Below are 144179 nucleotides of genomic sequence, written 5' to 3'. Positions count from 1 at the left end.
GAGGTTGGACGAAGTACTAACACTTCAATAACACAACAGGACAGTGAGTGCCCTTATACCAATTTCCATCCAGGAAATGCACACAGCCGGCCGGTGTGGCCGAGCGGTTCTACGCGCTACAGTCTGGAACCACTCGACCGCTACGGTCGCAGGTTCGTATCCTGCCTCGGGCATGGATGTGTGTGATGTCCTTAGGTTAGTTAGGTTCAAGTAGTTCTAAGTTCTAGGGGACTGATGACCTTAGAAGTTAAGTCCCATAGTGCTCAGAGCCATTTGAACCATTTGAAATGCACACGCCTTATTTTGTTATTCGTATTAAGAAAGTTGTAAGGTGGCTATAATTTCGCACCTTACAAGCACTCGTGCACATACTTTGCCGTGCTCTAGACACACAATTAGGTATCATGTGATAGGTTGTACATCGTATATATGAATATATAAAGGAGACAGACATTGTCACGTATGTCATGTACATAATTGTTAATGCTTATTGCATTAAAGGTGACGGAGTGTATTTATTATAAAAACGTCGTCATGAATGATTCCTAGTAGAAGTAGGAACGCCAGTGGAAATGAAACGGCTGGCGGAACTGAAGCCCTAGGTGGAAGGCCCACACTGGTGTGTTGCTCTAGCTTAAACACAGGAAATAGCAAGACAGACATCGTAGCACCTAAGCGCTGGAGCGTAATAGAGTCGCGACCAGCCGGATTTGTAGCCGAACCGGAAGGGTTATACTTCGGAAATGCTGAAAAGCTTGGATGCAGGTGAGAGGAACAAAGAAGCGGCACCTCGGAAACCATGCAGGCCGGGTTATTTCCAAGGGTTTTTACTCAGAAGTACCATTGTACGACTATAGGTTTTCCTTGCAAACTTTCTGCGCTGGACGACAAAAGACTAAGATATGGATAATCGGCGTTCGGAAGAATCTGTAGAGATGAAAAATATTCCGTGGTTTCGGGAATATGATTCGTTTTCGTAATTACGATTGTGGGGAGCAAAGCCTTGCTGGGAGGCCAGCGCTGGAGAAACGTGGTCTTCCGTTGTGAGCGCCCACGTGTCACGGTCGCTCGATATCAACTTTTGTTGGTACAGACGGACTTGCTGTCTTTGCTCTCAGTAGAGTTTATAGTTAGAATAATTAGGAACTGTACTGTTGCGAACCTATACGATTCTGCACCTCACCTTCGGGTTGGAAGTCGTCGTTGAGTACGCAGGGTTCAGTAACTGAGAGCACTTCCTCTGCCTACACTTATGTTGAGACGTTATCTGAGCTTCGTCCTTGTGGTTGGGAGTTCGCGGTTCTCGTCTGTAGAACACAGAGAGGAAAAGACAGTGTTAGAGTATATTAGTCAGAGGACCGCCTTCTGACGTCCCAGTGTTTTAAAGAGTTTTTGTGGCTGGAGTTCTTCCATCGACGCAGAAGTGTACGAGAACCAGCACGCCGACGCACCAGCCGCAGTACATAGGGTGATATCGCAAATTGCTTCGTCTTATTATGGCTATAAAAGCTAAACAGCCGTGATCACGTTAGTTGATTTCCACTGAGGTTCCACACCACCGTAGATCATCTTTGGAAGTAGTGTCTTCTAGTGTTTGGTACGTAGACGATGTCAGTCATTTCGCGTTTTGATATTAGACCGCGCAGTCATAATAAGGGGAAGAGTTGGGCAATTGATCAGTAATTTTACGTAGGAAATGTAAACTTGGTAATATAAAGATTTTTATTAATCTGTTATAAATATATAAGCCCGAACAACGTTTATCATTTAGTATGATTAGTTGTCTTCATCATTCATTTATGTTTAGATTGTAATTTATGAAATTAAGAGATCCTAAGATCTGCTTCAGGGGGTAGTCAGACAGGGCCAAATCTTAATTTTAGCGGGGATTATTTTCCGTTGGTTCATTCATTTTACACCAGCCTTGGAAAGTAACTATGTACACTACTGGCCATTAAAATTGCTACACCAAGAAGAAATGCAGATGATAAACGGGTATTCATTGGACAAATATGTTATACTAGAATTGACAAGTGATTACATTTTCACTCAATTTGGGTGCATAGATCCTGAGAAATCAATACCCAGAACAACCACCTCTGGCCGTAATAACGGCCTTGATACGCCTCGGCATTGAGTCAAACAGAGCTTGGATGGCGTGTACAGGTATAGCTGTCCATGCAGCTTCAACACGATACCGCAGTTCATTAAGAGTAGTGACTGGCGTATTGTGACGAGCCAGTTGCTCGGCCACCATTGACCAGACGTTTCCAATTCGTGAGAGATCTGGAGAATGTGCTGACCAGGGCAGCAGTCGAACATTTTCAGTATCCAGAAAGGTCCGTACAGAACCTGCAACATGCGGTCGTGCATTATCCTGCTGAAATGTAGGGTTTCGCAGGGATCGAATGAAGGGTAGAGCCACGGGTCGTAACACATCTCAAATGTAACGTTCACTGTTCAAAGTGTCGTCAATGCGAACAAGAGGTGACCGAGACGTGTAACCAATGACACCCCATACCATCACGCCGGGTGATACGCCAGTATGGCGATGACGAATACACGCTTCCAATGTGCGTTCACGGCGATGTCGCCAAACACGGATGCGACCATCAAGATGCTGTAAACAGAACCTGGATTCATTCGAAAAAATGACTTTTTGCCATTCGTGGACCCAGGTTCATCGTTGAGTACACCATCGCAGGCGCTCCTGTCTATGATGCAAGCGTCAAGGGTAACCGCAGCCGTGGTCTCCGAGCTGATAGTCCATGCTGCTGCAGACGTCGTCGAACTGTTCGTGCAGATGGTTATTGTCTTGGAAACGACCGCATCTGTTGACTCAGGGATCGAGACGTAGCTGCACGATCCGTTACAGCCATGCGGATAAGATGCCTGTCATCTCGACTGCTAGTGATACGAGGCCGTTGGGCTCCAGCACGGCGTTCCGTATTACCCTCCTGAACCCACCGATTCCATATTCTGCTAACAGTCATTGGATCTCGACCAACGCGAGCAGCAATGTCGCGATACGATAAACCGCAATCGCGATAGGTTACAATCCGACCTTTATCAAAGTCGGAAACGTGATGGTACGCATTTCTCCTCCTTACATGAGGCATCACAACAACGTTTCACCAGGCAACGCCGGTCAACTGCTGTTTGTGTATGAGAAATCGGTTGGAAACTTTCTTCATGTCAGCACGTTGTGGGTGTCGCCACCGGCGCCAACCTTGTGTGAATTCTCTGAAAAGCTAATCATTTGCATATCACAGCATCTTCTTCCCGTCGGTTAAATTTCGCGTCTGTAGCACGTCATCTTCGTGGTGTAGCAATTTTAATGGCCAGTAGTGTAATTCCTTGATGATTTTTATGTCTTATAGGTATCTACTATAATAAATTCGATACGTGAGAGCTTCAGACACTGTATTATCACTTTCGTAGGTACCTGCCTTCTTACAGATTTCCACTATTGTAACTGCCAGCGTTTGCCGCCGTCCGATACAGCGGCGCGTCGCCTTTCTGTGCCTGCGACCGCGGCACCTGTGTTGGCGGGGCGCAGCGTGTAATGAGCGTGTCGCGCGGCCAGGTGGCGCTGCCACGCCGCGATTTATCGACGTCGACAATCAGGCGCGTCGCCTCGGCCGCCGGCGGCCGTAAATTGCAGCGCGTCGCCGCCCGGACCTCCTCAGCAGGTGCCAGCAGACAGCGGTACGGCACAGGCCGTGGCGCAGACTGCGCATGCGCGACGCGGCGGAGCAGGTGACCGCGGCGCGACCGCGGCTGTTTGTCAGCGCGGCGGAAACTGGCACAGCGGTCGCCGCCGACCGACTCGACAATACATTATTTACGGCCCGCCGAGAAAGAATATAGATATTCTGATATGACCGCCGCTGACTCGCCTTATGAATGGCCGTCGTTACTCGCCTCTACCCTTTCGGCCGAAACCGGAAAACGTGCTGTAATTTATTGCCGTCTGCAGTCGGGCGTTTACCGTCACGGCGTATTTTCACTGAGTGCGTCTACTTAAGGTTATTATGTTGTGGCTACTGGACATGATCCGTTATTGCTTCGAGCTTTAAGCTATCCCTCTTGTGCTGCTGCTGACCACCGTGGTTCCAGGCGATGGTCAGTTTTCCCACGTGAGGGAGTGGTAGGGTGGGGAGCGAGGAAACAGTCTGTCCCTCACTGCGTTCCACCCGCAACTTCCTTTTCGCCGTTCGAAAGACATTGCACTACAAGCATCCTTCGTGATCAGTGTAGAGTACAGTGTGTCCATGTGGTCTGTACAAATTCAAAAACTTCTTACACAGACAAATAAAAAGAATGGTTAGTTGTTTGGTTTGGAGGAGAGCAAACAGCGAGGTCATCGGAAGGATGTTGAGGGAAATCGGCCATGCCCTTTCAAATGACTCATCCAGGCATTTGCCTGAAAAAAAAAAAACGGATACGTAAAACGTATTAGAAAACTAGCTTTACTCGGCCACGGGGTGGTGTGGCTACGCCTGGGTAATTGGAAAAGAAAGAAAAGAGAAAGCACACGTTTTCAATATGTATGGGAATTGGATATACCACTTAATGTCATTCCTCCCTCCCTGACCCCCACTCCCACCCATCTCTCTCAATCTTCTCCTCCCCATCTATTTGTCCGTTTCCTCTCCTCTTCTTCCCCCTCTCTCTGTCCATCACCTTCTCGCCCCTTTCACTCTTCATCTTCTTCTCCCCTTTCGTTCTCCATCTGCTCCTGGCCCTCTCTGTTTTTCCATCTGGTCCTTTCTGTTACCTATATCCATTTCCTCCAACCCTCCCCTCCATATCTGAGCTTGTGCTTCATTTACCATTATTGCAAATTCATACTGTGTAGTAGAATTCTACTCACAAGGCGATAAGACATAAATACAAATTTCCTGTTTACCGTGAAAAATCGTATGGGATTAAACTTATATCCGATGTTAACAAATTTCATCTACAGAAACTCTTTTCTTACCATTGCCAGTCTTCATTTCGTATCTTCTCTACTTCGACCATTATTTTGCTACAGAAATAGCAAAAGTCATCAAGTACTTTTAGCGTGTCATTTTGTATTCTAACCCCACAGCACCGCCTGATTTAGTTCGGCTGAATCCCATTACCCTCGAATCACTTAAGCTGGTGCTCATCTTATGTCCTCTTCCTAAGACACTATCCCTTCCGTTCAATTACTAGTCCAAGCCTATCGCTATCTCTGACAGAATTACAATATCTCCAGCAAACCTCAAAGATTTTATCTCTTCTCTCTAAACTTTAATTCCTTATCCCGATTTCCTTTCATGTTTGCTCACTGTACAAATTGAACAACATTGAGCATAGGCTACAAACTTTTTCCACTCGCATTTCAACTTCTACTTCCATGTCATTGGAATCTTATAACGCGGTCTGGTTTCTGGACAGCCTGTATATACACCGAGGAGCCAAAGAAACTAGTACACCCGCCTAATATCGTGTAGGGCCCTCGCGAGCACGTAGAAGTGCGGCAAAACGACCCTAGCATGGACTCGACTAATGTCTGAAGTAGTGCTCGAGGGAACTGACATCACGAATCCTGCAGGGCACTACATAAATCCTCAAGAGTACGAGGAGGTTCAGATCTCTTCTGAACAGCACGTTGCAAGGCATTCCAGATATGCTTAATAATGTTCATGTTTGGGGAGTTTGGTGGCCAGCGGAAGTGTTTACACTCAGAAGAGTGTTACTGGGGCCACTCTGTAGCGATTCTGGACGTGTGGGTTGTCGCATGGTCCTGCTGGAATTGCCCAACTCCGTCGGAATGGATAATGGACATGAATGGATGCAGGTGATCAGACAGGATGCTTACATGCGCCTCACCTGTGAGAGTCGTATCTAAACGCATCAGGGGTCCCACATCACTGCAACTGCACACGCCCCACAGCACTACAGGGCCTCCTCCACCATCTTGAACAAACAATCCCCTGCTGACATGCAGGGTTCACGGATTCATAAAGTTGTATCCATACCCGTACACATCCATCCGCTCGATACAATTCGAAACGAGACTCGTCCGACCAGGCAACATGTTTCCAGTTATCAACAGTCCAATGACGGTGTTGACGGGCCCAGGCGAGCCGTAAAGCTTTGTGTCGTGCAGTCATCAAGGGTAGACGAGCGGGCCTTCGGCTCCGAAAGCCCATATCGATGATGTTCCGTTGAATGGTTCGAACACTGACACTTTTTGATGGCCCAGCACTGAAATTTGCGGAAGGGTTGCACGTGTGTCACATTGAACGATTCTCTTCAGTCGTCGTTGGTCCCGTTCTTGCAGGCCTTTTTCCAGCCGCAGGGATGTCGGAGATTTGATGTTGTACCGGATTCCTGATATTCACGGTACAATCATGAAATGGTCGTACGGGAAAATCACAATTTCATCGGTACTTCGGAGATGCTGTGTCCCACTGCTCGTTCGCCGACTGTAACACCACTTTCAAACTCACTTAAATCTTGATAACCTGCCATTGTAGCAGCAGAAAACGATATAACAATTGCACCAGACACGTGTTGTCTTATATAGGTGTTTCCGACCGCAGCGCAGTATTCTGCCTGTTTACATGTCCCTATATTTGACCGAACGAGGTGGCGCAGTGGTTAGCACACTGGACTCGCATTCGGGAGGACGACGGTTCAATCCCGTCTCCAGCCATCCTGATTTAGGTTTTCCGTGATTTCCCTAAATCGTTTCAGGCAAATGCCGGGATGGTTCCTTTGAAAGGGCACGGCCGATTTCTTTCCCCATCCTTCCCTAACCCGAGCTTGCGCTCCGTCTCTAATGACCTCGTTGTCGACGAGACGTTAAAACAACACTAACCTAACCTAACCCTATATTTGAATACGCATGCCTATACCAGTTTCTTAGGCGCTTCAGTGTATAACCATCAGTCCCTATATTGTATCCCAACTACCTTCAGGATTTCAAAGAGTATATTCCAGTCAACATACGAAAAGTTTTCTCAAAGTATACAAAGGCTGTAAACACAGGTTTCCCCTTCTTTATCCCATGTTGTAAGATAAGTCGTAGGTTCAGTATTGGCTCGTGGGTTCCTGCATTTCTGCGGAATGTAAACTGATCTTCCTCGATGTCGGCTTCTACCAGTTTTTCCATTACTCGGAAAATAATTCAACAATTTGTGTAAGTACTTTCCAGCCTTAACCTATTAAACCTGTAGTTTGGTAATATTCGCATGTGTCAGCACCCGCTTTCCTTGAAATTGGAATTATTACGTTCTTCTGGCAGTCTTTACTCTTAAATGTTGTATCAGCTGAAATGTTGAAGCAAATACTGGGTGGTTACAATTAAACTGCAGCTATTCACAGAAGTGCATTGTGAGCTGCAATTTCCGAACCGTAGCGAAACTTGATATATATGCTAACGGTTTAAAGCGGAAACGATTTACGCCAAAAACAAATTATTTCCAATTTTGGCCGCCGGCTCCTCTCTACGGCATCTCGTCGACGACTCCAATGCTCATATTGAACAAACTGTGTGAACGGCGGTTAATAATGAAATAAAAATTATGCCATTATCACTTGTTTTGTAAGTAGACTGTTTAGGTTTTTATGTTGGTAACGCCTTGTAGTGCGCTGTATGAAAATCGCTGACTGCGCTTGTGCAGTCTGTGGCTGATTCGACTCATTACTGGAACATTCGCTTGTGTAGTGTTGGGCTGTTGGATGTGAACAGCGCGTAGCATTGTGCGGTTGGAGGTGAGCCACCAGCAGTGGTGGATGTGGGGGGAGAGATACCAGAGTTTTGAGAGCGGACGATCTGTGTGTCCATCAGAAAAAGGAAATTTGTAAGACTGGATGTCATGAAATGATATATATATATATATATATATATATATATATATATATATATATATATATATATATATAATGACTTTTGAACATTGTTAAAGTAAATACATTGTTGTTCTCTATCAAAATCTTTCATTTGCTAACTATGCCTATCAGTAGTTAGTGCCTTCAGTAGTTAGAATCTTTTATTTAGCTGGCAGTGTTGGCGCTCGCTGTATTGCAGTAGTTCGAGTACCGAAGATTTTTGTGAGGTAAGTGATTCATGAAAGGTATAGGTTATTGTTAGTCAGTGCCATTCTTTTGTAGGGATTATTGAAAGTCAGATTGCGTTGGCCTAAAAATACTGTCTTTCAGTTTAGTGATGATCAGAATAAGTAAAGAGAAAACTGTCTGAGTACGGTGAGTTTTACTCAGCTGTTTGAAAATCAAATAACGTAGAAGTTCAGCAGTACAGTCAAAATGGTTCAAATGGCTCTGAGCACTATGGGACTAACTCCAGAGGTCATCAGTCCCCTACAACTTAGAACTACTTAAACCTAACTAACCTAAGGACATCACACACATCCATGCCTGAGGCAGGATTCGAACCTGCGACCGTAGCGGTCGCGCGGTTTCAGACTGTAGCGCCTAGGAACCGCTCGGCCACTCCGGCCGGCAGCAGCACAGTCATTTCTAATTTTTCAAAGGGAACGTTTCAGTTTGACCTTTCCTGGCCACGTCCCGTTCCCATTTATATACGCCCTTCTTGCATTCACAGTGCCAGATTTGCACCTGACGGCCAAAATTGGAAGTTTTTCTAGCATTATAATACCTACCCGATTTCGCTACCATACGATAATTATAGCCCATACTGGACCTTTTTGAGTAGCTGCACTTTAAATAGAACCACGTGATATGTTTAAAAAAAGGCAGCTCTTGAAAACAACTACAGTGATAAAAATTGTCATTCAAATTTTTGGCAAAAGTATCCGAGAAATACGCTAAAACTTAAATGCAAAGCGGTCGGATTTGGCCATTCGGAGACCCCTTGACACTGACGTTCTGTTCTGTCCCGTCCCGTAACATTTCGTTGACGATATGCGTCAAAGCCGCCATTTGAAATCCATTGCGGACGTCAAGTGCGAGTCGATCTTGAACCAATGTCTGTCGCTTTAAATTATTGTCATTTCGCATCGAGCTTCGCCGGCCTGAGTGGCCGAGCGGTTCTAGGCGCTACAGTCTGGAACCGCGAGGCCGCTACGTCGCAGGTTCGAATCCTGCCTCGGGCATGGATGTGTGTGATGTCCTTAGGTTAGTTAGGTTTAAGTAGTTCTAAGTTCTAGGGAACTGATGACCTCAGAAGTTATGTCCCATAGTGCTCAGAGCCACTTGAACCATTTTGAACCTACTGTCTCTGCCCTCTACATCTCCGTCTAGTACCATGGAAGTCATTCCCCCATGTCTATCATCCTGTCCCTTCTCCTTGCCAGTGTTTTACACATATTCCTTTCCTCTACGATTCTGCGCAGAACCTGCTCATTCCTCACCTTATCAGTCCACCTAATTTTCTACATTTGTCTGTAGCACAAAATCTCAAATTCTTCCATACTCTTCTGTTCAGATTTTCCCACAGTCCATGTTTCACTGCCTTACAATGCTGCGCTCCTAACGTACATTCTCAGAAATTTCTTCCTAAAATTAAGACCTACGTTTGATACTAGAACACCTCTCTTGTCCATTAATGTACTTTTTGCCAGTGCTTACCTGCTTTTTATGTCCTTGTTCCGTTCGTCATTGGTTATTTTGCTGCCTAGGTATCTACTTCGTGACCATCAATCCATGTGTTAAGTTTTCTAGGGGACTGTTGACCTCAGAAGTTAAGTTCCATAGTGCTCAGAGCCATTTGAACCTTTTTTTCATTTTTTTTTCATTGAGCTTTAACGTCCCAACTCAATCAAAATTTCTTTATATGATACTTATTCGAGTTCTCCGCAAGGCACTCTTTTCTTTAATTTCTACATGTCAGTATTTCACTAAGTTGTAAGCTAAAAACTTCCACATAACAAATGGCGGTTCCGGTCAAAGAAGCTCGTCCATTACACCTTGATGTCGATGATCTGGCCTCAGCTCAGTGCGCTGTAGGAACGCTAAAGCCTTTGTTTGCTCCAGCTACTTCCCGCTTCCTCGATAAGCATCTATAGGGAGTAGGTCCGTGTAAATAACGTGTGGACTGAAGGAAGTAATGGGTGCAGCTCTAAAGCTGGGTTGAGCCCATCGCACGGGGGGGAATCTGCCGCGCAGTGAAGGTGGAGGGGGGAGCATCTGCCGCGGGAAGGCGACGGACGGCCGGAAGTCGTGCGCGATCGCGTCCCCCCGCGGCTGACCAGCGCCGCTGCGCTCCTACCGGCGGCACCTGGAAGCCGCTCGTGGGAGCCTCTCAGGTCGAAAGGCGAGAACGGTAACTCTGAACAGGCACGCAAGAACGTTTGTGTTTACTCTCGAGTCTCGGTTTCCCTATCTAATCTGGTTCGCTTCTGCAGCTTGGAAGCAATAGTGTGAACGTGAATGGAAAGGACTCTTCTACCTTCAGGAACACAGTTTTCTTCCTTTTCCATTGGTATTGTTTCAGGTGCTCCACCATCATCAGTGGGTCCCCCTCATTTTTCCGTCGAATAACAACTAAAATGTTCTGTGGTTAATAGTTGTCAGTATATTCATAAAATTTAACAAAATAAAAACGTTGATAGGGGTATAGGTACGGATACTGCGATCTTTGGTATCTTCATATGTAGCAACTATAGTGTGTAACTTGTTTCTTCTCAGCGTATAACAGTCTTTCCTCAAACACGTCACTCTAATTTATTGTATGACATTTTCTGCACGGTCGTAAATGGCGCCGCGAGGTGTTCTATACTGTCAGTATAGATTATCATTCTGCCTCCAGGCATCCACACTTCAACATCTGACTGCTACTCAGGCTTGCTTATGCCACATGTACTAACCAACCTAAAAACATACTACTTGTAATAGCTATGATTATCATGCAGGCCGCGCGGGATTAGCCGAGCGGTCTTGGGCGCTGCAGTCATGGACTGTGCGGCTGGTACCGGCGGAGGTTCGAGTCCTCCCTCGGGCATGGGTATGTGTGTTTGTCCTTATGATAATTTAGGTTAAGTAGCTTCAAAATGGCTCTGAGCACTATGGGACTTAACATCTGAGTTCATCAGTCCCCTAGAACGTAGAACTACTTAAACCTAACCTAAGCACAACACACACATCCATGCCCGAGGCAGGATTCGAACCTGCGACCGTAGCGGTCGCGCGGATTTCTGGAGTAGTGACACATCTTGACCGACCACTGCGCGAATCATAATCTAAGCTTTCCCGGCCAAATTTAAATCCATTTGTCCACTTGGCAACAGTTGAATACGAAGGAGCAGAGCCCCCAGTGTATTCTGGAAATTGTCACGAATATCCTTTGCTTTCACGCCTTTCTTTACGAAGTACTTAGTCACTGCTCGAATCTAGATTTTTTTGCATCTTCGCAAATCACTATACAGGACCAACAACAAAGCCACGTCACCGCCACAGCTCTTTTCCAAGAGCACTGCCGCGGCACGTGTTTCCAGGCAACAGCCCAATGAATATCACGGGAACAACTCGTTGCGCTAGCGCTGACCTCTCGTGGTGACTCCGAGAACTTTTCAAAACATCTTCGTATCTGGTGATGACTGAGGACAGTGTACTGAACAACATTACATCAGATTTACTACAATTGCATACTGATGTATGTGTGTGTGTGTAAATTCTTATGGGACTTAACTACTAAGGTCATCAGTCCCTAAGCTTACACACTACTTAACCTAGCCGGTCAGAGTGCGACCATATTTGAACCATTAGAACTCCAGAAATCATTGCAGAAGTGCACAAAATTGTCCTGGAGGATCGCCGATCGAAAGTGCGTGAAATTGCTCACGATTGCCATATGTCATCTGAAAGGGTATATCACATTTTAACTGAAGAATTAGAAATGAAAAAATTATCTGTAAGATCGGTGCCGCGACTCTTGACGCTGGATCAAAAACGCATGAGAAAGGACATATCGGAACAATGTTTATCACTTTTAGGAGAAACGAACAAGACTTTTTGCGCCGGTTTATGGCCACAGATGAATCTTGGGTGGACTACTATATCCCAGAGACAAAACAACAGCCAAAGCAGTGGAAACATGCTGTTTCTCCGCCACCAAAGAAAGCAAAGACAATTTCTTCGGCGGGAAAGGTCATGGCATCAGTGTTCTGGGATGCGAAGGGGATTGTTTGTAGATTATCTCCCCACTGGGCAAACAATTACTGCAGAATACTATGCTAACCTCCTGAACAAATTTCAACAAAAGATACGCGAAAAAAGGCCAGGTTTAGCAAGGAAGAAAGTCATCTTCCATCAAGACAATGCGCGCCCGCACACGTGTCCAGTCGCCATGGCAAAATTACACGACCTAAGGTATGAATTGTGGCCACACCCGCCTTATTCATCTAATAATGGCTCCGTCAGACCATCTCTTCCCAAAACTGAAAATTTTTCTTGGTGGACGAAGATTCACTTCAAACGAAAATTTTATAGCCGGAATTGACAACTATTTTGCAGGTCTGGAGGAAACTCATTTTCGAGATTTGATCAAGGTACTGGAACGACGTTGGACCAAGTGCCTTAATCTAGAAGGAGACTACACTGAAAAATAAAAAAGTTTCAGTGATGTAAGAACTTTTTTCTGTGCCGTTCTGAGAACTTTTCAAACCACCCTCGTATACCCCGGACACGCTTCGTATATATGAGCGGGTGAGGGGAAGGCAAAGATAACTTCTAATCAAACTGTGTGCCTATGGAGTATCGTCTCGGTTGTATGACTGGATTCGGACTTTCCCGTCAGATCAGTCACAGTTTGTGGTAGTTGGCGGGAAGTAGTCTAGCTAAATCTGAGTGATATTTGTGTTTCCCCAAGGAAGTGATCTAGGCTCTCTGCTGTTCACAACCCAAGCAAAGGATTTGGGCGACAATCTGAGCGGCCCCCTTCGATTGCTTGTAGATGATGCTGTCGTTTACCAAGTCATCAGAACATCAAAACGAATTGCAAAATGATTTAGACAAAGTCTCGGATGGCGCGAAACGTGTCAGTTGACGCTAAAAAAATAAAAACACTGGGATCCTCCAAATGCTTACTAAAAAGATCCATTAAATTTCGGTCACACGATAAACCATTCAAATTTAAATGTTGTCGGTTCAAGTAAATAGCTAGAGATTACAGTTATGGACAGCTTAAAACGAAACCATTTCATAGCTAATGTTGTGGGGAAGACGAATCAAAGACTGCGTATTTTTGGCAAAATTCTTAGAAGATGGGACAAATCTCCTCGTGGAGTAGACCTGTACGGTAGGGGATAAGATTTGCCAGAGAAGATTGGCGGGAAACTTCAAAAAGTTCAAAGAAGGGCAGCTCATTTTGTATCATTGCTAAATATGGGAGAGTGTTTCACAGACATGATAAGCAAATTGGGGTGCCAATCAATAACAAAGATGTTTGTCGTTATGGCAAAATCTTCTCATGAAATTTTAATCAGCTGTTTCTGCTATGGATGCCAACATATTTTGTTGACTGCCACCTACATCGCCACGATAAAAAAGAGAAACCACAGACCGTCAGATGTCATGCCATAATGTCTCGCTGATGAATAAAGATAATGGGTATTCAGAAGTGACCTTCCACCTTCCGACATCCCTTAGGTTGATAGCCAGATGCATTTTCAACGTCAGAGTCACTAGTTTCTTAGACCGTTTTGTACGTTTGCTTCACATTACTTTCAGCTACATTCTCATAAAAGGACAGTGGCTGTTAGTTCCTACATCATTTTTATCTACAATTCTTTAAATAACGGGATATATATTCTTGGCCTTTACTACCTCTCTTTTGCTTAAACATCCGTTGTGAGGTGCATCTCAATCTTCTCCGAAAAGCTTTCTTTGTCTGTTCTTCTGCCCCTTCATGACGAGTATCTAAGACAGTAACAAACAGCTCGATATTAAGGTCAGTTCCAAATGCTTCGGAGATTACCTGAATAGCAACAATGATTAGTATTATTATTATATGGTTCTTGTTGCTATTATTACTACTTATACGATTATATTCAATCCCGTCTCCGGCCATCCTGATTTAGGTTTTCCGTGATTTCCTTAAATCGTTTCAGGCAAATGCCGGGATGGTTCCTTTGAAAGGGCACGGCCGATTTCCTTCCCAATCCTTCCCTAACCCGAGCTTGCGCTCCATCTCTAATGACCTCGTTGTCGACGGGACGTTAAACACTAACCACCACCACCACCACCATATACGATTATAAAAGAAGAGGTCGGGAAAAGGAACCAGTAACCATATTACAGCGGTTTTGGCTATAGCCTCTACCCATACCAACACAGCACTTATATCTTTAACAATTTCACCTTCAGTGCTTTCTGTGAACGCTTGGAGCTCTGGTTTCTCCTGAAGAGGCTACGAAATGTCGAAGTAGTTCACGGGTGAACTTGTAATTTAGCTACTTTGAATTTGGTATGCTGGCTAGCGGTACTGATGGTCACTAAAAGCTGGTTAAAAGCTGTGAGCTGTCTGGGAAGTTAATCTTGCATTACTAAGCAACAGTTTCACGACTGGGTACCTAGTCTAGGTTTACCAAATTCCCAAACAGACTAACATTGATTATAATCTTTTACAGTCATACAACAACCGGTAATATATCTATATATAAAAAAGGAGAATTTAAATAAAAAGAAAGAAATCAGTTTATATTTGCAAATTTATTTTAAGATTGATCACTGAAATTTCAGCATATTATACGTGAGTTATACTGAGCTGGTGCCTTATTTACGATTGTGAAAATGTGAGATTGGAATCTTGCGGAACACGTAAAATATGGAGCCAAGATTGGGAGACTGGATACAACACTGCATTCATAAAACAACACACAAAGAACATTGAAACACATGCAAGAGAAAGTTAACCACAACCAACAGATTCAAATTTTCAGTCAAAGAAATTACGTTCGTAGCACAATCCTGTCCGTCATGTAATTACCACACACTGGTATACTAAATTCATATTAACTCTTTGTGAAATCTTCCCAAGAAGAATAGCTGAGGGCTACTTTGATGATTCCACCACATGCTTCACGTGGTCAACTTGGTTTACAGAAAGAGTATAACTCCACAGTAATTTTGATAATAAAATAAATTCGATCGAAAAGCAATTGACAAAAGAAAAACCTTGAACTGGTTACTAACGTCTTACTATTAACCTGATGGGTCAAACAGTTATATAAGCACGTGGTACTGGTCTCGCAAAGTACACCCCACGTGGGTTGAACATAAAGAAAAGTTGCTATATTGAAAATATTGTTAAGACGAGACGTTATAATCACACAAGCATTCGCATTTAAGATTGATCTTAGTTAGAGTTACTGACCACACGTGGTTCCACTTTACTCACAAAGTAATGACAAAGCAACTACCGCAAAATAATCTGAACTTGACACGAGAATTACACTACGCTGCAATTTAAGATAGCATTAGATATTTTAGAGCTAAACCTGAAATCACGGTGATTAAACTTTCAGTTAGGCTGAACTTAACAAATCCCTTGTCCTACGGACTTAGCAGACACGCGCTTCGCCGGAGATCTTACCATTTCAGACGCTCGCCACCGCCAGACTGCAACTCCCTACTACCCAGCGTGCTTCCTGAGAGTGGCTCACAAAGACAAACGGAAGGGGCCAGAGGGGCAGCTTCCTATACCAACATGACAAGGGACGGACCGGACCATACTAAGAATAGAAACCTCTTTGCTTTTAGGAACCGTAGCTACCTGTTCCGACGTTGGTCCCACTGTTCTCTAGCAGACAGCCTTGTCTGCTACCCTCAAGCATGCAACTACAAACACATTTGATCATTCATCCTCTCACACAGAAGGGAAGGGGGATGACAGTATCTTATCATATACTGTATATCACAGAAAGCGGATGTAGGTTCCGTATGAGACTGTGTGACATGAATTACATATTAACTGTGTTTTCAAGTGTAGTAGTGTGACAGATCGTTCTTGTTTACGTGTAAAAGTAACACGTTCCACTACTCAGTCTCCTCCCAGATAATCAGAAACGCCACAGTAAATTTAGAAGAGGAATTTATTCCATAAAAGACAACAAATTTGAGAAATTAAACATGAAAGGAATCCAACAGAGACCTTTCATAACCCCAACGCTCCGGGAAAAGACTGTGCAGGGAATTTTCTGGCCATGCTAGGACATTCCCAAGCAGGCTTCTCACACCCTACTTAAACCAAAAGTGTAAAGAAAAGGCAAAAGGTCACCAGCTACTTGCTAAAACACAATAATTTCAAACATCTTTACAATCTACCAATTTCAAAGAGAAAAAAAAAACACACAATCTGTGACACCTATTTAAAGGATCGTGTAGACCTAATTCGGTCAGCAAGTAAAAACAATGGTTCCTGTGTCATTAATATGAAAACAATTTCTGGTTGTTACCCTTATGGAGTTCACCAGTATTTGCTCATTCCAAGAGCCAACTGATCACAGGCAAATTTATGACTGTTTATCAACAAGCAAAGCTTATGAAAATAGCAAAGGTGCCACAGCAATTAAAAAAAACGTGAAATAACATCAGTATTATAAAGCAGAACATTACAATGCACAATTCGCAAAAGCAAAAAAATTGATAAGAAAAAAAACATGTTTTACAAAGTGGTTATCGCAAAAAAAATTCTATATCTTACAAAACTAATAATTTTTAGAATTAAAATAACTATGTGGCACTAATTTAATCACTCTACTATATTTCAATTAGCTAGCAAACAATGAGCACTGTGTCATTACACTGAAACTACAACAATTATGTGATTGTTACCCTTAAAGGGTTCCTCACAATAAATATGCCCCATGCAAAGGCTAATCGATCACAGTCCAATGAGAATGAATAGCAATCTGACTGATAAACGAAGCAATGCCACTGCAATGAGTTTACGAAACAAAATATCACAAATCTAATACATAATACAAGAACAAACATTGATCAATAAAACAGTACAATAGTCAACATCTAAAACAAAACACCAATAAATAAAACACCTGCAAAATACAAGAGTCAAAGTTTAAAAAAAATATAGAACACCTGCAAAATACAAGAGTCAAAGTTTAAAAAAAAATATAGAACACCTGCAAAATACAAGAGTCAGAGTTTAATAAACACCAATAAATCGAGTCCCTGCAAAACACACGAGTCAAAGTTTCTGTGACAGAAACACACGTATATGCATTGAACTAAGAACCGTATAATCACTGTTCACTGATACACTCACTAGTTCCACTGTTCCGAGGCACAATATAAGGGGAGGGGGTTCGTCGCCGCAGCTGTAAGTAGGGATTTTTTGTCCATCTGTTGCGTGCAATCCCGCCGTCTCTGCCCTCTCATGAAGTCTCTCCCGTGTCACGTACATCTCGATTTGGTTCCATGTTTGTGTTGTCAAATTCGTGCGGTATCCTCGTTTGACACGCCAGGTTGATATTCTTGGGCAAGGATGACACTTAATGGCTCTTCTTTTGTGCCACCCTTAGCGACCAGAGAACATCGAACCATGATTTACTGTCGTTTGACAGTGGGCATCCGTCAGGAGATGTTGATAGGCGTCGTTGAAGTCTGCCAGTTTCTCTGGACAGTATGTGTCAAAAGGCTCCACGCCCTTTGTGTTGTTACATTCTTGAGTTATCCTCAATTGGCTCGCCGGTTTGATATTCCTGGGCAAAGATGGCACTTAGTGGCTCTTCTTTTGTGCCACCCTTAGCGACCAGAGAACATCGAACCATGATTTACTGTTGCTTGACAGTAGGCATCCTTCAGGAAATGTCGATAGGCGTCGTTGACGTCTGCAAGTTTCTTTGGACAGTACCTGTCAAAAGGCTCCACGCCCTTTGCGTTGTTTCTCCGCGGCCGTCTCGTCACGGTCGCGTGCGTGTGGTGCGTTGCCAGCAGATGGATTTCCGCGCGGTGGACCGCTCGCCCATCTCAGGTCAACGCCTTCACGAAGGGTCGCGCGGGGCAGCCGCCCATTAGCTCCAGGTACAAAGGAAAGTGTTTGCCGGAGCCCTTCTTTTGTTGTCGGCCGCGCTCCCAAAGTGTCCTGGTTGACAGCGTGTCCCGCTGGGAAACCCACCAGTTTACAACTAGTCCGGCTGCTCCCCCTGTCTCGTAAGAGTTTTGCCGGTTCGCTTTCACGTTCTCAACTGCATTCACAGAAATTTTTCATCATCGTTATGTGATTACACAATGTCATACATAATACCACTTAGTATTGTCTTTCACAATTTTTTAGAACAAACGTGAGACTTAATTATTTTTTTTTAAATAAAAAAAATTAGATGAATCGACAATATGAAATAAAATTTAAATGACTTGATAATGTAAAAAAAATAGAAGTGAAATAACTTGACAATGTAAAAAAATTAAAATTAAATGAACTGACAATATAATATTTAAATCCACATCACTAATGTGGTTCACTTACGTTTTAATAAATCAAATACTACTTATTAATTCACTAAAATGAATAGGATTATGCCTTGTGCAAGTATAGGTCAGGACAGCATAGGGTTCACATGTTATTTACACACACACACACATGCACACCTGTTGTCTATTCTACAAACTAACTACCCATAAACATGCATTACTCAAAATTCTACTTCTATCCACTCCTAGTTAAGCCCACAAGCTACTCCAATTCTATTTCAACACCGTGTATATACCACTACAGCAATGTTCTAATTCGCCCTCTTCTTGACGCTCGCGGCATACGTCTTGTCATATAATGAATATGGAAACTTTCCTTAAACATACACATTAAAAAGAACAATGGTTATTTGCACACCAAAACATTTATACCAGTACACACACCTGAAAAGAGACTCGCAATTATACTTTTATCATACTCATATATTCACACATAAAACAGTAAGAAAATTTCATCTAAAATTACGTTATCACAAGAGTTAATCACGCAGATGACTCTGAGAACGGTAAACAAATGTCCGCACTATACAGGTTATACTACATTTTCTTACCCATTTTGCTGCGATTTCGTTCCTTCTTTAAGTTACCTTTCGCTTCCAAATCAGTTATTTCGCCTGTGGTGGTTATTCTGGATTCATTTCTCATGAATGGCAAAAATTGTGGTCACCTCTATTCTGTAAAACAGTATCATCTTAACATATTGAACTTACAACAGACACAAAAGATTCGAATCCTCCTGTAGTTTAAATGACAAATGTTTTGCTTCATCATTATTACCTTAAACCAAGCTTTCCTTCGTCCCCATAATCAAAATTATTTAATCCTCCTCTACCTTCAAGAGGGAAATTTCCTCAGTACAAATCATATAGGCTGCAGTGCATCCCGCACCAGCGAAAACAGTAGGCTGTAATGCTCACAGCATCAGCAAAACACATAAACGTCGCTTTTCTGGGACAAGTATTAACACAGAATAAGTTTTCCAGGCTTTGGCTCAACATCAATCAAGACTACAAAAATTGACTACCACAATAATATTTCAGAGCCACGTAGATTACACAAACCACAATTCTTCTTTCACCTTGAAGGGAATCAATATACTTACGAAATCCACAGACAGCACTTTACGTACTCAGCTATAAAGAACAAAAAAAAGACATATATCATCAATATTAACATATCATCGCATATTGGGAAGCCAATGGTTAAACAATCGTATTATCGCATCCTGTTTTCAAAATTCCAAACTTACTCATTCCTTTCTCAGAGTTCTCCTATCTTAAAATATTCATACAGCACGCATACTATAGTAAGAGATCCTCATTTATACTGACAGATATAGGATAGTAATAGATAGATAGTAGCACTGAAAGCAGAAAATCGGAAACAAGGCTACTAACAGCTGGGGACCTGGGTTTGCCAGACCCATGATACCCACAGATCGGATATTCCCCTGAGTTTTTGCACTAATTCAGCAACGATCTTGCTTCTCTCAGGAGCGACTCTTTTCAATTGACACAAAAAAAAAAAACATAAACAGCATTTCACTCGTTCACAAAGAAACCTTTTATCTTCACATTTGGAACCAACCTAAATCCTAATTGCACCAGGAAAGAAAAAAAAAAACTAAAAACATCACATAGAAACATCTTTATCATTATTTTTACCAACATATTATTCAAAATGCATACGTCACAAATTTAAACTAATCACTTCTTTCTCCTCACCGTCCTCTCTACTTCTCACTGTCCTTTCTACTCAATGTATGGTTTTACGTTTGACACATGGTGTAGCCCTTTTGATTTCTTCGATCGAAGAGTTTCCACTTCTATGGCGTTTTCATGGGGAATCTTCCTTATCCGATACGGGCCGTTAAAGAGATTAAAAAATTTCTTGCAGACACCTGACCGTTTGTTAGACAGCTTGTGTGATCTGATAAGAACTTTTTGTCCTACATGAAACACTGTTTTTCTCACGTGTTTCTTATACGCCTTGACTCTGGCTTCTGCTGCACGCTTGATGTTGCGTAAAGCTAAGTCAACAATTGCGTTCCGGCGTAGTCTCGGCTCTAGTGGCCAAGGCACCACCTCTTTGATTTTGCTTGGGGGCTCCTTGTTTTTTAGCACAGTGATTGGCGGAAGCTTTGTTGACGTATTAGGCAACTCATTAATTATGTTCTGAAATCCTTTTAGGTGTATGTCCCACGATCGGTGATCACGACTGCAGTATAACCTACATAATTTTCCTAATTCACGCATAATACGCTCACTGGGGTTCGAGCTGGGGTGAAAGAGAGATATATATATATAGGTTTAATTCTTCTTCTTCGAAGCATCCGCTGCCAGTATTGCGATCTAAATTGTGGTCCATTATCCGAGATAACCCTTTTCACGCTCCCAACTTCATGCAGAAACTGCTTTGCAAATGCAGTTGCCACTGCCCTTCCTGTGGCTCGCTTCAACGGAGTCAGACACACAAACTTGGAGGTTAGCTCTACCGCTAGGAAAACATATGCAAAACCTGCTTTAGATCGTATTAGTGGCCCAAATAGATCCACGGCCGCGAGGTCACAAAGTTTGCTTGGTATTATCGGGTGCAATGATGCAGCATAAGTCACTGTGGCCGCCTTTGCTCGCTGACAAGGTCCGCACACTCTAAGTACACCACGAATACGCCGTAGCATGTTATTAAAATAGCATGTCTCTTTCAGTTTTTCACAACATTTCTGTGCTCCGAAGTGACCATAACTCAAGTGTATGTACCATATAATTTTGTTTACGAGTTCCTCCGGAATCACCAACACCCATCTGGAGTCGTCCGGGGCTCGTTTCTTGAATAATATTCTGTTGCGCACTAAGTAGTACTGGCGTATTCCTACATTCTCCTTGTCCTCCCACTTCTTCTTTATATCTTTCAATACTGCGTCCTTATCCTGTTCGTCCGCTATACTCCCTAAAGAGGTGGTAACAAAATTCTCGAACGCTACATTCTGTAAGTATAGGATGCTAAAATTATTTTCACCGAGTTCCCTTTCTTCTGTGTGAACCAAACCTGTAGGAATGCGCGATAAAGCGTCAGCAATTACATTTTTCTGTCCAGGAATGTATTCTACAGTGAAGTTATATTCCTGTAGGTATAGTGCCCAGCGTCCTAGTCTCCCATGCGTGATTTTTGTGGTCATCAGAAATTGGAGTGCACGATGGTCAGTGTACACCTTGGTGGTCCTCCCAAATAAAAAATACCTAAATTTTGAGAATGCCCAAACTATCGCGAGTGCTTCGAGTTCCGTCACGGAATAATTTTTTTTTCACATCGAGAGAGCACCCTGCTCCCAAACGAGATTGTTTTCCAAGTTGTAATATCATCATTTCCTTCCGTTTGAAACAGTACCGCACCTAATCCTGACAAGGAACTGTCCGTCATTAAACAGAATTCTTGTGTCAGGTCGGGATGCACGAGGATGGGAGCCTCTACCAATGCCTTTTTCAATTTGTAAAATTCATCCTGTGCCTCTTGATCCCAGACCCACAAAGCGTTCTTCCCTGTTAGTCCACATAGACGGGGTGTACCAAGTACACTAAAATTTATAAATCGCTTATAAAAATTACACAGGCCTAAGAATGCTCGCAACTGTTTTTTATTTGTCGGCATTGCACACTCCGCTATCGCCGCAATTTTCTCCGGGTCAGGTTGTATTCCATTTGCTGAGACAATATGGCCTAAGAATTTTATGTTCTCTCGTCCGAACTGTGACTTATCTAAGTTGACTGTTACACCTGCCTTCTCAAAAACATCCAGTAGTCTGTTCAGAACGTCATTATGGTCCTCCCACGACTTTTCCGCAATTAATATGTCATCCACGTAAATTGTCACTCGCTGTTTCAAATCATCAGGTAAAATGCTATTTAATCCCCTTATAAAAGCAACTGATGAGACGTTTAGTCCGAACGGGAGACGCCGGAATTGGAAACAATTTCCGTAACACAGGAACGCTGTATATAATCTGCAAGATGGGTGTAGCACGATTTGCCAAAAACTCGAGCGGAGGTCGACAGATGATAGTACCTTTACCCCGTGGAAACGTTGTAAGAGTTCCTCAAGGCTCTCAGGCCTGTCCGTTTCCGACATAATAATTGTGTTTATCTGTCTCGAGTCTAGCACCAAACGAACTGAGTTGTCGCGTTTTGGCACGACAAGCAAAGGTGAGTTGTACGAGCTTACTGCCCGCTCAATTATTCCTTGTTCTAACATCTTGTTTATTTCCTTCTCCACCTGGGCTTTATACGGGAATAGGGTATGGTCTAACAGAAAACTTCTGATGGTCACGTACTCTGAATTGGTACATAAAACCCTTAATAGCCCCCGGAGTCTCAGAAAATACCCGTTCATGATTCCTAAGTAGGCAATACAATTTCTCCTTTTCCCTGTCCGTGGTTCTGACACCCGCGATGCTCTTTCTCAGTTCATCAGCAAAAGCAACACCTTTCCCCTGCTCACCAGACATAGAGCACGACTCACTTACATAGTTCACGAGTAGCTCCAGTCTGGGTTGCGACTCGGTTTGAGGTTGAAATTTTAGGCAACTAATTTCTGATTCGGCACGTAATATGCATTCATCAAATACTAAATTAATTTGCTGATCCCCAACTTGAACTGTCATTACTCCTCCACCCATGTCAATTACTGCATGGTGGGTATTCATGAAGTCATTGCCTAAAATCATTGCCACATTCAGCATTGGGAGCACATAGAAATTGTACTCAAACTCTCTTCCCTGGCAGGTAAAATTAAGCCGAGTCTGCCTTCGGATTTCTACGCTCTTACCGTAGATTGCGCCCTTCACCTTTATTCCTCGCACTTGAAAAACGGGCCAAGTCCCAGTCCCTTCGCATTTTTGAAATGCTGCCTCGCTCACTATCGAGAAAGGGCTTCCAGTGTCAATGATACACTTAAAACATATTTCGTTTACTGCAACTGTCACGACTGGATTTATGCCGGAAATTTTAGCACTCGTAGTTTCTCGCAACAAATCCTCTCTAATATCTTCCCTCTCTATATACCGTATGCACTCCTTTGCCATGTCGCTCATTTGTTCCGATTGGGCGCCTTCTGCGCTGATCGTTTGTCATTGCCGGTTTTGCTCATTTCTATTTGCTGGATTATGTCTAGGGTTGGCCGGCCGAATTTCAACATCATGTGGGGCTCCGCCTACAATCCTTCTCCCACCGTGTTCATCGTAGTAACGATGCTGGTTGCCGTACCTGTTGCGTTCACGATCTTGTCCCCATCCTCGATCATTTCTGTTGTTCCACCTGTGTTCGCGACTGTCACCCCAGTTTCTATACGGCCTGTCCCGATTATTGTTCCGTTCGCGTCGCGACGACCAGTCACGCCGTTGATTAGTACGACGGCCACGACTGCGATCGTGCTGCTGTGCCCCGTAATAACTTTGTGCCTGATTAGGCGGGCATTCTGCTGTATTATATTCCAACTCTTGGAGAAGTGTTTTAAACGTTTCCACGTCCTCTTTGCATCGTCCCGCAAGAATGACGTGCCGCAAGTGCATCGGCAATTTGGTGGTGCATATCCTAATTAGTTCCGCAGGCCCGTATGGGTCGTATAAAAATTGATTTGCCTGCAGCATGTGGTCGAATAGGCGTGCAGGGCTGCCGAAACCAGACTGGTTCAAATTTGGCAGCATAATTATGCCATGTTTGACCCTATCTTGTGCCGCTTCCGACCAATAGGCGGAGAGAAAGGCTTGTCGAAACTCCCGAGTGGAGTTGCAGTGACGCGCTGCCGACCTCATGCGAATCGCCGGTTCGCCTTCCAAATAGCCACACATATATTCTATCTTATGTGAACTTGCCCAGTCGGGGGGAAGACAAAACTCAAATTGCTCGAGCCATGCACGTGGATGTATTCCTTTTTGCAAATTTCGGAATATCTCAAACTTTCTTACTGTAAGGAAATGTTTGAAATCAAATCCCCGCATTTCCTCCTGGCGAGGCCCTTGAATGTTTCTATGTCTCTCATGTCTGCCCCTTAAATTATATTCTTCCCTGTCGTCAAAATCTCCCTCGTGGCCGGAGTCCCTCTCTGCACTGTTCGTACGGCTATTTTTAGTGCTGTTGGCGAGTTCGGAATCACACGCCATGCGGTTTTCCAGATGCGCCACGCGTTCTTGTAATTCGCCTGTTACAGCTTTGTGTCGCCTGTTCACTTCGAATTGTCCCTTCTGAAATTTAAGAAGCGAACGCACTTCTTCGGTCTCTGCGGCCGCTACCGGTGTAGTATTGTTCTCGCTTTCCGTCAGCTTCATCGTGCCTACAATGTCCGCTAATGCCGCAATCTTATCATCTATTTGTCTCTTGTCCTCCGCCCCAGTCTGCTTCAATTGTTCAACCTGCTGTTCCAACGCGTGGATCGCTAAACTGTTGTCCGCTATTGTGTTGCTAACGGACGTGGGACAATGCGTTTCCGCCTCTTGGACCCTCGAGAGTACCTGCTGGTGTTCCCTTTGGCATTCTTCCCTCAGCTCTTGGAAATTCCTAAGTAGCCGTTCTTCGCTTTCTTTAGATTCGGCCTCGCCATTCCGCTTGCTCTGTTCTAGGGCTTGCAGACGGTCATCGATTTGTTCAAATGTACGGTCTAATTCTTTCATAATATCACTTTTTATTTCACTTGCCAGATTGTTTATTCTTTGTGAGATATCATCCGACACTCTCTGCATCGACTTGTCGACTTTATTTGTCTGCTGGATCAGTTTTTCGTCTATTTGTTCGCCTAGCTCACGGATCGATTTTTCGGATGATTCCTTTTGTTCTCGGAACGATTTTTCTGATTTCTGCGTCATTTGTTCGCCTAGCTCGCGGATCGATTTTTCAGATTTCTGCGTCATTTGTTCGCCTAGCTCGCGGATCGATTTTTCTGATGATTCTTTTTGTTCTCGGAACGATTTTTCAAATGATTCTTTATTTTGTTGCAATAAGGTTTTCAAGAGTTCTGCCAAATCAATTTGGTTAGTAGGAGGCAAATTTATTTCTGGCTCTGCTGTGAGCCCGTTCGTCCTGTTTTGCATTTCGTCTGAAGTATTTCCCATTGTATTTTCGGAACTGCCCGACGCATTAACATTCGAAATCAAATTATCCCCTTGGTCCATGTTGCTTAAGTTGTCGGACCGCTTACTTTTAGCTTGGTTACGTGTCTGCATTAGTGCAATTTATACCCGGTACGCGACACACTAATCAAAATAAATGTGTCCCCCAAAAATTACGACAGTCACAAGAAAGATACCCAACCTAGTACGCACTTTTTCACACGCAAAACAAATTTTTATGTTTGATCGAAACAGTGGAATTTACAAGCGAGAGAAAAAAAAACACATATATATAGAACAAACAAATATAGAAAACAAAACAAGACAAACAACACAACGCCGCTCAACAACGCCGTGAATCTTTTGAACGTCTGCTCAGAAACAACGCAAAAGTTGTTTGAGCGCTGTAGGGAAAAAAAATTAAGATTATACAACGCTTGCAATCTAACGTTTCAGAGATTCCAGAGTCTAGCGGAATCACAGAACAGGGTCGCCATGTGTAATTTAGCTACTTTGAATTTGGTATGCTGGCTAGCGGTACTGATGGTCACTAAAAGCTGTGAGCTGTCTGGGAAGTTAATCTTGCATTACTAAGCAACAGTTTCACGACTGGGTACCTAGTCTAGGTTTACCAAATTCCCAAACAGACTAACATTGATTATAATCTTTTACAGTCATACAACAACCGGTAATATATCTATATATAAAAAAGGAGAATTTAAATAAAAAGAAAGAAATCAGTTTATATTTGCAAATTTATTTTAAGATTGATCACTGAAATTTCAGCATATTATACGTGAGTTATACTGAGCTGGTGCCTTATTTACGATTGTGAAAATGTGAGATTGGAATCTTGCGGAACACGTAAAATATGGAGCCAAGATTGGGAGACTGGATACAACACTGCATTCATAAAACAACACACAAAGAACATTGAAACACATGCAAGAGAAAGTTAACCACAACCAACAGATTCAAATTTTCAGTCAAAGAAATTACGTTCGTAGCACAATCCTGTCCGTCATGTAATTACTACACACTGGTATACTAAATTCATATTAACTCTTTGTGAAATCTTCCCAAGAAGAATAGCTGAGGGCTACTTTGATGATTCCACCACATGCTTCACGTGGTCAACTTGGTTTACAGAAAGCGTATAACTCCACAGTAATTTTGATAATAAAATAAATTCGATCGAAAAGCAATTGACAAAAGAAAAACCTTGAACTGGTTACTAACGTCTTACTATTAACCTGATGGGTCAAACAGTTATATAAGCACGTGGTACTGGTCTCGCAAAGTACACCCCACGTGGGTTGAACATAAAGAAAAGTTGCTATATTGAAAATATTGTTAAGACGAGACGTTATAATCACACAAGCATTCGCATTTAAGATTGATCTTAGTTAGAGTTACTGACCACACGTGGTTCCACTTTACTCACAAAGTAATGACAAAGCAACTACCGCAAAATAATCTGAACTTGACACGAGAATTACACTACGCTGCAATTTAAGATAGCATTAGATATTTTAGAGCTAAACCTGAAATCACGGTGATTAAACTTTCAGTTAGGCTGAACTTAACAAATCCCTTGTCCTACGGACTTAGCAGACACGCGCTTCGCCGGAGATCTTACCATTTCAGACGCTCGCCACCGCCAGACTGCAACTCCCTACTACCCAGCGTGCTTCCTGAGAGTGGCTCACAAAGACAAACGGAAGGGGCCAGAGGGGCAGCTTCCTATACCAACATGACAAGGGACGGACCGGACCATACTAAGAATAGAAACCTCTTTGCTTTTAGGAACCGTAGCTACCTGTTCCGACGTTGGTCCCACTGTTCTCTAGCAGACAGCCTTGTCTGCTACCCTCAAGCATGCAACTACAAACACATTTGATCATTCATCCTCTCACACAGAAGGGAAGGGGGATGACAGTATCTTATCATATACTGTATATCACAGAAAGCGGATGTAGGTTCCGTATGAGACTGTGTGACATGAATTACATATTAACTGTGTTTTCAAGTGTAGTAGTGTGACAGATCGTTCTTGTTTACGTGTAAAAGTAACACGTTCCACTACTCAGTCTCCTCCCAGATAGTCAGAAACGCCACAGTAAATTTAGAAGAGAAATTTATTCCATAAAAGACAACAAATTTGAGAAATTAAACATGAAAGGAATCCAACAGAGACCTTTCAAACTGCCTTATGTCGGTGTCCATATATATTGGCCACGACATCTTGAGAGATGATTGTTGCAGTGTCTGTGTGTTTATGGGTTGCATTTTTTCATATGACTTGTCAAGCCAATGGCAGCACGGCATCTCTTGCCGCAGTTGTCACAAGTGTATGTGGCTGCTGAGGCAGGAGCAGTGATAGCATTGCGAAGCTTTTTCTGCCTTAATCTGTCTAACAAGCCTTCATCATGCTTCGACATTCCAGATATATCATCACGCCACTCTGGTCTCATGCTAGCGCGTGCCTCCCATCTGTTTGTGTCGATTCCAAAGCTCTCCATATCTCGTTTACGGGCACAATATTTAGGCAAACGACCACGTTGCCCACATCAGGTGCGCTGATGAACTGACTGATGAGTGGCTGGCGCCCCGCTTTTATCTCCTCCCCCTCTCTCGCTGATCGGCCTCTTCATCGGCCGTCCGCACGCACAATTCCTAGCCCCACTGCTCCCGCCGTCCCAGTGTTCCGTCTTACAAGGGGAGGCCGCCAATTGTGAAATTCAGATTCGATTCATACTACGCATAATAAAAGCTCATGGCCAGAGGTGTAATGTGGCAAAGCACCAAAATGCACTTCTCAGCCGATGTCGAGAAAATCGACAGTTAAAAGAAACCGTTGCGGTGAAATACTCTCTACGATTAATAATTTTCTGCAGCGTCGTGGCGCAGCGGTAAGCGCTCGGGTTCGTAATCGGAAGGTCGCCGGATCGAATCTCGTGCTATGCAACTACTTTTTTTTTGTAATTCAAATGTATATATATATGTATATAATTCCCGGCAATCAGTTGCAACAATTATGCATATAATAAGTTGTTGAAAGTCGTTTATCGTGGAAAAATAAAACTTGAAATAAAACACAATATCACAAATAGAATTCAAGTGGATACAATTTATTGAAAAGTTCGGTATACAATCGCACATAATTAACAGTTAGTGACCAGAAGTAGCTGGAGTACCGCACGAACCAGAGTGATAGTTATCATAGAAACATGGAAAGCAGAAAACAGCACGACATCGAGCACATCTGATAAACGATGCGTTTTTACAAGAACAATTGTTTTTTAAATTATCTGTTGGGAAACACCCCTGACTGATATTCTGAAAAAATTGTTCTATCGTTCGTCAGGTTTGATGCATACCACGCGTATCGTATCATATCTGCAAAAATCGGAGAAGACAATTGGTGGTGGACGATGATATATATATATATATATATATATATATATATATATATATATATATATATATATATATACTCCTGGAAATTGAAATAAGAACACCGTGAATTCATTGTCCCAGGAAGGGGAAACTTTATTGACACATTCCTGGGGTCAGATACATCACATGATCACACTGACAGAACCACAGGCACATAGACACAGGCAACAGAGCATGCACAATGTCGGCACTAGTACAGTGTATATCCACCTTTCGCAGCAATGCAGGCTGCTATTCTCCCATGGAGACGATCGTAGAGATGCTGGATGTAGTCCTGTGGAACGGCTTGCCATGCCATTTCCACCTGGCGCCTCAGTTGGACCAGCGTTCGTGCTGGACGTGCAGACCGCGTGAGACGACGCTTCATCCAGTCCCAAACATGCTCAATGGGGGACAGATCCGGAAATCTTGCTGGCCAGGGTAGTTGACTTACACCTTCTAGAGCACGTTGGGTGGCACGGGATACATGCGGACGTGCATTGTCCTGTTGGAACAGCAAGTTCCCTTGCCGGTCTAGGAATGGTAGAACGATGGGTTCGATGACGGTTTGGATGTACCGTGCACTATTCAGTGTCCCCTCGACGATCACCAGTGGTGTACGGCCAGTGTAGGAGATCGCTCCCCACACCATGATGCCGGGTGTTGGCCCTGTGTGCCTCGGTCGTATGCAGTCCTGATTGTGGCGCTCACCTGCACGGCGCCAAACACGCATACGACCATCATTGGCACCAAGGCAGAAGCGACTCTCATCGCTGAAGACGACACGTCTCCATTCGTCCCTCCATTCACGCCTGTCGCGACACCACTGGAGGCGGGCTGCACGATGTTGGGGCGTGAGCGGAAGACGGCCTAACGGTGTGCGGGACCGTAGCCCAGCTTCATGGAGACGGTTGCGAATGGTCCTCGCCAATACCCCAGGAGCAACAGTGTACCTAGTTTGCTGGGAAGTGGCGGTGCGGTCCCCTACGGCACTGCGTAGGATCCTACGGTCTTGGCGTGCATCCGTGCGTCGCTGCGGTCCGGTCCCAGGTCGACGGGCACGTGCACCTTCCGCCGACCACTGGCCACAACATCGATGTACTGTGGAGACCTCACGCCCCACGTGTTGAGCAATTCGGCAGTACGTCCACCCGGCCTCCCGCATGCCCACTATACGCCCTCGCTCAATGTCCGTCAACTGCACATACGGTTCACGTCCACGCTGTCGCGGCATGCTACCAGTGTTAAAGACTGCGATGGTGCTCCGTATCCACGGCAAACTGGCTGACACTGACGGCGGCGGTGCACAAATGCTGCGCAGCTAGCGCCATTCGACGGCCAACACCGCGGTTCCTGGTGTGTCCGCTGTGCCGTGCGTGTGATCATTGCTTGTACAGCCCTCTCGCAGTGTCCGGAGCAAGTATGGTGGGTCTGACACACCGGTGTCAATGTGTTCTTTTTTCCATTTCCTGGAGTATATATATATATATATATATATATATATATATATATATATATATATATATATATATATATATGTGTGTGTGTGTGTGTGTGTGTGTGTGTGTGTACATTTGAATTACAAAAAACAAAATAAAAAAAAGTTGTATGGCGCGAGATTCGATCCGGTGACCTTCGGATTACGAACCCGAGCGCTTACCGCTGCGCCACGACGCTGCAGAAAATTGTCAATCGTAGAGAGTATTTCACCGGAACGGTTTCTTTTAACTGTCGATTTTCTCGACAACGGCTGAGAAGTGCATCTTGGTGCTTTGCCACATTACACCTCTGGCTATGAGCTTTTATTATGCACAGTATGAATCGAATCTGAATTTCACAATTGGCGGCCTCCCCTTGTTAGCTTAGCGCTCAGGAGCGCGCGCTGGCGGCACCACCGCTGTTCTTCCGCCTGCCCCGAAGTCAGTTTGTTGTATATGATAGAAGCGGACAGGTATCCAACTCGGTGCTGTGTGACCAAACCAGCAAAGGAAGGACTGGGCCGGTTTTTGTTCATTTGCACACTGCTGATCGGTAGGTAACACAGACTATTTAACATTAAGTTTGCCTTGATAGTACAAGCTAGTCATCATCATCAGTGTTCTGCCAAAAGGCAGGTTTTCACATGGTATTTCTCCGGGATGTCCTGTCTTCTGACATCCTCTTCAGGTCCGCATAATTTCCTCTTCCCTTTATGTCGTCTATCATCCTGTATCTCCTTCTTCCTCTCAGTCTTCTCCGACAAACCAGTGCTTCCAAAGCATCTGCTAGCAAGCACTCCCTTCTCAATAGATGTCCCAACCAGTACTTTTTCCTTTCTCTTATAACCCTCAGCAGTCATCTTCTCCCATCCACCCTTTCCAATACTCTTTCATTACTCACTCTTTCCATCCAGCTCATCCTCTCCATCCTGCTCCACATCCTTTTCTCAAATGCTTTTAACCTTTTTTCATCCTCTCGTTTCAGCGTCCAAGTTTCTGCCCCATATAATGCCTCACTCCAGAAAATCATTTGCCAAGCCTTTTCCTTAGACCTGTATCAAATTTGACATAACAGTCTCCTCTTTCTGCTGAACGCCTCCTTCGCTATGGCAGTTCGGGTTTTCACCTCCTGGTGACATCTCAAGTCTTCAGTTATTGTGCCTTCCAAAAGTAAAACTTCCAAGAGCAAAAGCTAGTGATCTATAACAATTTATTTATTTTAAAAACACTGGTAACAATCTAATCAGACAAAATTTTTCACACACAACCTGAAGGACTAATATAAAAAACAAACTAAGACGGAAATGCAACAAATTCTCAAAGCAAAACGCCAGAAGGCCTGATTTTAAGGAACAGCAAACAACAACGACGCCTGAAGTGCTGATTTAAAGAAATTACCAGTACCACAACTATAAACGCCTGAAGGGCTGATTAAAAAAAAAAACACTGCAAGGAACAACCAAGAACACCTGAACAGCTGATTCCAACAACAAATAGCAAACTGTAACCACTAACGCCTGACTGGCTGATTTTAAGAAATAGTAACTACAACCAATGGTGCCTGAAGGGCTCATTAAAAATGTGATTAAAAGCTCAGTAATTAAGTAGTACTTGAAAAGTTAATTTTGAAACAGGCCTGAAGGGCTACCTTAAACACACGCTATTTGACAACAAGGTATTTGACTGAATAATTAACGAGACACTTCAAACAGAAGCAAAAGATTTAACAAAGGAATCAGTAGTAATTTCCACAGAAAATAATTACAATCGGTTATAAAATAACTGAAGATTTGGTTCTCAACTCTAAATTGGTGCGACCTGCTTCACATTTCGCTCATATATGACCTGGCCGGTACAGTAAAGGCGGCTCGCAAACCACCACATGGTAGTGTCAACAAATCTACAACAGACTAAAACATTCAATTACCAGCCGGTACCGACAATTAAATGCAATAATAACAGAAATGTGAACCTAAACTGAATTATGCTGGCCCTACGTTAATAAGTTGGCGCCGCGAGGAACATTTTGTTACTGAAATATAAGTTCGCGGCCCCAGCCGCCAATTAAACAATCACACGTGAGACACCAACACGCTAGACAAATCGTACACATCAAACACTCTCTCTGTGAGGTTGTTAAAGAAACAGAGCATAAAATATCTTAATACAAGGAGGGGAACACTGAGCAGACACAGGGATTGGATCAGTAAGTACAGTCAGGCAATTCAAATTGCGTGACGACTAACTACAACGGCTGGTGATAGCGGAAGAACCTTGAGCAGATGGCACACATTTTCGTAGCAGTCGGCAGAAGCAACTAATAATTATGCTCACAGTAGCACCAGGCTGCTGATTTCAATGCTGATCTAGCAAAACGGGAAAGGATAGCCTCTAGCGAATCCCGCCTGTACGTGTCCCACAGACACCGAGGCCGTCATTCTATAATTCCTTACGGGTTGCAATCAGCACGTTGCACCGTGCCAACAGACCGTACTGAAACTTCCACAAGCAGCGGCGTACGGCGTACTCGTTCTCTCCAGCAAGGCCGGGCGTGTTTACTTCCTCATACAGGCCACTATTTCCCGCTAAAAGCACACACTGTGCAACCTACAAGCTGTCACGTGGCAAGCCAATGCAGAACTCACTGCATGACCGTTACTGTTGACAGCCATGGCGCGACTCTCTACTGCCCAGCCCTTTTAGACTCTCCCTCTGCGCTCACTAACCTCTCTGACAAAGATCACTAGCCGCAAATAGGGAAGATAAAATAGCCGCTCGCGGATGGCGATCCGCGATCAGGCTCAGTCTAATATCTTCTTCATGACCATTCTAATAGCGGGGTACCATTCCTTGCTATCACGATTTGTCAGCCATTCCCTTACTCGATTTTCAATAGACTCCTCAATGACACAGTCCCTTCTGGGACGTGGGCTTGGATTGATTGTGTCACATGGACCACAGCAGACTCCGCACAAAGAAAGGACCCTGGCCACCCAACATCGAACTTCGAGAGTGTATGTGAGAGGAAACCTCATGAAGTTCCCTGCAAGACTGTCATCGGTCTTGATGAGGATGCGGTGTCAGTTCTTAGAAAAGTACTGAATTTCGCACCCACTCCTAAATCTGCACCTGTCAAGGATATCATCACTTCAGTTGAACAGGTAGCAGCACTACTTCCCCCTGAAGCAGCGAAATCTGTCGTGCTCTCACGCAAACAAAACCTGTGAAACCGAACATCTCTAGCAGAGAGACGGCAGCCATAAGGCTCTGAGCACTATGGGACTCAACTGCTGTGGTCATCAGTCCCCTAGAACTTAGAACTACTTAAACCTAACTAACCTAAGGACGTCACACACATCCATGCCCGAGGCAGGATTCGAACCTGCGACCGTAGCAGTCGCACGGTTCAGCCATAAGGAAACCAAGAGAAATCCTGATATTGTGCTCTTACCAGCCGACAAGAGAAACGCAACTGTGGTCTTATCGCACACAATTATATCGAGAAAATGTGGGACCTGTTAGAAGATAGTGCATACCGGAAGGTCGACACTGACCCCACAAAGAGGGTGGAGAGAAAGACATGGCCCTAAAATAATGCGGCTTGTCAGACGACCTTCTAAGAAGCTAAAACGGAGAGTATCAATTACACCAAGACTTTATGGACTACCGAAAATTCACAAAAATTGGGTTCTTTTACGTCCCATTGTCAGCAACATTTGAACTCCGACATATTCTATTGCTAAGTACCTAAAGGATTTGCTCAGCCATTACGTGGGGACATACTCACATCACATTCGCAACTCTGTGGATTTTGTTGGACGACTTATCAACTTCAAGCTTAAAGATACCGACATTACCGTGAGTTTCGCCTTCTTAGGCTTGTCTTGACGTCAACATACTTTCTTTTCAACGGTATCCGCTACGAGAATTCGGAAAGAGTAGCAATGGGGAATCCGCTTTCGCCAGTTGTCGCCAGAATGTACATGGAATATTTCGAGGAGGAAGCCCTGGAATCAGCACAATGGAAACCTACCTGTGTTTTCCGGTATGCAGATGACACTTCCGTCATATGGGCCCATGGAAGAGACAAGCTGAATGACTTCCTTACACACCTCAGTTCCACACAACAAACACCAAATTCACCGTGGAAGTCGAAGTGGATGGAGTGCTCCCCTTTCTGGATGCCCTAGTTAGAAGAAGAGCGGACGGCACTTCGGGCCGCAGCGTGTACCCGAAGCAGACGCACACCGACCTGTACTTAACATGCTGGCAGCTGCCACCACCCGGCACAGAGGAGTGATGTGCTAAAACGTTGGTACATAGGACTCGCACTATCTCTCACAACGAAGGTATCAACGAAGAACTTAAACATCTGAGGACGGTTTTCCGGAAGAGCGGCTACAAAGAGGTAAATTCGGAGAGAGCAACGTCTTAAACCCTCTGTGCAACTAGCGGAACCAAAAGAGGATTCTCAGGAATACGCGACTATTGCATTCATTCCTTTTTGTAGCGCCTTAACCGCGAATTCTTCGGAAGTGCCAAGTGAAGACGGTCTTCCGCCCACCAGCCAAAAGACAGTTACTATTTGGTAGTGTGAAAGATGCGCTTGGACTACGGAAATCCGGGGTCTTTCCGATACATGGTCAGATGGTGCGTACTGTCGATGTTACCTAGAACACCAAAGCCACACCAGACTGCAGCAGCCTAACAAGTCGGCTGTGAGAGAACATTGACTGACGGGATTGTATGCAATGGACTATGACCACACCATTCGTTCAAATTCGGGAACTCTGTCATTAAGGAATCGATTGAGATTCGAGTTAGGAAATCGCTGATAAATCGTGATAGCAATTCATGGGGCCCCGCTATTAGAATGGCCAAGCAGACAAGCAGAGGACCGAGATGGTTCAAATGGTTCAAATGGCTCTGAGCACTATGGGACTTAACAGCTATGGTCACCAGTCCCCTAGAACTTAGAACTACTTAAACCTAACTAACCTAAGGACATCACACAACACCCAGCCATCACGAGGCAGAGAAAATCCCTGACCCCGCCGGGAATCGAACCCGGGAACCCGGGCGTGGGAAGCGAGAACGCTACCGCACGACCACGAGATGCGGGCAGAGGAACGAGATACTACACAACGAATTGACTTCTGGTGCAGGCGGAGAAACAGCAGAGGTGCCGCCAGCGCTCGCACCTAGGCGCGGACCTAGGAGGGGAGCAGTGGAGCTGGGGATGCTGGGCGCGGACGGCCGATGGAGTGGGTGATCAGAGGGAGGGGGGGGGGGAAGATAAATGCGCTACGCCCGCCCCCCGTCAGTCAGCTGTACAGCGCATCTGATGATGGCAAAGTGCTTGTTTGCCAAAATCATCCGTGAACTATTTCGGCATGAGTACGCAGGGAGAAGCCGAAGAATCATGAGGCTACGAAAATTTACAACTATATGCCGATATTTCTTAGATCTACCTTCACGGCTCTGAACCTAAGGTCCGCCATGGCTGTGTCATCATCTAAGCAAGGCTTCCTGTCTCTACTCCAGTTAGCCGCCGGAACCGCGAGAGAAGTTCTTCCGATCCAAAGAGTCACACATCCTTAGCACCTACGAGGACCACCACCTGCAGTTGGTTGCAGCCTGTCCTTTTCATGGCATTTCGAAGGGCTCATTCCATTTTTGGGGTGACTGCTTCTGGTATCCACAAAAAATGCACGCTAGATTTCTTCCCCTCCTTGACAGCCATATCCCTAGCGGGCTCCAACGTAAACCTAACATTGAAGGCCATAATTAACAGAAGTCCCACCCTTTCTAATGCCTGGTCTTTGTAGGCTGAGACCTGTGACCGAGAAGATCTGAACTCAGCTCGCGTCTGAACATGGGATTCATAGTCCCTGTCCATATACACGACAGTGAAAATTACAACAAACCTGCAAAACTGAATGCAAGAAATTTAAGCTGGAACGACAAAAGCACACAGAAAATGTAAGTAAGTAATTTTCTTCCATTTACAAGCTCGTAATTTAATGCACAAACAAGCAACCTAAGCTACTGTTGCTGCTCGAACGGAGGTCGGCGCCTGACCGACTGATGTGTTCAGAACAAACGACAGCCGTGTTACGGACAGCATAAATTTGCACATAATCGTTACTGAGAGATCTTGTAAATACACAAAAATACATGAAATTTAAGTTTAAATAACAGAAACAAACAGACAAAGCTACATGAGTAACTCTCTTCTATTTAAAAGCGCGTAATATAATGCGAAAACGATCGACCTGCACTACTGGTGCTGCTCGAATGGAGGTTGGCAGCTGTGAAAATAGACACGAGAACAATAATAATAATATAATAATAATAGACAATAAAAACCCAGATAACCACAAATAACAGGGAGACAAAGGCATATAGTTAAAATGTGTAGCGCAAGGTGACATGCCTCCGTAGCCATGGTCGCTAAGATATGCCTGTGTGTTCATGCTCGACTCAGAAGCGCCTGTAACTCGGTTCGAATCCTCGTGGTAGATAAACGTTCACCGCCAGTATTTCTCTGGGTCTTGGTCGGGCTTTTGTATTAGTGTAGTATCCAGACAGCGGCACGCGAAGCATCGTGCGGTCGAGTCCCTATGTGGAAGCGTTTTTTACTCTTGTATTTTCGGTTCTTACGTTCGTTACATTGCAAATAAACCTAAATAATGCTAGATATACACTGATGAAAGCAAAACATGGTGAGTAGCAACTTAAAAGTGTGTTAGTCCGCCTCTGGAACGCAATTCACCAGTGATTCTGCCTGCTATTGATTCGACAAGTACTTGATAGGCTTCCGGAGGTTTGTGGCACCAGGTGCATACGCACAGGTCACACACTTCTTGTAATTTATGGGTGGTTGCTTTGTGGGCGCGGAGCTGGCTCCCGATAGCGTCCCAGTTGAGATTCATCGGATTCAGATAAACCGAATTTGATGGTCAAGACATTAACATGAGTTCACTATCATGCTCCTCAAACCATTGCAGCACGATACCAGCCTTGTGACACGGACAGTTATACTGCTGAAGATACCATCGCTTGTCGTGTCCCACTGACGTGTCCTGAGAGGGAGTGGAAGGACTGCGTTGGTGCGCGTCAGAGAACTTACTTGGCATGAGGTCTCGGTGGTGTGGGCCGCCAATTTCTCGCTGCTCCGTTGTAGAGAAGGCTGCAAGGTGAGCTAGAGTACGGAACTCGGATAGGATCTTAGGGAAGCTTTCATGTATGAACACTCGATGTATAGAACGATTATACTGGAAGTACCCCTGGCACTTGTGATTTAAATAAGATTCTATATACAGTCTCCAATGATTGTCTATCTGGCTATGCAGTTGCCATTCCTAACTTCCCAAACCTAAGTCCTAATACAGCAGAGGCGAGCGCACCAGACTAAGTGTCAGCTGTGTCGATTTAGCCTAAGTCCCTACTTGTTGCTGTGCTCAATATTCTCCTGCAACTCTTGCAGCATCCCGACGCAGACTAACGTGGACCGGCGTCCTAAGTACCTCACTACATCACTGTCTTTCGATCTAGCGGCTATCCGCTTTTATAGGGGGTAGTGCAGCCGGCACCACTTGTTCTAGAAGGTTCTAGCAGGTTCTAGCACCCCCGAACTTTGAGCCCTGAGTAGGCTAGTCACGCGGCAGCATGTGATGCCTACGTGATGAACTAGCCATTCTCCACTGTTTGCTGTGTCCAAGGGTTGCCACTAACTGTGCTTGAGCCTCGTGATACTGCATACTCCGCTCTTGTTAGTCGAGTACACATTACACATTACACATGAGATAGTCTGGTCACGTCCGCCTCGCTTGATCTGTACCAATAATTTTCCAGCCTACAGCCTACATGATTTTAATTCTATCTTCTACTATTCGCGACACGCTGTTGGGGAAGATATCAAGCATAAGTGGTTACAGATGCTCCCTAATATTGTTCACGTAAGACCTGAGTTTCTCCTGGCGTATACAATTTTCAAACAAGTTGGTGCCTTGAAAATGGCGGGGTGTACTCCCACCGAAATATCGGCGGACGCTGTAAATATTACCCGGCTGAATTCCCGTAAGTTGTTTGAAGAAAGTTCACGCAGTCCACAGCTATCACGGTGCCTTTGATTAATATCGCAGGCCCCATAGAAGCCCAGATGAATCGGACTGCGTTCGTGGCGCGCTGCATGTTTCGAGCAGCCGTTCGCCTTGATGACGGCGGGTCTGGACACGATCATCGACCTGGTTTAACAATATACCGAATTCATCCGACCAGGCGACTCGATTCAATTGATCCGCCGTCCAATCTCGATGATCCCGTGCCCACTGTAGTCATAACTGACGATGTTGTTGGGTCAACATCGGATCCTTTGCTGCAGAACACCATGTTCATCACTATACGCTGAACGGTGAACTCCAAAACATCTGTGCCTGCGCCAGCACTGTACTCTGTCGTCAGATCTGCCACAGGGAGGGGGGGGGGGGGGAAGGGGGGTTGTTTGGGGGAGGAGACCAGACAGCGAGGTCATCGGTCTTATCGGATTAGGGAAGGACGGGGAAGGAAGTCGGCCGTGCCCTTTCAAAGGAACCATCCCGGAATTTGCCTGGAGTGATTTAGGGCAATCACGGGAAACCTAAATCAGAATGGCCGGACGCAGGACTGAACCGTCTTCCTCCCGAATACGAGTCCAGTGTGCTAGCCACTGCGCCACCTCGCTCGGTCTGTGATGAGGTATGGACGCCCAACGTCTTGTCGCCTACTCACCATTCAGCATTCTTCAACCACTTTCCATAGATGCTCACGACAGTAGTACGCGAACAGCCGACCAGCTTCTCCGTTTCCGAGATGCTCGGCTCCCAGGCACTGGGCCACAGCAATCTGGATTTTGTCAAAGTCGCTTCAGTTGGTGGATTTCCGCACTTGCGGCGCTTATCGTCACTAGAATGATACCGCAACCATCTCTGCTCCGCTCATATACTGCACTTAGCGCGTCACGTTCCTTCAGCGCCACCAGGCAGCATACAACCTCGCGGTGGACCGTGATCATAATGTTTTGGCTCATCAGTGTATTGTATTTATTAATATTTTCATAAAATGGTTGAAAACGAAAAGCGAAGGAAAATTTGAGATTGAAAATAAATGGATTATAAGACATACACTAACTTCGCAAATAAAATTACTTTTATTTTTTATTATTTTACAGTTAGTGATCTAAAAGTACTGGAATGTCACTTATCGTAAACATGGAGGAGGCAACAGTTTGCTCAGAATCTTCCCACGCATTATAAACTCCACATTTTACAATTAATTGGTTCTTTTAAAGTTTCTGTAGAAAGGCAAACTCGGTTTAAATTCTAAAGTGTTCTCTCTCGTCTCACAGTTTGGCAGAAAACCACGCGTTATGTCGCCAAATACTGGCGAGGATAGCATGTGATGTACAAAGGAATTCAGTCTTCTATGGATGTGATCTCTTTCCCTCTTTCGATGAGAAATGATTTTAATCATCTGTAAAAATAGACATTGCAGAGTTGTACTAGCTGACTGCGTTTGGGTGAAATCGCTTTAATACTGCACGATGGCAAGCCTTCTTCATCTTGAAAAATGTCATCGTATAATTGTGGATTTGTTTGTTCTTCTCACGAGTTGATTAACAGAACAGCCGCGCGGGGTGGCCACGCGGTGTGAGGCGCCATGTCACGGATTGCGCGGCCCCTCCCGCTGGAGGTTCGAGTCCTCCCTCGGGCATGGGTGTGTCTGTTTTTCTTAGCATAAGTTAGTTTAAGTAATGTGTAAGTCTAGAGACCGATGACCTCAGCAGTTTGGTCCCTAAGGAATTCACACACATTTGAACAATTAACAGAACAAATCGTTTTACGTCACATAGGACTCAATCGCATGAGTCAAAAACTTGTTGTATAAGACTGCTTGTTGTAAATTACTCAGATTTTGATTAATTAGTGGCGGCATTCCTAACTTTTGCCTTGTACTTATCCACCGTTTTTGAATCCTCGGCTCAAAAGAACCAGTAATTGCTTGTACACATACCTAGTCTGTTGGCAATATTTTTCCAGAAAGCCTTATAGCAGACTGCGCTGTTTACCAGTGGGCTGCTTTGTTGACATTGTCGTTTCAAGAGAATTACTTTTGACCCTCGATCGTCCAGGGTTCGACTGCATGTCGAATGGTACTGGCACTCTGTAAAGATAACATACGACTGTAAGAGTTATATTATGCGTGACGTTAAAAAGGGTATTTGGTATTTCAACTGCCGTCGACGAATGAAAATTATGAGAGGCACCCACCTGCCTTGCTCATACTGTGGCCTGCAAGATGAGTTGTCTGCCAAGCGAGTGGATTCATTCTTATTTATCGAGTAACATGAACTCTAGTACTCACACTTAAGTTACAAGTTATCCTCCTATATGATTAATACGCAACGGAAACACGCATAACCCACTAATCTTTTGAAACTACCTCGCTACTCTCCCATGCAAACCACACATACCCAAATTACATGACATACACCACACTGCGACATGGAATACAAAACACTAAATAGTCACAACACTATCACTTTCAGCTTTCCCACTTCAATTAGTATTTATCCCAGTTCCACACGACACTGCCCCACTTTGTAATTCTACTTTCCAACTATGAACTCTGGAGATATTTGCACGTGCAATGCAAGCCAAGTGGCGTTGCTGGATAGACGGCCGACTCACCTTGCTTCTCTCTCAGAGTTTGAATCTAGCGTCACACGGAATCATATCACGCAAAGTAATATTAAGAACATATTCATCACACACGCGAGTCCTCAACTGATACCATGGACGAGTACTTCTCTTTATCCTTTGTCTCATACACAGATTGAGACTCACACAGTACTCACCATGTGGAAGTACTCGTCTCTAATTTCAAGTCCTGCACACGCCATTTCTTAAATGTTTTGAAACGGTACAGTACCGCCCGACATTGAAAATAGGTACAACATACTTCATTATTTTTGTCAGAACAACACTTTTTTTTGTAAAATAACTCAATTTCAATTAATACAGCGAAGCCGGATACCAGTGTGGGAAAGAATGACAATTTATTTATTTAATTGATCACATGTGCACTCCCACAAAGTAAATCCCTACGTCCAGTTTGGTGAGATCTGTGAAATGAATGAATGTATGGTCGTCTGCTAACCGCAGATAGTGAATGTGAATATATGATCATCTTTGAGACGATCCTTTGGCCACCTTTGGTGGGACCAAAGATATGAAATTTACCAGAGCTTTGAGCACCTGAAATGTGGCTGACCAATACGGTAGCAAGGTGCTCCCCCACTTCGACAGAGGTGTGAGAGGACCTGGAGAACGGCCATGTTTCAGCACTCTGCCGCTGGATCTTGTGCTGTTAAGACCTTTTTTAGTTCTGCTCCGTAATGACAAAAGAGTGGAGACATGGTATGCATGTGGAATATTTAAGAGTAGTTTGAAATAATAATTTCTCTATTTCAGGAACCTTTGTGGGGAGAATTAAATGTCAGGCAGGTAATATTAATGGGATTGTAGTAATCTTCAGAAGTGACCAACGATCACAATGAAACCACATGTAGCAATAAGTTGAAATACTTCCGTGTGCTTAAGTTAAGCTGAATTACTAGCGTGTGTACAATAAGTTGAAATATTTAAGAAATAGCGTGTGTACCATAAGTTGAAATATTTAAGAAATGGCGTGTGCAGGACTTGAAATTAGAGACGAGTACTTCCACGTGGTGAGTACTGTGTGAGTCTCAAACTGTGTATGAGACAAAAGATAAAGAGAAGTAGTCGTCCATGGTATCAGTTGAGGACTCGCGTGTGTGATGAATACGTTCTTAATATTACTTTGCGTGATATGATTCCGTTTGACGCTAGATTAAAACTCTGAGAGAGAAGCAAGATGAGTCGGCCGTCTATCCAGCAACGCCACTTGGCTTGCATTGCACAGGAAGACGTGCATATATCTCCAGAGTTCATAGTAGGAAAGTAGAATTACGAAGTGGGGCAGTGTCATGTGAAACTGGGATAAATATTAATTGAAGTAGGAAAGCTGAAAGTGATAATGTTGTGACTATTCTCTGTGTAGTATTTCATATTGTAGTGTGGTGTATGTCGTGTAATTCGGGTATGTGTGGTTTGCATGGGAGAGTAGCTAGGTAGTTTCAAAAGATTAGTGGGTTATGCTTGTTCCTTCTGTACTGCTCGGTCTGGAGGATAGTTTCGTGATCATGATTGTGAGAGTCGAAGTGTGAGAAATAATAAAAGATCCACCATCCTATCCAGAAAGTGCACTTTAGCGTTGAATAATTACGAGACCATAATATAGAGATTCACCAATGTAAAGCCATGCCCACTGGACGGAATTTCTAATGTGTTATATTTGTAGGTTATAGAATTTGTGTGTTTAGGTTAGAGAATTTATCGGAATAAATAAGATAGTGAAAAGAAAAAGATTGGTGGACTTTTCCTTCGAATTGTATGTTGTCATAATGTCCCGAATTTATAATGTGTGCGCCATTGATATTCAGTGCGGCGGCCACGTGTTGACAAAAGCCGTTAAATAAAAAAGAAAGAAAATGTGGTATTGCCAGTGCGTAGTGTACAGTCAGAGTTCTGTAAATTACTGATAGTCAGATGCGTGTTTCCGTTGCGTATTAATCATATAGGAGGATAACTTGTAACTTAAGTGTGAGTACTAGAGTTCATGTTACTCGATAAATAAGAATGAATCCACTCGCTTGGCAGACCACTCATCTTGTAGGCCTGACTGCTTGATGCCACAGTATGAGCAAGGCATGTGGGTGCCTCTCAGTTTCAACTTATGGTACACACGCTATTTCTTAAATATTTCAACTTATTGTACACACGCTAGTAATTCAGCTTAACTTAAGCACACGGAAGTATTTCAACTTATTGCTACACGTGGTTTCATTGTGACCATTGGTCACTTCCAAAGATTACTACAATCTCATTAATATTACCTGCCTGACATTTAATTCTTCCCACAAAAGTTCCTGAAATAGAGAAATTGTTATTTCAAACTACTCTTAAATATTCCACATGCATACCATGTCTCCACTCTTTTGTCATTACGGAGCACAACTAAAACTGGTCTTAACAGCACAAGATCCAGTGGCAGAGTGCTGAAACATGGCCGTTCTCCGGTCCTCTCGCACCTCTGCTGAAGTGGGGGAGCACCTTGCTACCGTATTGGTCAGCCACATTTCAAGCGCTCAAAGCTCAGGTAAATTTCATCTCTTTGGTCCCACCAAAGGTGGCCAAAGGATCGACTCAAAGATGATCATATATTCACATTCACTATCTGCGGTTAGCAGACGACCATACATTCATTCATTTCAGAGATCTCACCAAACTGGATGTAGGGATTTACTTTGTGGGAGTGCACATGTGATCAATTAAATAAATAAATTGTCATTCTTTCCCACACTGGTATCCAGCTTCGCTGTATTAATTGAAATTGAGTTATTTTACAAGAAAAATGTGTTGTTCTGACAAAAATAATGAAGTATGTTGTACCTATTTTCAATGTCAGGCGGTACTGTACCCTTTCACCACCGGCTACCCATGCAGAAAAAAATGGCACGGTACTATCCTTGCAATGCGAGGGTAGTTCCGAACATTTTTTTAAGAAAACTGTATTAGAACAAACGTAGCAAGTCATCAAAATAACCAGGAGACCTTAGCTCCTGGTGACCTCAAATAGACGACCAAATGCTGTTACTTTACCAAATTATTGACACAGTTGTTGCATTATTGTACTCTCCACAATCCGGAGTAACGTACAGATACATATTTACAACAATCCAAATGACAAATAAAACATCACATCATACAAATAAAAAATAATGGTGAGATAAAAATTGGTTTAGTTACCGGGATCTCCGTTATTTTTAGGAGTACTTGAAAAAAGAGACAGCATTGGTCGTATATTTTTTACTATTGCAAAATCGATTTTCTGTCACTGAGTGACCATCTTCAGTGCTATATTGTATAACTTAAATTGGGATGCACTGTTGTCACTAAGCTTACGGCAATCACATAGTCTGAGGTCGCTGTTTACCTGCACTTGTTCAGCAGGTCTGCTCATCAATCTGTACATCGAGGAAGCAATGATGGAAATAAAAGAAAGGTTCAGGAGTGGAATTAAAATACAAGGTGAAAGGATATCAATGATACGATTCGCTGATGACATTGCTATCCTGAGTGAAAGTGAAGAAGAATTAAATGATCTGCTGAACGGAATGAACAGTCTAATGAGTACACAGTATGGTTTGAGAGTAAATCGGAGAAAGACGAAGGTAATGAGAAGTAGTAGAAATGAGAACAGCGAGAAACTTAACATCAGGACTGATGGTCACGAAGTCAATGAAGTTAAGGAATTCTGCTACCTAGTCAGTAAAATAACCAATGGCGGACGGAGCAAGGAGGACATCAAAAGCAGACTCGCTATGGCAAAAAAGGCATTTCTGGCCAAGAGAAGTCTACTAATATCAAATACCGGCCTTAATTTCAGGAAGAAATTTCTGAGGATGTACGACTGGAGTACAGCATTGTATGGTAGTGAAACATGGACTGTGGGAAAACCGGAACAGAAGAGAATCGAAGCATTTGAGATGTGGTGCTATAGACGAATGTTGAAAATTAGGTGGACTGATAAGGTAAGGAATGAGGAGGTTCTACGCAGAATCGGAGAGGAAAGGAATATGTGGAAAATACTGATAAGGAGAAGGGTCAGGATGATAGGACATCTGCTAAGACATGAGGGAATGACTTCCATGGTACTAGAGGGAGCTGTAGAGGGCAAAAACTGTAGAGGAAGACGGAGATTGGAATACGTCAAGCAAATAATTGAGGATGTAGGTTGCAAGTGCTACTCTGAGATGAAGAGGTTAGCACAGGACAGGAATTCGTGGCGGGCCGCATCAAACCAGTCAGTAGACTGATGAAAAAAAAAAAAAAAAGAAAAGAAAAAAGAAAAAAAAACAGAACCAAGTACTCAAAATCATAAGCAACGCTCCGCGCTACACACGCATCGCGGACCTTCACCGGGAATACCGGCTAGATACTATCTTGCAGGTATTCCAAAAACTCTGGACACGACTGTACAATAACACGAGACACTCGCGTAACCCGTTTATCCTTAATCTGGGTAACTACGACCACAACCATAGGTGGAAGCATAACAGACCAAAGACACTACTGGCTGGGAACTAAACATCTATGGTCTATAGAACGCTAACACGACAGTACTGGCGAGCCCCTGCAACACAGTTATTACTGGCAACCCCAGATGTTCGACCAGCCGAAAAACAGGCAACCGCAGGGAAACCGTACAGTACACAGCACGCAAACCAACCACACAAACACCCTACACCGTCCTGGAGCCGATCTATGACCGATCACCCAATAATGTACAACGACCTTGAACTGTTGCAGGGACGCAGCAACTGCAGCAAGCACCGCAACGAGCTCCAACAACGACAAAGGTAACGATGCACGATACCTCGAACTAACGTAACCACACCTTACATGCACTGTCGCAGATAGCAAGCCGCTACTGCCCTTACTACCCGTCCTACTGCCGCAGAGGTTTTTTTTCCCTTGGCGCTTGCCTTGGCACTTTTTTTCCTCTGCCCTCACAACCGCTACCCTTCGATCGCTTTCGTCCACTTTTTACCTCCTGATGGACCATGTTAATGAGTAATCTTACCCAGACGCATGGATAACATCACAGCCCGCATCCTGCGACTCCTGATTCAAAAACTAACATGTTATACGGAGGTGACAGTAGAACTTTTGGTTTGGTCACCACGTTGGTGTGGGCGTGGAGGGGCCCCATCCTTTATGGAGAGGGAGTCCTACCGCTGGGCGAAGGCGGCTCTCACACGGACGCCTACTTGCCTTTTGTAGCAGTTTGCCCGATTTTATCACGATCGAGCACGTTTTGGAGCTTTTCTGTGATTAAAGTCATTGTGTCGCACGTTGTGGCCTTGGTGGAGGAAAGTTTGCTCTTCCGTGGTTTTAACCGAAAAAATGGTTGAAATGGCGCTAAGCACTATGAGACTCAACATCTGATGTCATCAGTCTCCTAGACTTAGAACTACTTAAACGTAACTAACCTAAGGACATCACACACATCCATGCCCGAGGCAGGATTCGAACCTGCGACCGCAGTAGCAGCGCGGTTCCGGACTGAAGCGCCTAGAACCGCTCGGTCACTAAGGCCGGCGTTTTAACCGATGGTACTGCGTATTCTGCTCCTTGTGTTACTGGCTGGTATAGATTTGATTTTCTGGGGCGGGACAACAATATTTCAGATAGTTAAATTGTGAGCGGTGAACCTCACGCTCTCTTAATATTTCTGATTTTGTAATTATTTTCTGAAGAACTGTTCTCTTTTCAATTTTATGGTGCATAAAACGATTTTGCAGTGCTCTCCCCGCTTGTGCTTTCTGATGTGAATTTGTTCTGCTCTCTTCTGGTGTGCTGACGAGAGCTTCCTTTCCGTAGAGCAATAACTCGGGGGCAGCGAGCCCTCACTTTTGTTTATACGGCGGAGTCGATTCACGTGCAACGGGTGTTGACATTTACATTATTTTTTAAAGAACATTTGCTGTTAAGCTATTAATTTTGATGCAGCTAGAACTTCTGTTTGCTAGTTATGTAGTTGTTAATTGTAGAGTACTATACTAATTAAGTCGGTGTCTTCTAGTTCAAGTCCCCAGACACTTGCATTTATTTAAATCATTTAGGTTCAAAATTAAATTTAAGCACCTACTTAATATCTTGTCAAGTGTTAAACTTTCAGTTCATGTCTGAGTGCACCTGCGTTCCTTAAATCTAGGACACCTTGCAGCCAAATTCTGCTGCTGATTTCTTGGTAATTACTTTGAAAAATACGTTTTGCTCCCCTTTCGAACACGCATGCGCAATTAGAAATTATTTGAGACTGGTTGCATCCAATTTAAATTTGATGTCCTTAGAGAAAAGAGATTCTTGTGATTAACGGCAGTGTCTAAGGTTTATTTCATCAGTTATTAGCACATGCACGTTAATGTTAAAATGGTTCAAATGGCTCTGAGCATTATGGGACTTAACTTCTGAGGTCATCAGTCCCCTAGAACTTAGAACTACTTAAACCTAACTAACCTAAGGACATCACACACATCCATGCCCGAGGCAGGATTCGAACCTGCGACCATAGCGGTCGCGCGGTTCCAGACTGTAGCGCCTAGAGCCGCTCGCTTTAATATTACTTTACGTCTGTCTTTTAGAGTGAAGTGATGCCTTAGTTCCTTGACCAGTCTAACGTATGAAGCGTCCCGATTAGCCAGTGGCGTCGGAATTGAATCTTATTCACTTTAACTTCCGTTGATATTTTTGGTTGTATTGTATATTGTTAAGTAACTTGGTCATTGCAGTAAAGTGGGTTTAAAATCTATTTGTGTCATGAGTGGTGTTCAAGCCCTGTTTGCCCAGTCCTTCCATCCCCAAGGCAAGCGAGCGGCTGGCCGCGTTTCAATGCCCTCTCAACCCGTGAAGTTTTGTTTCGTTTCTTCCTCGCCTTATGTCAGTGTACTTACCTCACCATTCACGTGTCATCAACGACACCTGTCAGAATTCAGACTCACAATGAACAATGGTCGTATTCAGAATGAGATTTTCACTCTGCAGCGGAGTGTGCGCTGATATGAAACTTTCTGGCTGATTAAAACTGTGTGCCGGACCGAGACTCGAACTCGGGACCTTTGCCTTTCGCGGGCAAGTGCTCTACCATCTGAGCTACCCAAGCACGACTCACGCCCCGTTTTCATAGCTTTACTTCTGCCAGTACCTCGTCTCCTACCTTCCAAACTTAACAGAAGCTCTCCTGCGAACCTTGCAGAACTAGCACTCCTGAAAGAAAGGATATTGCGGAGACATGGCTTAGCCACAGCCTGGGGGACGTTTCCAGAATGAGATTTTCACTCTGCTGCGGAGTGTGCGCTAATATGAAACTTTCCGGCAGATTAAAACTGTGCCGGACCGATATTCGAACTCGGGACCTTTGCCTTTCGCGAAAGGCAAAGGTGCAGAGTTGTAGTCTCGGTTCGCCACACAGTTTTAATCTGCCAGAAAGTTTCAGTGGTCGTGTTGTTTGTTTCATTTGTGTATCTAGTAGAATGCCTGCCACGTGTTTCTTGTTCTGTCTCATGTACGGATTTGTAGCTGCAAACGATTTGGATATAATGAAGACGATGGTCACATTTGTTTGTGTGTGTGTGTGTGTGTGTTTGAGAGAGAGAGAGAGAGAGAGAGAGAGAGAGAGAGAGAGAGAGAGAGAATATCCACTACAGTAAACACCGCTGCGCTAAAACAACGTTATCTGAGCAAATGTTTCTCATATACTTTTCCCGCTTCTCATTACACAGTCTTATTTACAGCTTCTAGAATACCACGACACTAACCAAAATGCTTTCTTCCGACCTCGCATCTTCGACCATAAATATAATAGACTGGCCCTGACGTCGTTTTCGTGGCTCCAACATCTCTGGGCTGAAGTCACGTGAATGTTGGCAAAACATGGTTGTTTCGTGTTGCGCTTATGGCTGAACTCAATGTTTTGTCGGGGAAATGGCATTACATTTCACGTGTGTTTCTATGATAGTGCAGATGCGTTTATTGAAATCTGCTGAAGTGACATTTATATGTTTTTTTACAATTGAAATAGAGTAACACGTAAATTAAAGTATTGAACGTGATGTCTGTACAGTCAGACTTATATTACATTTTGGAAAGTATCTGTGATAATTCGGTTACAGAAGTAAGTATAATCGTTTCTCGTTTCTACTTATAGGCTCCCTAAGGATGAAAACCGAAGGCAGCTTTGGAGACAGGCCCTAAAACGGAAAAACTTTAAGCCATTTGCACATACGCGCCTTTGCTCGAAGTACTTCGCGGAGAAGTGTTTTGATAGGTTAGTTATTATTTACGATGTCTATCTATAATTTGTATTTACAGTGTCTGTCATTTTTAAACTTAGGCTCCAAAATTATTTTCTGAAACTTCAAAGTTTCACCTTTCATCTAAAATATCATTTTTTTTAAAAAACTGATAGTTTAAACTTTTGTAAAAATAGTGGGAACTGAACCTTTGAAGTGCACCTAAAACTGATACTCTAAAATGGACCTGCTCCTAAAGTCAACAATTTTGACACCTATAGTTGACATAATTCCCATATCCTATTTTCTTTTATAAGTGACTAGAGCTCAAAACGTGGCGATCCAATGTCTAAAGTCTTGGCACGAGCCCACTCTTACTGTTTAAAAGAATTTTAACGACATTTTACTGTAATTGATAGTTATAGTAATTTCGTCCCGCTGCCCACCAGAGTGGCGTCCGATGTATTTGTTAGATTTTATAAATGGTACTGTGAACAAATCCAGGTCAAATGTAGTTCTGGCATAATTTTCACAAATAAAAAACTAATTTTTGTTGGAAGCGTTTGGCAGTCAATTGAGAAATGTGGGTAAAATATGATACAAACATAGGATGGCAGGCCGCTGATTTGAAATCCCGCCACGTTTTGCCAACAGTCACGTGGTTTATGTTGGAGCCACACTAGCCCCATAGCTTCTGCACAGCAAGGCCAGTCTACTAGTGAGCTACCCAAGCACGACTCACGCCCCGTTTTCATAGCTTTACTTCTGCCAGTACCTCGTCTCCTACCTTCCAGACTTAACAGAAGCTCTCCTGCGAACCTTGCAGAACTAGCACTCCTGAAAGAAAGGATATTGCGGAGACATGGCTTAGCCACAGCCTGGGGGACGTTTCCAGAATGAGATTTTCACTCTGCTGCGGAGTGTGCGCTAATATGAAACTTTCCGGCAGATTAAAACTGTGCCGGACCGATATTCGAACTCGGGACCTTTGCCTTTCGCGAAAGGCAAAGGTGCAGAGTTGTAGTCTCGGTTCGCCACACAGTTTTAATCTGCCAGAAAGTTTCAGTGGTCGTGTTGTTTGTTTCATTTGTGTATCTAGTAGAATGCCTGCCACGTATTTCTTGTTCTGTCTCATGTACGGATTTGTAGCTGCAAACGATTTGGATATAATGAAGACGATGGTCACATTTGTTTGTGTGTGTGTGTGTGTGTGTTTGAGAGAGAGAGAGAGAGAGAGAGAGAGAGAGAGAATATCTACTGCAGTAAACACCGCTGCGCTAAAACAACGTTATCTGAGCAAATGTTTCTCATATATTTTCCCCGCTTCTCATTACACAGTCTTATTTACAGCTTCTAGAATACCACGACACTAACCAAAATGCTTTCTTCCGACCTCGCATCTAAAAACCACCCAATGAATCAGGAGTTTAGTAGATGGCGCTGCAGAGCACAATTGTTACCTTCCCCTTGTCCGGTCGTCCTCTTCTCCTTCCGTCCACTTTACTCCCCTTCTTCGGCCGCCGTCCGTGACAGGTTAAAGCGCCGCAGGTGTAGTCGCCGCCGCCGCCGCCGCATTTTATATAGCACTTCTGAACAAACAATCACGTCACCGGGCGAGTCCGGCGCTGACACCCCGCTTCCGGATTGCGTAGCAATTACCCAATTGAGCGCGCACCGGCTCCCCCGTCCTGAGATATGAAGTTGCCTGACAAGTTCGTTCGGCGGCCCCCGCCGGTCCTCCGGTGTGCTCCTTCTTCTTCTTCTCTGCTCCTCTCCCTCGGCCGTCTGTGGCCCCTCAGGAGGGAAGGGGTGGCCCCCGCCGCTGCCGCAGCCTTTCAGCTCTCGCGGGTTCATTAATCTCCGCTTTCTGTCGACTCGCAGGTCGCCGGTACTACAGCTTCATCAGCCGCTCCGCGCGTCCATTCACGGCCAGTGTGACCCTGGACTCGAGGAACACTCGCAGATGGCAGCGGCCACCCGCGGCGAGTGTGGGATCTTCTTCATCGGCGAAAGGGCGAAACCCGTAATTTTTTGGCGATCGAACTGGATGTGCGAGAGCTGATTGCAAACGCCCACACACGCCAGAGGTTTGTGATTACGCCGGGCCACCGGCAGCGTAGTGGCGAAGATGGACCACGCGGGAGGGGCTACATCGAGACGGACACGCCCCGAGGGAATCAATCGCCTCGTTAGGGCAGGCACAGGGCTCGCGGAAAATATTGCCGTTCCGCGCGAATCGGCTACTTCTGGGGGAAGTCTATAAGGGCTTGTCCTCCCACATTCGTTCAGCACGCCTACCGCTTTATTTTGGGGCTCCCGAGGAGGAAACTGCGAGTGGAAAAGCAGCCTGCCTCCTCAGTGAACGAGAACTTTTTAACAGACGATAATTTTACTGTGTTCGTACGAACTCCAGCGACAAACTTTCACCGGTTGTTCAGCGACAATTTCTGAGCATTTTATTGAAGAGAGCCGTGGTCTCTGATACTGTAGCTCATTACAGAGTAATACTCCACGTCTGCATACATACTCCGAAACCCACCGTATGGTGCTTGGCGGAGGATACCTTGTACAATTACTACTCATGTCTTTTCGCGTTCTACTTGCAAATATAGCGAGCGAAGAATGACTATCTGTATGCCTCCGTACGAGACCTAATTTCTCCCATATTCGTGGTCCTTATGCGAAACAGACATTGGCGTCAGTATAATCTTTATATTAAAGATTGAAAATCCTCGAAGTCAAGATCGCAAATAAGTTTTTATTTTGATTACTACTTTCAGCTAAACACGAGATATCTTCAGATCTTGAAAACGTTATTGATTAGTACGAGGGCTATCCACAAAGTACATTACGTTTTGGAATTAAAAATAAATAAAGAATTGGAAATTTTTTGTATTTTATACAGATGAAAGCCACACTTAAATACTACTTTTCTACATAGTTGCCATTTAAATTAAGGCACTTATCGTAACGATGGACGAGATTGGAAATTCCTTCGTCTTAAATTCGGCCGCCTGCGCCTTCAACCACGTAATGACTGTCTTTTGGGACAGAAAAGGTGTGATTTTTGTGGATTTCCTGGAAAGAGGCACTACAATAAACTCTCAAAGGGATTGCCAAATTCTGCACAACCTCAGAAGAGCAATACAAAACAAGCGCAGGGGAAAGTTGGGCTCAAAGATCTTGCTGATTCACGACAACGCCCGGGCCCACACGGAAAATGCCACTCGTGAAGTTCTCGAATCTTTTAAGGGGAAGTTGTTTCCTCATCCGCCGTACAGTCCCGGCCTGGCACCGAGCGACTTCCACTTATTCCCAGCAATGAAGAAGTGGTTGGCTATGCAGCGTTTTGATGACGACGCACAGCTTCAAGAAGAGGTAACCACGTGGTTGAAGGCGCAGGCGGCCGAATTTTACGACGAAGGAATTTCCAAGCTCGTCCATCGCTACGATAAGTGCCTTAATTTAAATAGCAACTATGTAAAAAAGTAGTATTTAAGTGTGGCTTTCATCTGTATATAATAAAAAAAATTTCCAATACTTTATTTATTTTTAATTCCAAAACGTAATGTACTTTGTGGATAGCCCTCGTATAACTGCCATAATGGCTCAATACACTGTTAAAAACATTTTTTAAAATGACTACAACCATGTAGAAAGTATAGGTAAAATAATATACATGCATAGGGGGCGACCTGGCTCTAAGCACTACGAGACTTAACATCTGAGGTCATCACTCCCCTAGACTTAGAAGTACTTAGGCCTAACTAACCTAATGACATCACACACATCCATGCCCGAGGCAGGGTTGGAACCTGCGACCGTAGCAGCAGCGCAGTTCCAGACTGAAGAGGGGGCGACCTAGGTCAATGTAGGAACAGAAGTACAACTTCAAACAGCCAAGATAACCATTGTACAGTAATTATTTTCCTGACCGGCTTCAGCAAACTACGTTGCCATCATTAGGTCTACTGCAGTACATTTGAAACGTCCCCTTAGAAAAATTAGTGAATTACTGTGCTGGTAAATCCCTTAAGTTATTTGATTTTCAAACAGCTGAGCAAAACTGAACTTCAGACATTTTGCTCTTTACCTATTCTGATCAACGCTAAACTGACACACAATATTTTTTTAGCGCAACGCAATCTGACTTTCAAAAATCCCTACAAAAGAATGGCCCTGACTAACATTAACCTATACCTTTCACAAATCACTTACCTCACAAAAATCTTCGTTACTCAGGCTACTGCAATACAGCGAGCGCCACTACTGCCAGCTAAATAAAAGATTCAAACTACTGAAGGCACCAACTACTGATAGGCATAGTTAGCAAATGAAAGATTTTGACAGAGAACAAACAATGTATTTACCTTAATAGTGTTCAAAAGTTATAATATATATAGCAGTTCATGACATCCAGTCTTACAAATTTCAAAACTCCGCCATTTCTCTCCCCACATCCACCACTGCTGGCGGCTCACCTCCAACCGCGCAACGCTACGCGCTATTAACATCCAGCTGCCCAACACTACAACGGCCAACAACAATGCAAACCAGCCACAGACTGCACACAGCACAGCCAGTGATTTTCAGAGCGCTGCGTGGCGTTACCAATATAAGAACCTAAACAGCCTACTTACATAGCCCCCATGCTCCCCACAAAAAAATTTTACAAATTGTTTAGGGCAGTGGCCAATACAGATTTGAAGAAATTTTTCATAATTACAATAAAAAAGATATCAAATGCACACACTTATTGATACACTCTTGGTCAAAAGCAAAGATTTTCTCACAGTCCATAAAGACAGTCCTGATCATTCATCACAGTAAAATTGCAGTGTTTTTTTTCTCAAAGTCTAAGCAGTAAAAGAGAATGCACACGGAAGTAGTGGATTTCCATGCAGTCTTGAAGAAGTAGTGTTGTCCTTCCAACGGAAAGACAGTGCTGACTCTTGACATGCAGACAGGTAATGGGCCACTACAGAGTAAACCCACAGCAGAGTCAGTCAAAGTTGAAGAATATTGGTAGGTAGGTCATCACAGAGCAGACCCACTGTAGTCCTGGTAGAGATTATGGTATTGGTGGGCCACCAGAGGTGCAGACCCACTGCAGTCCTTGTAGAAATAATGGTATTGGTGGGTCATCAAAGGTGCAGACCCACTGTAGTCCTTGTAGAGACAGCCAACAGCCATCTCTTGCGACTGTGCAGGTGCACAATCACCATCGAAAAGTCTTGCGGACAATATAGCAAGTCCATAAACCACCACTTGTGCACTCACAAAACATTTTGGAATGTCCTTAGAACCAGCAGTGCTCTTAACCAGTCCCTTGCTGAATTATCAACACACGTGCAAACACTAACAGTCCCTACTTCTCACATATTGTCCATATAATATGACCAACAGAAACGTGTGCAGTGAAATGTAACTTACAAGTTACTTAATTTGATGAACTGGTGTCAATTACAATTTTATAACATAAGAATACAATAACAACGGTACAAAATACATCATTAAAAACATAATAATACAGATAACATTTGTAGTAATACACGCATTACAAACCAATAGAAATAAACATATACATCAGTGTTACAGGAATTATGACATAAGTAAATACATAAAAGATCAGAATAACTTTTGAAACTTCACACATGAGCATTAAACCAAAACAGAATAAATAATGGTAAGCATCTTTACAAAGAAAATAACATATTATTAGAAAAATTCCACAACATAACTCATATCAGCTAAACACATAAAGACAGGAAAAACACAAATATACAAGAGTACACAGACACATAGCAGAATAACACAAGAGGAAAGGGCAGGGTTTGTTTTTAGTGTAACATTTGGTACTGCAGTCCAACCCAAAACTTCATTCCATAGATCTGTCGTCTTATTTCAACATTTCTTTCCACCAAAAAAATCCTAACCAAGCATGCTTTCTGAATTTATATGTTCACATATTTCTTACCTCATTATTTATTTTCCATTATCTTACCTCATCATTTATTTCCAAGAAAATCCTACCTAAACCTGTTGTCCCTAAACCCTACGTTTTTGTTCATATCGTCTTTCAAAACACTTTTTTGGCCAAACCATTTTCTTATAGCTTCTCAATGCATTTCTTTCCATTCATCACAACTCGTTCTCTTATATAGCCTACCTCATCTTAAGCTAACTTAAATCTACTGAGCTCAGATGCTAAACTAAGGGACGAGGTAATGCAGCAGCACAAAACAATTAACACAAACAGCAATGATAAAAAATGCAAATTGGCAAAGCAAGCAGCATAAATTAGCAAAACAAATGCAATATTACAACTAATATAAGGCAATGCGCAGCAAAAAAGAAAAATAAATCCATAGCAAAACTGGCTTAACAGAGTAATACAAAGTCAAATTCAGTAACATTATGCCTGGCAAACAGCAGCAGCAAATGCAATAACTTATATCTAAACATGACAAAGCTCAAGCAGGAAAAATATTACAGTAAAAATGGCCATGTTTAATACCTATGTCACATCTTAACACTAGAGTGATGCATCACTGTAACTTACTCTAGCAGAAAAGTTACCAAGTCACTGACAAAACTTATGTATGCAATTCCTGTGAAGTGGAAATGTCGTTTTTTTTGGAAGTAGATCATAAAATTATTCTTTACTGGGTCTGTAGACAGAAAATAGTGATATCAGTACATCTATTAAATTTTATTTTAACCAATGTTGCAGTGCAGCTAGAAACTAGATATTAAACAAAATGAGCAATCTCTCAACTAGAACGACAAAGATGTAAAATGTTTCTCATCATTTCATTAGGCATTTTAGTAAATATCATAAATTAAGAGCTCCACAGTATAATCATATGTTTTCTTTGAGCGTGTCGTATCTGCGATGCTTTCTACAAAGAAATGTCAATAGCGAGGATAATGGCCTCTTTTCTTTTTCTTCACCTGTGCCTCTGAAAGGCACACACTAACGGCTTTTTTCCAGGCGACTGTCGCGCAGCTGGGTGCTTACAGTGACCTACCTTCCTTACAGAAATATTTATGACATCAGTTTCCACTACAGTGACAGTTTGATACAAATAAAATTTCACAGGTCGAAATACTTGCGTTACAAATCTGTAGAAACAAAATACTATAAATATAATAGCGTCCAAAAAATTTTCGCCGGTATTGTGATACATTCACGCATTTACACACATTTCATAACTCTTAAAGTACGATTCTTGGTTTCCAACATCCTTTTTCACAAGTCAGAGTCCCTAACCACTACTCATTACTCCTTACCTTATTACACATATACATATTCGTCGACACGTCAATCTTGCGGCGACACTTCCATATTTCATCATAATAAATACATAGCATAATCAAATTCCTCATATAGCATCAGCTTATTGATCATAAACATGCCTCAACAGCATAATACACATTGTCATCATAATAATAACTTCATAAAAACTCAGCCAAATCTCAAAAACGTCGTAGATTTCTGCAGTAATTTCAAAACCTAAAAAAATTCTCTGCTCATTTCAATAGTGTCATCTACCTCAAACGTACTTTAAAATCATGATCCCATACCAAATATATCATTCAAAGCTCTCATAGTATCACAATGGTTCCGAAAAAATGTGAACAGTTCACAAAGTACAGACAAAATACAATTTCATAAGCGTGAAGTTACCCAATTGTGTAATTGCGTAAACATGTGTCACTGACGTAGTAAAAAAAATGTTTGTTTCTCTGTTAAATGATCAGATAGCTGTGTATTTTATGTGTTAGAGAAATATGATACCGATGTGTAAAGTTGTATAAGCAAATATCATATTAGCTAGGGCTCCTTGTGCTTGCCAAACAAATGGTACACAAAGTAAGCGTGTACCCCCCTGAGGATTAATGTAATTATACCCTCAGGTGTTACAGATTACAGCAATGGAATGAAATGTATCACGGAAAACTTTCTTTGTAATTCAAAAATCTTGAAAATAAATGGTTTAAGTACAAAATTAATCACTCAAATGCGTGTCCTGTAGCGCTAAATGTGCGTCTTGCTGTAAGATAATTGTGTGGAAGTGTCGTAGTTATCGTCCTCTGTAAGCAAAGTTCTGCTGAAGTCAATGTACTTACCTCATCATAAACAAAAGTGAAATGCTTTGCATATAGATATAGTTGTTATTATGCTTATTGGCCTGATGAAGAAAGTACTGTACAGTAACGTATTGTTGTGCTACGAAAAAGGCTGTCTTATTGTTGCTATACCACAAAAGTTACTACTAAAACATGTTTTACTTTCCAGAATAATACAGAAAAACTGTGCAGATATAAAGCACATACAGCACAAAAGCAAGAATGTAAATTGTGTCACACATTAGTAGCGTGATATAATCGTGTAGCTGTCAGAGAAACCAAATGCTAAGTCATCTTTCATCCCACAGAAAGTACTTCAAATAAAGAATGTCTTTTCAAGGAAACCAAAATGTTGCATGAAAATCTCATTGGCAGTGCCGATATATGTTCTAAGTATGTGAGCCTTATAGTCGTTACGTAATCGTGCAACTAACAAACAAGAATGTACACACACAATAACACTGTGTTGTCTGTTCACTATAACAATGCATTCGTAATTTCTGTTTAAATAAGTTCTCTTGGTTCTTGACTGGATATTTAACTTCAAACATTGTTGCATGTTAACTGATTCTAAGTCTGACAAAGCATACTAGTAATGTAAAGTGAAAAGTTATATGGCAGAGACAAAGTTAAAAGGCAGATTATCTTTCAATAAACGGTTTTACATGTGAAATGTGGTGTAAACCTTTACTCTTCCTAGTACGCCGAGTTTCAACTTCAACGCAATTATCATGTGGTATACGTCGGATCCTGTAAGGTCCATTGTAAACTAGAAAGAATTTGTGACTCAAGTGTTTCTTCTTATGTGACAATGAATGAGCTTTAATGAGAACTTTTTGACCAATATATAATTTCTTTGCATTTGCTTTACCGTGTAGTTTTCTCCTTTTGTCTGCTGCAGATTTTATATTTTTAATAGCCAAATCAATTATATCCTTGTGTCGAAGTTTACGTGTATTCGGGAAAGGTGCAAGCTCTCTCTGTTTGGTGGTTCTTCATTCTTCAGTACAAGAGTAGGTGGTAAAGCAGTGGAATCATGAGGCATTTCATTCAGCACATTTTGAAATAAGTGTAAATATCTGTCCCAGTGCTGATGCTTTCTGTGACAATAAAGTCTGCAAAGCTTTTTGATTTCTTTCATAATCCTTTCAGACGGGTTACAATGTGGTGAGTACAATGAAATAAAAACAGGTTTGATTTTATGATTCCGAAGCATGCGTGACCAAACAGCAGATCTGAATTGTGGTCCGTTATCTAAAATGATTTTAGCAACGTGGCCAACTTCACGTAAGAAATTTTTAAGAAAGGCGTTGGATACAGACCGTCCAGTGGCTTTATGTAACGGAGTGAAAGAAACAAATTTTGAAGTAAGTTCAACAGCGACTAGAACGTACTAAAATCCATTCGATGTTGTGACAAGGGGTCCCAAGAGATCAACAGCAGCAAATTCTTTTAATTTAGAAGGAATGATAGGAAACAACGGAGCACGATGTGAGATAGTAGATGGTTTCGCCTTTTGACAACGTTTACAAATAGACAAGACTCTTCGAATTCTCTTTTCCATATTGTTAAAATAACAAGTCGTCCGAAGAATATGATAACATTTTCGTGGACCAAAATGTGCATAGCTGAAATGAATGTACCAAATGAGCTTATTAACAAAATCATCAGGTATGCAAAGTACCAATAGCTTGTCATCAACAGTGGAGAGTTTGAAGAGTATTTTGTTTCTAACCAGATAATAATGCCGAATCTGAGTGTGCGGCTTTTCATGCCATTTACTTTTGATGTCTTTCCAAATCGGATCTTTATCTTGTTCATGAGCAATGTCCTTTAAAGATGTGGTGATGAAGTTTTCAAAGGTGCCTTTCTGAATGTAAAGAATACATAAATTTTTCTCGAGGTTGCCTTCTGTGTTACTTTTCTCAAGCCCAGCCGGTGCGCGTGACAGTGCGTCCGCAACAATGTTCTCCTTGCCGGGAATGTAGACTATTGTGAAGTGGAATTCTTGCAGAAACAATGCCCAACGTTTTAACCTGTCATGATTTAATTTTGAAGGCATAAGAAATTGTAATACACGATGATCACTGTATACTTTTATGTGCTTACCAGAAAGAAAGAAACGGAATTTGTTAAATGCCCAATCGATAGCTAAAGCTTCTAATTCAGTAACGGAATAATTTTTTTCAAATTTTCTTAGCACTCGGCTAGCAAAAGCAATGGTTTTCTGAATAGTAGTGTCATTTTCTGTGGCTTCTTGAAATAAATGGGCACGAAGACCGACTTTAGAAGTATCCGTGCTAAGGCAGAAATCTTGTGACAGATCTGGATGAGCTAGTATTGGCGCGTAAAGTAGCGATTCTTTCAAAGAATTGAATTCCAACTGTGCTTCTTCGTCCCAGTTCCAAATATTTTTTTTTCCAGTGAGAGAACAAAGTTTTGGTGTAACTAGAATTTGCATATTCAGAAAACGACGGTAAAAATTTACGAGACCTAGAAAACTGCGGACTTGTTTTTTTGTGGATGGAACTGGAATGGCTCTGATTGCTTCTAACTTTTCAGGATCCGGCTGAATGCCTTCAGAAGAAATAATATGTCCCAAAAACTTCACTTTTGTCCTACCTAATTCAGACTTTTCCAAGTTAACTGTAATTCCAGATTCTGCAAAAATATGTAACATGCTGTTGAGGATGCTGTTGTGTTCGTGGGGCGGCGGATAGAATTATTGGTATATAAAAGTTTGAATGTTGAATGTAGAAACACTGCATTTCCAGGCTGATGCACCATATGTGGGGCGGCAGATAGAATTATTGTTGTTTAAAATGTTCCTATTATTTAGAATGTTATTTATGCTGTCTTTCGCCGTTCTCAACACTGGCTCTCTAACTACAATATTGGCCACCAGAAAGTGATTAGCAAAACGTGAAGCCCGTAATTAGAATTCCTAGTGCCCACTTCATCTGAGAATACACTTATAGTTACAGCTTATAGCTCTGAGGAATTACGAGATTGTCTGGGATTTATAATCAAAAACTATCGTGAAAAAACTTTCTCCATATTCTGAAAATCACAGATAAAACAAAGTTTCCACACAATCTGACTAACAGAGCAGTTCAGAGTCCAATGCGCTGATGCAACTATAACTGTCCAAATTAAATATTTAAATAAATGCTCGCCATAATTTGATGATTAGGTTCATGAAACGCCACACTAAATAATTGGTAGAATGTCTGTCCCGCGGCGGCACGTGAAAATACGACATACGCAAACTGAAGATCGATAATTAAAGTCAACCCAGAATTAACACTTCACTCGAAAATGATTTCATGGTTACGCGTATCTCGAGTAACTTAATACGGCATCCGAGGCTGTTTGTAGCAATGATACCGACGCGACGCAATTCCCGACACAGATGGCGTGCTATTCAGCGTCTGGAGAGAACTGGGGCCTTGCCTTCTCGCGCAGCGTTCTTATATATAAAGCCGCGGTGCGGACGGCTAAGGGAACGCCTGATCAAATCGGCTCTTCCGACTAGCCGCTGGGCTAGTAATGCACCACTTTAAGTTACCTAATAAATCATAGCTTCTCTTGCTGATGGCCGATGAAGCTCTTAATTTAAATGTGCATTCAGCACGCAGGTAAGTATTGATAATAAAATTTTGACGTGGCTAAGTTAAATATTTTGGGCGAGAGAATTAATTTAATTACACTGCACGCAGTAGACGAGCTCTGAACTGGCCCTTTGGCTATAGTTTTATAGGTATAGTTTTGGCTATAGTTTTATAGGTATTCAAATGAAACTTCTCACATCCTTAGGGTGATAGCGGATCTCCATTCTACTTAAATATAAACATCCTAGCCTTATTTATTAGCCTACTTAATCTATCTTGCTTCCATAAGTTTTAAGACGAAAACCAGAAGATCATGAATTTCCACTAAAATCTTAATTTGTGAGATCCAGAAGACTTTTTTTATTAAATAATTATGAAAGATGAATCTAATTATAACTTTTCAACTATCTAGCTCTTTTCTGTTGCGCCAATGATTTTTACAGAAAAACGTCCAAATTTCGAAAATGGCTAAAGTTATCGAACTGATATTCAACACACATTAATTTAGTATTACTCCTGACATGCAAGAAATGTTTTCGATTATTTGCTTGATTTTTTAAAGTATTGCGCAACATTTGTGACGTCAGAGCTAGTTACAGCAGACTGGCTGGTACACAATGGAAAGACTGATGTGAATTTACCACGGCGTGAGTAGGCTGCTTCCCTACATGTTGTTCCCATGAGGCTTCTGCTATCAGAATATCGTCCACATATAAGGTGATGTGACGTTTTAAGAACTCAGGTAATATGGAATTTAGCCCGCGAATGAATGCTGCCGAAGAAATGTTCAAACCAAAAGGAAGTTTCCGAAACTGATAACAAACGCTGAAACAAAGGAAAGCTGTGTATTTTCTACATTCTGGATGAAGTTCGATCTGATAAAAGCTGGATCTGAGATCAATAGAAGACAACACTTTTACACTATTAAAATTTTGAAGAAGTTCATCTAACGTTTGCGGCCTGTCTGTTTCAGGAATGATGATAGTATTGATTTGTCTCAAATCTAAGACAAGCCTGATCGATCCATTTTTCTTCTCAACAACATGTAATGGATTGTTTTATGAGCTTACTGCAGGTTCAATAATGCCCTCGTCAAGCATAGATTGTATTTCTGTTCTAACACAGTCCCTATAATGCGCCGGAATTACGTATGGTCTAACAGAAAATTTAGTACGCTCACGAACACGAAATTGGTATTGAAATCCCTTGATTGTTCCTATTTTGTGAGTAAAAACTGTGGAATGTGCTTGTAAAATCTCAAAAAGGTCCTGCCTATCAGTGTCATTACAATTCTCAATTGTTTGAATTTTATTCTGAATTAACTCATTAGTATCAAATATGCCGTCGATATCATCCCTGTCAGTACTTGCAGAGTGATTGTTAGTGTCTAGTTCCGTAGAAAATTCCAAACTGTTGTCTAACAGAAGGTAAAGCAGATTAATTTCCTCGTCATGGTTTTGAGAGCCATCTTCAAATTTCAAAGCTATTGACTTACCTTCTTTCTCTAAACTTATTTCAGCGTCGTGAAAGTTTAAGATTGCTTTGTATTCATTGAAAACGTCTACTCCCAATATAATTTCCGTCGACAATAATGGAACAATAAGAAAGTTCATAGAGAAGCTGTGGCTTTGACAAAAGAATTCTAAGTTGGTTTGTTGTCGTACATCTACACTTTTTCCAAAGATTGCACCTTGTAACTTAATCTTACGTAACAGAAGTGTGGGGCAATCGTTCGATTTGTTGCATTTGCTAAAGGCTGTTTCACTAATTACTGAAATGTGACTGCCAGAGTCAAGTACTGCCGTAAATTTTACGTCATTTACTGTAATGTGAATCACAGGATATGCAATGTTGTTATGTTTTACGTCGTGTTCCTGGAGTAAGATGTCCCTAATGTCTTCCATTTTTACGTAATTACTAGCTACGGCAGCTGTGTCGTCAGTTTCAGAAGTACGTTTTGTGGCTGCCAGCGGTGTGAGTCATTGCCTATTGCCTCTTTGTTGGCGCGCGTCGTTATTGGGATTTGGAGACCTAACTTCTACAAATTCACCTTGTCGAGAGGGCCCTGCCCTGTTTGAATCCCGCCAGTTCTGATGCAATTCAGGTCTATCGTTACGATCATATCGTCTGTCGTCACGTCGGTAGATTCCATAGTTTCTTTCTTGTCGGTCACGTGATGGAGAATTTCTCCCTGAATCATAACTGCGCACTGGCCCGTTGCGTCTAAAGTTATTCTGTCTCCCTTGATAATAATTATTTTGGTTCCCATATTGTCTGTTTCTCTGATTGTCTCTGTGATAGTCATTACTGCGGAAAGGTGACCTTTCCCTGTAATTATTACTACTCTGCCAATGGTTGTCATACGGGTGGTGTCTGTTTTGGTCACGATTTGTGTTGTGAGAATAGTCTTGTCGTGTCCAGTTATTATTTCTTTCATCGCGGAATTGTGACAGATGTGACCTGTAATTGTTGTGTTCCTGTTTTCGCGTTCCGCGATTGTCAGTGTCAATTTCTAATTCTTGTAAGAGTCCCTGTAAAGCTTCAATGTCGTCTTTGCAACGTCCTGCCAAAATAACATGTCGTAAATGTTCAGGTAGTTTGATTAAGCAAATGTGGATGAGTTCTGAGAGGCTGTATGGGTTTGACAGGTACTGATTCCTATGTAACATGTCTTCGAAATATTTGAGAAGACTAGAAAATTCCGATTGTTCGAAATGTTTCATCATTATGATGCTATGTTTTACTCGGTCTTATGTAGCTTGAGACCAATATGCTGAGAGGAAGGCATGATAAAATTCTCCTTCACTGTGGCAGTCGTGAATGACCGATCGCATTCTTACAGCTGGTTCATTCTCTAAATAGCCACACATAAATTCTAATCTGTGCTCTAATGACCAATTGGGAGGAAAACAATGATAGAATTGATGAAGCCACGCTTGTGGATGAATGTCGTTGCCGGAATTCTTAAATGTTTTGAATTTACGTGTAGTAATAAACAGCTTATAGTCAAAATCATCATTTCGGCGAGTCGCATATCGGTCATTGTTACTTCGTGTCGGCGGTTCCATCTCAAAATTCGGTGCACCTTTCCAATTTCTTTCATAATTTCCGAAATGCCCTGTGTTATTATTTTGTAGCTGTTCCCTATTCCTATGTCCCTCTACATCTACATCTATACTCCGCGAGCCACCTTACGGTGTGTGGCGGAGGGTACTTATTGTACCACTATCTGATCCCCCCTTCCCTGTTCCATTCACGAATTGTGCGTGGGAAGAACGACTGCTTGTAAGTCTCCGTATTTGCTCTAATTTCTCGGATCTTTTCGTTGTGATCATTACGCGAGATATATGTGGGCGGTAGTAATATGTTGCCCATCTCTTCCCGGAATGTGCTCTCTCGTAATTTCGATAATAAACCTCTCCGTATTGCGTAACGCCTTTCTTGAAGTGTCTGCCACTGGAGCTTGTTCAGCATCTCCGTAACGCTCTCGCGCTGACTAAATGTCCCCATGACGAATCGCGCTGCTTTTCGCTGGATCATGTCTATCTCTTCTATTAATCCAACCTGGTAAGGGTCCCATACTGATGAGCAATACTCAAGAATCGGACGAACAAGCGTTTTGTAAGCTACTTCTTTCGTCGATGAGTCACATTTTCTTAGAATTCTTCCTATGAATCTCAACCTGGCGCCTGCTTTTCCCACTATTTGTTTTATGTGATCATTCCACTTCAGATCGCTCCGGATAGTAACTCCTAAGTATTTTACGGTCGTTACCGCTTCCAATGATTTACCACCTATGGCATAATCGTACTGGAATGGATTTCTGCCCCTATGTATGCGCATTATATTACATTTATCTACATTTAGGGAAAGCTGCCAGCTGTCGCACCATTCATTAATCCTCTGCAGGTCTTCCTGGAGTACGTACGAGTCTTCTGATGTTGCTATTTTCTTGTAGACAACCGTGTCATCTGCAAATAGCCTCACGGAGCTACCGATGTTGTCAACTAAGTCATTTATGTATATTGTAAACAATAAAGGTCCTATCACGCTTCCTTGCGGTACTCCCGAAATTACCTCTACATCTGCAGATTTTGAACCGTTAAGAATGACATGTTGTGTTCTTTCTTCTAGGAAATCCTGAATCCAATCACAAACCTGGTCCGATATTCCGTAAGCACGTATTTTTTTCACTAAACGTAAGTGCGGAACCGTATCAAATGCCTTCCTGAAGTCCAGGAATACGGCATCAATCTGCTCGCCAGTGTCTACGGCACTGTGAATTTCTTGGGCAAATAGGGCGAGCTGGGTTTCACATGATCTCTGTTTGCGGAATCCATGTTGGTTATGATGAAGGAGATTTGTATTATCTAAGAACGTCATAATACGAGAACACAAAACATGTTCCATTATTCTACAACAGATTGACGTAAGTGAAATAGGCCTATAATTATTCGCATCTGATTTATGACCCTTCTTGAAAATGGGAACGACCTGTGCTTTCTTCCAGTCGCTAGGTACTTTACGTTCTTCCAGAGATCTACGATAAATTGCTGATAGAAAGGGGGCAAGTTCTTTAGCATAATCACTGTAGAATCTTAAGGGTATCTCGTCTGGTCCGGATGCTTTTCCGCTACTAAGTGATAGCAGTTGTTTTTCAATTCCGATATCGTTTATTTCAATATTTTCCATTTTGGCGTCCGTGCGACGGCTGAAGTCAGGGACCGTGTTACGATTTTCCGCAGTGAAACAGTTTCGGAACACTGAATTCAGTATTTCTGCCTTTCTTCGGTCGTCCTCTGTTTCGGTGCCATCGTGGTCAACGAGTGACTGAATAGGGGATTTAGATCCGCTTACCGATTTTACATATGACCAAAACTTTCCCGTATTGGAGCGCGAGTGTCCTCTGAAATACGTAATTCTTGTATTACCTCTGTCAGCTGATCTTGTACTTCCCCGATTTCTCTTTGGTGTTGCGTATTAATTTGATTCTGATTTTGTTTGAATTTCATAATTTGTTCGTACTCTTCTGTGTCATTATAGACTACGGTCTTGCATGATTCAGATTATCATCTACCTTCGTAGATAAATTATTTAGCTGATCCGAAGCTTGGACCACTTTCTCTGATAATGAACTAATTTGCTCCATGTATCTTTCTGAACCAATTTTCAGAGTATCTACTGTGTCCTTTAAGTTTTCCTGAGTTTTTGCAAGTAGCGTAACCGAATCGGTAGATGCAACTGAGTCAATTTTAGCCCTCATGATTTTCATGAACAATGGTTTGCAGTTCTTTTATGGCTGCTTCGTGATTCTGTAATGCATTTTCATGCCGCGAAAAAATAGGTTGAAAATGCTCACAAATTTGTGTTTTTACGTCGTTACAGACTTTTTGACATTTCGATTCAATGTTATGTAACTCAGTAGTTAAATCATCACGTGTTTGTTCAAGTGTGGTGTCTAACTTTTGAAGCATTTGCTGTGTTTGTCTCTGATTTTGTTCCATTGCGTCTAACTTTTGAAGCTTTTGCTGTGTTTGTCTCTGATTTTGTTCCATTGTGTCTAACTGTTGCTGTGTTTGTCTCTGATTTTGTTTCATTTGTTGCATTAATTGCAATAATAATGTATTAGTGTCTGGAATCTGTTAGTTTTTGCTTTTCGACAGTGCATTTGCACCGGCAACATTCACATTTTGACAAGCAGAAAATGTGTCTTGACTTATTTGAGAAAACGGTGAGGACGCAAAACCTGAATCTACAGTATTGGCAAGATTGTGTCCTGTCATTTCGGCTTCCTGAGACGAGCTGTTGCCGACCAATCGATCGGTAATGCTTCCCTGTTCACTGATTGTTTCACTGCCTTCACCATTATTTGCAGCCCGCTCCATTTCCCTATGCACAATTACCAAATTATTACTTTGAACATTAGTTAATTCATTACTCGGCGGCGCTTTCGTCTTCACTGTCATTTCTCAGTTTACTTTGGAGCCTAGTATTACGTTTTCCACACGCCATTATTGTCACAATATTTCACACGACAACACAGAAAAGCACAATTTGAAGAGCAAAATAAGAAAACACATTAACATAGCACTGAAAATAATATCTAGTTAATTGCAAGCGCAGCTGCGAAATACTTGGTGCAAATCTACATGCATGCCACAACTGTTTTACTGTACAACAATGAAAGACTGAAACTACAAAGGAGATTCTCTTTACAATTAAGCGCTAGCAATAAACAAAAGCTACACTAATTACACAAACTACAAGGAAAAATAAGAAGATTCCAGTGAGGTATCCTCCTCAGCTAAGGGTCGACATATGAAACGTCCCCTTAGAAAACTTAGTGAATTACTGTGCTGGTAAATCCCTTACGTTATTTGATTTTCAAACAGCTGAGCAAAACTGAACTTCAGACATTTTGCTCTTTACCTATTCTGATCAACGCTAAACTGACACACAATATTTTTTTAGCGCAACGCAATCTGACTTTCAAAAATCCCTACAAAAGAATGGCCCTGACTAACATTAACCTATACCTTTCACAAATCACTTACCTCACAAAAATCTTCGTTACTCAGGCTACTGCAATACAGCGAGCGCCACTACTGCCAGCTAAATAAAAGATTCAAACTACTGAAGGCACCAACTACTGATAGGCATAGTTAGCAAATGAAAGATTTTGACAGAGAACAAACAATGTATTTACCTTAATAGTGTTCAAAAGTTATAATATATATAGCAGTTCATGACATCCAGTCTTACAAATTTCAAAACTCCGCCATTTCTCTCCCCACATCCACCACTGCTGGCGGCTCACCTCCAACCGCGCAACGCTACGCGCTATTAACATCCAGCTGCCCAACACTACAACGGCCAACAACAATGCAAACCAGCCACAGACTGCACACAGCACAGCCAGTGATTTTCAGAGCGCTGCGTGGCGTTACCAATATAAGAACCTAAACAGCCTACTTACATAGCCCCCATGCTCCCCACAAAAAAATTTTACAAATTGTTTAGGGCAGTGGCCAATACAGATTTGAAGAAATTTTTCATAATTACAATAAAAAAGATATCAAATGCACACACTTATTGATACACTCTTGGTCAAAAGCAAAGATTTTCTCACAGTCCATAAAGACAGTCCTGATCATTCATCACAGTAAAATTGCAGTGTTTTTTTTCTCAAAGTCTAAGCAGTAAAAGAGAATGCACACGGAAGTAGTGGATTTCCATGCAGTCTTGAAGAAGTAGTGTTGTCCTTCCAACGGAAAGACAGTGCTGACTCTTGACATGCAGACAGGTAATGGGCCACTACAGAGTAAACCCACAGCAGAGTCAGTCAAAGTTGAAGAATATTGGTAGGTAGGTCATCACAGAGCAGACCCACTGTAGTCCTGGTAGAGATTATGGTATTGGTGGGCCACCAGAGGTGCAGACCCACTGCAGTCCTTGTAGAAATAATGGTATTGGTGGGTCATCAAAGGTGCAGACCCACTGTAGTCCTTGTAGAGACAGCCAACAGCCATCTCTTGCGACTGTGCAGGTGCACAATCACCATCGAAAAGTCTTGCGGACAATATAGCAAGTCCATAAACCACCACTTGTGCACTCACAAAACATTTTGGAATGTCCTTAGAACCAGCAGTGCTCTTAACCAGTCCCTTGCTGAATTATCAACACACGTGCAAACACTAACAGTCCCTACTTCTCACATATTGTCCATATAATATGACCAACAGAAACGTGTGCAGTGAAATGTAACTTACAAGTTACTTAATTTGATGAACTGGTGTCAATTACAATTTTATAACATAAGAATACAATAACAACGGTACAAAATACATCATTAAAAACATAATAATACAGATAACATTTGTAGTAATACACGCATTACAAACCAATAGAAATAAACATATACATCAGTGTTACAGGAATTATGACATAAGTAAATACATAAAAGATCAGAATAACTTTTGAAACTTCACACATGAGCATTAAACCAAAACAGAATAAATAATGGTAAGCATCTTTACAAAGAAAATAACATATTATTAGAAAAATTCCACAACATAACTCATATCAGCTAAACACATAAAGACAGGAAAAACACAAATATACAAGAGTACACAGACACATAGCAGAATAACACAAGAGGAAAGGGCAGGGTTTGTTTTTAGTGTAACATTTGGTACTGCAGTCCAACCCAAAACTTCATTCCATAGATCTGTCGTCTTATTTCAACATTTCTTTCCACCAAAAAAATCCTAACCAAGCATGCTTTCTGAATTTATATGTTCACATATTTCTTACCTCATTATTTATTTTCCATTATCTTACCTCATCATTTATTTCCAAGAAAATCCTACCTAAACCTGTTGTCCCTAAACCCTACGTTTTTGTTCATATCGTCTTTCAAAACACTTTTTTGGCCAAACCATTTTCTTATAGCTTCTCAATGCATTTCTTTCCATTCATCACAACTCGTTCTCTTATATAGCCTACCTCATCTTAAGCTAACTTAAATCTACTGAGCTCAGATGCTAAACTAAGGGACGAGGTAATGCAGCAGCACAAAACAATTAACACAAACAGCAATGATAAAAAATGCAAATTGGCAAAGCAAGCAGCATAAATTAGCAAAACAAATGCAATATTACAACTAATATAAGGCAATGCGCAGCAAAAAAGAAAAATAAATCCATAGCAAAACTGGCTTAACAGAGTAATACAAAGTCAAATTCAGTAACATTATGCCTGGCAAACAGCAGCAGCAAATGCAATAACTTATATCTAAACATGACAAAGCTCAAGCAGGAAAAATATTACAGTAAAAATGGCCATGTTTAATACCTATGTCACATCTTAACACTAGAGTGATGCATCACTGTAACTTACTCTAGCAGAAAAGTTACCAAGTCACTGACAAAACTTATGTATGCAATTCCTGTGAAGTGGAAATGTCGTTTTTTTTGGAAGTAGATCATAAAATTATTCTTTACTGGGTCTGTAGACAGAAAATAGTGATATCAGTACATCTATTAAATTTTATTTTAACCAATGTTGCAGTGCAGCTAGAAACTAGATATTAAACAAAATGAGCAATCTCTCAACTAGAACGACAAAGATGTAAAATGTTTCTCATCATTTCATTAGGCATTTTAGTAAATATCATAAATTAAGAGCTCCACAGTATAATCATATGTTTTCTTTGAGCGTGTCGTATCTGCGATGCTTTCTACAAAGAAATGTCAATAGCGAGGATAATGGCCTCTTTTCTTTTTCTTCACCTGTGCCTCTGAAAGGCACACACTAACGGCTTTTTTCCAGGCGACTGTCGCGCAGCTGGGTGCTTACAGTGACCTACCTTCCTTACAGAAATATTTATGACATCAGTTTCCACTACAGTGACAGTTTGATACAAATAAAATTTCACAGGTCGAAATACTTGCGTTACAAATCTGTAGAAACAAAATACTATAAATATAATAGCGTCCAAAAAATTTTCGCCGGTATTGTGATACATTCACGCATTTACACACATTTCATAACTCTTAAAGTACGATTCTTGGTTTCCAACATCCTTTTTCACAAGTCAGAGTCCCTAACCACTACTCATTACTCCTTACCTTATTACACATATACATATTCGTCGACACGTCAATCTTGCGGCGACACTTCCATATTTCATCATAATAAATACATAGCATAATCAAATTCCTCATATAGCATCAGCTTATTGATCATAAACATGCCTCAACAGCATAATACACATTGTCATCATAATAATAACTTCATAAAAACTCAGCCAAATCTCAAAAACGTCGTAGATTTCTGCAGTAATTTCAAAACCTAAAAAAATTCTCTGCTCATTTCAATAGTGTCATCTACCTCAAACGTACTTTAAAATCATGATCCCATACCAAATATATCATTCAAAGCTCTCATAGTATCACAATGGTTCCGAAAAAATGTGAACAGTTCACAAAGTACAGACAAAATACAATTTCATAAGCGTGAAGTTACCCAATTGTGTAATTGCGTAAACATGTGTCACTGACGTAGTAAAAAAAATGTTTGTTTCTCTGTTAAATGATCAGATAGCTGTGTATTTTATGTGTTAGAGAAATATGATACCGATGTGTAAAGTTGTATAAGCAAATATCATATTAGCTAGGGCTCCTTGTGCTTGCCAAACAAATGGTACACAAAGTAAGCGTGTACCCCCCTGAGGATTAATGTAATTATACCCTCAGGTGTTACAGATTACAGCAATGGAATGAAATGTATCACGGAAAACTTTCTTTGTAATTCAAAAATCTTGAAAATAAATGGTTTAAGTACAAAATTAATCACTCAAATGCGTGTCCTGTAGCGCTAAATGTGCGTCTTGCTGTAAGATAATTGTGTGGAAGTGTCGTAGTTATCGTCCTCTGTAAGCAAAGTTCTGCTGAAGTCAATGTACTTACCTCATCATAAACAAAAGTGAAATGCTTTGCATATAGATATAGTTGTTATTATGCTTATTGGCCTGATGAAGAAAGTACTGTACAGTAACGTATTGTTGTGCTACGAAAAAGGCTGTCTTATTGTTGCTATACCACAAAAGTTACTACTAAAACATGTTTTACTTTCCAGAATAATACAGAAAAACTGTGCAGATATAAAGCACATACAGCACAAAAGCAAGAATGTAAATTGTGTCACACATTAGTAGCGTGATATAATCGTGTAGCTGTCAGAGAAACCAAATGCTAAGTCATCTTTCATCCCACAGAAAGTACTTCAAATAAAGAATGTCTTTTCAAGGAAACCAAAATGTTGCATGAAAATCTCATTGGCAGTGCCGATATATGTTCTAAGTATGTGAGCCTTATAGTCGTTACGTAATCGTGCAACTAACAAACAAGAATGTACACACACAATAACACTGTGTTGTCTGTTCACTATAACAATGCATTCGTAATTTCTGTTTAAATAAGTTCTCTTGGTTCTTGACTGGATATTTAACTTCAAACATTGTTGCATGTTAACTGATTCTAAGTCTGACAAAGCATACTAGTAATGTAAAGTGAAAAGTTATATGGCAGAGACAAAGTTAAAAGGCAGATTATCTTTCAATAAACGGTTTTACATGTGAAATGTGGTGTAAACCTTTACTCTTCCTAGTACGCCGAGTTTCAACTTCAACGCAATTATCATGTGGTATACGTCGGATCCTGTAAGGTCCATTGTAAACTAGAAAGAATTTGTGACTCAAGTGTTTCTTCTTATGTGACAATGAATGAGCTTTAATGAGAACTTTTTGACCAATATATAATTTCTTTGCATTTGCTTTACCGTGTAGTTTTCTCCTTTTGTCTGCTGCAGATTTTATATTTTTAATAGCCAAATCAATTATATCCTTGTGTCGAAGTTTACGTGTATTCGGGAAAGGTGCAAGCTCTCTCTGTTTGGTGGTTCTTCATTCTTCAGTACAAGAGTAGGTGGTAAAGCAGTGGAATCATGAGGCATTTCATTCAGCACATTTTGAAATAAGTGTAAATATCTGTCCCAGTGCTGATGCTTTCTGTGACAATAAAGTCTGCAAAGCTTTTTGATTTCTTTCATAATCCTTTCAGACGGGTTACAATGTGGTGAGTACAATGAAATAAAAACAGGTTTGATTTTATGATTCCGAAGCATGCGTGACCAAACAGCAGATCTGAATTGTGGTCCGTTATCTAAAATGATTTTAGCAACGTGGCCAACTTCACGTAAGAAATTTTTAAGAAAGGCGTTGGATACAGACCGTCCAGTGGCTTTATGTAACGGAGTGAAAGAAACAAATTTTGAAGTAAGTTCAACAGCGACTAGAACGTACTAAAATCCATTCGATGTTGTGACAAGGGGTCCCAAGAGATCAACAGCAGCAAATTCTTTTAATTTAGAAGGAATGATAGGAAACAACGGAGCACGATGTGAGATAGTAGATGGTTTCGCCTTTTGACAACGTTTACAAATAGACAAGACTCTTCGAATTCTCTTTTCCATATTGTTAAAATAACAAGTCGTCCGAAGAATATGATAACATTTTCGTGGACCAAAATGTGCATAGCTGAAATGAATGTACCAAATGAGCTTATTAACAAAATCATCAGGTATGCAAAGTACCAATAGCTTGTCATCAACAGTGGAGAGTTTGAAGAGTATTTTGTTTCTAACCAGATAATAATGCCGAATCTGAGTGTGCGGCTTTTCATGCCATTTACTTTTGATGTCTTTCCAAATCGGATCTTTATCTTGTTCATGAGCAATGTCCTTTAAAGATGTGGTGATGAAGTTTTCAAAGGTGCCTTTCTGAATGTAAAGAATACATAAATTTTTCTCGAGGTTGCCTTCTGTGTTACTTTTCTCAAGCCCAGCCGGTGCGCGTGACAGTGCGTCCGCAACAATGTTCTCCTTGCCGGGAATGTAGACTATTGTGAAGTGGAATTCTTGCAGAAACAATGCCCAACGTTTTAACCTGTCATGATTTAATTTTGAAGGCATAAGAAATTGTAATACACGATGATCACTGTATACTTTTATGTGCTTACCAGAAAGAAAGAAACGGAATTTGTTAAATGCCCAATCGATAGCTAAAGCTTCTAATTCAGTAACGGAATAATTTTTTTCAAATTTTCTTAGCACTCGGCTAGCAAAAGCAATGGTTTTCTGAATAGTAGTGTCATTTTCTGTGGCTTCTTGAAATAAATGGGCACGAAGACCGACTTTAGAAGTATCCGTGCTAAGGCAGAAATCTTGTGACAGATCTGGATGAGCTAGTATTGGCGCGTAAAGTAGCGATTCTTTCAAAGAATTGAATTCCAACTGTGCTTCTTCGTCCCAGTTCCAAATATTTTTTTTTCCAGTGAGAGAACAAAGTTTTGGTGTAACTAGAATTTGCATATTCAGAAAACGACGGTAAAAATTTACGAGACCTAGAAAACTGCGGACTTGTTTTTTTGTGGATGGAACTGGAATGGCTCTGATTGCTTCTAACTTTTCAGGATCCGGCTGAATGCCTTCAGAAGAAATAATATGTCCCAAAAACTTCACTTTTGTCCTACCTAATTCAGACTTTTCCAAGTTAACTGTAATTCCAGATTCTGCAAAAATATGTAACATGCTGTTGAGGATGCTGTTGTGTTCGTGGGGCGGCGGATAGAATTATTGGTATATAAAAGTTTGAATGTTGAATGTAGAAACACTGCATTTCCAGGCTGATGCACCATATGTGGGGCGGCAGATAGAATTATTGTTGTTTAAAATGTTCCTATTATTTAGAATGTTATTTATGCTGTCTTTCGCCGTTCTCAACACTGGCTCTCTAACTACAATATTGGCCACCAGAAAGTGATTAGCAAAACGTGAAGCCCGTAATTAGAATTCCTAGTGCCCACTTCATCTGAGAATACACTTATAGTTACAGCTTATAGCTCTGAGGAATTACGAGATTGTCTGGGATTTATAATCAAAAACTATCGTGAAAAAACTTTCTCCATATTCTGAAAATCACAGATAAAACAAAGTTTCCACACAATCTGACTAACAGAGCAGTTCAGAGTCCAATGCGCTGATGCAACTATAACTGTCCAAATTAAATATTTAAATAAATGCTCGCCATAATTTGATGATTAGGTTCATGAAACGCCACACTAAATAATTGGTAGAATGTCTGTCCCGCGGCGGCACGTGAAAATACGACATACGCAAACTGAAGATCGATAATTAAAGTCAACCCAGAATTAACACTTCACTCGAAAATGATTTCATGGTTACGCGTATCTCGAGTAACTTAATACGGCATCCGAGGCTGTTTGTAGCAATGATACCGACGCGACGCAATTCCCGACACAGATGGCGTGCTATTCAGCGTCTGGAGAGAACTGGGGCCTTGCCTTCTCGCGCAGCGTTCTTATATATAAAGCCGCGGTGCGGACGGCTAAGGGAACGCCTGATCAAATCGGCTCTTCCGACTAGCCGCTGGGCTAGTAATGCACCACTTTAAGTTACCTAATAAATCATAGCTTCTCTTGCTGATGGCCGATGAAGCTCTTAATTTAAATGTGCATTCAGCACGCAGGTAAGTATTGATAATAAAATTTTGACGTGGCTAAGTTAAATATTTTGGGCGAGAGAATTAATTTAATTACACTGCACGCAGTAGACGAGCTCTGAACTGGCCCTTTGGCTATAGTTTTATAGGTATAGTTTTGGCTATAGTTTTATAGGTATTCAAATGAAACTTCTCACATCCTTAGGGTGATAGCGGATCTCCATTCTACTTAAATATAAACATCCTAGCCTTATTTATTAGCCTACTTAATCTATCTTGCTTCCATAAGTTTTAAGACGAAAACCAGAAGATCATGAATTTCCACTAAAATCTTAATTTGTGAGATCCAGAAGACTTTTTTTATTAAATAATTATGAAAGATGAATCTAATTATAACTTTTCAACTATCTAGCTCTTTTCTGTTGCGCCAATGATTTTTACAGAAAAACGTCCAAATTTCGAAAATGGCTAAAGTTATCGAACTGATATTCAACACACATTAATTTAGTATTACTCCTGACATGCAAGAAATGTTTTCGATTATTTGCTTGATTTTTTAAAGTATTGCGCAACATTTGTGACGTCAGAGCTAGTTACAGCAGACTGGCTGGTACACAATGGAAAGACTGATGTGAATTTACCACGGCGTGAGTAGGCTGCTTCCCTACATGTTGTTCCCATGAGGCTTCTGCTATCAGAATATCGTCCACATATAAGGTGATGTGACGTTTTAAGAACTCAGGTAATATGGAATTTAGCCCGCGAATGAATGCTGCCGAAGAAATGTTCAAACCAAAAGGAAGTTTCCGAAACTGATAACAAACGCTGAAACAAAGGAAAGCTGTGTATTTTCTACATTCTGGATGAAGTTCGATCTGATAAAAGCTGGATCTGAGATCAATAGAAGACAACACTTTTACACTATTAAAATTTTGAAGAAGTTCATCTAACGTTTGCGGCCTGTCTGTTTCAGGAATGATGATAGTATTGATTTGTCTCAAATCTAAGACAAGCCTGATCGATCCATTTTTCTTCTCAACAACATGTAATGGATTGTTTTATGAGCTTACTGCAGGTTCAATAATGCCCTCGTCAAGCATAGATTGTATTTCTGTTCTAACACAGTCCCTATAATGCGCCGGAATTACGTATGGTCTAACAGAAAATTTAGTACGCTCACGAACACGAAATTGGTATTGAAATCCCTTGATTGTTCCTATTTTGTGAGTAAAAACTGTGGAATGTGCTTGTAAAATCTCAAAAAGGTCCTGCCTATCAGTGTCATTACAATTCTCAATTGTTTGAATTTTATTCTGAATTAACTCATTAGTATCAAATATGCCGTCGATATCATCCCTGTCAGTACTTGCAGAGTGATTGTTAGTGTCTAGTTCCGTAGAAAATTCCAAACTGTTGTCTAACAGAAGGTAAAGCAGATTAATTTCCTCGTCATGGTTTTGAGAGCCATCTTCAAATTTCAAAGCTATTGACTTACCTTCTTTCTCTAAACTTATTTCAGCGTCGTGAAAGTTTAAGATTGCTTTGTATTCATTGAAAACGTCTACTCCCAATATAATTTCCGTCGACAATAATGGAACAATAAGAAAGTTCATAGAGAAGCTGTGGCTTTGACAAAAGAATTCTAAGTTGGTTTGTTGTCGTACATCTACACTTTTTCCAAAGATTGCACCTTGTAACTTAATCTTACGTAACAGAAGTGTGGGGCAATCGTTCGATTTGTTGCATTTGCTAAAGGCTGTTTCACTAATTACTGAAATGTGACTGCCAGAGTCAAGTACTGCCGTAAATTTTACGTCATTTACTGTAATGTGAATCACAGGATATGCAATGTTGTTATGTTTTACGTCGTGTTCCTGGAGTAAGATGTCCCTAATGTCTTCCATTTTTACGTAATTACTAGCTACGGCAGCTGTGTCGTCAGTTTCAGAAGTACGTTTTGTGGCTGCCAGCGGTGTGAGTCATTGCCTATTGCCTCTTTGTTGGCGCGCGTCGTTATTGGGATTTGGAGACCTAACTTCTACAAATTCACCTTGTCGAGAGGGCCCTGCCCTGTTTGAATCCCGCCAGTTCTGATGCAATTCAGGTCTATCGTTACGATCATATCGTCTGTCGTCACGTCGGTAGATTCCATAGTTTCTTTCTTGTCGGTCACGTGATGGAGAATTTCTCCCTGAATCATAACTGCGCACTGGCCCGTTGCGTCTAAAGTTATTCTGTCTCCCTTGATAATAATTATTTTGGTTCCCATATTGTCTGTTTCTCTGATTGTCTCTGTGATAGTCATTACTGCGGAAAGGTGACCTTTCCCTGTAATTATTACTACTCTGCCAATGGTTGTCATACGGGTGGTGTCTGTTTTGGTCACGATTTGTGTTGTGAGAATAGTCTTGTCGTGTCCAGTTATTATTTCTTTCATCGCGGAATTGTGACAGATGTGACCTGTAATTGTTGTGTTCCTGTTTTCGCGTTCCGCGATTGTCAGTGTCAATTTCTAATTCTTGTAAGAGTCCCTGTAAAGCTTCAATGTCGTCTTTGCAACGTCCTGCCAAAATAACATGTCGTAAATGTTCAGGTAGTTTGATTAAGCAAATGTGGATGAGTTCTGAGAGGCTGTATGGGTTTGACAGGTACTGATTCCTATGTAACATGTCTTCGAAATATTTGAGAAGACTAGAAAATTCCGATTGTTCGAAATGTTTCATCATTATGATGCTATGTTTTACTCGGTCTTATGTAGCTTGAGACCAATATGCTGAGAGGAAGGCATGATAAAATTCTCCTTCACTGTGGCAGTCGTGAATGACCGATCGCATTCTTACAGCTGGTTCATTCTCTAAATAGCCACACATAAATTCTAATCTGTGCTCTAATGACCAATTGGGAGGAAAACAATGATAGAATTGATGAAGCCACGCTTGTGGATGAATGTCGTTGCCGGAATTCTTAAATGTTTTGAATTTACGTGTAGTAATAAACAGCTTATAGTCAAAATCATCATTTCGGCGAGTCGCATATCGGTCATTGTTACTTCGTGTCGGCGGTTCCATCTCAAAATTCGGTGCACCTTTCCAATTTCTTTCATAATTTCCGAAATGCCCTGTGTTATTATTTTGTAGCTGTTCCCTATTCCTATGTCCCTCTTCCCGTATTGGAGCGCGAGTGTCCTCTGAAATACGTAATTCTTGTATTACCTCTGTCAGCTGATCTTGTACTTCCCCGATTTCTCTTTGGTGTTGCGTATTAATTTGATTCTGATTTTGTTTGAATTTCATAATTTGTTCGTACTCTTCTGTGTCATTATAGACTACGGTCTTGCATGATTCAGATTATCATCTACCTTCGTAGATAAATTATTTAGCTGATCCGAAGCTTGGACCACTTTCTCTGATAATGAACTAATTTGCTCCATGTATCTTTCTGAACCAATTTTCAGAGTATCTACTGTGTCCTTTAAGTTTTCCTGAGTTTTTGCAAGTAGCGTAACCGAATCGGTAGATGCAACTGAGTCAATTTTAGCCCTCATGATTTTCATGAACAATGGTTTGCAGTTCTTTTATGGCTGCTTCGTGATTCTGTAATGCATTTTCATGCCGCGAAAAAATAGGTTGAAAATGCTCACAAATTTGTGTTTTTACGTCGTTACAGACTTTTTGACATTTCGATTCAATGTTATGTAACTCAGTAGTTAAATCATCACGTGTTTGTTCAAGTGTGGTGTCTAACTTTTGAAGCATTTGCTGTGTTTGTCTCTGATTTTGTTCCATTGCGTCTAACTTTTGAAGCTTTTGCTGTGTTTGTCTCTGATTTTGTTCCATTGTGTCTAACTGTTGCTGTGTTTGTCTCTGATTTTGTTTCATTTGTTGCATTAATTGCAATAATAATGTATTAGTGTCTGGAATCTGTTCCTTTTTGCTTTTCGACAGTGCATTTGCACCGGCAACATTCACATTTTGACAAGCAGAAAATGTGTCTTGACTTATTTGAGAAAACGGTGAGGACGCAAAACCTGAATCTACAGTATTGGCAAGATTGTGTCCTGTCATTTCGGCTTCCTGAGACGAGCTGTTGCCGACCAATCGATCGGTAATGCTTCCCTGTTCACTGATTGTTTCACTGCCTTCACCATTATTTGCAGCCCGCTCCATTTCCCTATGCACAATTACCAAATTATTACTTTGAACATTAGTTAATTCATTACTCGGCGGCGCTTTCGTCTTCACTGTCATTTCTCAGTTTACTTTGGAGCCTAGTATTACGTTTTCCACACGCCATTATTGTCACAATATTTCACACGACAACACAGAAAAGCACAATTTGAAGAGCAAAATAAGAAAACACATTAACATAGCACTGAAAATAATATCTAGTTAATTGCAAGCGCAGCTGCGAAATACTTGGTGCAAATCTACATGCATGCCACAACTGTTTTACTGTACAACAATGAAAGACTGAAACTACAAAGGAGATTCTCTTTACAATTAAGCGCTAGCAATAAACAAAAGCTACACTAATTACACAAACTACAAGGAAAAATAAGAAGATTCCAGTGAGGTATCCTCCTCAGCTAAGGGTCGACATATGAAACGTCCCCTTAGAAAACTTAGTGAATTACTGTGCTGGTAAATCCCTTACGTTATTTGATTTTCAAACAGCTGAGCAAAACTGAACTTCAGACATTTTGCTCTTTACCTATTCTGATCAACACTAAACTGACACACAATATTTTTTTTGCGCAACGCAATCTGACTTTCAAAAATCCCTACAAAAGAATGGCCCTGACTAACATTAACCTATACCTTTTACAAATCACTTACCTCACAAAAATCTTCGTTACTCAGGCTACTGCAATACAGAGAGCGCCACTACTGCCAGCTAAATAAAACATTGTTGAAGGCACTAACTACTGATAGGCATAGTTAGCAAATGAAACATTTTGATAGAGAACAAACAATGTATTTACCTTAATAGTGTTCAAAAGTCATAATATATATAGCAGTTCATGACATCCAGTCTTACAAATTTCAAAACTCCGCCATTTCTCTCCCCACATCCACCACTGCTGGCGGCTCACCTCCAACTGCGCAACGCTACGCGCTATTAACATCCAGCTGCCCAACAGTACAATGGCCAACAACAATGCAAACCAGCCACAGACTGCATACAGCACAGCCAGTGATTTTCAGAGCGCTACGTGGCGTTACCAATATAAAGACCTAAACAGCCTACTTACACATTTCACTGAATCTTGACCAAATGGATACTATATCGTTCTATGATGCGATATAGTTTCCATTTGGTCAAGATTCAGTGAAATGTACTGCAGTAGACCTAATGATGGCAACGTAGTTTGCTGAAACCGGTCAGGACAATAATTGCCGTACAATGGTGATCTTGGCTGTTTGAATTGTACTTCTGTTTCTAGGTAAAATAACTTTACATCTTTGATAACCAGTTAAGTAGAATCGTAGATAACCAATTAAGTAGCATCAAGGTCATAAAACCAAGGCGTTATGCCGTTAAAACTTTGTAAATGACATAGTTTATTCAGTATCTCATAGCAGAGATATTCTTGAGATAAAACGAAATCGATTAAACTGGATTAGTTACAAATTTTAACAAGATAACGCCTTAGTTTAATGACCTTCGTTCTACTCAGTCCGATATTGACGATGTAAAGTTATTTTACCTACACGTTCTGTATCAATGTTGTCATTTTAAAAAATGATTTTAAGTCGAGCCATTATGGCAATTACACTAATCGATAATGCTTTTATTATATGAAGATGAATCGTTTGTATCTGAAAGTAGTTCGCGATCCTGACTCGGAGGATTTTCAATTATTAATATAAAAATTATGACAGATGGCTTGTCTCCAACGATGATAGTGTCAACAAACGTGGCAGCAGTATCGTTCTGCCGTCAGTCTCAAATGTCGATTCTGTAAACAGCATTTCGCGGAAAGAAACACCTTCTCTCCAGGGTTCACGAAGTATCTCACGAAGTATCTCCGTAATACTAGCGCCTTGATCGAACCTACCAGTAACAAATTTAGCGACTAGCCTCTGAATAGTTTCGATGTCTTCCTTTAATCCAACCCAGTGGGGATCCTAGAAACTCGAGCAGCACTAAGAACTGGTCTCACCAGTATTCTGTACGTGATCTCCTTTATGGATGAGCTACACTTTCCCAAACTGCTCCCAGTAAACCGAAGTCGCTTTGTCTACTACCGCTGGATAACATCTTCGTCGAGGAAGACATCAAGCACGAAGGGATGCAGGTGATTCGCAATTTTCAGTGTGTCTTCCATTACCACCACAGGTCCTACGCAAACGCAAGAGAATATCTCCTTCAGCATAATACTGCTCCGACAAGCCTGCGTCCTTGGCGAGCTGCACGTTTCGAGCCACGGTCAATCTCGACGGCGTTTGTGGAAACGATCATGGACCTAGTGTAGCAAAAATGTGATTCACCCGAAGAGCCGACACGTTTCCATTACTCGACGTTCGAATCCCTTTGCAGTCCTAACTGACGATGTCGTCGTGTCAACATATGAACACGTAGTGGTGGTCTACTGCAGAACTCCATGTTCGACTATGTACGATGAACGGTGTGCTCCGAAACACTTGTGCGTCCACCAGCACTGTGCTCTTTCGGCAGAGATGCCGCAAACAACCATCTATCCCACTTTACAGGGTAGTTTCACTGTCCTTCTACCTCTTTTCGTAGATGCTCACGACAGTAGCAGATGAACATTCGGCCAGCTTCGCCGTTCTCGAGAAATTTGTTCACAGGTTCTGCGTAATAATAATCTACCCTTTCTCAAAGTCGCTTATCTCAATGGCTTTCCTCATTTGCAGTGGCCGTAATGTTTTGGCTTATCAGTGTACACAGTTTTGTTAACTCAGCACCTTAACACGCCCAACAAGCCCCCTACCGCCTCAGAATAACTGGTCAAAATTTTGAAATACCAATAAAAAAAGATTGCAAGAGAAATATAAAGCTTTCTTTGAGCTTTACTGCAACTAAAGATGTGATTTGTTACAATTAAAAATGGGATATAATACGACAGACACAACTGGCCGAAGGATATTAAACGTGGAGGACGTTAAATCCACACAAATGAGGCTAAATTCATGTAAATTTATGTAAGTATGTATAAGCTGGGCCGATTTCAAACGAACTTGGTACAAATATCGTTTACTGTCTGGAAACTTAGGGACGTGCAACATACTTTACACATAATTTCAAACCTTTACAAGACTATTTCTCACTGACGACCCCCACAAAATTGTGAAAGGAAAAAAGTTCGTGTGGTAACGTACAGAGACTGCGTTGCCACAACAAAGTCGGCAACAGGCATTAGCCAGGGCTTGCTGCAATCCGCAACGACGTATGGGAGCTGCTCCTGAAGACCACGCCTGCTTCTCAGCATAGAAGCGCCCTCAGGATCAGTATGATGGTGAGCTAGCAAGAACTCGGTACCAGTTCGAGACCACGAACACGGCAGTCAATATCATCGAGCAGGACAGTGACCGTTAATGTTTCTGATGGGATATATTTCGTAAATGTTGCATTTAGTATCTCAAGAGAATATTTGTTAATCTTTACATCAAATGATGCTTTGATGATCAATAACATTTGTAATTTATCTAGCAATCCTGTGGCAAGGATATGTGGCCAAAATTAAGTAAACCTTTTATTCAATAATGTAATAAAGTGACATAATATTTCACTTTCTAGTTTAATGTGCCTCCCCCTCAAGCAAACAAAGCGCCTACACTTGCGTCTGGACGATTGTAGTTTCGTCAGGTCATAACACTTTATCAATCACTTACTACACTTTCGCTGTCAGTGCAGTAAAATTGCCGTATGAAGCATGACGTTTTAATCGATTATTTCTTTACCATCAACGCTACTAGCGACGTATTTTGGACACAGTATTCATATATACCACTAAATATGCCTTGAAAAATTACATCTTTGTACGACACTTAGTTCAGCAGATACGACGTCATAAACACTGAATTCGTGAAAAACTGCCACATCATGCAACAGGTTTAAATTTATTACTTCTTTGCTGCTAACTCAACACATTTCCCAGACAGTAGCCACGTATACATCTGGATGCACTTGCAAGAATTATATCATTGTACAGCAAACAGTACAGGAGATATAACGTCATAAACATTGCCTGAAAATAATATTGTAAGGCAAAATTCGCGAGACATATTGTGAAATTTGTGCATACAGGGTGGTCCATTGATCGTGACCGGCCCAAATATTTCACGAAATAAGCGTCAAACGAAAAAACTACAAAGAACGAAACTTGTCTAGCTTGAAGTGGGAAACCAGATGGCGCTATGGCTGCCCCGCTAGATGGCGCTGCCATTGGTCAAACGGATATCAACTGCCTTTTTTTAAAAAAATAGGAACCCCCATTTTTTATTACATATTCGTGTAGTACGTAAAGAAATATGAATATTTTAGTTGGACCACTTTTTTCGCTTTATGATAGATGGCGCTGTAAGTGGCACAAACAAATGGCTCACAATTTTAGACGAACAGTTGATAACAGGTAGGGTTTTTAAATTAAAATACAGAAAGTAGGTACGTTTGAACATTTTATTTCGGTTGTTCTAATGTCATACATGTACCTTTGTGAGCTTATCATTTCTGAGAACGCATGCTGTTACAGCGTGATTACCTGCAAATACCACATTAATGCAATAAATGCTCGAAATGATGTCCGTCAACTTCAATGCTTTTGGCAATACGTGTAGCGACATTCCTCTCAACAGTGAGTAGTTCGCCTTCCGTAATGTTAGCACATGCATTGACAATGCGCTGACGCATGTTGTCAGGTGTTGTCGGTGGATCACGATAGCAAATATCCTTCAACTTTCTCCACAGAAAGAAATACGGGGACGTCAGATCCAGTGAACGTGCAGTTCATGGTATCGTGCTTCGACGACCAATCCACCGGTCATGAAATATGCTATTCAATACCGCTTTAACCGTACGCGAGCTATGTGCCGGACAGCCATCATGCCACGCGGGATTAGCCGAGCGGTCCAAGGCGCTGCGGTCATGGACTGTGCGGCAGGTCCCGGCGAAGGTTCGAGTGCTCCCTCGGGCATGGGCGTGTGTGTTTGTCCTTAGGATAATTTAGTTTAAGTAGTGTGTAAGCTTAGGGACTGATGACCTTAGCAGTTAAGTCACATAAGATTTAAAACAAAAAAAAAAAAAAAATAAAAAAAATAAACCATCCATCATGTTGGAAGTACATCGCCATTCTATCATGCAGTGAAACATCTTTTAGTAACATCGGTAGAACATTACGTAAGAAATCAGCATACATTGCACCATTTAGATTGCCATAGATAAAATGGGGACCAGTTATCCTTCCTCCCATAATGCCGCACCATACATTAACCCGCCAAGGTCGCTGATGTTCCACTTGTCGCAGCCATTGAGGATTTTCCGTTGCCCAACTGTGCATGTTATGCTGGTATACGTTACCGCTGTTGGTGAATGACGCTTCGTCGCTAAACAGAACGCGTGCAAAAAATCTGTCATCGTCCCGTAATTTCTCTTGTGCCCAGTGACAGAACTGTACACGACATTCAAAGTCGTCGCCATGCAATTCCTGGTGCATAGAAACATGGTACGGGTGCAATCGATGTTGATGTAGCATTCTCAACACCGACGTTTTTGAGATTCCCGATTCTCGCGCAATTTATCTGCTACTGATGTGCGGATTAGTCCGCAGCTCGTGGTCGTGCGGTAGCGTTCTCGCTTCCCACGCCCGGGTTCCCGGGTTCGATTCCCGGCGGGGTCAGGGATTCTCTCTGCCTCGTGATGACTGGGTGTTGTGTGATGTCCATAGGTTAGTTAGGTTTAAGTAGTTCTATGTTCTAGGGGAGTGATGACCATAGATGTTAAGTCCCATAGTGCTCAGAGCAATTTGAACCATTTTTTATTTTATTTTTTTTTTATTTGCGGATTAGCCGCGACAGCAGCTAAAACACCTACTTGGGTATCATTATTTGTTGCAGGTCGTGGTTGACGTTTCACATGTGGTGAACACTTCCTGTTTCCTTAAATAACGTAACTATCCGGCGAACGGTCCGTACACTTGGATGATGTGGTCCAGGATACCGAACGGCTCTGAGCACTATGGGACTTAACTTCTGAGGTCATCAGTCCCCTAGAACTTAGAACTACTTAAACCTAACTAACCTAAGGACATCACATACATTCCATGCCCGAGGCAGGATTCGAACCTGCGACCGTTGTGGTCGCGCGGTTCCAGACTGTAGCGCCTAGAACTGCTCGGCCACTCCGGCCGGCTCCAGGATACCGAGCAGCATACATAGTACACGCCCGTTTGGCATTTTGATCACAATAGCCGTACATCAACACGATATCGACCTTTTCCGCAATTGGTAAACGGTCCATTTTAACACGGGTAATGTATCACGAAGCAAATACCGTCCGCACTGGCGGAATGTTACGTGATACCACGTACTTATACGTTTGTGACTATTACAGCGCCATCTACCACAAAGCGGAAAAAGTGGTCCAACTAAAACTTACGTACTACACGAATATGTAATAAAAATGGGGGTTCCTATTTAAAAGAAACGCAGTTGATATCCGTTTGACCTATGGCAGCGCCATCTAGCGGGCCAACCATAGCGCCATCTGGTTTCCCCCTTCAAGCTAGACGAGTTTCGTTCCCTTGTAGGTTTTTCGTTTGATGCTTATTTTGTTAGATATTTGGCCCGGTCAATATCAATGGACCACCCTGTATATACGCGTGAAATATGATAAACATATGGAAAGAAATACTGTAGGGCTAAGAACAGCAGCCTCCTACAGGGGTAAGTGTGATAACGTTGACGGAGGTCCAGCAAATGGACAGACAGCGGGGGGGAAAGTTGGAGATAGACACAGACAGGAGGATACGGAGATGGACAGAGACGGAGAGACTGGGAAGGAGGAGGCGAACAGACAGATGGGGAGGAGGCAGAGAAAGGCGAAAGGAGGACTTGGACACAGAAGAGAAAGGGGAGGAACAGGGAGAGGGGGAGGAGGGGAGGGACAGAGAGAGGGGGATCGCAGAGGTGGACAGAGAGAGGACGTGGTGGAGGTGAGCAGAGACCGGGGTAGGAGAAGATGGATAATTAGAAGACTGGAATAAATACATACCCGTTCAACGTCGGGTACTTAGCTAGTGTAAAATAAAGTTGTTTATGGTGAAGGCGGCAGTCGCCTGTTGGCCTGCACAGCAGTGTGATACAGCTTTGTCCGGGCCTCACAGGCACAAGGCTACAAGACTGGTAAGCCTTGCTAGACATGTGCACGACGGCTGTCAGGGGCCCGTCCAGAGTCCTATCTCTAGAGAGCGACATCGGCAGTTGAAGCATGAACTGCCGCCGTATTTTCAGAAAATAAATCAGAATCGGAATTCTTTCGCGAAACATTCTCAAGTCCTATACCATTAATGACGGTGCCTTCGGCCCTCTGCAGCTGATTGCCAGTATTGACTACAAAGAACCTAAATCTGGATGGCTAAGCGGAAGTTTGAACCGCCTCCCTTCCAAATCCTACTCCAGTGTCTCTGGTCGTCTCATATCAATATCAAAGTTACCTGACGAGACCGCCGGTCATGTGGAGACACGTTAGTCTATAACCAGTCATGATACTCCGGCTGACTGAACAACTATTTTAGAGAGTTTAGAAGTATACTGAAAACATTTGCAGCCCCCCCCCCCCCCGAATAATCGAATCACCAGGAAACGAGGAGAAGAAATGCGAAAATGCGACACACGGGGGTTGTCTTCGGCAGATAGAAGTAAAGACTCATATGAATTAGTGTTCAAACGAATCTCGGTGTCACACAGGGAAAACAAGCCTCTTTACTAGGGCATGATTTGTTTTATTCAGTTTTTTGGCTTACTCGACCCCATAGTGCTCAGAGCCATTTGAACCAGCTTACTCGACTTATTCCTCTGAGTCGTCTATTCTGCTACATTGCTGACTCTGAAACTTAATTTCTTGTCGAGAGTCGTCCAAACTGAGACTGCTAGTCTAGATCATGGATGGACTTTGAAGAAATTTCACATGAGGCGCGATTTGTGGATGTGTGTGTTCGCGCGTGAGAGAGAGAGAGAGAGAGAGAGAGAGAGAGAGAGAGAGAGAGAGAGAGGAAATGGTCGCTTCTTTATTCCCAACTCTAATAGCCCTCTACCCATCAAAATAGTCAGTTTACCTCCTAATGTCATTAAAAAAGAGCTCTTTTCCCGTCTTGAAAAAAGGCTTCACTACACAATTCTTATAATTCATGCTGGCTTCAACGTAACTACTTTCTACACCCAGACATTTGCACAGTGTTCAACAACTGGTTGATGGTATTGCTTCGTTAGGGGCTTTTGTTGTTCGGTTGGCAATCTGAAAAACAGATTATGCGAATTGAAGGGGGAGAGGGAAAGGAAAGGAGGGGATTATTGATATCGCTTGCATCAGGACATTGTGCAGAATCAGCGGCGACGAGTGAAAATATCTGCTGCATCAGGATTCGAACGTGGGATCTCCTGCTCATCACGCAGTTGTGTTAACCACTGTGGCACCCAGACGCAGAGTGCGTCGCCACTGTGCGGTCTATCTCAGCACGCCTCTCGGCCGACCCACATCCACACCTAGCGCCACCTATTTGCAATCCATGTTCTCCATGTTCGCTACTTCGTGATTCCTTCAGCAGGACGGACGTAACTGTGCATCTGTACTGAATGTGGTGGATCCATTGTCCATCGTAGTACATCAGTTATGGACAACACATTCATGTAATTTAAGAAATATCGTTGTTATCTACGAGACTTTGTCTGACGATTGTACTTGGCCTTACGACCACCGTACGAGCAACTAAATTCGTGACCCCATTTATAGTGACGCCAGCTGTTAAGCAGATGGCCTTGATGCTTTAGCTCGTCGGTGTTTGTGGTTCTTTATTCTTAATTCGACTCCTATACTATCGTTGTTTAAAACTTTGTAGCAGATTGCTCAGAGTGGATATGGCACCTTTTTCTGGGAGTATAATAGCATCATATGCGATAAAACCATCAACCTTTCGGTGCTATTCCAGGCAGCCTTCATCCTGATAAAGAGTGCCCATAATATCTGCCGAAATATTGATAGTTTAAGCACATATGACGCGATCATGTAATAATATAGTAAGTCCAAGGTCCCTTCACATTACCGGTTTCAGCGATTAACTGCCATCAGACGATGTGATTAATCCGCCAACAGCTTCATGAAGATAAACAACAGTTTCAGTTAAGCATTCTCAACATCGCGCTGTCTTATAAAAGATGTTTAAGTTATACAGAGTGCGAACAAGAGTACAAGAGACTGACCTCATTTACAGATAATTCATCACCAACAGCTTGTACCCCTTGTCAGCTTGAAACTATATGCACATCAACTACTGGCACAAATTGTATATCTATCTGCATATTTTAAAGCATTAACCAATCTATTACCCCAACCTTTAGGCAGCTAATATATATAACATGTAATCCCAAGACCCCTTGCCTTGTAAACGTTTGCTCTCATACAATCACTCGATCCACCCTCTCTCTCTCCTCCTCTCCTTCTGCCTCCAGCCTCTCACATCTGTCTATTAATCCCAATCAAATATTGTCATCTATGTATAATTTTACTGCTGTAGCCAATATGATTATTGTACTTAAAGTCTGTAACATTTCATCTGATTGTTATTAACAAGTATGAAATTTAAGCCATTTTAACATTTCACCTGATTATATAAACGTGTACCAATGTTAAGCCGTTTTAACTTGTCAAAACCGTATTTATATGCCACCTGAAGTACACACGCATATATTCGACACCTCAAAACAAACACCTCCAAATCTTTTAAATAATTATTCTGTAATAATGTTGTTACGATGTATGTTCTATGTACTTTGCGATTACGTCTTCTCTTCTGCTATACGAACCTTGCAACCCAGCAGATTCCAGACGCCATATTTGTTTACAAATGTGACGTGTTACGACAGCAAATAGGAACCTGTGACCACTGGAGGTACTCTGTTTTACTTATTCTATGTTTACCATTAGATATCAGTTTAAATTTTTTTGTCAGAAGAAATCCAAAACCATGTTCTGAAATAGTGTCTTGTTTCTCCACTATGCAGTACCGCAAGTTCCTCCAAAAATCGTAACACAACACACACACACACACACACACACACACAAATGTCATACTAAATAATGTAAATCCACCCGATGATAGAGGTATAAACCTTTGAAAAGCGTCGTGGAAATAAATAAAACGGTGACTCGTAACAGTAAACTTGTTTCATTTAATATACAGAGTAGTTATAATTAATCTTTCGCTACTTGAGAGTGCCCTCATCAAAAACGAGTGACCGTAGGTCAATGAAACTTTGTAGAAGCATTTTTAAGGACATGCAGAAAAGGAATAAGGAATAAACTGTTGAAAGAAACACATTTCAGTTTCCGCACCAGGGTAATATTTTTTAATTACGCGCCACGTTTACGTTTCAGGCTACAAACTTTGCTCAGTGTGAGAACCATCTGCATCCACGAAAGCCTGAATCACACTAGAGATACCATTTCACAATTGTTCGCAGCATTTTTCGAGCGATGGTCCAGGAAGTGCTCAGCTGTCGTAACACAGCTCGTGACCTGCTTGGAGATCGCACACTACATCCAAAATTCTCAGCCATGGCAACAGTAACTTCTTCAACACATTGTGATGCGATTGGCCATCGACCTCCTTCCTGGAGCAATTCCAAAATCGCCAGTTGCTGCAAACTTCCGAATCATGTTTTTGAACCCCGGTGCGGAAAGACGACCTCCCCATATTCCTTCAATGTGTCGATATTCGCGGAGAGCAGCAGCGCTACTGCTCTTGTTTTGATAAAACAGCGTTACGAGTCAGGCTGTGCTCATCTTGTACAGACCCGTGTTGACTGTCTGCAACTGTATTGTACAGCGACGCCTGTGTTTCAACACTATGTCGCCGTACCAGTACCGGCGCTTAGAGCCAAGTCATGACACCAACACTGCTGGCCATCTCCACCATCGTCGTCAGGAGTTCACTGACTGCCGGGGCTGTTAAGGTCTCTCGCTTATATAGGCATGATGACATCATCCACTGCAGCAGTTCGAATGTGGTGATTGACTACTGAAAAGCGAGGATTTACCTCCATGTCCAGGCAGCGTTGTAAAAATGCCAAAGAACTCGGCAGATGTGATCTCTTTTTCCGCAGTTTTTCTAACAGCCTCACACTGCGCATTATGTCCTCACCGTAGAGGAAAGCTATATATCCTCGGGGTCTTTCGCGACGGCATACATGAATAAAACGTTCTCGGTTTTCCAGCCGCGTCAATTCGAATAAAATCCTCGAGCTTTCGATGCCCATCTCCGCCATCGTCATCAGGAGTTCACTGACTGCCGGGGCTGTTACGGTCTCTCGCTTACGAGGTGTGGCTAGAAAAAAACCGGACTAGTACTGGTGAAACAATAAAACGAATGCAATAAGGCTGAAAGTCGCGTGGCCTGTCACGTGACTCTCGCTCCGCCTACTGCTCGAGTTTCATCTGCCTCCTGCACTCAGTCTGCCCGTGGCGTCTGTTTTAAGTAGTTGACGTTTTGTCTGTGCGTCGGAAAATGTTGAGTGTACAGAAAGAACAGCGTGTTAACATCAAATTTTGTTTCAAACTAGGAAAATCTGCAAGTGAAACGTTTGTAATGTTACAACAAGTGTACGGCGATGATTGTTTATCGCGAACACAAGTGTTTGAGTGGTTTAAACGATTTAAAGATGGCCGCGAAGACACCAGTGATGACACTCGCACTGGCAGACCATTGTCAGCAAAAACTGATGCAAACATTGAAAAAATCGGTAAACTTGTTCGACAAGATCGCCGTTTAACAATCAGAGCAGTGTCTGAGTTAACAGGAGTTGACAAGGAAAGTGTTAGGCAGATTCTTCATGAAAGTTTCAACATGAACAAAGTGTGTTCAAAAATGGTTCCAAAGTGTCTCACAATTGAACAGAAGGAACGCCGAAGAATGATTTGTTCTGACATCCTGGAAAACATTGAAAGTGATCCCACCTTCTTACAAAATGTTATTACTTGCGATGAATCGTGGTTTTTTACTTACGATCCCGAAACTAAACGCCAATCGATGCATTGGAAAACTCCTGGTTCTCCACGACAAAAAAAAGCACGAATGTCAAAATCGAAATTCAAGGCAATGATGATTGTTTTTTTTTTTTTTTTTTGACATCAAAGGGATTGTGCACATTGATTGGGTACCAGAGGGACAAACAGTGAATCAGCATTACTACATTAGCGTCCTGGCTACCCTACGTGAGCGAGTACGGAGAAAACGGAACGATTTGTGGAGAAAAAAGTCATGGATCCTTCACCAAGACAATGCCCCAGCTCACAGTGCGTTGTCAGTGAAGACGTTTTTGGCAAAACACAACATTCCCATCTTAGATCATCCACCCTACTCACCTGATTTGGCCCCCTGTGACTTTTTTCTTTTCCCTAAAGTCAAGTCAGCTTTGAAAGGAACTAGATTTGAGACTGTTAAAGCAGTAAAAGAAAAAGCGACGGAAGTAATGTATGGACTTACCGAAAATGATCTGCAGCATTGCTATGAACAGTGGAAAATTCGTATGGAGCGGTGTAGAGACCGAGGAGGAGAGTACATTGAAGGAGATAACATGAAATTGTAAATAATTGTAAATAAATGTTCTTTCCAGCATCAGTCCGGTTTTTTTCTAGCCGCACCTCGTATATAGGCTTATATAGGCATGATGACATTAGCCACCGCAGCAGTTCGAATGTGGTGCTTGACTTTTTACAACGCTACTGGGACAAGGATGTAATCCCTCGCTTTGCAGTAGTCAAGCATCACATTTGAACTGCTGCAGTGGATGATGTCATCATGCCTATATAAGCGAGAGACCGTAACAGCCCCGGCAGTCAGTGAACTCCTGACGTCGATGGCGGGGATGGCCATCGAAAGCTCGAGCATTTTACTCGAATTGACGCGGCTGGAAATCCGAGAACGTTTTATTCATATATGCCGTCGCGAAAAACTTTACGGTGAGGACATAATGCGCAGTGTGAGACTGTTAGAAAAACTACGCAAAAAGAGATCACATCTGCTGAGTTCTTTGGCATTTTTTACAGCTCTTCCGGGACAAGGGGGTAATTCCTCGCTTTGCTGTAGTCAAGCACTGGGGTGGGCAGACATACCATGAAAATTTTTCCCCTTACATTGGCTCAAGTAGCTAAAGTTTAATTATAACCTCCCTGTACATCGTATCGTCACTTATCGAAAGACAAGTATAAGTGACGATATGATGTATAATTGAATGACATATTTTGTAGGACTACTTCACGATGTTCAGAACCTTTATATTTTCACGAAGCTGTCGGCGGAATAATCACATCTAAAAGTAGCAGTCAGTTGCTGAGACCGCTAATGTGAACATCGTAAATTTGAAGGCATCTTTGACGAAATAAATTATCATATAAATATTTAAAAGGTCATTTAGTTTTGCTTCTCTTACTGCGGCCGTGTTTGCATATAAGATTTGGATGTAGGGTACGCCTATTGCACAAACAACTGGTTTTCATATAGATGCACACGTGATTCAGCACCTTTGTGCGACCGTCTTTGTTCAATTCTCAACTTTTCTATATTGTTGGCTTATGCAGCACATTTTCGGCTATTAGCTGCATGTCATCTGCAAATTTAGCTTTCGCCAAATCATCGACAATTAGCATTCTCATAAGTTGCTTAAAAACACACACAAGCAGTACATATTTTTTGCAGAACTTTGATTGTAGATAACACTTCTAGAGGTTACTAAATACCTTGTTGATGCTGCTGTTGTGTGTCCAGTCCATGTTGGTAATATGAGGAAGTTACACAGAAGAATTTTACTGCAATAGTGTCAGGCCGCGAAAGCCTACGCTCCTATTAAGCAAGGTTCCAAGGAAGAATGTTCAATATTCAGGGATACGACAGGAACGATCATTTGTAGCAAAGTACTTCTTATGGACATAAGACCTGTTCTGAATGGTTTCAGAGACTGAACACATTTAATGTACGTTGTTATTGATTTTCTGCATTATTAAATACACTGTCGAGTTTACACATGCGAGAATTTCTTAAAATTGCTTTACTTATAGTTTATGTGCCTCCATCGAGATTAGAACCGAAAACAATAACACCAAGCTATGAAACAACTGTACCAAAACATAGCATCCTCGTTGTCCATGTGATGGATCAGACGACTAATTTGCAACATAAATGTCAATGTAAGCAGGAATTTCTGTTGGAATATGCTTCCTGGACCAAATAACATACATTTCCTACGTCTTCAGTGCGAATCATGTAGCAAATGTAATTTGAAGGTCATAAAAATGTCGAGTGGATTTACTAACATAATTATGAACCACTCATGAACGTAAATCGATGGTCACATAGTTGTCAAACATATTCTACGGTGTTGCCATTGTCCATTAGACTAGCAGCAGGAAGAAAACGTTCGCTCAGCTGATGTGCTAAGATAAGTAGCATTGGCGAAGCTCGCGCTTCAGAGACGCCACAGCATCGTCTGCCACCACTTCGTGGGAAACGAAATACCTCAAGTATAAGCCAATGTGTTGTATTTGTATATCAGTGACTATGACTTAACGCTAAAGTGTGGTTATGGATAGTACGTATGCTCAGATTGCGAATCTAACATCATAAATAAAGACGAGGGGAAATGAATCAGGCGTCCTGCCTCTTCCGTAACATCAAATATATTTTAGTTATATTTTAGTATATGTTTATATATTTTAGTTCAACGGCGTCATATCGCGGACAAAGCGGCTGCTTGCGCCGTCAGTTCGAATCCTTCCCCGGTCATGGATGTGTGTTAGGTTGGGCAGGTTTAAGTAGTTCTAGGTCTAGGAGACTGATGACCTAAGCTGTTGGTCGCACAGTTCTTAGAGCCATTTTTTGATCTTTCGCGTAAATTTTCTTTACATAAACGGTCGTATCTTTACACTGCGTTGACATAGAAGCTCACTTTTTTACACAACCAAGGGACCGTATACCGCAGCAAGTGCGATACATTTCCGCATATTATGTCTACCCGTACTCGAGGTAAACGGGTTTTAAGGGTTGGATATACAGATAAACGGTCAAGAAAGTGAGACTAGTAGGTTTCCATTTTTAGCAATTTACGTGACGAAGTCCTGGCAACGAAAATGCTACGACAGTTACTGAAGATGAAGGCCTCATAAATAATTCCCCCTACTCTTTATTCGAAATGTTCTGGTTGCAGTCGATACATCGGCGTATTAATCAATGCTACACTTTAGATCCAAATCACGTTTACAGGAATGCAAATAAAATCCATTTGCCTATACACCTGGTAATTCTGATCCCAGTATTAATGCCACCGCGTTTTGGAAGTGCGAGCATTCCCATTGATAGCTAGCGTAAGAAACACTTCCGCTAATGAACGTTTTCTGGCTGTGGTGAGTCTAATAGAGAATTCGAAACATTGTTGAATACGTTTGGGAGCTATGTCGCCGTTTATTTCCTGGGGTGGTGCAGAATTATCCAATTAAATTTACTCGCTAATAACAGTTTTTTGTTATTTCGATAAACATCCCGAATGATTGTCACATAAGCGATGACATAAAGGTAGACAATTCATGTTTTTGAGTCCAGAAAGCTCTATGCGACAGAAACTGCAGATCATTTTGCCATTTTCATTGCGAAATTGCCGGCTTATTCGGGTCTGGGGTAGTAAAAAAAAAAGTTCAAATGTGTGTGAAATCTTATGGGACTTAAGCCGGCCGAAGTGGCCGTGCGGTTAAAGACGCTGCAGTCTGGAACCGCAAGACCGCTACGGTCGCAGGTTCGAATCCTGCCTCGGGCATGGATGTTTGTGATGTCCTTAGGTTAGGTTAGGTTTAACTAGTTCTAAGTTCTAGGGGACTAATGACCTCAGCAGTTGAGTCCCATAGTGCTCAGAGCCATTTGAACCATCTTATGGGACTTAACTGCTAAGGTTATCAGTCCATAGGCTTACACACTACTTAACCTAAATTATCCTAAGGACAAACACACACCCATGCCCGAGGGAGGACTCGAACCTCCGCAGGGACCAGCCGCAATCTGGGGTAATAATAGAGAGCTATTTGCCTGGGTTGTCTGCTAGCGTAGTGAAAGGTGTTTGCTACTGCAAGGGAGGTCTGGTTTGTTTTCGGTTCTAAACTCGATGGAGACAGATAGAGTATAAGTAAAGCAATTTTAAGAAATTATTGCCCCCCCCCAAACAAGTTTTTTGCTAACTTCATTCTGTACCACCGCCCTGTGGATGTCAATATGAAACTCTTGTTGAATTTCGTACTTGTTACTGACTACTTTTTCCGCTTCTGTCAATAATTGAATTGATTTAAGTGTGACACTGAATGATTTTTAACTGAATTTCGTTATGAATCTTCAAGAATTGCTCAATTTTTACACTTTCATGGTAGGTCAGCAACGGTAATCCAGTATCACTAGTCTGAACGTTGACACACACCGTTTCGGGGCCGAATGCGAATAATATTATGCTAATTCGTAACGATCTGGGGTACTTTGTCTTACTAAAACAGTTATGTTATCTCGATAAGCTGAAATTCATTTCTATTAGTACAGTTCATACTAATTATCGTTTCTTCTTTTATTTATATCTTGTATTTGCTTATTGTGTTTAACACACTAATCAGCATTAATATGGTCTTACACATGATTGAAAACAGTCAAACAAAGTTCGAATAGTTTTTTAATTTCACGCCTGTACATAGTATGTTGGTAGCACTTCGTCGCCTTGCCTGCTGTGCTGTGCAGTAGACTCTAAAGCTGTGTGGATCAGCATAACGAAAAGGCGAGGGGTGTCGCTCGTTTTGTCCACGACTGTACATTAAATGTGTTCAATTCGGAAACCATTCGGAATAGGGCACATGTCCATATGAAGTTCTTTTGCTTCTGGGACACCCCGTACATTCACCGAAGAGTGAAGACACTTGTTTGTTGGACCGGTGAAGCGCATTACGCAGTAATAATGGTCTATAATCGGTTCTTATCGGCTATCACCAATCTGTGTGGGATAAACGTGGACTGAACAAATGCCACGAGTAAAATACCCTTACACAGGTCTTTGCTGCGTCTCGACAATATCGTTCGATGTGTGATTGCGATGACGCCACTAGAAAAGACAGCCCGCTTTTCTAATCGTCACGGCGACAGCTTGATTAGAATCATCCCGGTTTACAATATCCCCAAACTACATCCCACACAGCGAAGAGCATTTCTGGTGCAAAGAAAAGATATTTTCGGAGCCGATCCAGATAATAAGAGGAGGAAAAAAAACGACGGGGCTTAAAGCCGAGTCTTGGCTATGGTACTTAAAAAGATATTTTTTTTTTACCCCTTTGGTCTGAGATAACGCCGACGATCCCCGGCGCGGCTTTAGGAAAACGAGAGGCCGAACCGCCGGGCAGGGAGCGCGTTTCAATTTGGGAGAGGGAGAGAGGGCGCCGCAGCCGGTAGATCACGCGAGCTGGCGTGGGATCCCGCCTGGGCAGCAGCGACCGACAGCCAAATTGCCCGGCTGCGCCTGCGCAGGTCGTGACCGCGCCTCCGCCACAGAGCGGGGTAGCACAGCCAGGCCGCCCCGCTCTCTGCTAGCGGGGCCGCCGAGAACACTTGCTGCCTCAGAGCAGCAAACAGGCCTGAACGGGGGCGAATCCGCAGCCAAGTAGAGCAGTCGTACTACTCGCCGCAGTCAAGTGTAGCACTGTCCGCTGCGGGAATCAAACTTACTCCCCAAGGTATACCATGAAACCTCAAACCTTTTGGGTCTAACTGAAACAAGTGATGGGTCCATAAATGATTATATTGAGATGTGGAACCAATGGTCAGAAACGCATATTTATTGTTACCAACATACACCGCAAACAACAACGTACCTCATAGTAACTGTTCAAAGAGACGACCACAAAGCTTGCATTGCAAAATCGCGCCGTGTGTGGATTTGTATGATGTAACTGCTCAGACTCTGTCACATACACCTAAAGACCCGAGCGGGCGAGGTGGCGCAGTGGTTAGCACATTGCACTCGCGTTCGGAAGGACGTGGGCTCAAACCCGCGTCCGACAATCCTGATTTAGATTTTTCGTGGTTTCCCTAAATCGCTTCACGCAAATGCCGCGATGGTTCCTATAAAAGAACACGGCCGACTTCCTTCCCCATTCCTCCGTAATGCGATCGGACCGATGGCTACGCTGTTTGGTCCCTTCCCCGAATCAACCAACCTACCTTAAGATAAAAAAAAAATAGTTCAAATGGCTCTGAGCACTATGGGACTTAACATCTGAGGTCATCACTCCCCTAGAACGTAGAACTACTTAAACCTAACTAACCTAAGGACATCACACAAATCCATGCCCGAGGCAGGATTCGAACCTGCGACCGTAGCGGTCGCGCGGTTCCAGACTGAAGCGCCTAGAACCGCTCGGCCACACCCGCCGGCAACCTTAAGACCCGATGTTAAATTTTAATTGCACGACGGAATAGCTACCTTAGAACTGACGCTAACATGGACTCCTAAGATGGGGAATTGCTATAAAATCCTACCGAATGACTATTTTTAACCAAAAGACAAATAATAAGATAATAATAATGAATTCGAGTGAACTACAAGTATCCTCAAATGAAATACAAGTAACATTAAGTTGATACTTTATTATATTAAAAGCAATGACATACACTGTGTGACCAAAAGTGTCCCGGCACCTGGCTGCAAATGACTTACAAGTTCGTGGCGCTCTCCGTCGGTAATGCTGGAATTCAGTATGGTGTTGGCCCACCCTTAGCCTTGATGACAGCTTCCACTCTCGCAGGCATACTTTCAATCAGATGCTGGAAGGTTTCTTGGGGAATGGCAGCCTATTCTTCCCGGAGGGCTGCGCTGAGGAGAGGTATCGATGTCGGTCTGTGAGGCCTGCCACGAAGTTGGCTTTGCGAAACATCCCAGAGGTGTTCTATAGTATTCAGGTCAGGACTCCGTGCAGGCCAGTCAACTACAGAGATCTTATTGACATGTAACCACTCCGCCACAGGCCGTGCATTACGAACAGGTGCCCGATCATGTTGAAAGATGAAATCGCCATCGTCGAATTGCTCTTCAACAGTGGGAAGCAATAAGGTGCTTAAAACAGCAATGTAGGCATGTGCGGTGATAGTGGCACGCAAAACAAGGGGTGAAAGCCCCCTACACGAAAAACATGACCACACCATGACACCACCGCCTCCGAATTTTACTGTTGGCACTACACACAGATGACGTTCACCGGGCATTCGCCATACCCACACCCTGCCATCGGATCGCCGCATTGTGTACCGTGATTCGTCACTCCACACAACGTTTTTGAACTCCAATGTTTACACCAAGCGAGGCGTCGTTTGGCATTTACCGGTGTGATGTGTAGGTTATGAGCAGCCGCTCGACCATGAAATCCAAGTTTTCTCACCTCCCGACTAACTGTAATGGTACTTGCAGTGGATCCTGATGCAATCTGGAATTCCTGTGTGATGGTCCAGATAGATGTCTGCCTATTACACGTTACGACCCTCTTCAAATGTCGGCAGTCTCTGCCAGTCAACAGACGAGGTTTGCATGTACGCTTTTGTGCTGTACGTGTCCCTTCACGTTTCCACTTCACTATCACTTCGGAAACGGTAGACCTAGGGATGTTAAGGTGTGTGGAAATCTCGTGTACAGACGTATGGCATAAGTGGCACCCAATCATCAGACCACGTTTGAAGTCCGTGAGTTTCGCGGAGCGCCCCATTCTGCTCTCTCACGATGTCTAATGACTACTGAAGTCGCTATTACGGATTACCTGGCAGCAGGTGGCAGCAGAATGCGCCTAATATGAAGAACGTATGTTTTTGGGGGTGTCCGGATACTTTTGATCACATAGTGTAGTGCGAGACTCAGTGACATGGCTATTAGAAAAATTGATTGCAATAAACGTATGAAACAACTGGAGAGTGGGGTGGGGGGAGCACAGCCGGATCCTAGTTAAACATTCAGTCACCAATGCGAGTGCCCTGTATATGATTTGCCGCATTCACACGGAATTTTGTAAATCATATATAGGGCAAACAACACGAACTGTGCAGGAACGCATGGTGGAACACCAACTGCATACTCGCCTTCTCCAACCCAGCAAGTCCGCAATCGCCGAATATTGTATTTCCACAGACCATTCCATGAATTACAACGACACAAAAATTTTGGCCCATACATCAAACTTTTGGAGCTCGATTATCAATTAATCTATGGAAATAAAATTGTCTGACAACGAGACTCTCATCAATCGAGATAGCGGTTATCAGCTAAACTCTGCTTGGAATCCTGTTATAGAGAAACTTCGTAGTCGACGTAGTTATCTGCATAAAGATGAAAATCGACCTGATATCGATACGCCAAGCTTTCACCGTGGAGGACGCGAGGCGCAGCGCACGGAGCTGTTATCAACGCGCACGCTGAACAGCGCATGCGCAATGTCCTTCAGTACGGCTTTAAATAGCGGAGCTCAGCGCGTACTCGACAGTACTACTACAGTGGCACTCACCTGAAGATGGCCAGAAGACTCTGCGCCAAAATATCGTGGCAGGACGTTACTGATATCCGGCAGTTTCCCCGTGTTTTTATGGAACAATCAGTACGCCGGGAAAGCTTTAAACATCACAAGGTCAGGTGATTTAGCAGGCGAGTCGAGGGCGATCCAGCGCCTGTTAAACCTTTTACATTGCTAACTTGCCACAATTGTCACTCATAGCTATTTAGTAAATAGTAATTAACTTTTTAGGGGTCCGTAACTCAAACAAACGGAACCGTTAAAGGATCTCACTTATTTGTCATCCAGTCTGTCAGTACGTATGTCTGTTAACAACCCTTTTTCTGAGGAAGGATAGAAGTATCAAGTCGAGATTTATGTCACTAAGGTGTATGGTTCCTTGGAGGTATAATAAAAGTTAGCTTCTAACATAATGTAATCAAGAGATACGACCATTTATGTCATAGATTTTGATACTCGCCAACTCACTCATCATAACGTATAGGGTACTGCTCGTTGGTTTAAAACCATGAAATTTGAAAAGAAGCAACAATATAACCAAAGGAAAAAATCCGAAAATTTGTAATTTCTAACTATACCATACGGAAAAAGAGTTTTTTGTTATTTGCTATCTCACTTCAAACTTGAAATTAAAACACTTTCGAAAGGCTTGAAATCTCTGGTACCGATATCTTTCACGTATCAATGTCGATAACAGAAACAAATCGTCGAGACTGTCATTTCCCGGAACGAATGAACTATCTATATACACTGAAGAGCCAAAGAAACTGGTACATATGCCGAATATCGTACAGGACCCCCGCGAGCATGCAGAAGTGCCGCAACAAGACGTGACATGGACTTGACTAATGTCTGAAGTAGTGCTGGAGGGAATTGACACCATGAGTCCTGCAGGGGTAACCTAAATCCGTAAGAGTACGAGAGTATGGAGATCTCTTCTGAACAGAACCTTGCAACGCATCCCAGCTATGCTCATGTCTCGGGAGTTTGATGGCCAGCGGAAGTGTTTAAACTCAAAAGAGTGTTTCTGGAGCCACTATGTAGCAGTTCTGGTCGTATGGGTTGTCGCATTGTCCTGCTGGGATTGCCCAAGTCCGTCGGAATGCACAATGGACATGAATGTATGCACGTGGCCAGACAGGATGCTTACATACGTGTCACCAGTCAGAGTCGTATCCAGACGTATCAGGGATCCCATATCACTCCAACTGCACGCGCCCTACACCATCACAGAGCCTCCATGAGCTTGAACAGTCCGCTGCTGACATGCGAGGTCCATGGATTCATGAGGTTGTCTCCATACCCATATACGTCCATTGGCTCGATACAATTTGAAACGAGACTCGTCCGACCAGGCAACATGTTCCCATTGATCAACAGTCCATTCTCGGTGTTGACGGGTCCATGCGAGGCGTAAAGCTTTATGTCGTGCAGTCATCAAGGGTACACGAGTGGGCCTTCGGCTCCGAAAGCCCATATCGATGAAGTTTCGTTGAACGGTTCGCACGCTGACACTTGCTGAGGGCCCAGCATTGAAAGCTATATCAATTTGCGTAAGGGTTGCACTTCTGTCATGTTGAACGATTCTTTTCAGACATCGTTCGTCCCTTTCTTGGAGGATTTTTTCCGGCCGCAGCGATGTGGGAGATTTGATCTTTTACCGGATTCCTGATATTCACGGTATACTCGTGAAATGGTAGTACGGGAAAATTCCACTTCATCGCTACCTCGGAGGTCCTGTGTCCCATCGCTCGGCGCCGACTATAACACCACTTTCAATCTCATTTAAATCTTGATAACCTCACATTGTAGCAGCAGTAACCTGTCTAACAAATGCGGCAGACACTTGTCTTAAATAGGCGATGCCAACCGCAGCGCAATATACTGCCTGTTTACATGTCTCTATATTTGAATACGCATGCGTTTGGCGCTTCAGTGTTACTCTACACGGAACCCTCAGTGCGTGAATCCTTTTCGTACCTGGAGAATTTTCGGTCACAATTCACTACCTGTCATCACGCCAAGTAAATAAATATATATCTGCTCTGTGTTCCATCATTTAAGGGAAATCACAAAAAAAGCAATAACCTGAGGAAATGAAAGCAACTGTCATAAAAATTGAGTCCGTGAATAGCACAATAGTGTATCCCAAAAGTTACTCATACATACTACTTTCGATGCACTCGTTCTGCGTCATATGCGTGTGGTAAGCAAGTAGTTGTTTGAAAGTTAGACGGGAGTTGGTACTGTGACAGAGTTAAAAAGCTAAATTAGATTACTTAGTCGACTGACATCGAAATTATAATTGGCCTGCAATGTGGACTGCCATATTGGCAGACTGCAGGCAGGTGATCCAGGCATTAACACAATATTACACGTTCTGTTGTTGAGCATAGTCGTTGGAATCACCTTCTAGCTACAGGCTCGAGATATAGATTACGAAGGAATAGTTTGGGTAGGGCAGCGAATTATGGTTCTAGGTATATGAAGGAATATGTGTATCGGACGTTAATCCTGTCTAGATAAGTCATGCAGGAGCGGTACATGGTTTGGGATGCATTATTGGGGTGTAATGGCGTGACCTGGTGTTGGCGCGTGCGGAATTCCGTCACTCTCGGAATCCAGCAGACCGCGATCTCCTTTATACTGCTCTGGCCCACTTATTCCCAGGCCACCCTTTCACGTCTGTACCCTGTTGCACAACAGAAAAACTCGACACTCTGCATATAGCAGGCGCGCATCACCAAATTTTTTGATAAGTCTGTCCTATTTACGGTTGCTTCAAGTAAAAATCCTATGCTCATCATGCGAGACATGTAAGTTAACCACTTTGCAAACAATTTAAAACAGTGAAGCCACTTTATGGAGGCCAAAAAATATAATTTCATTCTAAACTAATCCCTTCCTTTAAAATAACTAAGCCACAAATCGATGGTTGAGGGAAAGACACAAAGCCAAAAAGAAACGAGGAAAGTAACAGATGTACCTCACCTCATCACTGCAGAACATCACTCAAACCTATCGCAGACGTCGTCTTCTGCATATCCGTAACTTACGAGGGGACACCAACAAATGATTTTCGAACTCTTCTCCTTGAGACAGACTGACACGACGTGTGGTTCCGCTAGCCTAACAGAAGCCGGCACTTCCCTCTACTGTAGGTTGGATAAGAGTCAAATGCCTAGATGAAATGCTGGAAAATAGACACTCTTTGTCTATTTCTACTTTTGATTCGTTCATTTCGTATTTAGGCAATTACTTGCATATTTTTGAAGAAAGAGGAAGAACACGCCGAGTCCGCCGGTGCGGTGATGCTGGCGCAGCCTTGGCGTCGGCTTTTGACTCTATTACCTTTTCACACACGCCTTTGCCCGGCCACCCACTCTGAGGTGGCGGTTTCACATCGGATGGCCTCTTCACTGAAACGCTTCGTTACATTGCACGATGAATACTTACTCTTACTGGTGACTGTAGCTACTTCGCTCGTCGCGACTTCGTTACGTCCTTGCTGCGGCTACCGACAAAGTGGCATGGACGATCAATGTGCGAAAAGAGGTTCGTATGGGTATGTGAAACGATCAATAGCATTTATGCTCAAGGTAAGGTACAGGCGGCGTCATGAACCTCTATGAATTCTTCTTAAGCAGTCGACGACGTTTCGACCCCTCTGATGGGATTTTCTTCAGGATTTTCTGGTGTCCTCGCGTAGCTCAACACTGTCAAACAGGTGTCGCGTTCACAGTTCACGCTTGTTCTGAAGAAGTGGGGTTGTTGGATGAAATTTTTTCGTCTTCTACTGGTGGACCATCATCATTGGATACGTAGCGAAACATGCAGAGAAATTGAGGGGGAATGTTTATCAAAACAGTATTCTCCTTTATATTCCTCGCTCACCGTCGCTGGGTGTTTACATCCTTGATGGCGGGAAGTCACGAAACTGGAAGCTTATACTCGTAGCTGACATCTCTAGTGAAATTACTTTTGTTCTTAGAACTCTCAATCGCTTCCTCGGATTTTCCTCCTGTAAATGTTACATTCCTTGGTTAGCACTCCCGTCTATATCTCGCCTGCAGCGGAACATCAGGAAAACTGCAGCCTCAGAGGCGATGGATCTTTAAAAGAAATGGCCACACAACCATGACTTTTCTGCGACTTTGCACATTTTTCAATTTCTTTAAATAGTCTTCTGACTGGTTTGATGCAGGTCGCCATGATGTTCAAGCACAGGGCACGTGATTCCTGTAAATTACGGGCCGGTGATATGTGTCTCACTGGTATCATATCAGGAGAATTTGATGATCGAGACAGCAACATCAGCTCACTATCTTGATCATCAAATCACCGTAGCGCGATTCTGGCCTTGTGCTCCGAACAGTTCTCTTGGAAGGCTTCATCACCGTAGGGTAGATATGAAGCTTGAAGGGATGCAGACGACCCGCAATAATATTCGCGTAGTGCCAGCTGTCAAGAAGTTAGGCAGCCTACGTCATATTTTCAAATCTTCCACAAAAACGAGTTATTATTGCACCTACCGTACTTCAGGTGAAGCACTCTGCATGTTTTGAGATACTGATTTATTTATATTTCCTTTCATCAGTTTGTACATTCAGAGAGCGTTAGCTTTCTTGAAGGTATGTGCATCTTATATGAGGGGGTCAGAAGCAAAGGGGTACAAATGACATTTTCCAGAAAAATGTGGTAATTCAAATTGTTTGGAGAAGGGATAAAACTGAAATCTCACTCTGTGCTGCTCCCTGGTGATCGAAAAGAAAACTAGTTACAAGACGTCACTAAACTGTTGACACCAAAGAGATACAAGTGCACTTGTGTCTGACGAAATCTGACAGAAAAGGCAGAACTCTCACGAATGTCATCTTGTCACTCCCGTACTATCTCCAAAGCTGAAGCTTCCTAAGAATAAATATACTTCAACTTATCCCGCCTATTCATGATGAATTTTGCGTTCACTTTCACGTGAAGCACAAACAAGAAAAACAACTAGGGATGACTCCCTTAAGCCAGATGACTAGAAAGACTTTCTGGAACCATATTATGAATAGACTGTTTCTTATTTCGTAGCAGTAGGTTAAAATATGCTGTATTAACAAAATGCATTATATTCATGTAGGATTATGTTGATTTTAATGCTACCTATTATCTAAATACTCTTTTTATAGACACGAGATGGGGGAAGTGACTCATGTGGTACGAAATATTTTCAGTAATGAAATAATGCGTTAAACGGTATTCTTTCTTATTTTCTTTCACTTTCGTAAGCCACAAAAGGCCTGGTGTTCACGTAGCATTACATAACTTTTTATAACCCCAAACAGCAATAATAAAGCATTGTAGAGTATACATTAATAAAATTCCTTTCTAATTCACAATATTCTGCAAGCAAAGGGATACAAGCGCGTACGAAATTTTACGAATTCTGACATAAAACTAATTATTTATGTTAACCCGTTATTCCAACATGCAAACGGAAAAAGCTTCGAAGTATTTTTGTGACTAACATACAAGAAAACAATTTGAAATTCCATTTTGCAATCTCAACACAATTCTGAAACCTTTTGAATTTTAACTTCAGGTTTATCAAAACTACAAGAAGATACTTATACACTTTTGCTTCTGACCCCCCTGATGTATCATACTCTCAACTAATTTAATCTGGTGTTTCGTTTGTTTTTCCAACACCACGCACAAGTTTTTTGTATCCACTAATCTATATTTAGTTATCATTGTTCCAGTCTTTTGTAGGCGTTCTTTCGTTTCTAGTAGTCAGTTAGCCCTCTTTGGCCTGATTATCTTCAACAGCGCTTTGGTGAATCTTTTGTTGTGTTGTATAGATAAGCCTAGTTGTATAAAGCTGTGCTGTGACCATTTCTTGCTTTGGGACCATACAAATTCAGAATTATCTCCCGTATACAGGGCTGTTATTTCCAAGGCACATGAAGGCCCTGCCGGAAAACGATTTCTCTGTTTTAATTCTGTTTACATTCTCGTTAAGACTGTATAGCCGTAGCGATATTTACTCCCATCCAACGATTACTTCGAATTCGAATGTTTCGAATGGCTCTGAGCACTATGGGACTTAACAGCTATGGTCATCAGTCCCCTAGAACCTAGAACTACTTTAACCTAACCAACCTAAGGACATCACACACATCCATGCCCGAAGCAGGATTCGAACCTGCGACCGTAGCAGTCGCGCGGTTCCGGACTGCGCGCCTAGAACCGCGAGACCACCGCGGCCGGCAATTACTTCTTTCTGTGATGAAGACTATTATATACAACATCTAAAATGCACACCCTTTTAGGTACTGAGGATGTTTGGTGACAGAAAATGGAAACTGTGTGAAGGATCATGAAACAGAATATCCATGGAAAAAAGAGTTTCTGAAGAGTTATAAGATGTATAGGTAGAAAACAGAATTCTGATGTAATTAACAAAGAGATTTGCCAAGTGTTCCATGTGGAATTTCAAAGCTTATGGCAGCGAATCATGGGTAGTCAAAAAGATAGAGGAAAAATACTTGGGTAGTTTCAAATGTAGTTATGAAGAAAAGTGATAACAGACAACATCTTAGCTGGGACATATTCTGCGACTAAATTGCCTGTAATTAATTTTCGCTGAGGGAGAGATTGCGCGGTAGAGAGGAAGAGTTAGAAGACGAACTGAAACTGCGGGCAACATAAACAGCAGATTAAGGAAGAGGGAGAGGACTGGGGAAATCGGAGAGCGTCCAGTCGTTTGGCTATCGTAAAACAGCTATACCAAAGGGTAAGAATAAGAAGGAGAACAAGAAGAAAGAAACTAAAATGTGCGTATGGCATGTTTGGCAGGGGGTCAGCTTCTGGGGCTTTCGACAGCTTAGTACAATTATTTTTATGTGACACCATTTCACCGACTTGCGCATCAGTGGTAATGTAATGAAGATAAGGGCAACACACACCCAGATGCAAACAAAGAAAATCCCTGACTCGGCCCGGAATCGAACTGTGGGGCCTTCGAGAGTCAGCAACGCCAACCACAGGACCACGAACTGCTCATAGCAAGCAGAAGAATATCAGAAGGAAGAGTAACCTGTTGCTGAGTTTTGTTTGAAACCAGCCTTTTTTAACTTTCACCACCGTTTTCCTGCGGTGGTAATTTTGTATCTTTGTTAAATGGAACTTCTTAATTTAAAGGAAAGTGACAATTTAAATATATCACGGCTAAAAACAGCAGTCTTAATTCAAACCAAACGTAGAATTTTCTATAAAATTCAAATTGGATTTTTTATTAATCAGTCAGTATCAGTTCAGCTTGAAAGGTAACTGGATATTTCTACTTAATGACTGGAATCTTCTCTTTGTACAGTTTTCACGTGTGCGTACTCACACGCATTTAGTCTTGATCTGGGGCAACATGTGACTGCATGATGTGTGATTTTTAGGTCGGGTGGTCACAGGCCAACGAATACATCACAAATGGTAATTATTTTGTATTTTTTTCCCAGTGACTTACTGTATGGTGCAGGTTTTGTTTTAGTCGATTCCTGCTGATTGTGAGGTTCGACACTGCCAAAATGCAAGAAGCTACATTTAAACTCTATTTTGCTAGCACATCAATGAGTGGAAATCTAGAGGCAACTTTGAACAACACAGACATGCTCACTACTACATCCGTGAGATATGGATAAAAATCGCAATTAAATATCACGCAACAGCCGTAGCAATGTCAGGCCGTGAAAAGAAAAACTGTGGTATTAGCAATCATTTCCTCGTTCTTTTCGGAACGAGCTAATAGCAGATAAGATCTTTTCGGACTTCCTTCGTCTGTAATTTACAACTCGTCATCTGAAGCCGCCTGCCGCTTTGACGAATGTAATGGAGAGTCTTAACCCGAAATGAACGGCATTTACGGTGTGGGCGCGGCGAAGGGTGGGTAATTAAAAAGATGGGCGGTGGGGCGCAAGAGTTTGCCTCCGCCATGTAATTTGGCGCGCGTACCGCGGTTCTGTCTAAGAGCTAGAGAAGAGCACTCCGGTATGTGACGACAACACCTAGAAAGGGGTTTGCAACAGACACAGAGAGTGAGAATCGTGTCATACTGCCAGTGCATGGACATCTGATGAAATGCTAATGGGTGACGCTAGATTGATGTCAAACTTTTATTTATAAGACTGGTTCTCATTGAACTACGTTTTCTATTTGAAGAAGAACGTGTACTTTACGTCATCCTCGCCACCAGTCTAATCAATTACAGAATATTATCAAAATAATCAAGACATCTAACGATTGATACAGTTTTGCAACAATTTTAGACTTCTATAAAGCTGCTATTATTTGCCAGACGGCTTGTACAGCTCAGCTTTCCCGAGAGTAATTTATGTGCATCGTCTTTCTACAATGGAGCACTCACCGCCAAAAGACGATTACGCTTGTCAAGAAAACTCACTGCTCTGCAACGGGTCATAGTTGCTCCATAATGTTTCAGCCGGGTAAAAGGTCGTTCCAGAGAAAGCACTGCAATATCACTGTCGTCTTGTTGAGACTTGTCTGAATCGAGAACGAAAATTGTATAGCTTTCTCATCTCTGCAAACGTCGCTTCATTTGAAATAAATGTCTGCGCAACAGGTCGCAGTAACACGTCAACATATTCCTTTTGTCTAATTCACTCTGTTATAATACTTTACATAACAGTGCCAGTATAAGTTTCACGACTTCATACTGACGTTCTTGTTGTGGTCTTCAATCTGGTTTGATGCAACTCTCCATGCTACTCTATCCTGTGCAAGCCTCTTCATCTTCGAATAACTACTGCAACCCACTTCTTTCGAGACCTGCTAACCGTATTCATCTCTTGGTCTCCGATTTTGACCCCCGCCCCCCCCCCATTTCCTCCCAATACTAAATTGGTGATTCCTTGATGTCTCAGAGTGAGTTCTATTAACCGATGGCTTCTTCTAGTCAGGTTGCGCCACAAATGTCTTTTCTCCCCACTTCTGTTCTATTCCTACTGTTAACTATCACGTATATGACGTACTCAGTACGACTGACAAATTTATTTAAATTATTAAAAAAAACTTTTTTTTTTCATCCCTCTGCATGTGCAGATTGTCTATCTAACAGCTTCAAGGGCTAATAAAAACATGGTTTCAATTTTTCACATACACACATCAAAAAGTTTTCCATCACCCCGGTTCCCAGAACTAATTACTTTTCTACCAATGTCTCTATACGCAACATAGTTTACAGACACTATTCAAGTATACTGCTGAATGTACGTGTAAAATTATGTCACTGTACGACACACAGACGAGGAGATATAACGTCATAAACATTGAGATGCGTGAAATGTAGCATTTCTGTTTATACATAGGAGTTCGATTCTTTTAAATCAGTGGTGGTGTTACTGGTATTTTAGGGAGGGCAACATTTTCCACCTCGACTGCTATTAAATGTACAGTGGTCAAAATAAATGTCGCATATTACTTTATTGTCAATTGTGGACATAACAGCAAACAAACCTGATTTTGTCCTGTCAGGTACAGTCATAAGAAAACCAGAATAAGGAAGATAAACACATTTTCTCTTGATAAACACAAACTATAAACCAAAACAATACAAAAGATTCCAGAGCAAACAGGACAGTTTTTTCTCACTGTCATCTTGGATAACACGTTGTTTTTGAACCAATTGACCTTCGTCGCAAATGGAAGCACTTAAGGATACTGCTTATCAGATTGTTCAGACCAGCTGCTATGAGGTGCCGTAAGGTGTCTGGTGGGACAAGTCGATTGCAAACACCTTGTCTTAGCGTGGCCCATGTATTATCAATACATCCGAGATCTGGAGAATATAGAGGCCATTCCATGTGACTGATTCTATGCTTCATTAGGAAGGTTTTCAAAGATTGTGACGATGCCAGCGTGTTCATCAAATGGAGTCACAATGCGCGCAAGGATGTCTTCCCGATACTTCACACCAGCCACCACTGCACGTATTGGCACAAGGGGTCTACTGCAGCCACACATGTTTGCGTCCCAAAATCTGACTGAACCGCCTGGGTATGGGTGGAGGTGTATGACGCTGTTACTTCCACCTGTCACAATCCCTGCTCCATGAGAGTGACTACATGGAGCCTCTAATCGTACCTTAATATCATCTGAAACACCCTGAAGCAACACAACTCAAGTAATGACACACAGCACAAGTACTGCAATGTCTTCAATTGTCGCACACTGCACCTACTGCACCCTCACGGTAGAAGCATGCACCGTTTCCACTAGAATCACATTACAAACAAACTATTATATTAATATCACAACGTATTTCTGGAACACAGCTCTCACTATGTAAGTTTCGGCTGTATGCAAACTTTATTTTGACCACTGCATTTATTCACAATGATGGCGATTTCGGCCTGTTACGCCATTTTGAAGTGATAGTTTCACTATGAAAAGCATAAATGCAGCGTTCCTTTTAAGAGGACGCTGTGCTCGTGACAACCATGTTTACATGTTCCAGAACTCACAAGAGGACAGCATTTATGCATTTGGTAGTGAAACTATCACTTAAAAAGTGACATAATTGGCCGAAATTACGATCCTGGTGAATAAATACATGTAATAACAACCTCTCTTTATTCCAGTACTCTTTTTGCCACAGGAAATCGCTCTGTAAAGCGTCTGCCCAACTGAGACCAGGGTAAACGTCCATACCTACTGTTCATTCTGTCAATGGTTAGACCGTCTGCGTATTGTCAGTGTACGGCAAGAAGATTTCTTAGAAAGAGAAGTTGCCCGGCGAATTGGTGAACACCATAAAGATAGCATTCGAACACTCATCCGTTACGACGGGACACAAAACATCCCAATTTGTCTCGTAGTGGTAGTCCGCCGTCAACACCATAAATTATGGTTCATACAGGAGAGCAACAAAAACATGGAAATATCAAAAACACAAAACATGTTGTTGTTGTGGTCTTCAGTCCTGAGACTGGTTTGATGCAGCTCTCCATACTACTCTATCCTTGATGCCTCAGAATATGTCCTACCAACCGGTCCCTTCTTCTAGTCAAGTTGTGCCACAAACTCCTCCCCAATTCTATTCAATGCCTCCTCATTAGTTATGTGATCTACCCATCTAATCTTCAGCATTCTTCTGTAACACCACATCATTTTGAAAGCTTCTATTCTCTTCTTGTCCAAACTATTTATCATCCATGTTTCACTGCCATACATGGCTACACTCGATACAAATACTTTCAGAAACGACTTCCTGACACTAAAATCTATACTCGATGTTAACAAATTTCTCTTCTTCAGAAACGCTTTCCTTGCCATTGCCAGTCTACATTTTATATCCTCTCTACTTCGACCATCATCAGTTATTTTGCTTCCCAAATACCAAAACTCCTTTACTACTTTAAGTGTCTCATTTCCTAATCTAATTCCCTCAGCATCACACGATTTAATTCGACTACATTCCATTATCCTCGTTTTGCTTTTGTTGATGTTCATCTTATACCCTCCTTTCAAGACACTGTCCATTCCGTTCAACTGCTCTTCCAAGTCCTTTGCTGTCTCTGACAGAATTACAATGTCATCGGCGAACCTCAAAGTTTTTATTTCTTCTCCGCGGATTTTAATACCTACTCTGAATTTTTCTTTTGTTTCCTTTACTGCTTGCTCAATATACAGATTGAATAACATTCGGGAGAGGCTACAACCCTGTCTCACTCCCTTCCCAACCACTGCTTCCCTTTCGTGCCCATCGACTCTTATAACTGCCATCTGGTTTCTGTACAAATTGTAGATAGCACACAAAACATGTCGTAACACAAAATATTACCATCCATAATACGTTCTATGAAAACCGCTGGCATTCAAAACACCTTACAGTCGTCGTCGAATGGTTTCCAAAGGAATGTTATCCCATGCTTCCTGCAAAATAGTGGCAAGTTCAGGTAACGATAATGGATGTGGAGAGCGAATATGCACTCCTCTCTCCAACGTAGACCACAAAGACTCAGCAAACTTGAAGTCTGGTGGTTGTGATGGCCAGGGGATAAAACTAGCCCTGGACAATGCGAGCTGTGTCAGCAGGAGCTCTGTCATCTTCAAACGCAGAATCATCACTGGGGAACAAACATTGCACCATGGAACGGACCTGATCAGGCAAAATGGTTTCTTCTATTGCTCCATAACCCAGCCTTTATGGCTTCAGCACTACGTTTCCATGTTACAGATGTATGCAGGATTGATGAATGGTTTTGGAATTCCAGCTCACCCTACAATTCCCTCCTTATGAACCTTCCTGATAGTTATTTTGGTGCTGACAAGGCTTCTGAGTGCAACATTAGTAGGATAGCACATTGGGTTCTGGAACACATAAAGATCTTGTCACAACTGGTGCCAAGTTACACATCGGGTGTCAGGTTACACACATGGGGTCTTTGATGTCTCCACAACCTCTCTCCTGGGAAACCCTTGAGAATTGATCAAGGTCACACAGGGAATCATCTACCGCCACCGTCCCTCTCCTTTCCCCTCTCCCCTCCCCGCCAATTTGGACCAATGAGGAGCGAGCACCACCTCCACACCTTCATCTCTTATAGCTAGGACACCTGAGTGGGCACCATAGGGAGAGAGTGTAGGCTGTGCCTATTTGTTAATAACTAATTAAGTCGCTCGAGGCCTATTTCGGTTAATGACAATTTTTTGTCACTCGAGGCACGACCAAACACTATGCCCAGGCAGATACTAAGTACTCTCATCTTTTCATATTTTTCACAATTATACGAATTTTACCTAATTATGTTCTGTCTCGACGTCGCATAAGCATCCCATTGCGTCGTGATATCGTGACAACGTTATGACGGCGTGTCACAGCGTCGCATCATGTCGTTGCATCACGTCACATCAAAGTTATGCTGCTCTTAGCCAATCACAATGCAGAATGGTCCCAGTTTGGCTATCATTGCTAAACCACCAGTGTGTGACATCATAGTTTGTGCGATAGGAACAACCACATTGGAAGAAATTATGACATCGTGGCGCATTTTATTAGCAAAATCTATTTCCAACCAAAGATAATGTATAAGAAATGCCATAATATGATGGATATTCCCCCTGCTAAGCCATCAACACATTACTAGAATGTGTGACATCGTAAAATTGCGATACCTCCAACTAAAGATACTGTATGTGTGTAGCACAACGCTACAAAAAGCGCACCTAGAGAAGATCGACCAGTAACTGGAATTGCCCCAGTGTAAATTGTGTCCCCTAAAGGGCATACCAACCCTCTGACTCCAACATGTAGAGGTATGGCCACGAACAACAATACTTGGAGTATGATCGCAGAGACAACCACCCAACCAAACAGTTGCCGAGAAACTTGGTGTAATCATTTCCAGCCTTGTGCCTGACACTGCTGCTGTATAATTTCTGGCTGAGGGATCTCCCACCCGCGGAAATAACGACAAACGGATCCCAACAAATCGGTGGACGTATCACAGACTGCTGCAAATACACACGTAGATTAAGAGTAACTCTCCTCCCTGCATTCGCTGGATAATAAAAGTCGAACGAGCCAAGTGAGATGCTGGTAGGGTATGGAACCCCTCGTGTGGCAGCTATCGTAACCAAATACATGACCATGAAGGAAAGAGCCCCACGTCTCCGCCCAACACTAATCCAGGTACGTAAAGTAGAGAAAGTTGCATAATTACATGTGAAATCCTCTCCGTAACAAAGTTAAGTAACTATAGACATACAGAGCATAGCATTATAACCAATTACCGAATCTGATTATATGCAGCCACACGAGCCAGTATAATGCACCGGAAGATTCCAGCTTAGGCTACACGCCAGTCTTATATCCAGCAGAGTAACTTTGAATTCCACTACCACATCATTTACAAAACATAAGCCAGCATCGATGTTTTTATCTAATCGGTTTCCACGTTATAGGCTATAGGCATACAGCACCTGGTTTCATAAACCATTATGGGACCTGACTGTCTTTTTTTTTTTTTTTTAAAAAAAAGTAGAGTAACGAGGTATTACATCCGAATAATCCATTAAAACTACAGTCTTCCACAATATGTACCAATCCGGCTAAAAATATAACACTTGTGCATTCTAATTTTAGCAGTCATAACAGTAAAAAGGCGCCAAATCAACAGAATATAATCTAGTATTACCTCCCCAGTAGACAAATCACAGAACGAATTTAGGGCTACATATACGAAAACATTAACAGGTAATGGTCTGCCGGCTTGACAAAGAAGTCCTCGTACTTTAGGTATCAGGAAGGCACAATTTCCTCTACATCGTTATGAGCAAGACAACCAGAACTCAGCTTCACATTATCGGAACTACCATCGCTTGACTTTTTTCATATTCTTAACACACTAACAAAAAAGGTCTGGGGATGGTTGTGTATTTGATCGCCACAGAACCCGCAAATAGCAAACGTGCTTCCAACACCACTAACTTGGCTGACGAAATGCTTAGACGAATAGACAGTCACATCCTTCCGCCATTGGCAAATCATTACAGGACCTGAGTGCCTTTTTTTCTTTTTAAGTAGGGTATGAATGTATGGTATTGCATCATACCATTACTGAATAAGCCATTAAAACTACATTCTTGCACAACATGTGCATATCCGGCTAAAGAATATGAAACTTACTTATTACAATTTTAAGAGCCATAAGCAGAAAAGACTTCATGATCAACATTATCTGAGCTAGTATTACTCTTCCAGTATACAAATACACATTGCCTCCTTCACGTATCAGGAAGAAAGTCAGACCCTCTAGAAATGTACAGGTGTTCTGTGAATTCACATATTTACAGTCACTAGACTCTCTTATATTCTTAACACTAAAAGAAACTCTGGGAACGTATTGTATTCCGTATTGGTTTGCTTACAACGTATACTGTCATCCAACCTACATATAATTCACAGTAGAACTGTCAGTATCACTGTTTGTTAGTTCATGTAATTGACTCCCAAGTTATGTAATTAAAACTGCACATATACAGAGGGTAGCATTATAACCAATTATCGACTCTGATTATATAGTATGTATGCACATCCACACAGGTCAACAGTGATTTAATTCTTCGGAAGATTCCGCTTTATACACCATATCAGTCTGTATTAGGATTTAAAAAAAAGGGTAGGACAAACACTGGAATGCGTCTTAGCATGGCAATATGACCAGCAGCAGCAAATGGTTTCTACTAATGATGATTACTCATTGTAGTGGCAAAGAAAACCATCGAGTAAAAGCCATGAGGCACGATCTCCTAAATGTGATTGAACTTTCACTGTACTGTGTGTGTTGTCATGCGGACGCCCTAAAGCCATGGGATGGGAGCGTGGAGTCCAGCAATGACGAGCACAATGCAAAGTGCTACTCTGCACGCTAAAAACGTATGTTTATTAAAGTATCAGCCAAATGTTTGTAAAAAATATCAGATGTAGCCCCCAATCCTGACAGCCATATAGAATGATATGATGATGTTACCTTAGGCACATCATAATATATGGGTGACACTGATATCGTTTTAAGTAGACCTAAGACGTACATTTGGATAAAATAATACATATAATCTAGACTTAGGGTGCTTATGTACCCTCTGTAGTAGTATTAAATGGTTCAGAATACTTTTTCTTTATATGAGCCAGCATCAAAAGCACGAGTTTGCATGCTAAATAACTAAAAATTATAGACACGTAGATAATATTTTCCATTAGACTCCCACAGATTAAACACAGTTTAGTCGATGATTCGTACAAAAATCCAGTGAAGGCGCAAGATGACAACACTTTTAGGCCATACCTTCTAAATGTTACTGTAATTGCACTGTTTTATGCGCGTGCTGTGACGTGAATGCTCCAGGGCTAGTGCAGTTATGATGAATGTGACATTTTTTCGATATGCACGACGGTATACTAATGGACGAAATTCCCGTAAAAGACACCCAGACCACTTTATAGTAAGAGAGTACTTGCTTATATTTTCAGATTATAATAACATATGATGGTAAAACATTAAACAAAGGATCGACACAAGTGGTCGCAGGCAGACAGACATAGTTACCTAGGCGAATCTGACGTTTCAGTTGAGACTAACCCTACCGCACAGCACTGTAACGAGGTGATATGAAGCAATATTTGAGCTAACTACGTCTTAGATCATCAATCGACACCATGTGTTCACTCTCCAGCAAAGCAATCAATGTTTTGTGTGGTGAAAGCACAGCTGATACTGCTGGAGAGAACAATCGAGAAAAAGGTTAAATGTACGATAAATGGGTTTAAAAATTAGACGAACACCAAGTATTAGGTCCTAATCTATGTCGATAAAAATTATGGTATCCATGTTGTCCACGCTGCCCCTCTTTATACTCTATCAGCAAACGTCTCATGAATTCATCAATAGTACCATCAATATACGTCAATGTGTAGTGCTTCTTTCGGTTCTGAAACCATACCACTATACACAGCATCCAAATATATCGTTATTATGATTATACACATGACTTTTAACTAGCATGTATTGGGTGGAGAATGCCACAGCATTCAGAATAAAATAACACTACCGTTTTCTCTCTCTCTCTCTCTCTCTCTCTCTCTCTCTCTCTCTCTCACACACACACACACACACACACACACATACGCACTCACACACGCGCAATACTAGTGGAAGGATGATAATTTCGTCTTGCCTCAATTGTTTCACTAGTAACGCCTATATGGTGTCATTCCCCTCTTATATCTACTCATTACAGTCCCTCTCGACAGATTACACCATCTGTATAATGATTTTGTTTTTCTAAGTATATCTGTGATATCTTGACTATCACTCCCTCTGTAAAAATAAAAAAAAATTCGATTTTTTTCCCTCTCAACCTTCAGCACAGATCTCTGTCCTCCAGACACTTTCATCTGGCGCTTATGTTACATTTTGACTACCGTTTAAGTATAAACGCAGATCTCCTGTGTGACCATATCGTATCCGGAATTTTTACCGAATTTTTGACATTTTTCACATTTTTTGGTCTTTATCCATTTTTTTCTTATTTCTCCCAAGAAGTTTGAAGTGAATACAGGCCTTGAAAGCCTAAATTGTATGATCAAAGCCCCTACAGAGAGTATATATCAGCGCTGGTTAGACGATAAGAGGAAATGCTCTAGAAGAAAGCAGAATAATCACGCTTTCGTGTACAGAAATGCTATAGAAATTTATAAACAGCGCAATGATTTTAACAGGAAAGAGGAAGTTGCCGAATTAGATAAAATACAGGGTGTTACAAAAAGGTACGGCCAAACTTTCAGGAAACATTCCTCACACACAAAGAAAGAAAATATGTTAAGTGGACATGTGTCCGGAAACGCTTACTTTTCCATGTTAGAGCTCATTTTATTACTTCTCTTCAAATCACATTAATCATGGAATGGAAACACACAGCAACAGAACGTACCAGCGTGACTTCACTTTGTTACAGGAAATGTTCAAAATGTCCTCCGTTAGCGAGGATACATGCATCCACCCTCCGTCGCTTGGAAACCCTGATGCGCTGATGCAGCCCTGCAGAATGGCGTATTGCAACACAGTCGTCCACAATACGAGCACGAAGAGTCTCTACATTTGGTACCGGGGTTGCGTAGACAAGAGCTTTCCAATGCCCCCATAAATGAAAGTCAAGAGGGTTGAGGTCAGTAGAGCACGGAGGCCATGGAATTGATCCGCCTCTACCAATCCATCGGTCACCGAATCTGTTGTTGAGAAGCGTACGAACACTTCGACTGAAATGTGCAGGAGCTCCATCGTGCATGAACCACATGTTGTGTCGTACTTGTAAAGGCACATGTTCTAGCAGCACAGGTAGAGTATCCCGTATGAAATCATGATAACTTGCTCTGTTGGGCGTAGGTGGAAGAACATACTGACGAAACTAAAATGAGCTCTAACATGGAAATTAAGCGTTTCCGGACACATGTCCACATAACATGTTTTCTTTATTTGTGTGTGAGGAATGTTTCCTGAAAGTTTGGCCGTACCTTTTTGTAACACCCTGTATAACACAGGGACGAATCAGGCGAATGTGAGAAACGTCCATAATGAGCAGTTTTTAATCCACTTCACTTACAGCGTGTGTACAACCTGGAACCAGATAATTATCCACTCATAGCACAGTTTTCGCATTGGAACCTGGAACATTGGAAGACCAAGAAAGAAGTGCTCTGATTAAAAAGGGTGTAAAACAGGGATGTAGCCTGTCACCCATACTGTTCAATCTGTACATCGAAGAAGCAATAATGGAATTAAAAGAAAGCTTTAAGAATGGAGCTAAAATTCGAGGTGAATGGATGTCAATGATAAGATTCGCTGATGACATTGCTATTCTCAGTGAGAGTGAAGAGCAATTCCAGGATCTGCTGAATGGAATGAACAATCTAATGAATACAGCATATGGATTGAGAGTACATCGAAGAAAGACGAAGGTAATGAAAAGCAGCAGAAATTAGAATAGGGAAAAGCTTAACATCAGGACTGGTGACCACGAAGAGATGAAGTTGAGGAATTCTGCTATCTAGGTAGCAAAATAACCCATGACGGACGGAGCAAGGAGGACATAAAAAGCAGGCTAGCAATGGCAAAAAGAATCTTCATGTCCAAGAGTAGTCTTCTAGTTTAAAACATATGTTTTAATTTGAGGAAGAAATGTAGGTTTAGAGCACAGCATTGTATGGTGGTGAAACATGGACTGTGGGAAAAACGAAAAAGAAGAGAACTGAAGTATCTAAGGTGAAGTGCTACAGGCAAACTTTGAAAATTAGAGTGACTGATAACGTAAGGAAAGAGGAGGTTCCGCGCAGAATAGGGGAGGACACGATCTGTGTAAAACATTGAAAAGGAGAAGGAACAGGGTGATAAGACATCTGTTGAGACATCAGGGAATTACTTCCATGGTACTAGAGGGAGCAGTAGAGGGCAAAAAACTGTAGAGGAAGTCAGAGATTGGAATACATCCAGCAAATAACTGAGGATGTAGGTAGCAAGTGCTACTCTGAGATGAACAGTGTCAGACCCATCCTACATTTCCGTCCTGTGTGCTGTTTATAGATGAAGCAACGTTCTGGCATGATGGTTTTTGCAACATCCACAATTCGCATGTTTTGAGTGAGGTTAATCCACATGCCTCATTTACTAGCACTTATCAGTTGTGGTTTTACGTGGTTGACTGTTTAACTGGACCATAGCTCCTACGTAGCCCATTAAATGACAGGCAGTATTACAATTCCGCGTCAGAGCATTGCCAGAGTTGCTGGATCTCGTGCCGCTAGCTACGAAGTAAGGCATGTGGTTCCAGCGTCACGGGCCGCCGGCACATTTCAGTCACGCTGTGCGTCGATTCTTGAACCGACAGTTTCCCGAAAAGTGGATTGGCAGTAGTGGTCCTGCACGATGGTCTACTTGTTTCCCTGATTTGACTCCTCTGGACCTCTTTGTGTGGTGAGAAATGTGCAACTTTGTTTACAAAATCCTTCTTTGGATCAGAAAAGGATCTGGTTTCCCGCATAGTAGCAGCAGGAACAGGAATTAAGGACAGTGCTGCAATCTTTGACCATCTTAGTACAGGACCCACATGTGTAACTTCTCTTTACAAGTCAATGTATGCATTTTTTAACCTTTTTGCTAATTTTACTGTCTCTTGGTAATAAACAATTTAAACTTGTGTTATTTTTAGGAAAATATATTAGACAAACAGTTTGTTAGTTTGATTAATTTTCGTCCAAAAAAAAAAAACACTTTTTTCTACAGGCTTAAGAAATCCTCAGAGGAAAATACGACGGTAGAGAAAAATTTTTGTCCCGATGCCCCATGCAACCTCCCAGAGTTTGTCGGTTTACTTAATTTCCAGTCCCCTAGAACTTAGAACTAGTTAAATCTAACTAACCTGACATCACACACCTCCACGACCGAGGCAGGATTCGAATCAGCGACCGCAGCGGTCGCACGGTTCCAGACTGAAGCGCCTCGAACCACTCGGCCACAGCGACCGGCCACATAATTTTCACCCTGTATATAAAAAAGACAGAAAACAAGCAAACTTATAAATGTTCTGGATGTAGCCACACTTGCAAATTGATTGGTGATATGAATATAAAATGATTCATTCCACATCACTAACATGTAGGCATAATTATCAAATGTTCAACTGTGCGTGAAATCTTAAGGGACTTAACTGCTAAGGTCATCAGTCCCTAAACTTACACACAACGTACCCTAAATTATCATAAGGACAAACACACACACCCATTCCCGAGGGAGGACTCGAACCTCCGCCGGGATCAGCCGCACAGTCCATGACTGCAGCGGCTAGACCGCTCGCCTAATCCCGTGCGGCGGCAAAATTATCACGGAGCATGAAGCTAACTACACTGAAGGGTCAAAGAAACTGGTACACCTGCCTAATATTGTGTAGGGCCCCTGCGAGCACGCAGAGGTGCCGCAACACGACGTGGAATGGACTCGACTAATGTTTGAAGTAGTGCTGGAGGGAATTGGCACCACGAATCCTGCAGGGCTGTCCATAAATCCGGAAGAGTACGATAGGTGGAGGTCTCTTCTGAACAGCATGTTGAAAGGCATCCCACATGAAACGTCCCCTTTGAACAATTATACACTCCTGGAAATGGAAAAAAGAACACATTGACACCGGTGTGTCAGACCCACCATACTTGCTCCGGACACTGCGAGAGGGCTGTACAAGCAATGATCACACGCACGGCACAGCGGACACACCAGCAACCGCGGTGTTGGCCGTCGAATGGCGCTAGCTGCTCAGCATTTGTGCACCGCCGCCGTCAGTGTCAGCCAGTTTGCCGTGGCATACGGAGCTCCATCGCAGTCTTTAACACTGGTAGCATGCCGCGACAGCGTGGACGTGAACCGTATGTGCAGTTGACGGACTTTGAGCGAGGGCGTATAGTGGGCATGCGGGAGGCCGGGTGGACGTACCGCCGAATTGCTCAACACGTGGGGCGTGAGGTCTCCACAGTACATCGATGTTGTCGCCAGTGGTCGGCGGAAGGTGCACGTGCCCGTCGACCTGGGACCGGACCGCAGCGACGCACGGATGCACGCCAAGACCGTAGGATCCTACGAAGTGCCGTAGGGGACCGCACCGCCACTTCCCAGCAAATTAGGGACACTGTTGCTCCTGGGGTATCGGCGAGGACCATTCGCAACCGTCTCCATGAAGCTGGGCTACGGTCCCGCACACCGTTAGGCCGTCTTCCGCTCACGCCCCAACATCGTGCAGCCCGCCTCCAGTGGTGTCGCGACAGGCGTGAATGGAGGGACGAATGGAGACGTGTCGTCTTCAGCGATGAGAGTCGCTTCTGCCTTGGTGCCAATGATGGTCGTATGCGTGTTTGGCGCCGTGCAGGTGAGCGCCACAATCAGGACTGCATACGACCGAGGCACACAGGGCCAACACCCGGCATCATGGTGTGGGGAGCGATCTCCTACACTGGCCGTACACCACTGGTGATCGTCGAGGGGACACTGAATAGTGCACGGTACATCCAAACCGTCATCGAACCCATCGTTCTACCATTCCTAGACCGGCAAGGGAACTTGCTGTTCCAACAGGACAATGCACGTCCGCATGTATCCCGTGCCACCCAACGTGCTCTAGAAGGTGTAAGTCAACTACCCTGGCCAGCAAGATCTCCGGATCTGTCCCCCATTGAGCATGTTTGGGACTGGATGAAGCGTCGTCTCACGCGGTCTGCACGTCCAGCACGAACGCTGGTCCAACTGAGGCGCCAGGTGGAAATGGCATGGCAAGCCGTTCCACAGGACTACATCCAGCATCTCTACGATCGTCTCCATGAGAGAATAGCAGCCTGCATTGCTGCGAAAGGTGGATATACACTGTACTAGTGCCGAAATTGTGCATGCTCTGTTGCCTGTGTCCATGTGCCTGTGGTTCTGTCAGTGTGATCATGTGATGTATCTGACCCCAGGAATGTGTCAATAAAGTTTCCCCTTCCTGGGACAATGAATTCACGGTGTTCTTATTTCAATTTCCAGGAGTGTACATGACTGTGCTTAAACTGACACACAATATTTTTTTTGCGCAACGCAATCTGACTTTCAAAAATCCCTACAAAAGAATGGCCCCGACTAACATTAACCTATACGTTTCACAAATCACTTACCTCACAAAAATCTTGGTTACTCGAACTACTGCAGTACAGCGAGCGCCACTACTGCCAGCTAAATAAAAGATTCAAACTACGGAAGGCACTAACTACCGATAGGCATAGTTACCAAATGAAAGATTTTTGTAGAGAACAAACAATGTATTTACCTTAATAGTCATCAAAAGTCATAATATATATATCAGTTCATGACATCCAGTCTTACAAATTTCAAAACTCCTCCATTTCTCTCCCCACATCCAACACTGCTGGCGGCTCACCTCCAACTGCGCAACGCTACGCGCTGTTCACATCCAGCTGCCGCTGTCCAAGACTACAATGGCAGACAACAATGCAAACTAGCCACAGACTGCACACAGCACAGCCAGCGATTTTCATACAGAGCGCTACGTAACGTTGCCAATAAGAAAACAAACAGCCTACTTACATAGCCCCCATGCTCCCCACAAAAAAATTTTACAAATTGTTTTGGGCAGTGGCCAATAATCATTAGATAAAATTTTTCATAATTACAATAGCAAAGATATCAAATGCACACACTTGTTGATACAATGTTGGTCAAAAGCTAAAATTTTCTCACAGTCCATAAAGACAGTCCTGATCATTCATCACAGTAAAATTGCAGTGGTTTTTTTTCTCAAAGTCTGAGCAGTAAAAGAAAATGCACATGGAAGTAGTGGATTTCCATGCAGTCTTGAAGAAGTAGTGTTGTCCTTCCAACGGAAAGACAGTGCTGACTCTTGACATGCAGACAGGTAATGGGCCACAACAGAGCAAACCCACAGCAGAGTCAGTCGAAGTTTTGAAGAATACTGGTAGGTAGGTCATCACAGAGCAGACCCACTGTAGTCCTGGTAGAGATTGTGGTATTGGTGGGCCACCAGAGGTGCAGACCCACTGTAGTCCTTGTAGAGACGACCAGCAACCATCTGTTGCGATTGTGCAGGTGCACAATCAGCATCGAAGAGTGTTGCGGACAATACAGCAAGTCCATAAACCACCACTTGTGCATTCACAAAATTTTTTTTGAAATGTCCTTAGAACCAGCAATGCTGTTATCCAGTCCCTTGCTGAATTATCAACACATGTGCAAACACTAACAGTCCCTATTTCTCACAAATTGTCCATATACTATGACCAACAGAAACGTGTGCAGTGAAATGTAACTTAAAAGTTAATAATATGATGAACTGGTGTCAATTACAATTTCATAACAATAGAATACAATTACGAAGGTACAAAATACATCATTAAAGAACATAATAGTACAGATAACATTTGTAGTAAAACAGGCTTTACAAAAGAATAGAAATAAACATGTACATCAGTGTTACAGGAATTATGACATAAGTAAATATATAAAATATCAGAATAGCTTTTGAAACATCCACTTCACACATGAGCATTAAAACAAAACAGAACAAATAATGTCTAAACATCTTTACGAAGTAAGTAACATAGTATTAGAAAAATTCTACAACATAAATCTTATTAGCTAAACACATAAAGACAGGAAAAACACAAATATACAAGAGTACACAGACACATAGCAGATTAACACAAGAGGAAAGGGCAGGGTTTGTTTTCAGTGTAACATTTGGTACTGCAGTCCAACCTAAAAACTTCATTCCATAGATCTTTCGTCTTATTTCAACATTTGTTTCCACCAAAAAAATCCTATCCAAGCATGCTTTCTGTATTTATATGTTCACATATTTCTTACCTCATTATTTATTTTCCATTATCTTACCTCATCATTTATTTCAAAGAAAATCCTACCTAAACCTGTTGTCCCTAAACCCTACTTTTTTGCTCATATCCTCTTTCAAAATACTTTTTTGGCCAAATCATTTTCTTATAGCTTCTCAATGCATTTCTTCCAATTCATCACAACTCGTTCTCCCATATAGCCTACCCCATCTTAAGCTAACTTAAATCTACTGAGCTCAGATGCTAAACTAAGGAATGAGGCAATGCAGCAGCACAAAACAATTAACACAGACAGCAATGATAAAAAATACAAATGGCAAAGCAAGCAGCATAAATTAGCAAAGCAAATGCAATATTACAACTAACATAAGGCAATGCGCAGCAAACAAGAAAAATAAATTCGTAGTAAAACTGGCTTAACAGAGTAATACAAAAATTTAGTAGCACTATGCATGGCAACGAGCAGCAGAAAATGAAATAACTTATACCTAAACATGACAAAGCTCAAGCAGAAAAAATAGTACACTAAAGACAACAACGCAGATAAGGGAAATGTATATTCACATCTTAATATCTATGTCATTAAAGTGGTGCACCACAACTTATTCTACAAAATAAATTACCAAGTACTTGAAAAGAAAATTATGAATGCAGTTCCTGTGAAGGTAAATGTCTTTTTGTGCTCCCTCATTTTTTTGAAAAAAATTATTATTTACTCGATCTGTAGGCAGAAAATCTTTGTATTAGTACATCTATAAAATTTTATTTTAACCAATGCTGCAGTGCAGCTAGAAACTAGATATTAAACGAAATGAGCAAATATATATATATATATATATATATATATATATATATATATATATATATATATAAAGCAACATATGAAACGTCATTCACTAGACAAATGGCGTCTCCAAAAGCAAAAAATTCTCTCAACTAGAAAGACAATAGATGTAAAATGTTTCTCATCATTTCATTAGGCATTTTAGTAAATATCATAAATTTAGATCTCCACAGTATAACCATACGTTTTCAAGTTTGAGCATGTCGTATTTGCGATGCTTTCTACAAAGGAATGTCAATAGCGAGGATAATGGCGTCCTTTTTTTTTCTTCACCACCTGTGCCTCTGAAAGGCACTCACTAATGACTTCTTTCCAGGTGACTGTCGCCCATCTGGGTGCCCACGACGAATGACGTGAAGGTCACTGAACTTTCTTACCGAAATATTTACGACACCAGTTTGCAGAACAGTGACAGTCTCACATAAAAAATTTCACAGTTCGAGAATTTGCTTTGCAAATGTGTAGAAACAATCCTATGAATATAACAGTGTCCAAAAAATTTTCAGTGGCATTAGATACATTCGCACATGTACACACATTTCATAATTCTAAAGTACGATTCTTGGTTTCCAACATACTTTTCCACAAATCAGAGTCCCTAACCACTACTCATTATTCCTTACCTCATTATACATATACATATTCATCGACACTTCTTCAATATTTCATCATGAGAAATACGTAGCATAATAAACATTCCTCAACAACATAATACACATCGTCGTCGTAATAATAACATCATAACACCTCAGTCAAATCTCAAAAACGTCGTAGCTTTCTGCAATAATTTCAAACCCCAAAAAATATTCTCTGCTCATACCAAATACATCATTCAAAGCTCTCATAGTATCACAATGGTTCTGAAAAAATATGAAGAGTTCACAAAGTACAGACAAAATACAATTTCGTAAGTGTGAAGTTATCCAACTGTGTAATTACGTAAACATCTGTCACTGACGTAGTAAAAAAATAGTTTCTCTCTGTGTTAAATGATCTGATAGCTGTGTAATTTATGTGTTAGAGAAATATGGTACCAATGTGTAAAGTTGTATAAGCAAATACCATATTAGCTAGAGCTCCTTGTGCTTGCCAGACACATGGTACACAAAGTAGGCGCGTACCCCCCTGAGGATTAATGTAATTATACCCTCAGGTGTTACAGATTACGGAAATGGAATGAAATGTATCACGGAAAACTTTCATTGTAATTCAAAAATCTTGAAAAATAAATGGTTTAAGTACAAAATTAATCACTCAAATGCGTGTCCTGTAGCGCTAAATGTGCGTCTTGCTGTAAGATAATCTCTGTGGAAGTGTGGTAGTTATTGTCCTCCAACAGTTAAGTTCTGCAGAAGCCAATGTACTTACCTCATGATAAAAAAAAGTGAAATGCTTTGCGTATAGATATCTTAGTTATTACGCTTATTGCCATGATGAAGAACGTACTGTGCTGTAACGTATTGTTGTGCTACGGAAAAGGCAGTCCCATTGTAGCTATACCACAAAAGTTACTACTAAAACATGTTTTACTTTCCAGTGAGGTATCCTCGGCTAAGAGTCGACATATGAAATGTCCCCTTTTGAAAAATTATGCAGGACTGTGCTTAAACTGACACACAATACTTTTTTTAGCGCAACGCAATCTGACTTTCAAAAATACCTACAAAAGAATGGCCCTGACTAACATTAACCTATACGTTTCACAAATCATTTACCTCACAAAAATCTTGGTTACTCGAACTACTGCAATACAGCGAGCGCCACTACTGCCAGCTAAATAAAAGATTCAAACTACGGAAGGCACTAACTACTGATAGGCATAGTTAAAAAATGAAAGATTTTTATAGAGAACAAACAATGTATTTACCTTAATAGTCATCAAAAGTCATAATATATATAGCAGTTCATGACATCCAGTCTTACAAATTTCAAAATTCCGCCATTTCTCTCCCCACATCCACCACTGCTGGCGGCTCACCTCCAACTGCGCAACGCTACGCGCTGTTCACATCCAGCTGCCGCTGCCCAACACTACAATGGCAGACAACAATGCAAACTAGCCACAGACTGCACACAGCACAGCCAGTGATTTTCATACAGAGCGCTACGTAACGTTGCCAATAAGAAAACAAACAGCCTACTTACACACATATACTCAATAATTTTGAAGTCTGGGTAGTTTGGTGTCCAGAGGAAATGTTTAAATTCAAAAGAGTACTTCTAGATCCAGTCTGTAGCGATTCTGGACACCAAATGTACTCCAGACGTACATCATCAGAAATTTCTTCATTAAATTAAGGCCAATATATGATATTAGTAGACTTCTCTTGGCCAGGAATGTCCTTTTTGCCATTGCTAGGCTGCTTTTGATGTCCTCCTTGCTCCGTCACTCGTTATCTTACTCCCTAGGTAGTAGAAGTTCTACTTCGTGACCATCGATGCTTACATTAAGTTTCTCACTGGTCTCATTTCTAATACTTGTCATTACCTTCGTCTTTCTTCGATTTACTCTCAATCCATACTCTGTACTCATTGACTGTTCATTCCATTTAGCAGATCATGTAATTCTTCACTTTCACTCAGGATAGCAATGTCATCAGCGAATCTTATAACTGATATCCTTTCACCTTGAATTTTAATTCCACTCCGGAACATTTATTTTATGTCCATCATTGCTTCTTCGATGTACAGATTGAACAGTAGCGGTGAAAGACTACATCCCTGTCTTACACCCTTTTTAATCCGAGCATTTCGTTATTGGTCGTCAACTCTTATTATTCCCTCTAGGCTCTTATACATATTACATATGACCCGTCTCTCCCTATAGCTTACTCCTATTTTCTCAGAAATTCGAACATCTCACACCATTCTACATTGTCGAACGCTTTTTCCAGGTCACGGTACACTCGTGAAACGGTCGTACAGGGAAATCCCCACTTCATCACTCCCTCGGAGATGCTGTGACCCATCGGTCGTGCGCCGAGCACAACACCACGTTCAGACTCATTTAAATCTTGACTACCTGCCGTTGTAGCAGCAGTTATCGATCTAATAACTGCGACAGACACTCGTTATCTTATACAGGATGTTACAAAAAGGTACGGCCAAACTTTCAGGAAACATTCCTCACACACAAATAAAGAAAAGATGTTTTGTGGGCATGTGTCCGGAAACGCTTAATTTCCACGTTAGAGCTCATTTCAGTTTCGTTCTTCCACCTACGCTCGATCGAGCACGTTATCATGATTTCATACGGGATACTATACCTGTGCTGCTAGAACATGTGTCTTTACAAGTACGACACAACGTGTGGTTCATGCACGATGGAGCTCCTGCACATTTCAGTCGAAGTGTTCGTGCGCTTCTCAACAACAGACTCGGTGACCGATGGATTGGTAGAGGCGGACCAATTCCATGGCCTACGCGCTCTCCTGACCTCAACCCTCTTGACTTTCATTTATGGGGGCATTTGAAAGCTCTTTTCTACGCAACCCCGGTACCAAATGTAGAGACTCTTCGTGCTCGTATTGTGGACGACTGTGATGCAATACGCCATTCTGCAGGGCTGCATCAGCGCATCGGGAATTCCATGCGACGGAGGGTGGATGCATGTATCCTCGCTAACGGAGGACATTTTGAACATTTCCTGTAACAAAGTGAAGTCACGCTGGTACGTTCTGTTGCTGTGTGTTTCCATTCCATGATTAATGTGATTTGAAGAGAAGTAATAAAATGAGCTCTAACATTGAAAGTAAGCGTTTCCGGACACATGTCCACATAAAATATTTTCTTTCTTTGTGTGTGAGGAATGTTTCCTGAAAGTTTGGCCGTACCTTTTTGTAACACCCTGTATAGGCGTTGCAGACCGAAGCGCCATATTCTGCCTGTTTGCATATCTCTGTATTTGAATGCGTATGCCTACAGCAGTTTCTTTGGTACTTCAATGTGTATGTCTTTCCTTTTCTATATTTGCTTGCTCTTATTCATTTATTAGTTTTTCTATTTCTTGAGCTATTAATTATTACTGGACTGCACTGATTAGCTTTACTAAATGGCTCAAAAGGCTCTAAACACTATGGGACTTAACATCGGAGGTCATCAGTCCCCTAGTCTTAAAACTACTTAAACCTAACTAACCTAAAGGCATCACACACACCATGCCCGAGGCAGGATTCGAACCTGAGACCGTAGCAACAGCACGGTTCCGGACTGAAGCACCTAGAACCGCTCGGCCACAGAGGCCGGCTAGCTTTACTAGTATCGTAAGAAACGTTCTGATGTCTTTCTATCCACATGTTTGTGGCATCGCCGGCCGCGGTGGTCTAGCGGTTCTAGGTGCGCAGTCCGGAACCGCGCGACTGCTACGGTCGCGGTTCGAATCCTGCCTCGGGCATGGATGTGTGTGATGTCCTTAGGTTAGTTAGGTTTAAGTAGTTCTAGGTTTAAGTAGTTCTAAGTTCTAAGTTCTGATGACCACAGTAATTAAGTCCCATAGTGCTCAGAGCCATTTGAACCATTTTTTTTTTTTTTTGTTAGTGGCGTCATTGGGATGTGTAAGATGTCATTTTGGAAATGTGCCTTGCTGTGTTGGATATCCCACTAACCTGTCCCTTCTCCTGGCTGTTTTGTGTTCGGGCAGGGCGGACTGGCGCTGGGCCTGACAAGCGCTGTCCATCCTGGATTGCGTGTGGCGGCTGCGCGCCCGTGCCGTCCACCGGGGACGGGATAAGTGCTGCGGGGCGCCTAGCGCTACTTTCCCGGTCCGGCCAAATAGCAGACCTGCGCAGCCACCAGCGGACGGCGTCCTGCCGGCTGCCTACTCGCCAGGCGCCGAGGTACGCTTTCACCACGGCTCGTTGGTGCTTCGCCGGCACGACGCGCTAATTGCCACTTGCTTTCAGTTACACCATCACAGGTTCACCTCTGCATTCGTTGGAAGCACCTTAAGTTGAATTTCCCTTAGTTTTCGTTCGCTCCCTCCAAGCTTGGTTGGAGGAGCGAGTCTGCTTATACGAGGTGTGGCTAGAAAAAAACCGGACTAGTACTGGTGAAACAATAAAACGAATGCAATAAGGCTGTAAGTCGCGTGGCCTGTCACGTGACTCTCGCTCCGCCTACTGCTCGAGTTTCATCTGCCTCCTGCACTCAGTCTGCCCGTGGCGTCTGTTTTAAGTAGTTGACGTTTTGTCTGTGCGTCGGAAAATGTTGAGTGTACAGAAAGAACAGCGTGTTAACATCAAATTTTGTTTCAAACTAGGAAAATCTGCAAGTGAAACGTTTGTAATGTTACAACAAGTGTACGGCGACGATTGTTTATCGCGAACACAAGTGTTTGAGTGGTTTAAACGATTTAAAGATGGCCGCGAAGACACCAGTGATGCCACTCGCACTGGCAGACCATTGTCAGCAAAAACTGATGCAAACATTGAAAAAATCGGTAAACTTGTTCGACAAGATCGCCGTTTAACAATCAGAGCAGTGTCTGAGTTAACAGGAGTTGACAAGGAAAGTGTTAGGCAGATTCTTCATGAAAGTTTCAACATGAACAAAGTGTGTTCAAAAATGGTTCCAAAGTGTCTCACAATTGAACAGAAGGAACGCCGAAGAATGATTTGTTCTGACATCCTGGAAAACATTGAAAGTGATCCCACCTTCTTACAAAATGTTATTACTTGCGACGAATCGTGGTTTTTTACTTACGGTCCCGAAACTAAACGCCAATCGATGCATTGGAAAACTCCTGGTTCTCCACGACAAAAAAAAGCACGAATGTCAAAATCGAAATTCAAGGCAATGATGATTGTTTTTTTTTGACATCAAAGGGATTGTGCACATTGATTGGGTACCAGAGGGACAAACAGTGAATCAGCATTACTACATTAGCGTCCTGGCTACCCTACGTGAGCGAGTACGGAGAAAACGGAACGATTTGTGGAGAAAAAAGTTATGTATCCTTCACCAAGACAATGCCCCAGCTCACAGTGCGTTGTCAGTGAAGACGTTTTTGGCAAAACACAACATTCCCATCTTAGATCATCCACCCTACTCACCTGATTTGGCCCCCTGTGACTTTTTTTTTCCCTAAAGTCAAGTCAGCTTTGAAAGGAACTAGATTTGAGACTGTTGAAGCAGTAAAAGAAAAAGCGACGGAAGTAATGTATGGACTTACCGAAAATGATCTGCAGCATTGGTATGAACAGTGGAAAATTCGTATGGAGCGGTGTAGAGACCGAGGAGGAGAGTACATTGAAGGAGATAACATGAAATTGTAAATAATTGTAAATAAATGTTTTTTCCAGCATCAGTCCGGTTTTTTTCTAGCCGCACCTCGTATGTTTTGCGCAATGGGTAGTTATTAGGTTTTGATTATATTCTTATACTTTTTGTTGTTATTGTTTCTCCATGAATTAAGGACATGAATCAGGTATTTGCAGACTAGCCGGTTACAACCGATGGTTCAAATTATTTACCTTTCCACTTTTCCTCCGTCTTCCTAAAGATCCTTTGCTCTCTGGGTAGCACACTGCCGGAAAAGAAATTCGTACATCGTTTTAGAGGTTTCTCATTCACACAACATTTATTGTTGCAACAGTACATATGGAGTACATGAATGATTACATTTATGGATCAATAGGATAAGCGGTTCTGAGGTACCAGATACTGACCCACGCTGAAACACGCCTATTAGTATGTAGTGGATGGTCTATGGACGCCAGTGCAGGCGCTGACTCTGGCAGCCAGTCGACCGTACAGATGGTGAATATTGTCCTGGGATACGTTATGTCACGCGTATTCGACACGTTCACGTAGTTCTTTAAGAGTTATTGGTTGACGTGTTGCACGAGTCACTCCTCGTCCCATCATATCCACACGTGCTCGATTGGAGACAACTCCGGAAATCGTGCTGGCCAGAGAAGTTGCTGCACGTCTTGCAGAGCATGTTCAGTTTCGCGCGCAGTGTGTGTGTGTGTGTGGGGGGGGGGGGGGGGGGAGTGGGAGAGAGGAAGAGCATCATCCTATTGGAGCAATACATCACATTTCTGTTGCAAGAACGGCAAAACAACGTATCCAACAACACTCTGCACGTACTGAGCTCTGCTTAGCTTTCAAGATACCTCGTGTGGGAGGGAGAGAGAGATGTGAATTTCATTTAAATTCTATAAACGAACTGCAAGGAGTGCTGTTCAACATATAAGTGGTTTATTCAGTGAAACTGCATTAACTGCATATGCAATAATTATTAACATTTTATAAAATTCATTTAACAGTCACTCACAAATTATTCAAATAATGATAAACAAAAATAAAAAATTTGGGTCGCCAGATACTGTAGAAAGTATATAAAAAAAATGGAATTGAATTGGCACCAAGAGTTCACAACAAGTGAATTATATAAGGTGCCTGCCCTGGTATTTGTCTTTTAACATGAGCATTGTATGACTTCGTTCTAATTTAACATATAAATAAATTACACGAGACGGGTTGACCTAGTGTAATATATGAGGAAGGAATAAAAAGAAAAAACAGAAAAATGGCTGTAAGCACTATGGGACTTAACATCGGAGGTCATCAACCCCTATAACTTAGAACTACTTGAACCTAACTAACCTAAGGACATCACACACATCCATGCCCGAGGCAGGGTTCGAACCTGCGACCGTAGCGGTCGCGCGGTTCCAGACTAAAGCGCCTAGAACCGCTCGGCCACTACGGCCGGCAAAGAAAAAACAGCTGAACATATGACTCTCTTATCGGGCAAACGGTGAATACTGTGCCTTGCGTCTTTATGAGCATCTAACGCATTGCAAAGAAATTGAAGAAAGCGAAAGATGAATGCGCTGCTAGGAAAGCGGACGTTTTCTGTATTACCATGTTCATAGCGCGGTCGGCGTGCCGGTGGAGTCGGCTGATTGCGCGCGGCTGCATCAAGAATCTGCCGGCGACGTAGTTGATAGCGTCTAACACGCACTACGCTAAAAATAGTGACCGAAACCTGCTACTGGAAGTTATCATTACTGGGCGACGGTATGCGTCCATCTGCAAGTGCAAACCTACGTGAAACTGCATTAAACAAAGCTCGAAACTGTTCTAACAGTAGTACCGCCATCGGACATGTAGTAAATCAAAATGTGATCCTGAGTTAAGCTCTTGATAACGCGCACAGTGAGTGAAGCTCGCCTACTTGGATCTAACAAACTTTGCTCTCTACGCTGTTTGGAACGAATGCAAAGTGCATTGTCTCATGACAAGCGATAAGAGAATCATTGCGACATATCGGAAGCAGTCAAGAGTGAACTCCTGCCTCCTCAGAAGCAATATTCGGAATGCCAATACTAGTGCGCTCCTCGCACCTGGTGGGAGAGAGCCGCTCCCCTCCAGCGCCTTGGTCGTCGCCGGGCTTTCCAGCTGGGAACGCATCAGAAGAATATACCTCTCATGCACAAAGTGTACCAAGTTTGCAAAGAGAAGAATCATAGCCCTTTACCAATGCTTAATGACACAATAATTCACCTCCATCACACTTCATATATTGCAATAAACTAACGACTGATTTTAAAAGCAATTATCTCCTTTAATTATAAACATGAAAAGCTTTGACGCTTTTCAAGCTTAATTCCAGAAACACCAAAGGTGAATGAGACTATAGTATGTGGTGACTATAAGGCCTGGGGTGGGGCCAGTGTGTGTTAGACAAATGCACTCTTCTCTGCGCTCACCAGATCTATATCGTATGAGCAAACGACCATCTTTTGCGTGCATGAAGAATCTGCTTTCATCACTGAAGACTATGGCGTGCCATTCCGTCTTCCAAGCGATCCTCTGACGACACCAGTCGAGCCGTACATTTCGATGCTGTGGCGTGAGTGGAAGGCAGGCTAGAGGTGTGCGTGCCCGTGGTCCCAATGCTAATAACCGGTTCGCAACAGTCCGTGTCGACACGTCTGGGCTCACAAGCCTTTTTACCTGCGTTGTGGTAGCTGTATGATCTTCCACTGCTGCCCTTAGAATACGATAATCTTGTCCGGCGTCTGTCTGCGTGGACGTCCAGAACCTCGTTTACGGGTGTGGAAATATTCAAGTGACCAGTGATACCAGCATCGTTGAACAACTGACGCAGCACATCCACCTTCTGTCGCAGTTCTTAGAAAGGACTGTCCTGCCACTCCGAAGGCCACGATTTGACCACTTTCAAACTCGCAAAGTTGGCTACAGGAAGCACGAGTGCGTCTCCGTGGCGTGGTTGCCTGCATGCTTCACACGTTTGCACCGCACTGAGCCGTCTGGCTGTGAGTATTCCTTATGAAAGGGTAGACACATATGGCGCTCTGATGGACATCCCACTACGCGATATATAGGCGGACGACTTTGAAACGATTGTCAGTACATCTACTACTCCCAGGTCGCATATGCCTTCATCGTCAAAATCGGCGTCGCCTTTCCAGATGTACTACCTTTTTCGCTGCTATGAATTTCATAATTAATTTTCGTATTCTGTCGTCCTTCCAGACGTTCCTGTATTTATTAAATTTCTCATTTAAGCTTTTCATTCCCAGTTCCTCTCTGATGTCAACATTCCTCCTCCTGTCAGATACTTTGTACCCAGCTACTCTTCTTAGGAATAGCATCTCCGATGCTTGTATTCTTTGTTCATTTCTCTTTTGTTGCAATCCTTGACGAACTTTGACATGACATGGTTTGTATTGACATTGTTTTGTCCTGAAGGTTCTGTAGAGTGCTCCATCAATCTAATTAAATTTTTACTTGCTTTGGCACAGGGTGTATCACAGTGTTTTCACAGATTCAGATTTGAATAACATACAAACTAATCGCGGTATGAAGTTGAACATTTTACACAAGGTACAATATTTATTCAAGTTTACTTATGAAATACTGCAACGAACAAATGACGACAATTCGCCGCTACAAAATACTCGAGGCGTTTCACCCAGTCTTTGAACACATCTTTTAACTGCTGGAGGACGTCTGGAAATTTCGTCGTCAATTCGAACTTTTGATTGTTGCGCGCTTTGGGCACGTTTTCGTAATTAATGTGAGGGCTTGCCTGTAAACTGCTACAAACGCGTTCGAAGTTTTCGGGAGTTCGGAAGGTTTTCCGAGGACCGGTTCACTTTCGATCCGATGCACTGGCATCACGGAAATTTCTTACTCATTTTAATATTGTCCCACGAACAAGACGTGGATATCGCGACTGAATCTTGAAACGCTAACGAAAGGCACACGCCATAGCGGAAACAGCACTTCACCGCGAACGCACGATTTTCCTCCGCCCAGAAGGACATGTTTAACTGACCTGTATATAGGATGAAAGTTGACACTCTTCACTACAAATAGACGGCGCCGCCGTCTCTGTATCTTGTTTTTAGCGCACATTATTCGAACGTGAAAGCGTCAAAGCGTTGCGAAACACATTGAATGTCCATTTCCCTTGTGAATGAAAGAGCACTTCCTAAAAAATTCTCTTTCTGTTCCCTGATCATTTATTATTCTTTTGCTGGGAATTGTCCCCTGAAAGCTACAACTCTGATTTTCTTCAGACTTGTTTTTATGTAATATATCTTAGCTGTTGTGAATAACATATGAGCAGCTCTTTGGAGTGTGTTCTCGCTATCGTTAATTATAAGACTGTCATAGAATAATTCTTTATGCTGAAGTCACAAATACAAAAACTTAATTTACTTATCCACTGTCTCAACAAATCATCAGTATACATATTAAAAAGAATCGAAGACGAGCTGCATCGTTATGTTACTTGCAAATGTGTCCTGGTCTTAGATTTTCCATTGTTAACTCCAATAAAATCAAGCTGCGACCATGAAAGTTGGTGACAGTGCTAATCTTTCTCTACATATTCACCGGCAAGGCAACACATTTTTCCCTACCATGGATGCCTTGGCTAATACCTTGGTTGCGGAAGCCTGCATTTTGGCTATTCAGGAACCGTCGACATCGTCATCATTCTGGAAATGCCACCGCCGTAACAGTTTTTTTTAATGTGAAATCTTATGGGACTTAACTGCTAAGATCATCAGTCCCTAAGCTTACACTCTACTTAACCTAAATTATCGTAAGGACAAACACACACACCCATGCCCGAGGGAGGACTCGAACCTCCGCCGGGACCAGCCGCACTGTCCATGACTGCAGCGCCTCAGACCGCTCGTCTAATCCCGTGCGGCCGTAACAGTTTCTTCGTCTGGTAAGAAATAAGGGAGGAGGCGCGGTTGTTGTATGAGAGGCGAGCAATAAATTTCCGTTTGAGGGCGTTGCTGCAGCGTATATGCAGCGTAGCGCGACTCCGATGCGGATATGTAAGCACCGACGTGTGGGCAACGGATTAATGTGGCGTTATGTGTCTTTCCGGAGTGCGTGTGGTACATTTGGAAATTTGAACTATGGTGGCGTTATTACCAAATGCCTCTAAACAGAATCAACGTGATGTTATTTTTTTCTTAGCGCCGAAGGACAAACACCGGCAGACATCCATCGGAGAATGAAGAATTTGTATGGTGCAGCAAGCCTGTCGAAAATCACCGTTGTGGAACGCTGCGCCAAGTTCAGTGCTGGTCGCGATTCGACACAAGATGCCTGTCGCTCTGGGAGGCCAGCCTCAGCCATTATGCCAACTCGAGTGGGAGACACTAGAGCACGCGCCATATAATCCCCACCTCTCCCGATGCGATTGTCACGCCTTCTGTCCATTAAAAAAGGCCTTGAAGGCTCGAATATTCCTGTCGGACGAGGAGGTGCTGCAATCATTTACGGACATTTTCACGCAGAATACGGAGCGAGGTGGCGCAGTGGTTAGCACACTGGACTCGCATTCGGGAGGACGACGGTTCAAACGCGCGTCTGGCCAGCCTGATTTATGTTTCCCGTGATTTCTCTAAATCGCTTCAAGCAAACGTCAAGGTGGTTCCTTTGAAAGGGCACGGCCGACTTCCTTCCATATCCTTCTCTACCCTGAGCTTGTGTTCTGTCTCTAAAGACCTCCTTGTCGACGGCACGTTGATCTCCTCCTCCTCTTCATGCGACAGGACGCGGTGTTTCACTAAACGGGTATCTTCAACCTGGTGCATCGGTGGGATGGTTGCCTCAGTTATGACGGCGATTTTTCCTGATTGGCTTTAGGATTCTAGACTGTAAAGGCCTTCGGACGGAAACTTTTGATCGCCCGTTATATAAAATGTGATAGCCCACTTGTGCAGCATGTGCGATGTGTCATGCACACTTAGCTCTTTGAGGGGCAGGTAAGCACCACTAAAATTTACATTAGAGGGGCAAGAAAAATTATTTGCAAATTTCAAATTTCTTTTACTTGTAACACATTTGTTTTATTGTCTTGACCTGTTTTATACATTGAGTTTGTAAAAATTCACTTTGTAATGGTTCGCCTAAGTCGTAGATATTGCTTATTGCTGTAATCGCACTATTTCACTCCAATTTACGGAGCTTGTTAGCACTTGATGTTAGGTTGGCGCCATTAACATGCATTGTATTGTAGTAATCGCTGCTGCTTGCTGGATCGCTGCTGTGTCTCGATGCTGATGCTGGCTCTAAATCTGGTTGTCTAGGGTAAACACATGAGGTCCCGTGTTTTTCATGTGCTTTTGATGATAAAGAACGAGCGAAACCAACACATATGTAAACATCAAATATTTATTACTTTAGTGGCCATATTAATTCCACTGTCCACCAAAGACCATAACACAACACAAAGTAGTACTTCCTTTACATGTTCTTTGCATTGTTTTGCCAAACAATAACACAGAAACACACTTCACCAAAGTGACATTCCGACTGCTCTGACTGCCTCCGACTGCTCTCTCGACCCTTCTCGCTGCTTGTATTTATAACATTGTCAAAGAACTACTAAAAAGAGATATAGTTTATAAGTCACATGTACATCTGTTGTTATAATTTGCGCAGAAAAGTTATTAATTTGCATCGAGTGCAATAATTTAACATGTTATTAAAATGACAGACAGATTTGTTGACTTGACAGAATAATTCTTTGTTACAAAAAGGCTGTTTTTTAGAAGTTTGTCAATTGACTTCTCTAATTTGCATAAATAAGTAAGTAACATGAATTATTAAGAATTACATTGGTTTTCGTCTAAAATAGGATTGATTACGTGAATACTGAGTGAAAACGCTCCTAGTGAACAAATAGGTTTCACTGGGTGATTTTTATTTAAGGAGATCCAAAATACCTATGTTGGCCACTATTTTTCGTACTTCATATTAATTATTTAAGATGAACTTAGTGTTTTTACATGATGACATTTGCTGTATCAGTGATCAAGTGATATTAACTTTTGTGTGGGTCAGTTATTCAGTATAATTTAATGGGTTGACTGTTTATGGAGACATGTTATGCAATCATTGTTAACATACACAATAACTTTTCTATAATCATAAATACTCATTAAACTGGTTGAATTTGGAGGGTATCGCATACTTCGGGAAAGTAAAGCCTTTAATATGTTCCGTTACAATACCCCCCTCGGGTAATATCATTTACAGAATGTTAATGATATTAGCCGACTAGGACAAATGTGTCAATTACTATGCATAATGTGTATGTATACAACGACCGTTACACCGTTTCAAAATGACTTTTTCCTGCAAATATTTTAGTTGTGTTGTTTCAAATGCACTTTGTGTTATGGCTCTCAGTATGACAGCATCATAAAAATATTTAGTAATATATGAAAGTAAAAAAAAATGTTAATCTTTGCTCCCAGTGAGCCACATGAAAAATGATCAAAAACAGACACAAATATATCACATGCGATTTTTAAATATATAAAAACTATATGTAAATTATTTCAAAGTCAGTTTTGATTGAGTCACAGATTAATCAAGATAATAGAAGGAACATAAATATATTACATAGATGGACAGGTCAGATGTCCATAGGAAAATTTTGCAACTGTCTGCTCGTTTTGAGCCACATAAAGGAAATGAAAACAAAGAACATAATTATAAGTATGGACATGATATATAAACACAAACACTAGAGAAGTCACATGTATGAATATAATATACATTAAAAAAAAGAAAATATTTAAACAACTTGTCTCCCATTGAGACACATAGTCAAGATAGTACAAGAACATATTAATACTAAAATTGGACACTTAAATTGGTCACAACATAACACAAACATCAAACTTGCTGAACATCTGATTAGCTGTAGAAAATTGTACACAAATCTTATGCCTAAGAAAAGAATAGTAACAAAATGATGAGTCTTTCACAACAATTTTTTTTTACATTGTCTTTTATATTTAGTGCAAGTATGTCCCATATGCAACAATACAAAAAGAAAGTAATAAATGTTTGTCACCTTCTTGCCCATTGAAAGTAAAGAAGATGTCTCAAAATTTAATAATCAATAGTGGCAATAAAAATATAAAAACATTGTCTCAGAGATCTGGAACTTTTCCAGGGTCTGTAGCATGAGTGGTAGTTGCTATTTGACACACCCAGTAAAAACTTTGCTGATAACATGCTTTATGGAAACTGGGTAAGTAACTGTATTCAAACAGGGAAATGTGCTTAATCATGTTTATATGGTTTCAATTCAGTGATGTTTCTTAATCCAAATAACCTTCTTGATCTGGGAAAGATAAGTCTATACGCATTAGGATGTGGGCTTTCTTTTATTTCAAATGGACCAATGTCAATGTTTACTTTAACATATGGATAACCTAGCTCAATATCTTTGTCTATTTCAGTATTTTCAAACAATAGATCATTTTGAGTTTCTTTAGTCCCTAAGTCTATTTCCTCTTTCCTACACTTAGACACATCCCTCTCTGTTTGCAAAGCATTGACATTTAAACATAAACCTTTGTTTTCATCTGTTCCTCTTAACACTGTGTTGCCACTCAACAAATTAATGTTTTCACCCCATTTTTTATAAAGTCCACTATGGATTCTTATCCACCATATAGGATACAAGGTTGCACTTACCTTTGCTAATTCTTTCCAAAAGGCATCTTTGTTTATACAGTCTCCATAGTTGTTCCACAAAACTTCTAAAAACTTTTCCCCTTTTCCTTGAAAACACACATTTACATTCCATCCCTTTATATTTTCTTTAATATTATTATTATTAGTACCATTCTCATAGCTTAATGTTTCATAGTTCCCAATAGGCAATAGCTTGTCCTCAGATACACATTCCCTAGTCTGCATTTCACTTAAATTAACCTCATTATTACCTATGTTTGTCACATCACTTGCCTTTACCACATAATCACTTTTCAATTCTACAAATACTTTTATTTCTTCCTTCACACTCTCATCAATAACATCACTTGATTTAGGATCATCATTTAAATGTCCCTCTATTACTTCTTCCTCCTCCTCAACAACAACCCCATCTGCAGTTTCCCCCCTATGTATCTGAATCTCAGCAATTGAGTCTTTGGCTCCATTAAACACTTCGTCATCCCCCTTCTTATCAAATAAACCCCCCAAAATAGATTCTACTTGTGGTGTGTCTGACTTGTTACTAACACCAGTATCTTTTTCAGCCCAACTATGGAACTCTGCAATACCTTCAACTTCTGCACTTTCACTAACCACCTGTGCTTGAACACTGTTTTTATTAACTGTATCACTTTTACTCATAGTATCCCAAAACCTTTTATTAAATTCTAATTTATTCATTCTAACAACATCAGTATTTTCCTGGTATTTACTCTTTACATTGTATCCTCTCCGTTTTCCAGTTTTGGTTATGTGTTGTCCTGTCATAATATTGTCTAGCCCCAAAACTACGGACATCTAGTGGGACTGTCCACCGTTTCCCGGCTGGTTTCCTCGGTCTGTCCGTTTGTAGTTGTCGTTTTGTTCATTAGTTTCAACGAACCCCCTTCTATCTTGTTCTCTTCCCCAATACCTATTTCTATCATTCCTGTTATCTCTCCTCCATCCTCCCTCCTGTGTATTGTTTCTGAAATCATTTTCATATCTCCTATCTCCCCTATTTGGAGCATTATTTCCAGAATTTTCAAAGTCTCTCCTCCCATAATAATGTCTATTTACATTCCTGTTCCACCCCCCATACTGGTTGTTGCCAGAGCCAAAACTTTGGTTACTTTCTCTTTCCAAGGCCCTATCTAATCTATCTACAAATTTCAGGAACTCTTCCATTGAATCGTGTGGTCCATGGACCAATTCCCACTGCAGTCTCTCTGGTAATCTTCTTTTTAAAACATCAATTTGTGTCATAATATCAAAAGAGTTATTCAAGTGAGCAAGTTTTTTCAATTGATCTCTGCAAAATTTTTGCATTCCCCCTACTTTCCCTCTATACACTGGTCCATTTAGAAATTCTGACTTTAATCTGGCTTGTATGGATTGTGACCAAAATTTGCAAATAAATTTAGCTTCAAACTCTTCAAAAGTATTCCAAGAATCATTATTCTCATTTGCCCAGGATAGGGCCTCCCCTTCTAGAAACCGTTTAACTAACTTAATTTTTATGTTATCTGACATTCCTACAACAAACATATCTTTACATTGGTGAATAAAGTCAATAGGGTGCAGATTTTCACCAGGAAAGCATTTCACTTGGATGTGTCCATACATTGTATTTTGATTGTAAAACATTTGTTTTGACATCAATGCATCTTCCAATTGTGTATATTTAGTGTGTATATTTTCTACTTTTGTATCTACATTAGTGGTATACAGGTTGTATTCTTGTTTAAGGTTTTCTGATGTTTTGTCTATTCTCTGATCTAATCTTTTAGCTTCAGTATCTACTCTGTTGTAGATGACAGCAATGCTGTCTGTGTTCGCTTGTATGTTTTCATTTAAATTTTCAACTTTAACTTGAAATTCTTTTCTGAAGTGTATCAACTGTTCGCTAGTGTTCTTACTGAGGGTAGTTTTAATTTCCTCACACTTCTCATTGAGATGAGTACTTAATAGATCAAAATCCAAACTTAACTTATCCAGTCTATCTGTGTTTTCTTTAAGTTTCAAACTTACTTGTTCATTTGATTGTTTAAAATCCAAACGTACTTGTTCACTTGATTGTTTAAAATCCAAACTTAAGTTATCCAGTCTATCTGTGTTTTCTTCACTTGACTGTTTAAGTTGCGAGCCTATTTGAGTTGTAAACTCTGCTAGCCACTCTGTTAAGTTTAATTGTTCACCATCCCCTGGTTCAATTTTTACATTTCCTACGATCTCATCACTCTCAGGTAGAGACATTATCACTATTAATTTTGTAAATGACAACAACAACAAAATACCTTGCTTTATGTAGCTATGCTATGATGTCGTGATCGGTGCTCTTGTTGGCTTTCTTCACGTCTATTCGGTTTTATTGAAGCTGAAGTCTTGATTGATGAATTCCATTGACATAATCCAGACGTTAATCTTCCGAGCGGTGTGATGATAGTTTTTCGTAGTACTACAACCACATACACACGTTCTTTCTTTCTTTTCACTTTGACATATTTTCACTGTTGCCACACTGCACAAATAAACTTTTTCAGAGTTCTAAGCACTTACGAAATTTATCGCTGCACTATTATCATCGATGCACTTAAAGATCCCGGACGAGCCCCCACTTTTGTAATGGTCCGCCTAAGTCGCAGATATTGCTAATTGCTGTAATCGCACTATTTCACTCCAATTTACGGAGCTTGTTAGCACTTGATGTTAGGTTGGCGCCATTAACATGCATTGTATTGTAGTAATCGCTGCTGCTTGCTGGATCGCTGCTGTGTCTCGATGCTGATGCTGGCTCTAAATCTGGTTGTCTAGGGTAAACACATGAGGTCCCGTGTTTTTCATGTGCTTTTGATGATAAAGAACGAGCGAAACCAACACATATGTAAACATCAAATATTTATTACTTTAGTGGCCATATTAATTCCACTGTCCACCAAAGACCATAATACAACACAAAGTAGTACTTCCTTTACATGTTCTTTGCATTGTTTTGCCAAACAATAACACAGAAACGCACTTCACCAAAGTGACATTCCGACTGCTCTGACTGCCTCCGACTGCTCTCTCGACCCTTCTCGCTGCTTGTATTTATAACATTGTCAAAGAACTACTAAAAAGAGATATAGTTTATAAGTCACATGTACATCTGTTGTTATAATTTGTGCAGAAAAGTTATTAATTTGCATCGAGTGCAATAATTTAACATGTTATTAAAATGACAGACAGATTTGTTGACTTGACAGAATAATTCTTTGTTACAAAAAGGCTGTTTTTTAGAAGTTTGTCAATTGACTTCTCTAATTTGCATAAATAAGTAAGTAACATGAATTATTAAGAATTACATTGGTTTTCGTCTAAAATAGGATTGATTACGTGAATACTGAGTGAAAACGCTCCTAGTGAACAAATAGGTTTCACTGGGTGATTTTTATTTAAGGAGATCCAAAATACCTATGTTGGCCACAATTTTTCGTACTTCATATTAATTATTTAAGATGAACTTAGTGTTTTTACATGATGACATTTGCTGTATCAGTGATCAAGTGATATTAACTTTTGTGTGGGTCAGTTATTCAGTATAATTTAATGGGTTGACTGTTTATGGAGACATGTTATGCAATCATTGTTAACATACACAATAACTTTTCTATAATCATAAATACTCATTAAACTGGTTGAATTTGGAGGGTATCGCATACTTCGGGAAAGTAAAGCCTTTAATATGTTCCGTTACAACTTCAACAACAACAAAATATTAACTTTAAATGTGGTCACTACAGGTAACCACCACCCCATTACAGTATACAAATTCGATATTTGGTGGTTGAACTTTGAAATAACTAGTTCTTAATTTTCTTGGTATCTCTTGAAACAGTTCTTGCCTGCTCTCAGACACAAAGGTACTTTGCACACTGAACATATCCACACTGTTCGCACTGGATTTTTCTTTGAACTGCAAACTGCGCATCTTCTAGATGATGAGTGAATTGGTTGTTGTTTACTGCTTTCGTGGCGAATACTTTTGTCTACGTATGGTTTGTGTGATTTGATCTAGGTTGCTATACTACTTTGGGATACAGAAGCAAAATTAGCAGCCACTGAAACTATTTTTGGAGCCAACAAGATTTTGTACACCTCTCGACGGAAGTCTTTATTGGAGAACTGCTCCATTTCGATTTCTTTGTGCATAATGATCGCGTTTGTCGCACTGCAGTCTAAAATGTGAAGAAACAATCTCATCCACCGTTTCTTGCTTTTTCTGTCAATAGCACAGTCTGACTTTAGTCGATCAAAATTATCCACATAGTTCATACTGG

This window comes from Schistocerca nitens, chromosome 2, assembly GCF_023898315.1.
Source record: "Schistocerca nitens isolate TAMUIC-IGC-003100 chromosome 2, iqSchNite1.1, whole genome shotgun sequence".
Lineage (NCBI taxonomy): Eukaryota > Metazoa > Arthropoda > Insecta > Orthoptera > Acrididae > Schistocerca > Schistocerca nitens.
The sequence above is the reverse complement of the archived record's forward strand: the minus strand, read 5'-3'. Positions refer to the sequence as shown.